This window comes from Chelmon rostratus, chromosome 5 (genome assembly GCF_017976325.1).
Source record: "Chelmon rostratus isolate fCheRos1 chromosome 5, fCheRos1.pri, whole genome shotgun sequence".
Taxonomy (NCBI): Eukaryota; Metazoa; Chordata; class Actinopteri; order Chaetodontiformes; family Chaetodontidae; genus Chelmon; species Chelmon rostratus.
Genome location: NC_055662.1, coordinates 2,006,076 through 2,150,254, shown reverse-complemented (window position 1 = coordinate 2,150,254; position 144,179 = coordinate 2,006,076). Strand labels below are relative to the sequence as shown.

The window sequence follows — 144,179 nt, the reverse complement described above, 5'->3', positions numbered from 1 at the left end:
TTACTGTGATAACATTTTCCCCTCTGAATCACAGGCAGTGCTGTGTAGTGGTGCCACCTTTCCCCTGCCCACTAACAGGACACTCTCTGTCAGTTGGCTACACCGCCAGCTCCCACACTAAAGTCCCTTTGAAATACCAGTTTGTTTATTCTAGTGTACTAAATATGCTGTGTGCAGTTTCAGAAATGTCAGATTCACTGCGGGGAAAGGCAGCGTCTGTGCTGATGGCTCTGGCTTCTGTCATTTTTAGCTTTATCCTGCTGTTCCTTCAATTGTACTCAATGTGTTTTCACGCAAACCTGCTTTGTTGGTACAGTATCTTTAATACTGTGCTTTACTTTCTCCTTTTTCAGCTTTCTGTATCTTGTGTTTCAATCTGGGAGTCATTGAGGGTGACTCCACCCATTACCCACCTTTTTATTTGCAAAACTCTGTTTGCCTTCTTTTTAGGCCTTCAGGTGTCAACTTTTAAAATAAACTCACTGTATGTATTGTTCTCCACTCTTTGCATCAGGGATTGGATTGTCCATGCCAAAATTTCAAAATCTAAAATCCATTCACACTAACTAATAAACCTCCCTTAGATCTACTATGACCATTTCTGTCCAGCAGAGTCCACATGGTCAGTGATCAGTGCACACAGCCCCCCATTATCTGTGCAATACAGTGATTATTCTTGTGTGTGGCATTTATTGTTGTACAGTGTTATGAGTGTGGATGTCTGAACACTTACGTCGGGATCAAACTACACAAATCTAATCCAATCTAGACAATTTTGTCATGGCTGACGAATTACCAGCGTCGCAGCCGATCCCAGACCATGGAGCGTCTATACCCTGCCCCGTGTAGAATAAATAAGTATGGAAATGTATGTGAAACTCGTTGAACCTGTCCTAATCCTTATCCAGATGCTAGGCAGTAGATACAATAATGATCAAATGGGCTGCAGTTTACACCGCCTCTACACCGCCTCTCGCATTTGCTCATAATGTTTTAGCACATCCACAGCTGTTTTTCTTTCTCTTCTTTGTTTTTCAGTACACAAAGCCACCAGCATCTCACACAAGCTTCTGTCAGTTTCACTGACAGTTGCTTCACCCGCCTCCCCGATGACATCTGAACTCGTGCTGTGATTGGACGGAGTCATACGTGTAGTCTTGCCATTCATCCAACCAAGACATGGCAGGAGTTTATGGCGCTGTGATCATTAGATCTGACACGGTGGCCGTCGTTAAAAACAAAAACATTGTGCAGTCTGATCCCAACCTTACAGAATCCACTTTTTTATGTTCCACAATTTCAGATTTTCTGACTCCAGCCATTCCCAAGATATTAGAGGCCTTAATCCAACATCTAGGCTTCGAAACATCCTTTCAACATTCTGTAAGTGGCATGACAAGCAATATGGTCATGTTTGATTCAAGCTGCTGTAATCAGTATTTTTATAATAACAATGGCTCAATAGAGTGTGGAATGTGGAAGGAATAGTGATCTACAGTTTCTCTCAGCTCTACAGAGTTTTTCAGCTCTCTGTTTTGGTTTTTAGGCTCCAGTTCAGTGTCATCATGGTTTCCAGCATCTAGCAACCAGATGGCCAGATATTTGAGCTAAAAAGAGAGTGAACATTTGACTTGGTGTGAGAGGGAGTATCAGTTCTGGTAATGTAGTCTCTTTTGCTACTTCTGTGGCCCTGTTGTTATCTTCGTCCTACAACGACAACATGCCCCCTTCACTGAGGGAATATGGCAAATCACTTTTGTTTGTTTATAAGAAAGCTCCACAGGTCACCTTTAAATCCACTTGTTGCATACCTCAGCCTCTCTGTGGAAGGGATATGTCCGTCAGTACTTGCAGCACACCTGCTCATGCCAGACACACAATGGCCAGGTTATCGCTAGTATTGCTAGCACCGTGGCCAGTTATTGCTGCTCTGTGCTCCCTGCTTTCATCACTCCTATTAGATGCTGCGGAGGAATGTGCAGGCCACGGCTTCCCTCGGCCCGGCTGCTCGGGCAGCTGCCAGCGCAAATCACTGCTCACTTTTTTATGTGGCTGCAGGACGGCCACACCTGCAGCCACTGCATGCAGCACTGGCCTGCGTTTTCATTAACTTTTATTCATCCCAGGAGTTTAGGAGTTTGTGGAACTGCCTCATCCTGCTAATGAAAACCCATCCAACCAAAGCCTTGTTTAAGGAAGTGAGAATGGTGCTTTGGAACAAACTCTTCCAAATGGGTGCGTTTGCAGTAGTAGTGCTTTGTAGTTTTTTTTTTTAATTTTAGGAAGTATTCATTTTCCATCTTTCACACATTATTTAAGAGAGATGACATGAAAACTAGTTTTTATGTAAACGTTTTCCACATGTGTTTAACATGTTAGCATTAGTTTGAAAGTGATTTTATAGCATGTATATTAACACATATAGGATTGTCTTACAAAGTAATTAACCTATTTTCTACAATAATAACCTGCTAACCAGTAGCACTTTACATATTTATGAATGTATGTTTTTAGAATTTTAAATAACAGATCACATGGATTATTGAAAGATGCACAAAATACATATGATATGACTTATGTGACTTTATTATCAACATGCAGAATGGACAGAAGCTCAAATATTAACTTTCAGCTGCTTTTTACTCCTTTATAACATGCAATATTTGAATAAAATCATGAACCCTATAGGCATGTCGCTATTGTCACCTTCAAAAACCATGCTGCTAAAAGCTAAAACTGCAGCAATTAAACATTCAACATTTGAGATGACAAAACTGAAGACATTTTAAGAAGAATATGATCATTCAGGATAATAAAACATACATCATGCATTGATTGTGTTCTTTAGAACATTTCCATAAAGAAATTCATGGAATTTATATTATGTTTAGTGCTCATGTTGATAAAAGGATTAAAAAGGTGAACTACTGTTATCTCTAAAAACAACAGCACATTTCTTTAATAGTATGAAAATAAAACTAGCTTTTAATAGTAAATCTGATAATACAGCTACACATGACGTCCACCTCATACAAACATGCAGTGCATTTTTCACAGGTACCCCCACGTTTACATTGATTTGTGTGAAAAAGGTCCTTAAGCATCTGTATTAAAATGAATTTTTCTCTGAAGAGGAATCCCTCTCTTGGTCTTCCTGAAGTTTCTTCCATTTCTTTTCCTGTTAAAGGGTTTTTTGGGGAATTTTTCCTGTCTGAATCGAGGGTCTAGGGTTGTATAAATAAAAGTGATTTGACTTGATTATGACAAATCAGTAGCTTGCATGCACAAGTAAGGAAACCCCATTCAAAATCCCATTGACATGAACTATGCTAACAGTAAAAATCCAGCCATAGAACAGAACTCACTGCATTTGTTTAGATTTGATATTTATTGAAAGAAAGAATAATATTGTCATTTATTTCAATATTGTTGCTTCTTAGTGGCCTTTAATGAAGACCAGAAGCACAGAAATGAATGCCAATGTATAGGTGAGCGATGGATGTTGAAAATGACCAGCATGAAGGAAAGCTTTATCTGCCGGTACCAGAGTGCTGATGTGCAAATGCCCGCTGCCAGTCATGGGCATCCAAATGCACCACAGCTCATGACATAATCTGCTCACACTCATCTACGAAATCTAATACTCAGTTGGTGATCAGCTCTGGCTGGTCAGTATGAGTGTATACAGTATAGACAGCATGTGTATGGAGGGAAAAATGGAACCCATTCAGGCTAACAGTGGGATGAGTGATGGCTGCAGTGTACCAGGAGCTTTTTAAGGACACTAGCATGAGGAATGTGGCAGAGACGTAACCTGTGGAGGCAGTGTCATGACTGGGGCTGGGGTGCAGCCTCCACACACACTCTCATACAGCTGATCCCACTCTTGTATGTACATTCACCTAATTGCACGTTGGTTGCTAACGAATGTGCAAAATGTGCTGAGGTGTTCATCATAGTTCTTCTTGCATCTACTGTGAACAGAGAACCAGGCTAGAAAAAAAAAAAACACATTAGTGGCATATTTACTAACCTGAAGCTAGAAATGAGCTCAGTCAGTGTTTGTTAGTGGAATTAACTGCACTGCTTCTGAATAATACAGCAGAAAGACGTATTCTCTACTCCTGAACATGCAATATTATTTGAGAGAAGACACTATCTTGAAACTGTAATTGCATTATGTAAAGTGTTAGTAAATAGCCCAATGCTGTCAGTTCAAGAAAAAGAACAGTAACTTAATTAAAAAACTATTTAGGAATTGAAGGGCTGCTACAAACCAGGGATTAATGCTCGAAATCCAATTCCAAAAAGGAGACATTTTCTATCCCGGGAACAGAAGCACACTATCCTGGGAATCCTGGGAACTGTGCTTATTATTAAGGTTCAACTTCAACATAAGAATGATATAATGTGAACTTTGCTTGCAGCTTGAACTTCACTCTAGCTGTGAGGAATATGAAATGCCAGGTTCATTGCCTGTGATCTGTGCGCTGAGAACAGCCTCATGGAAGTGATATTTGATAAATCTTCATTATAGGCCTAAACAAACGAAATTTGTTTAGCATTTTCAAAGCTGAGAAGGATACCATACAGAATTTCCGTTCTGGAAAGTGGGAGAAATTGTGGACCCTGTTTTCCCATGTTTTTGTGGTGTGCTGAAAATGATCGAAGCAGTCCTGAAGAACTATCATGGTCAGCAGACCTCTGTGACAAATACAATGCGTTTCCTTGGCTTGACTTTTAATGTGCGCTAGCATCAACTAGCCACAATAAACAGTATCAGGACAATATGAAACAACAAGATTTGCTCAGTTCCATTTTTGTATCTGTGTTGAAATGGAGATGGCAGCACTACAGGTAAGGTCAGGTCGTCATCACACACAGACCATTGCAGACTGAGTGCTCACTTGTTCAGACTGCACCTTGGTCCATGAAAAGAAAGAAAGCAGTCTGTAGGTACAGTAGTAGACCTCTTTCTGTTTCTAAACACGTCCTTCTACCTAAATGACTAAGGACTTAGATTGCCAATGACTTCCCAAATGACTTATTGACAAGCCCGGAGGCACGAGATTTCAGGACTCAGTATGCAGACCACAGACAACTCAGCGAGGTTTCAAAAATAAGGAAAATTTATTGACTCAAAGCGCTCAGGATAAATGACAAAAATACAAACTAGGAAATGTAACAAAGTACAACAGAAAACGCTACGGATAAACTTGACTAGGTACTGAACAGGAATTATCTAAGGCTCAAAAATGGCTCAACAACAAAGTAACAAACAAAAGATTCACGGCTGGACTAATCACAAAAGCAAGATAACAAAGTAGCAAACAAAAGGTACAAGCTAGACTAATAACTAGACTTACAGGGACACAGAAGACAAGGATCATGGAACGCTAGAGAGCAAGGCAAGTACAGGACAAGGCACTAGACAATCTGGCACAGGACAAAGGGAGACGCGGACTATATATACACGAGGTAACAATGAACAGGTGGAGACAATTAGGGCGGGGTAGACAATCAGTCAGGCGGGAAACACACCGGGAAGTCAAGGGCCTGAAACGAGAGGAGAGTTAGGTTTCACAATAAAACAGGATGTGCAAGACAAGACATGACGCTCGTGAACAAAACACATTAACAAATCCGACGAGACATGACACTTCTGACCATTCCCAAAATGGCCGTTGAAGAGTACAAGTGATTTTGGGTTGTATCAACATCTCTGAATGTGTTTCATGTAAGCTGCTTTAGATCAAAAGTTTCAGCTAAATAAATGTAACATTAGGAATCATTCAGTCATGGACTCAAGTGTTTGTCAAGGGAAGATTTGGACACGAGCATCATCAAAATAATTAGACATTATCCCTTGGGAACTATTTTCAGAACACAGTGACACCAAGTCATTCCCCTGTCCTGACGAGGTCGATGAAACGATCCATTCCCACAACAACAACAATAGCTTTGATTATGGCAGAATCAGGGATATGCTAAGGCACCGCTCTGTGCTTATTTGTTAACGTTATCCGAAAGATAAGGACATAAAATTTGGGCACTGTGAGGACTGAGTCTCATATAAACCAGGAAGCTCTCTATGAGCTTCTTTTAATGTGTACAAACTCATACTTTGTGGCCTTTCATGAGCTCTGATCTGAGTCCAGTAGAAGCGGTCTAGTCCATTCACGGCTGTCGGTCCTGTCAGGGTTCCTGTTGTGTCTTTTTAGCCCTGTGCGGTTGACTCAGGCATTACAGCACCTCTTCCTGCATGCTGTACACACTTCCTGTTTGTTCTCTGGATTGCCATGAAAGTGTGATTCTGAGTTGGTCAGCAGGATTCGCCCTGAAACCTCACACTGAAATGAGTCTCGTTATGTCTATGGCTGCAAAATGACAGCAGAAAATTCAAGATATTAATTGGTTTGCATTTGAAACGAGTTGTAACACATTACCTTGTTAGAAGTCTGTAAGAAAAATGTTAAAAACACCGATAGGACTGACTCTTGGTGTCAGATATCGAGCTGAGAAAACAAACAGGGGGGCAACAGCATGATGAATCGCCAACAACTCCTGACCTCCATGTGTTTTGGAAATGTTTGCCTGGCTGACAAACAATGGTTGGCACATGGCCAGGCAGGAGGCTGCCAAACTGCCAACCCCTCCACTCCCCCTTGACTCCCCCCTCCTCCTGCTCCTCCATCAGTGTCCGATGCAGCGTGGCCAGTACACACATCCTGCCTTTGTGGGCCAGGAATGCCAAGAATTCAGACTGCTGCCCTCCTCCCTACTGCTGCCCAACAAGGTACTGCCCCCCATTCCCCATCTCACCCAGCAACCCCCCACTGCAGCGTCCTGGTGGTTTTACTGCGCAGCCGGCCGGGTGTCTGGGGGGCTGCGTATGGTTTGATGTTGCACTCTGTCTGCACACAGTAACCTCATCCATTTCGTCTGATGCTGAAACACCTGCTGTCAGGAAGTGAGCTGTCGCCTCAGCAGCAAACCCAGGTTTGATGAGGTTTTCAGGGTGGGCTGTGGGGCACTGAGGCTAGTCTTCTTCATCTTTAAATCATCTTTAAATATGACTTCTTTAATGTAAGAAAGCGTGAAAAGACTTCTGAAGCGTAATGCCATCAAAGCACATTTTGATGGTAATAATAGTTCCGGCCATTTAAAAGTCACTCTTTACATTACAGCATCATCTATTGAGAAAAGTAACTCATTACTGTACTCTCTTCTTACCAGCAAAGAAAACCTCTGTGACATGTGATGATGGATGTTGGTTATATGCATCAGGGGGGTTAAGTGTTCGTTATTTTGCGTAAGAAAAAGACAAATACTGTAAAATTATAACAGTAATGGATTGCTTATTTGAAAATGTAGCTAACTGATTACTTGAGTTACGTCACTCAGGGTCCTGCGTTCATGTCTCATGTCACAGACGTATGTAACAGACTTAACTTGCGTCACATACCATGATCTGTTCCTAAAGCTGACCGACTAGTTTTGTTTCCTAAACCAGCTGAAATGTTTCTCAGCAAGCTTTATTTGGAAAGTCTAGTCTGATACTGCCACGGTGGACTGTCGAGTCTGCCCAGTACCAGCAGACCAGTGCCGAACGCTGCAGTTCCTTGAATGGCCACTTGAGGCTTGCTCCAAAAGCAAGTCAGTCCCCATAGACCCCCATATGGAAATGTCCAACTCTAAAGCAGGAATAGAGATGTTTACAGGCTGGGATGAAAAATGGTTTTCGTCTCAATAGATAATTTCCATGACCATGGACCATGAACGCCTCGGGGTCCCCCCGGAAGAGCTGGGGGAAGTGTCTGGGGAGAAGAAGAAGAAGAAGTCTGGGCATCCCTGCTTAGACTGCTGCCCCCGCAACCCGGCCCCAGATAAGTGGAAGAAGAGGGATGGATGGATGGATGGATGGATAGATAATTTCCCTGTTCATGACAGCTGTAGTGGGTGACTTTTTATTTAGCTCACTAGTTTAAATTATATTAAGGTTAAAGTTATGCATAATTATGGGAATGGTCATTTTGAGTGACAGCTAGCTGCTAGGTTTCAGCAACCAGGCTTCATTTGGCCCGCTCCACCCACCTCTTGGTGGCCGTTTGATGTCCCAGTGACATCAAGATGAAAAATCTCCTTCAGACCATATTTAGTGTTTGTGGAGGGCGTCAGGAAAAGCATTACATTATGCTGTGATGTTTACCTCTGAATGTGGCACGTCACCTGCTGAATGAAAACAAACTGGAAATTATCAAGCTACCTCAGAGCTGTTCAACTGATGAGTGACTTTCCACTCTTCTTTCAATTGTTTCATTTAAGGATTTTTTTAGATGTGAAGAAATTCACAATTTTATACGACAAAAAGCAAAAATAAAGACAACAGTCACAAAATAAACATAATTTTGCAATAGAAAATTCATTCCTGACCTTTGAAACAGTTCACCACATCTAGGAAGTAGGAGAAATATATAAATATTTGATTTTGAATATTTGTTTTCCGAGTATTTTAAGGACTTGGTCCTTTAAATGCACAGAAGAATGGCAAAGCATCTACATTTCCATGACGACCGAGCAACTCCATCTGCTGAAAAGATCATGTGATAGGATCAAAAGCCCCAGAACAGCTACCGAGTGTGCTTCAGACATCTGGTGAGATTGTTTTTGTCAAAATATAATTTGGTGTAACAGAAGTTTTTTTTAAAATTTTATTTCTTATCCCTTCAGTCATTTGGTGCCCTTGTTCTTTTTTCTGCTGTTATTCTGTAATTATGTAATGTGCAATTACTGCTTCATATCCACATATGCAGTAATTATTATTTTATATATATATATGTATATGCATGTAAACACAGACAGACAGACAGACAGACACACACACACACATATTGTTGACACACGGATGTATTACATTTGTTGCGTCCCCACAGTAGTTTCTGTCAGCAGACTGTATACACTGTGTTTGTTAGGGAACAAGGGGGGACCTTCAGTGGCCTTATCAAATGTGCCAAATTACATTTCCGATGTTTCATGACAGTGCGAGCCAACGCTTAATGTGTGGACCTTCCTGCTCTCCGACAAAACACTTTTTACGTGCCCCTGGGATGACAATGGGAATGCAGAGTTTTTCCTACCAATCATGGGAACCTGAGGATAGGCCTGTATTTCCTGGAATGCGGCCCATTAGGAAAGAGATGGAGGGAACACAGGATGTCCTGAGCACAGCGTCCCACAGCCCACTGCAGTGGAGAGGACAGAGCCCGGCTGGTTGGCTGGAGCTGGTGGAAGAGTTGTTCACAGGGATTTTCTCCACATCACTACTTCCCCTGTTAAAGACTCTAGCATGATGGAGTGGGATTCCCTACTCAGGTTTTCCATTACACCTGCCCGACCACTGTTTTTTTTTTTTTCTTGCAGACATCTGTCAAATATGACCTGACCTGTGCAATGCCCTTGGATACGTGTGGGAGGGTTAGGGTTACCCTTAAAGCCTAAAGTACAAGAAATATTTGAAGAATTGTTTGGTTGCTTGGATAATATCTCTCTCTATTAATTCTGAAAGATTTGTCTCTTGCATACATCTTGACATCTTTACGTTTCTCCTTAAGGTCCCTGTCACAGACACAGTGATTTAAACACATCTGTGTCACTATTTGACACCAACAAACCCTCCACCTCCTCCCTCTAGACACTCTCCAGTCGTCTTAAGAGGAGAGTTGATGATATCACTGCGGGGGCGGGGGCATGGGCATGTGTGTCTATAAGTACAGGCCCTGCACAGGGAAACCTCGCTGTGAAATAGAGCTGAGCTGTGCTGACCTGCGCTGACACCAAGACACTCTCGGTGCACAGACTCTGAACTGTGGATACATTTTTATACAGGAGCTGAAAATCAAGACTTCCCTCCCTCCATTTGGACGACTTGTTACTTTTACAATTCTTTATTCCTTTTTTTTTATGCCAGTTTTCTCTTTTGTTCGTCTGCTGTCATCAGGATGCTTAGCCCAGCTACTTTGCAGCGGATCATTTCTACTCTGTTTGTGCTTGGCAGCGCTGCAGTGATGGTGAGATGCTGTGACTTGTTGCCACTTGCTTTTAATCCTCCTCTTTATTAATTTCTGTTTATGTCATTTCATGTCATTTAGTCGACATAGATCAGAACAGCCATCTATTGTTTTGGTTTTTATCTTTTTAAATCACATCCACCCACTTGCACACATCCTGACCTGACATCTGACCCTGTTTCTCAGGCAGAAGGTGAGTGCCCGGCCGAGTGCTCGTGCACCCCCTCACCCCCGCTGTGCCCGCCGGGCGTCAGCTGGGTGACTGACCACTGTGGCTGCTGTAAAGTTTGTGCTAGGCAGTTCAACGAGGACTGCAGCACCGCCGAACCTTGCGATCACATCAAGGGGCTACGCTGCCATCTGGGGGCTGGAGGAGACCCTGAGAGAGGACTGTGTCGAGGTGAGGGGCGACAGTTAGACTGAACAAAGGCACATTATTAAATTGAGCTAAAGAAAATTGGGTTTAAATTGCAAAAGTAGTTGTTTGGATGTTTTGCATCATGTAGAAATTAAATCTTACATGTAGTGAAGAATTAAAAGTGAATGAAAGTCAGAAGTATGATACAGCTAATGCACCACAAACTAGATCGGTGGGAAAAACCAGGGGTCACCAAATATTAGAAGGGATGAAAAAAAATCTTTCACACAAAATTTTGTTTATCCTTCTCTGACTTTTATTTATGGTATTTTGTTTCCTGTGAAATGCTTCCTAACTTCTTCAAGGCACTCAAAATACCTCAAATGAAACAATCAGAGAAGAAAAAAATCACTCCTCGGCTGAGCAGCTCACATGTCATGTCACGAGTAGACATGCTTTCATACTGAGGGTCCACAGGCCAAAAGGTTTTTGAGCCACTGGGCTAGATCATGTTACTCACTTCTTATGAGGAAGACAATGACTTCCAGTTTAAATCACATGACAAATAACAGTGTTGTTTAAGCTGTATAAGGTCTTTTGTGGCTCTGGGAGTCTGAGAAGTCTGAGAAAATAACCCTGGTGATGTCATCAGGGTTATTTTGGATAATACAAAACTACAGAGAATCTCATTACAAACAGGAGGTGTGTGGTTTTAACGATGCGAGTGTTTTCCACGCAGGAAGAGTCTCATAAAAGGTGCTATGAAGCTGCATCACTTGAAGTGTCAGATCCAGGGTGTCTGGAGACTGACCTACAGTGGGGACTGACAGACACCATATTTATTCCCCTGCTGGGCAAACTTTGGCCATTTTTTTTTTTAATATGGAATTGCAATACAAACTCACTGGCTTACTCCTTTAAATTGTTCAAAGAGGATGAAACCATGAAATATTTAGAATATTTAGAAAATATATTTCTTTGCACAGTTTGATCCAACAGGCTACGATATGTTAGCTATGTTGGCATACAAATGCAGGTTTTCTGCTGTCCTTCGATGAAGATCAAAGGTCCCTCTTCACAGCCGTTTCCTGTATTTTGTTGACAGCTGAGGCCCAGGGTTTGCCTTGCGAGTTCAGCGGGCAGGTGTACCAGCACGGTGAGGACTTCCGGCCGAACTGCCAGCACCAGTGCACCTGCATGGACGGGGTGGTGGGCTGCATGCCCCTCTGTCCTCACCAAGTGCCCCTGCCCGGCTGGCGCTGCTCACGGCCCCGGCTGGCCAGGCCTGAGGGCGGCTGTTGCGAGGAGTGGGTGTGTGATGACGACAACCACATCAGTGAGGAACCAGATGAGCTGACACACAGCTCCCTGCCAGACAGCCAGCCCCTTCCCAACCACATAAGTGCCCTGCTGCAGGCCCAGCTGCAACCTCGGCACCCAGCTGCCACCGGAGGGGCCACGTTCAGAGGTAAGCATCACAGCAGTGAATATGGTCTGAAGGAGATTTTTTCATGTTGATGTGCAGGAGATGGGCCAACTCACGAAACACTGCTTTGGAACCCATCTTGACCTGGTTTTTTAGAGAGATGTTTAGCTTCTGACTTCACACAACAGTAACTGGCATTCGGGTGTAGTTCTGTGATATTTGTTCCCCATTGGTTCAGGGCATTACTTTAACATTTCATCAGAAATTGATATGTTCTAGTTCAGAGATATTTTCTACTTTAAAAAATGTATAAAATCGTACATATTTAACCTAAATACGTTTCTCATTTTTAACTAATTTCATATCTTAAGCTCTGCTAGTGACCTTGCTAGTGCAAAGGTCATGCCGTCACACCAGTTAACATATATTTGTCATCTTGTGAGAAAAGTTGACATTTTATCTTGAAGGTGGCACTACAAGAGAGCTTAAAGTACAAAATGGAAAAGGTTTGCTTTATAAATATAAAGGCAAGCTTCACATTTGATTTTCATATTTCTTTTGTACAGGTGAATATTTTGACCTGGCATTAACAGAATAGAGGTCATGGGGTCACTAAAATCTTTATGATTCATCCCTTGGGAACCATAAATGTCCAAAGCTAACTTCACTAAATGTATTCCAAGCATAATTTAAATCGATCAATAAATCAGTCAATCATAAATCAAATCAATCGGGTCATATATAAAGTAGGTAATATATGGATGATTTTTATTATTTTTGAAATTTTTTTTACAAATACATCATAATGATCAAATATTTGCTTGGCTTCATCGGCTGATTGTAACTCATTGCCTTTTGGTTTTTGGCTCTCCCACAGAGATGGTGGCATTCCCTAGGTCTGAGGTGCTTCTTGAATACAGCTGTTTCCCACAAACCACAGAGTGGACCGAGTGTTCCACCACATGTGGAATGGGCATTTCAAGTCGAGTGACCAATGACAACCCAGACTGTCGGCTGGTCAGAGAAACCAGACTGTGCCAGATCCGGCAATGTGAGCTGCAGCTTCCTCTAGCAAGCAAGGTAGGCTTAAAAACATACCCATTGGAAAATTTTAAAGAATTGGATTAAACAAAAAGTATTAGTGGGATTTAAGGGGTGTTACGTCACAAGCTCATCTCACTTTCTTTGAACACTCCAATTAAAATTCTCTGAGTTCATGTGAATTTCACACATGGTCAATGAATAAATAAATACATAAACACTGCATTGCCCCTTGATGAATATTCAGTGGGAGCTTTGTGATGTCACTTTAACGGTGGCTCTGTCTCTGTCACCTAGAAAGGGAAGAAGTGCCAGCGAACAGTCCGCCCCCAGGAACCGGTCAGGATCACCTTCGCCGGATGCTCAACAGCACAGTGGTATCGCCCTCGCACCTGTGGGACGTGCACCGATGGCCGCTGCTGCACGCCCTCCGTCTCTCGCACCGTGAGACTTCGCTTCCACTGCTCCGATGGAGAGGGCTTCTACAGAAATGTCATGTGGATCCAGCGCTGCAGCTGCAAAACAAGCTGTCCTACACGCAGAGGGCCCTCAAGCCCTTCAGTCAGCCTCCACAACGACATCCACACCTTCCGGCACTGAGGCTCACCGATCCTGCTTAGCCAAGGCCTGGCACACTGGGTAAAGACTCTGCCCCCAACACCCCCACCCCCCTCTCCAAACCCACCGCCTGCCAGAGTGTCAGCTGGGTGAGCTCGTGCCACCCTCTCCCTCCCATTCAATACGCTCGCTTGCACTTTAAGCTTCCTGCCATGATGACATCAGTTGGTCCACACTGGAGGACACTGAGGACAGCACACTGCAGAGTGTTGCTGTGTTAGACGTTGGCAGAGAGCTTTTACTGAAACTTCTTTTATTTATTTGAAACTTTGTGTCCTCTCCACAGAGGGCAACGTGACAGTTTGTTCAACAGAAGGGAGGTTGTTTAGACCAGTAGCAGACATTTATGTGAGTGATGGGAATTATGGACGTGCATTTTTAATTAGTGAGGAAGAACTAGAAGACATATTCATTAGTGACTATAGGGACTGTGTTCATTATTGACTGTCCTTTGTGATACAGTGTTTCCTACACATTTATTGATTGTGGAATGGTGGATTGTGGTATGATGTGTGTGTGTGTGTGTGTGTGTGTGTGTGTGTGTAGGTGAAAGTGTATTGGTCTGTTAGAATATGGAACTTTCACAAGAGAGTTTACAGAGAATGTGCTTGTTATGCTACTACAGTATACTGTATGGATTAAAGCATAGACTTCACTCTTAGTTGTGGAGTGGTGAATTCTTGGATCACCTCATTTTTCGGGGTGTGATTTTATTTTGTTTGTGTGTGTCCTTCACCGTGTATATACGATGCTTCATTTTGAAGGGTGAAATAATGCTATACTGTATATTTAAGACATGTTACATGTGTTCTTTGGATGTTTGTGTCTGTAAACTCCTGTACATCCAATAAATATGTATCAACCTGTAAATTGTCTTATTTACTGGCTAATGTTTGAGTGAATGTATGAAGAGGCTTTGCAGTTTGACTCCAAATCTATATGCAAATGCACAAAGTTAGGAAAAAAAAACAAAAAAACAAATGAATCCTGTTAAGACTCCATCGGTGTTAAGCACTCCTCACGTCCATGTACACAACTGCTATTAAGTTTGCACTCACGTCATACATCATTGGAAAGCTAAGACTGTTGTGATTGATGCAAACGATTTCAAGAAACCCTCACAACAGCAGGTACAATCAACAGCAACAACAAACAAACTAAAGATTATAAAATTGAAGCAACTCACACAGAAAGATGTTTGATCATTTCTAATTAGCCCGTAGATGTGCTAATCTTCCACATTTTCTCCATTAACTCCAGTTAGCATGTATGCATAGGTGCTGTGTCGGTCTCAAAATGACTGACCTTTTGATTGACACCTCACTTGACCGGTCAGGATCTTCCATGTCATGTCTGTGTTGAATGGAAGGACCTCGTTCTCTTCTTGGATGTAGAGATCGAGCCAGTTGCAACCGAGCAGCAGATGACTGGTGATATGACCTAAATATAGATTGCCTGAATACAAATATAGATATTCATTTTGATGAAACTAGTAAATAACCACACTGTTGGAAAAACATTTTCAAACTATTCAGTTTCTGTGGTATTGTTGTCAGTTTTTAATGAACTTGGAGTAGGGTAAGGCTTCATCCCGTGGTCCCATTGTGTTTTCCGGCTAATAAAGCCCACATACAATAATCTGCAGGCATCTATTGGCAAAAAAATATTCAGGCCTTTTATTGCCCAATGCCAATAGCACTGACAGTGATTCTGACTGCTGTGGACAACTTCAGAGTGAGACCAAAACCATGCATGTTCTCCAAAAGGTTGCAGGCGTTTGAGTTTTGCAGGAATGGTCAGGAGTAGCTTTTAGTATATTTAGTGTCTTTTAGAATCAATTAGTGTTGTGGGAAACTCACTTTATAGTTCAGTTCAGCAGACTTTTCCAAGCCTGGTTTACTGAAACAGCCCTGTATTCTGTGCTGCTGCCACTTCGAATAATTTCATTAAACCGCAAAAGCCAGCCTGCACCCCGAGGGAAACTATTGATCAGTTAGTCATCTTTTTGATTTCTGGCTTTGCATCCCTACTGTGTTCCCTGTAGAGTGTTTCTCTGCTATTGTGTGGATTTTTTACATTAATTTTCCAGCTGAAGCTGCTGTAGTTAGGAGAGAAAAGAGAAAATTAAAACAGACTTTCTATAGTCATGCTAAAAGCTCTGTAGGCCCGTATTTTGTGTTTTTGAGCTACATGCTAACTTTAGCATGCTAACATGTGACAAGGCTAACATACTGATGTGTAGCAGGTATGATGTTCACCACAATCACCATCTTAGTTTAGGTGTGCAGCACAGTTATACGTTTGCTCATTAACACAAAAACACAAATGAGGCTGATGGGAATGTTATTAATTTTGCAGGTATTTGGTAATAAACAAATGCGTTGAAAAATGGAAATTTGACCTCATGGTGCTGGGGTCAAGTTTTTGCAATGTGTTGAGGGGAATGTGAATGTCTAAACCACATTTCATGGCAATCCATGCAATCCATCCAATAGTTGTGGAAACATTCAACCCTTAACCAGAGATATCATCTTGCTGGTGGCACTGAAGGAAAAGCCAGGGGATAAAACACTTTGTCCAGTTATGATTAGGCATGGTAGAAGCTTAAAAGCACTTCAGGAGGAAGCTGCAGCATTTGTGCTTTAGCAAACATAACTCAAAGGAAAACATCAGAATAATGCTAGTAAGGTATCCTAATAAATACCTCAATGAGTCAGTAGGGCTCACTTCTGAACAGGCTCTCTGGCCATGACTGCACGCTGTTGCTTATGAACCAAAAAGTTTTTACATGTTGAATCAGCAAAAGATAATCTATTTCTCGTTGAAATATTCCTTGTGAGTTGTTCAGCCATGATGCATGCTGTGCACATCAATGTCCTTGGTTTGTCAATCATCACCCTCTTACTCTCACCACAGAGCTCCTCAGTAGCCTGCACATTTTCAGCCGGAGCTCTGCATTCATGTTGCCTCGTGGCCTTACACAATGCTCCAGCTGGCTCTGAAGCACAAACATTACGATGGACTACTAGATTCCTCACCCTGGCCTCTGCCTCCTTCTGAGCGAAGGGAGGAACACTTCGACCTCCTGACTGCGCCAATCACATCTACTGCTGTGGGCTTCATCTCAAGCAATTCTCCACCCTCCACCTACAACTGGACCAGAGATACTTAGTGTGGTGGGATCATACCTGAGGCAGTATCTCGGTTGGTGGGTATACACACAGACTGCCAGAAATGTAAGATTTTGACCTCAGGGTGGCGCTAAAGGAAGATTCTGATAAAGTGTTAGAAATTGAAAGGGTTCATTGCATGGGGATAGTGTGATTGTGTTGAGAAAATTTAAAATCAATGGGCCAGAACATTTTGATACTAGTCCAAGGTTAAACTGGAGTCAAATTCCTTGTATGTGCACACATTCTTGGCCAATAAAGCTGATTCTGATTCTGATTCTGATGAATATCTGCAATAAATGTCGCGGTGCTCTGGTAATCCAAGATATATTGCTCTGAACCATGGTGTCGGGTGGATGAAGGACCTGATGACATCATCATTATTGGGCTAGTGGTGGTGTAAAAATGAAAGCCTTTTTCAGATACCCAAGTATTCCAACATAAAGGACTGTTGTTTGCCAGGAATTATACTGTACATAGAAATAAAGAGAAATGATTTGTTTCAAATGTGATTAAAAAAAAAAAAAAAGCCTCCATACTTTTGGGTTTTAAAGCTGACACTGAACCCATCAACAGTTTTAATTTAGACATGGATCAAATGAACATGTAGAATGTCATATCACTCTCCAGAACTTTTTAGCCACTTTTAGCTTGTGGTTTGGTTTTACACCCCACAAACTCGACTACATCAAGCTCGTTTCCAGCAGCAGCAGGCAAGTGCTTTCTACCATTATCTGCTGAGCACCAAACAGGAGACAGACGCTGTTGGAGACTATCTGGAGAAAAAAGTGGGACATTTAGCAGCCAAAGAGACAGATACATACAGCAGTTTAATCTAAAAGGAGGGTGACTGTTGCACTTAGATTCATCAGGTGGACAGAAACACATCTCCAAATGGATGCTAGTGTCACTCTTTACCTGCTGGACATGTGGAATTGTAAGCAAATACATTCACCATAACAACTTAGTAAGCTGTCAAATTGTCAGATATAAGTGTTCTCAGCCTGTGGCCAAAAATATACTAATGCATGTTTACATAAAGAGTTCATTAAGTTTTAGCGCTGTGTGCCCCACAACAGTGACTTCAGAGACCCACATCTCAGACAGCCTGATCATCCATAACCAAACATACATATTCTCAGAATTGTTTGCAAACCTCTTTTAAAAACCTGTCCACAGAACATGGCTGTGGTGCAGTCCTAAGACAACCCCACACCTGCAGCAGGAGGTCACTCAGATTCAGACTGGGTTTCTGCTAAAGCCTCTGTCAGTACCATCATCCTTTTCATCATGGCTGTTTTAACTTGGGCTGGATAAAATGTTAAATGTTAAATCTTAAATTTAGTTGACATAGGTCAAATTCATGTCCTGTCAGACAAGGCCGAGGCTTCTTTCGCAATGAGACCGACAAGCAGGAACCAAAGAGCACACATGACAGACCACCTCACCATGGAGACTTCCTTACTATCTGCTTTCGTCACTGATGGCGCCACTGGTTCCCATTTGACTCAGACGGCTCAACGTTACCCTTGATGACGATGTTTGTCTGCTCGGGCTGTTTGGTTTGTGTAAATTCTGGGAAATTATTCTTCCAGTAGAGTTGTTGTACACGAAAGCCGGTGTCCCGTGACAACGCTTTCCTGCTCATTTGTTCAAGAGTCACTCTGACATTTCAGTGAAATTCATGGCGCTATGAGAATCAGAGGCTGGCAAATATTAGGGAAATCTCTCAATTCAGCTCAGTTTAGCTCAAATCAGTTTTAATCGTGCAAAAGTTATCTCATGACACTTTTGACACTCAGACGTACTCTTTAGTTTACAGAGATCGGCGGCAAGGAAAAACTTCCTTTTAACAGGCAGAGACCTTGAACAGAACCAGACTCTGGGTGGGCAGGTGGTCTCACTGTGGCTTTAGACTTCCCTATCAAACCCCGCTGACAGACTAGTTTTTGACTACGATTTATAATGCTGGACTTGTCCATGGACTTTCCATAACTACAACTATCCTGCTTGGCTTGATCATTTGATACCAAAGAATGCAGTCAGAGTTAAACCAGTTGGAAAAACATATTCTCTGCACATTACCGTAAAGAATCACACTGATATTCACTGATTGCCACTGAGACATGACCAATTTGCTGACTCTCCTTTTCTGCAACACACCGCTCCAACCTCCATGACAACCCAATACCTGTGGACTCAGGAGGCATCAAGGATGACTCATTTCTAAACTAATACCACAAAACTATGACACTGAGGTGCTTAGCCTCAAGAGAGAGAAACTAAAGCCTCAGATGGAAGGATCTCTCCACATCACAGTCAGAAATGTGACTGCCTTGGCAGCCTACTGTGCTGTGATGCCCCACAGCAGTTTGTATTGGCTTGGAACCCAGACTGGAAGCTACAGGTGTTGTCCAGCCTCGCAGAGAGCTGCGACTTTCAGCATAGCCTTGACAGAGGAACAGGAAATATGTCGGAAATCAAGAGGGCCTCAGAGAGTGGTGGAAGTTGGCCCGGGCTGCCGCGCCGGCCACAGCAGAGGAAATCCATCCATCTCCACCTCGACATGCACTCTGAAAAAGGATGTGTCGAAGTGGTTCCTCTTCAGCACAATGTGGGATAATAACACAGATGTCTCCATGTGAGTTGTTATTGGCTTGTTGTGCTGAAAACGAATGTGTGGGACATGACTCATCCTCTTTTGTGAGTGTCACAGCTACCATCTTTTATGGAACCAAAGTCAATATTTCCACAATGGATCCTGTTTAGACTGAGGGTTCACAGTCGAGTAAACACTGTGACGTCAAAACTGATTCAAAGAACCATCACTACTAATACTACAACTACCATTGTGTCAAGTACTACTACTATTACTGCTACTGCTGCTGCTGATGTGATGATACTGATGCTGCTACTACAGTGTTTGCTCCTGCTATCTTTGTCCAATCCTTCTGCTCCCCTGCTCCACATTATCAGTCATTTTGTACATAGCTCTTACTAATGTTATGCCAATGACAGCAATTCTAGGAAAGTAGACATTATATGTAACTACACCAATGTGTTGGCCTGAGTGTGTGGTTAAGCTAAGAGCTCAATGACAATACTGACATGCTGACATTTAACAGGTATAACTATCCTGTTCACTGTCTCAATCAAGTGTGTTAGCATGCAAACATTTGATAATTGATACTCAACACAAAGAACAGATGAGACTGATAGGGACGTTAGTTCTGCAAGTATGTGGTCATACACCAAAAGTATTGAACAAATTGAGATTTTAGTTAAGTTAAGTGGTCAGCAAAGACAGTAGGAACTGAATAACTGCACCACATTAATTGGCAATACAGCAAAATAGTTGTTGAGGTATTTCAGTCTAGACCAAAGTGGTGGACCAGCTGACTCCCACTGCCATCCATAGAGCCCTGCTGTTAGCATGTCTGAAAGGGATATCAAAAAGACAGACCTGTACTCTGTGCATAAGATTGCAAAAGATTGCATTCAGCATAAGTACTGAGACAACGAAATAGAGACAACAGAGTGCAGTTTATCATCTAACCAGAAAGGATAAGTATAAATAGTATACTACATATTTACTAGTATAAATATGTATGGGCATGTGAGAGCATATATAGAATAGGCAGGGGTGTGTGCAGTAGTGAGGCAGGGACAGTCATAGTGCAGATGTTCAGTCAGCAGATGTGCGGTCAGAGGAAGGTGTGTGGGCGGCGAGGGTCTGGGGTCGAAGGGGAAAAGGAAAGAGTTCAGTCACTGAGGGAAGGTGTGGAGTGGTTGGGAAGGTATTGAGGCATCATGGGGTGGGGGTGAGGGAAAGAAGCTGTTCCTGAACCTGCTGGTCCCGTAGCACCACCCAGAGGGGAGGAGGACAAACAGTCTGATTTTTCCATTGAGCGCATCCGGGTGTTCGTGCCTTTCATCTTCCTGAAGTCCAAAATGAGCTCTTTGGTCTTCTTGGTGTTAAGAGAGGGGTTGCTGTCGGGTGCTGAACCTCCTCCCTGTCGGCCGACTCGTTGGCCATACACAGGATGCACATAGGTTTTGCTGTCATCCAGGTGAGAGAGGGCGGGGTGATGCACTATGGAGATGCTGTCCTGCTCACAGCTGTTATGACAGTGTGCAAATTGGAGAAAATAAAAGTGCTGATTGATCAGAGATGTGAAACTTTGATTGTAATGGATAAAATGGATCCATACAAACAGTTTTGTTTTCATATCAGCCTCCTTCCACCAAATGTCTACTATCTGGCAGCATCGCTTGAAATTGTGGTCACAAGGTTGGAGTCTAATACTGTCACAGCATCTTCATAGACAGAGCTGTGTCTGTGTCAGGTTATCACTCAGACTGCAAGAGCTGACACCAGACTGGGCAAGCGTCTTGGCAACAGCACTGGCAGGAATAAGTGTCAGAGTTTCAGTCAGAAAACATTTGAACAGTTTCATTTATGTATGTTGCTTGGAAATTAAAATCAAAAAGGTTAAAGGATGGGGAGGGAAGAATTTAGTGGTTCTAAGATGCATCACTGTTCACAACATATCTCAGGCATCCACATTAGAACAAAGATGTAGGAGACTGGGGTTTTGGACATGACCTCAGTACATCTGGAAGATATTACCTGTGAAGAACAGCACATCTCCTGCAGGGAGACACAAATACACAATGTAACATACACAGTATCAGTAACATATACCAGTATTGCCACTCGATTTATTCAGTGACGGTGGCCCACCACGCCTTTTTTCAGTATCTGTTACTCAAAAAGCATTGTCACCGCAGCATTGCACTAATACTTAGTGCCCTGAAATGAATGTGGTTTTACCACTGTGAGCCTTTCTAAGATACTAAGACATCTATGTGCACTTTATTACACCCAAAACAGATATGAGATATGAGAAAACAGTTTTTAAAAAGATTAAAAGATGTGGAGAGGTTTCTCAGTCCGGCCAGACCTTAAACTTTCACCCTGTAATATAGATGTTTTTAGCTGATGTATGGACACACTCATGGCGCTCAGCTCTGTACATAAGGTCTGTATGTCTACACAAACCTATATTGTACATATGAAACTGTGGCTATTACATGCTCTAACAGGGATGTACCAGTGTGATGTTTTCTCCCCTGATACAGTTTCTGACTCGGGTTTTTGGCTGATGGAGAGCACCATTCCAATCCAAGAGCTCTTTTTAGAAATCAGTTCAGAATCTGCATCCTCTCACTTTGTGTAGCTGATTAAAGTCATTTTACTATGTGCGCAGCTGCATATCATTTCTTCAATGTGGAGAAAGTCATACACCAATGTGCATTATGCATCTTGTGCAATCAGAGTTTTCTCTCTTGGCCTGGACAGGGACTGGGTCATGCCCTACATCTGTGGATTTAGCCCTGAACAGTCAGGTGAGTGAGGCTGGAGGATGAGCACACAACACACGCCTCACTCTTAAAGTGATGGTAAGCTTTCTGGGTTGGATCCTTTGATGCTGACTGACTGTTCAGTGTGCCTTCATAATTATTTAGTGTTTTCCTTCCACTGGTTTGCTGTGCAGTGCCTGTCCAAGGCAAAGTTCAGTGTAACAACAAAGCTGATGGCTCTTGTGATGTGTGCTCCTTGTGATTTCCTAAATGAGTAAACCATGAAATTGTGTGGACACTCTTCAAGGCAGCAAGCTGCAAACTGTATTTACTGAGATCTGGTTTTGAGGGATAATGTAAGCTATTTTTGTCTATTTTTGGGGGGTATTGTTGCAATGAACACAGTTAGCCCTGTGTTTCTGGTGTAATGATTACTCTATTATCACATTATTTCAATTAATTCAGATCACTTTTACAAATCTTTGTTGTCATTATTTATTTATTTGCTTGTTATTATTTGCCTGTTTGGTCTTAGTTTATTGATAAGGTGCCTGAAAAATAACAATAGAAGCTGAAGTAGCAGCTAAAGGTGTTGATGAGGTGTTGAGGCTGCTCCTGCCAACCCCTCGGGGCAGATGGAAGAAGTTGACTCCAGGAAAGGAGCGCTTGGTGCACTCAGATGGCGCTGTTGCCACGGCGATACACAGCAGGTGAATGAAGACGAGGAATGAGCTGATGAATACGCTAACGGTGCCTTGCAAAAGTTTTCATTTGACTTTTCCACATATTGCAGTGTTACAACCTGGAATTCAAATTGATGTTATTGGACTTTTTAACATTTTGCCATAGTACTTAGACGGTGCAAAACACTTTTTGTTGTGACACAAGCAATAACAGACAGTAAGCAGACATCTGTTTGAAGGACAAGTATTCACCCCCGTCAATACTTGGGCCAACCACCTTTCAAAGCGACAAGTCTTTTGGGGTGTGTCTCCACCATCTTTCCACATCCACAGTTTGAACTTTTTCGCCATTCTCCTTGGTGAAATAGCTCAAACTCGGTCATCTTAGATGGAGACCGTGTGTAAACAGTAATTTTTAAGTCTCACCACAGATTGAGTGAATTGGATTGAGGTCTGGGCTTTGACTTGGCCATTCTAAGACATCAACAGTCGTTGCCTTAAACCATTCCAGTGCAGTTCTGGCTGTGTTCTTTGGGTCCTGGTCCAGCTGGAAGGGGAACCCAGTCTCAAGTCTCTTGCAGACTGAAACAGGTTTTCTTCAAGAACAGCATCATGTTCTGACCAGTTTCTCAGTACCAGCTACTGAACAGCATCTCGACAGCATGATGCTGCCACCACTGGTTCACTGTGGGGATGATGTGATCAGGGTGGTGTGCAGGGGAGCAGAGCAGCTTGCACCAGGGCCAAAAGTTCAGTTTTGGTCTCATGAGAGCGGAGTACGTTCTTCTACATGTCTGCCATGTCTCCACCTGTCTTGTATCAAACTCCAAACAGGATTTCTCTGTTTTTTCTGTTTTTTAGCAACAGCTCCCACCACTCTTCCATAGAGGTCAGATTTGTGGAGTGCATGACTGATAGTAGTCCTGTGGACTGATTCTTCCGCCTGAACTGTGGATCGTTCCAGCTCCTCCAGAGTCACCTTTGGCTTCTTGGTTGTTTCTCTAAATAATGCTCTCCTTGTCCGCTCCATCAGTTTAGGTGGATGGCCATCACTTAGTAGGCTCCTTTGCTATTTTGCCACATTCTTTCCATTTTCGAATGATGGATTTAATGGTCATGGAGTAGAACAAAATAATCCTCAGGGAACATTCGCTGTTGGGGTCCAGGGAAAGATCCCCTACCCTTCAGGTCATGTTCGCGGAACGTGTCTGCTGGGATGCAACCTATTTGCATGTACAATCATACTAACCATAACCATAAGGGTGTGATGCTTAATTTTATTGCATTGTTGTGCATTTTTTCCCCTGCTCACTAAGTTGGCCTACAAGCACTAACCCTCAACCAGTGACTGTACAAATAGCATCTGTGTGATTTCCAGGGTTCCAGCTGAGTGTCTCCTCTCTGGACATGGAGCTTTGTGCAGCTCTGTAGCTGAGTCCAATACTTGTGAAAATAAGTTAAAAAAAAAGTAAAAAACAAAACATTTTTACCCAAAACCGGCTTTAGTAAACACACAGAAATGACCTTGCTACAGTGACAAGAGTGAATGTATTTCAGTGCTTCCGCCCCACCTGTCAGTTCATACCTGGTACCTGACTGGTGGACTGACCAAGGTGAAGAAATTAGAACAGATCCAACAGAAATGATCAGGAAATAATCAGAACTGTCCTTCAGTGCGCACAGTACAACTTCACATTCTTCAGTGGAAATCGTGCTGTCATTTATTGTATTTTGATGACTATCATTTCTTTAGAGATATCAGTGTAATAATTGATGTGTTAGAGTTGATGCTTCAGAAAGCAACAACTGAACAAACAATTCTGCAACACCAAATTTAAAAAGGTTCATTTAAAGATGAAACCGAGTTGGAAGGCCCAATATAATGATTTATATATCCGGAAAATAAACCGGATCCCTGCTCCTTACAACCTTATAGGATGCTGCCCTCTTCTGGTACTCCACTGGAAGTACAGCAGGGGAGCAGATGGACGGACTGGACCGTGCTGTGAAGACCTGACGTACTCACTGTGACTTAGGACATGAGACCTAATCTGAAGTGCTGAAGTGCACAGTGAATCCCATTCCCATCAAATTCAGCAGTGCTTGTGAGGTGGGTGGAGGAGATTAGAAAAAAAAAAAAAAAATCAAGTGTCCTCAGCATATTCCACTGACATACAGTGAGTGATCAAACCGACTGTTGGCTTTGTTGCTTTATTTGGCCATACAATACCTAAGACTTTGATAAGTGTATCGAGAAAAAACAATCAAATAAAAAAACAAACAAAAAAAGAGAAACGAATGAAAGGATGAGATGTTTACTCTTGTAAACACACACACACACACACACACACACACACACACACACACACACACACACACACACTGACTTGCTGGAGTGAAATTTGCCTCTTTGTAAAAGTGATCATTTAAATCATTAATTGTATAGACACAAATGGTGAAGGAATACAAATTTGGTTATTATGTACTTTGACAGTTATACATTATACGATCCCAAAATCGTACATAATTCTTAAAAGAAATGAAAATTTAGAGTAAAATAAGTGAACCAATTATTTCATTGATTTTATTTGCAATAAAATGTTCACTGCGAATAAACAAAGCAATGTTGGACATTTATGAAACTGTTTTTGAACCCTGTGCACTTCGTAACGATCAAACGGAGGTTTGATCTACATGGACGTAAACTATGAAACAAAGTGCCATAATTTGTGTTCACGGCTGTTTTCCATGTGAATAGCGCACACACACTCAGTGACATTCAATGAGGAGCTTAGAGGATGTGAATGTGCATATTAATAAGCCACTATAAACTCATAAATCATTTTGACTGCGGACACGCCCCCCGCTCGCTCATTGGCTGCCGCGCGCTCCATGTCGGCTGCGGCCCCTCTCGGTAATTTAAATACCCCCTTGCGCAATTTGATGAATAGTGTTGCTGTCAAAAGCGATAGAAACAGAAGAAGGCATGTTGATCGACAGACAGCTGTGACAGAGGAGAGGAAGAGGAGCTGCGGCGTGTCTCCTCCTCACGGATACATGTAGTGACTGAGCTGCGGAGCTGGATGTCGGGGAGAGTTTGCTCAACTATTGCCGTCACCGAGCCGTCCCGGGCTTAATGTTGTGTCGCTCTGCCTTTTTTCTGAAGAGCAATGGAGACCAAAACATGTCCAGTCTGAGTGCGGTTTTACCACTCTAAAAGCGTGTCGAGGTCCATGTGAATATTGTTCGCAGCTTCTCAAAGTTCGGCGCAGGAGGAAAAGCGTTTGGCTCGACAAGGTAACACGTCTCTTCTTTTTCCTCCTCTTCCTCCGCCGCGCGCGCATTTCTGACTCTCTCGTGTAAGCTAGCAGCTCCTGGTCGGAAAACAGCACTGAAATCAGCTAACAGCTAAAATCAGTGACCTAGCTCCGCGAATCTTAGTTAAAAATAGTAAATGCAGGTTAAAACACTTTTATAATGCTTCAAGCGTTACATTTGGTCTCATTGCTGGCACTCTTCCAGAAGTCCCGGTGACTTCCCCCCCTCACATCTAAGTAACCCCACACTGCTGACAGAGCCTGGGGTCGATGCTGTCAGTCCATTCCTACATGTCTGCATAGAAAGTCAATGATAAGATTACTTTGGATGTATTGAAGTCATACAGCTATACAGAAGAAAGTGATCTAAATATCTAAAAATAGTTTCCATTTCATTTGCTGTTTACTGTGTATGGAGTATCAGTGGGAATATTTCAGGTACTCTCTCTCGTATTGATTAGTATGATAGTGTTGAGGTCAACCTGTTAAACTCACTATGTTATCATTCAGTTGCAGAAGCCCTGTGTGGGTTTGTCTGAGCAAGTGGAAATATCTGATGTGTGTGAAGTCATAAATTAAAAAATGGGTTTACTATCAGCTCCCACTAAGTAATATTATTAAATTTAATATCTACCAATGAAAATGATAAATAAACAATAAACATATTTAACACAAAAAATCAAATTTCAGACATTTTAGTAGAACCCAGGGTTTTCTGTTATTTTAAAAAGGTAATGTGAACCTAGCTGGGTCTCGCTGTTACACCTGCCTCAGTTGACAAACCTCTATTCCGTGTGTCCAGGAGCCTCTGAGGGCAGCAATGGTGAACAGCCAAGCGCCAGGCGTACCGCCGGCCCCCAGGTCGTGTGCAGGATGCGGGGGGAAGATTGCCGACCGCTTCCTGCTCTTCTCCATGGAACGCTACTGGCACACTCGCTGCCTCAAGTGCTCTTGCTGCCAAGCCCAGCTGGGGGACATTGGCACCACCTGCTACAGCAAAGGGGGAATGATTCTGTGTCGGAGTGACTACATCAGGTGAGAGGGAGGAAAAGGTGGCAGAGGAGGAGGAGGGAGGAGGAACAGGACAAGATGAAGCTGCTGGTTTTAGCTTTTGGAGGCCGCACAGACTGAGCAATCTGTGTTTTTGTGTTTGCAGACTGTTCGGGCACAGCGGGGCGTGCAGCGCCTGCGGCCAGTCGATCCCAGCCAACGAAATGGTGATGAGGGCACAGGGAAATGTTTACCACCTCAAGGTAAATCCCCTGCTTTCACAACACCGAGCTTTGTCTCCTGCTGCTTGTTTGACAGGGAAATCTGGGATTTGGTGGAGAGGGGATACAGTGAGACGGGAAGATGTGATGGAGAGAAAGGAATTGTGCCCTCCATCTCTTTGCCTCATGTACTCTTGAACTTTGAGACACATGATTTTACAACAGATTAGATTTCAATGTTTCTTATTTTAATTCACACTTTTTCCATTTTTACTTTCTCACATTTGGTGAATTCTGTTTCCATGTGTTAAATGTGTTCTCATGGCCTGAATTTGATCCGACCGTTTGTTTTTCCTGCTCCTCCGCAGTGTTTCAGCTGCGCCACCTGTAGAAACAGACTGATGCCTGGCGATCGCTTCCATTACATCAATGGTACAATCTTCTGCGAGCATGACAGACCCGGCGCTGCCTTGCTCAGCAGCCACCTGCCTCCCCTTCAGAGCAGCTCGGTGCTGACAGACCAGAAGGTGAATAAAGGGGTTGCTGATATGACACTACAGAACCATCTGTACTAACAGCAGAGTGTAAAAGCTCCTCACATGAATATCACCGAGCTGTAATGTGAGTGATAGAATGTGCTGATGAGGAACATGACTGCCACAGCAGGACGTGTTGTTTATATGAAATAAATATCAGAGGTTTCATAAAGCAACCGTGTTTATAATACCTGTAAGTGCAGGAAAGAAAAAGCAATTAATATTGTATGAGTCTTAAAAATAACAGAAGAAAAATTAAGAGAAAAATGTTCCAGACACAAAAGACAATGTGCATTTAAACGGCTGTGGTGGAATGTAACAAGTACATTTACTTAATTACTGTAGATACAATTTATGCTGCTTTATACTTCTACTGCACTACCTTTCAGAGGGAAATATTGTACTTTTTATTCCACCCCATTTATATGAAAGCGTCACTAATTACTATCCAAATCATTATTTCATATACAAGCCCTCTCATTGGCTTGTAAAATACATTATATCTGATCACGACACATTGTTTGTAAGATTATTGCAATATTGTGCTGCATAATGAGCACCGTCACTTTGACACCTCAACAACTTCTGTTTAATTTTGAAGGCTTTAAATTGTAATGAAGTTTTTTTTAATATGTATTGTGGTTTGTTACATTTGCTTAACAAAAATCTAAACACTTCAACTACTGAAAGATCAAAATGATTTCTGAATAACTGAAAAGCTGCTTGGTGAGTCTTGCTCCTGATGTTCCAATGCTCTTTACAACTAGAGCATTATTAGTCTAACAAATGCTTTAATGTCATTTTCTGTTTTGTTTAATAGCTATTACACAATATTATTTAATTGATTCCACATTTTGTTTGTGTCTATGTTTGTTGGTAAGCTAAAACTAACTTGAATTTTAATTGAAGAGAACACTTGAATTGGATGGGAACAGAAACATGTTAAAAAACAACTGTTGGCCTTTGTATTCACACAACCAGAAGGCCACAGCGATGAGCCTGAAGTGTCTAACCCTTTTCCCTCACTCTCCTCTTCAGGTATGCTGAGTGGCAGGAGTGCTGTGTGTTGCCCTCGCCTTTCCTCCCAAACTTCACTTCTCTTCGGTGCACTATCTCCTGCTACTGTCGCTATCGTTGTGGATTCTCATCACTGCCCTGCCTCTCTTCCCCAGAGAATATACAGTTTCTCACCAAGTATCCTGTCCGTCACTGCATCAGAGACTTTATATACTGCGTACAAAGTCACATTTATGTTGTGTTTAATGTTAGAGTGGTCTGTACATCATGCAAAGACTTACAGTACGTGTGGACTGCACTGGCAAGAGGCTTTGTCGGGACAGAGAAAGCTGGACGGCGACAATGACGATGAAAGCCTCCGCCACTGGAAGAGGGAACAAAGGATGGATGGATGGAAGGTGTTGATGGACTGCTGTAAAATGACTTAAAGCATTGCTTATGCCATGTGGCATTATTCCCCCTGAGCGTCAGTGCTCTTAATGAACTCTTGATCTCTCTCTTGTGTATGTTAATCTGAACACTCAAGGAAAACAAAAATCAAACGTTGCTGTCAGGTATGATAAGTAATTTTTAGACACCCACAACACAACTGAAATGATCCAGTGAAGGTTTTTTTTTTCTTCTGTGGAGTTTTATTTCTTTATCAGCTTCCTGTTCAATGTGTGAAAAATATAGTGCAGTTAAAAACACAAATCCTATTAAAACGATTTTCCTGTAACATGTCACAAAGCGAGCGGAGGTCATTTTGAAACCCCTTAGCGGCATTACAGTGGCATTGTATTGCATGGTACCTAGCATGGTGGATGTGACTGTCTCTCTCCCTCTCTTTAGCCCTGTATGGTGAAAACATGCCTGATTACCCAGAGGAATGGAATTAGGGGGCTTGAGCTCTGACCATTTACAGAAGCAATTAAACATGAGCCCTGTATCTGTGCTGCTGGAGCTCCTGGGAGGCTGAACTTGGGGCATATCCCGTGGCTGACTGGCTCGGTGGCTGCCTGCCTGCCTGCCTGCCCGCCCGCCTGCCTGCCTCTAATAAAGCCTAATCTGAAAGCAGGCTAATTAAAGGGGAGTGGCCCCCTCTACATCCAGGGCATTTGAAACAATCTGATGTATTTACTGTTTACCATGTTCCAATTAAAGCTCCCACACAGCCTGGTTTGTTTCCTATCACAGCTCTTTGTTCTCTGCCACTCACTGCATGGCTCCTGAAAATTATTTTCCTGAGCTGCATCTAATTCGTGCTAACTTGGTTCGCCTTTTAAATGCTATGTAAAAACTTAAAGTCTCAGCGCAGCGGCAGAGGTTGTGAGTTAATCTCTGTGTGGTAGCAGCGATGGCGTGTGCAGCGTGCAGGAGGCAGAAGATAGGATCTGCTCTACTTTCACACCTTGCCTGGGAGCATGGCAGCCATCAAACTCGCACCTTAATGCGCTTAGCTATTTGAAAACGTCCCACTTGTCATGGTAGGTGCTGATACTGCATCAATTATTTATTCCACGTCTGATCAAGAAGCGTCACGCAAATTCATTAACGTATGCAAATGATCACAATTACAATTATCTTTGTATCGTGATGGTGAAGAAATAAAACCTCGGCACATTCCCGAGTCCCACCGCACCACAAGTTACACTTTGCATTCAAACTAATCAAGCCTCATCTGCCTTTTCCTAATTAGCCGGAACGTTTTCAGATGCCAATTAGCAGGTCTCATGAAAAGGCTCTTTGCCATGAGGCGTTGTCTTTTATCAGAGCTTCTGCAGGTGTGTGGCTCACCATGTAGCCTGTGTCATAGGAAAGTGTTTATTCCTGCTAATTAATCATATTAACACATGCAGATGAATGTAATTGCCTGAGCTCCTCCACCTCACACTGTGTGAAGACACAAGATGATGCCAGGATATTTTTACATGCTCATGATGAAGAGGAAGAGGACCGGCAAAGCCTCCCTCTTGCCCAGACGCTCCTGTGATATGGATCCAAGATGGCTGCCTTCCTTTCGCCCAGTTCTCTTGATGCCGATCCCCTGGTCTGTCAGCCAGGAGCTCTTTCGAGCGACTAGGCCTCTGTCGTCTGTGTGGAGACAGCAGACTGTTTGGAAACGGACAGTATGCTGGCTTCAGATACGCTTCAGTCTGCTTTGTGTCACCAGATGTGAGCTGAAGCTGAACAGTAGGCGAGCGCGGGGGCTCGCTTCCCTCTCTGGTGAACAACTGCTGTTAGGCGTGTTTTCAACATGGAATTATTGAACTCTCACCTTTTTTCACTTCAATTGTGCCCATCTTTAATGCTAAATGCACATTACTTTTTAAATGTATTTATTAAGCTGCATATCCATGAGGATACTTGCCAACTGCTAGCTTAGCTTGTGCAGTTGCTACAGCTAAACTGTGCTAAAGTGGCTATTCTTCTTTTCTACATAATGTGGGAGTTAATAAAACCATTTACAGCTCACATGTTTAATGTGTGAACTCGCAGGATTAGCGAGCGTTCGCTGCTTGGCCTCGCCACGGTCGAGAGAAGCGTCACTGCTTCTAGCTCTCCCAAATCCTTTGTTACGTTTCATTCATCATGTTTTGGTCGTACACGATGAATAAATGGGAGCACATGAGGAAGTAGTTTGGAGGGCTGGGAGCGGAGACATTTCTCACACAAAGGACTTTGATGAGGGCGAGCGGCAAACTGGATGTGACGCCCTCTTAGTTTGTGGCAGATTGGGGACTATTTCTATGGTAGGAAACTGTTCACAGCGAGGTCTGTGAAATACCAGGAGAAATCTGGACAATAGTTCTCACTACTTTTGTCTTTTTTTATATCTGTGAGCAATCTGATCAAAATGACATCAACCTACAATGTAATTAGGCGGGAGGCATAAACCAGACAGACATCTGAAGTCTAGATATCGCGATGGGTAAGTGAGAAAAGGTGTCTCTTTGATCTTTTTCACACTTCCTGATTCACAGCATCATCAGTTCACCAGGCTCTGTGCTGAGGTTTGTGCTCATCTGTGTGGACTAACTTTGTCTCAGCTCTGTGTTTTGTTGATGAAGTTTGTCTTTCTGTCTGTTCAGCTCTGATGCGTCTGATCATTACTCATGCTCTATATATTCCAAACAAACTAGAAAGGTAAAGTGCATGCTTCCCAGAGTTTCCCAGAGCCCTGTCTGCTAGAAAGTCTGTTTATATACAACTCATGTGCAACAGCAGATATGTTCTGAGGGAAACGTAGCCTAATACTGAACAAACTGCGTTCTCAATGAACATTAAGAGTGAATGTTTATTAGCATACCTGACCAGCTGCGGGAATGCTAATACTGAAAGTCGTTCACTGACATCATATTTCATTTGTTTTCTGCCAAAATAGGCAATCATGCAAAGCACTATCCACTCATAGTGACTACAGCATTATTCAACAGCGCTGGAGCACTTGGCTTGCTGCTTGAATACAGACTAAGTCAGCAGTGACATGAGACAAAAGATTTTTTCTCAACATTTAACCAAAATCTCAGTCTTTCCCTAACCAGAGCCAAAGTGCTCTTGTTGCCTAAACCTGACCACAGTCTGGATGCAAACCCTGGATTCAGGTGTCACAGTCCACCCTGACCTCCTCGCCGCCACTCCAGCATGGAACATAAACTGTGATGTTTCGTTCACTCAAAGAAACATTGACTCTGAACAGTGATTAGGTTGTCACTACAACACTATATGCACTATCACTATACAGTTGTATTTAAACAACATTTCTAGGAGATGGGGTCGCTCGCAGAATGAGCCTCATTCTGGGTGCTTCGAACGTTGTGAAAGCTTTCTTCATGCACGCTGTACGTACATTGTTACATCCATCTTCAAATAAGAAATAGAAAAACAGCTTACTTTGAGCCAAGACTTTGTATTTAAACTTGGATCGAACAGTTTAGAACAAGGTTTTAGGTGTTTAAATAGATCATGGATAAAAATGATTGTGCATTACTGGAAAAACAGGCACATGAGCTGAGAGTGAAGATTCCAGAGAGGCAGAGTGTGTGTGGAGTTTGTGCTGTAGATGAATGCTGATAGACAGGTCTTGTCCACCCTTAGGCACTGAGCTATGTAGTATGTTTGCTGTAAAACCGCCATCTGGCTGTCACCATTTTCAAAATCCAGGCATGTAAATGCAATGGTAGATATCTATGACATTTAGCTGTGCTGACGATCCTTCTGAAAGCTGCTTTGGCTGCCAAAGCTATTTATGGTAGCTCCGGTCCCTGAGCACCGCGGCTGCTGAGAAGTAGCTACAACAACTACCAGCACGCACCTAATTTGTCATAACCATAGTATGTTAAATGCTGCAATGATTTCTGGATCCGCTTTGAACTTGCTGAGGTCTCCGGAGGTGCACTACATACCCTGCATTGTATGGGAGTGAAACATGAGACACTGCTGGAACATGTAGGAAGCGAGGCATGTTGCAACCATAACTCACTGCCTTCAGCATGGGAGTAGAGGAGCGTAATGACAAAGAGAGCGACTTTACAACTCCGAGCCTCATACAGGAATGTCAGGGAGGGGAGAGGAAGAAAAGTTCTCCTGGCCAATCGGAACGCTTTGAATAATTAAAGTGATCGGCTTAATTAGCTCAATTACGTTAATTTGACCACGGAACACGGCCATATGGTGAAAGGAAACAAAAGAGGGGGGAACTAATTAAAAGTAAAATAATGAGGATTTTAATTAACTGGCTCCCCAGACAGCAGAGCGCAGGGATCAGGAGCCTGCTACCATAATTAAAGTGCTGTAACGCTGGCAACATCTCTCCTCTCTTTCTTATATCTGTGAGGGCTCTATCCATCTAATTAAATCTGTAAATAAATTAGCAACATTGAGGGTTCCTGCTTGACTTAACACCGCCTGCAATCCACCCCCCACCTTCCCAATAACACGCTCACCTTACTTTCAGCACACTGTGCCACCCATATGTAGGCAAAGGTTGAGCTAAGGTCTGTCATTAACAGAGGGATGTGGGTAGAGGATTGTGTGTGTGTGTGTGTGTGTTTCTCTCTATCATGTTTGTGCAGGCTGATGCTCGTGTTTGCTCCCTTTCATAACCCCGGATTCTGTTCTGAAGCTCTATCTGCTGGGGCCACTGGCTGACACAGATCACAGGAGGCCAAACCGGAGGCGACAGCAGCATCACCTCCATGTGTTACACATGTTCAGGCTGCAACAAGCCACCATGTATGTTCGATATGTGCCATCTGGGCTTCCATCCTTTATCCCTAACACACTGTACCTCAGCGTCTTCCTGCTATCCTTCAGCCACACCTCTCCTGTGCTCGCTGTTCATCTGGCCTTTTTCTCTTCCCTGCACACACAGCCCCACAGTCATCCTGCAGAAACCCCCGCCCTGTGGAAGCGCAAGCTTTTTCATTAAAATGCATTTGGATTGACAAGAGACTTATTTCCATATTAAATTAACAAGCACTTAAGAGTTCTGAGCGAACTGTTACACTGCCAGCTCCGAGTAAATGAGGAGTGAGTGAGCGTTCGACTGTCATTACCCACGGCTGTCACCGTCGGACACGGTTGAGGAATAGTGTGTTCAGAGATAGAGAGGCACACACAGACAGATAAATGAGACTCAGCGAATGTATCGCCTCTTCCACCTCTGTCCCAGCTATGGTTAGAATGATGCATCATTCGATGGTAATAAGGCTGATTCTGTTTTTTCATTACAATTAGTCAGTGCCATCTGTATGATGGAGTTATTAGAGAATTGATCAGCGCAACACCGGTACTCTTTGAAAAAGATAATAATAAGCAATTTAGATCAAGCTAAAAGGTTATTCTACTCGTAGCGGTAGGAGTGAAGGTCGTAATATCTTGAAGTACCAAATAGCAGAAATGTGAAGAATTGCCACTTTGAATATACCAAATATTTGTTTCACTTATTAGCTATGAACACAATATAACTATACAGTGTTTCTTTATTTTTATCTTTCCTCACAAAGCCACGTCTGTCAGTCTTTCATCGAGACACACTGAGAAGGTTGTACCTTCACTCTGTGTGATTGTGATGATGATGAGCACCATGTTAGGGGAGCACACAGGGGTGTTGTATCTGCTGTGGGAGAAACCTGAGGGAGGGCTGCTCACTGCAGAGACTCACAGGCAGCATAAGGCTGTTCTCAAAGTGACTGAAGCACCAGTGTAGACCCTGTTTCCCTGAAGTGTTCTGATAGAAAAGTATCCAGATGATGGTGGAGCTTCGTGCTCCTCTGTAATTTTACACCAATGATGTTGACCAGTTTGGTCAGGAGTTGAGTTTATCTTGTTCTGGTTTACAATGTCATCTGTTTTGAGAATTTTCTCCAAATGAAGCAAATAAATATTGGAATAAAGCAGACCATGATCTCTTAATTAGAAAAGGAATCCTGCACCCACTTGGTTTACAATGGAAACAAGTGCGTAACAGAGCGGGCCTCCACAGCAGGGCCCCAGCTCTGTTCCAGAAGCTGCCAGACTTCTTCTGTCACTTCCTGCAAATCTCTCCAGAAACTTTTCCAAACTTGTCCCGACATTGTTTCTTTTTTGTTTGATTGATTGCCATCATCTTTCTGATTGTCATTTTATTATGTGTTCACTTTATTACTGTTCTCTGTGATTTATAATCCGTTCATTTTATCATTGCGGTTTTATCACTTTTTCATTTTGCTTTATTACTTTTACGTGTATGGCACTTTGTAACTTTGTCTCAAAAAGAGCTTGATCAATAAAATTATTTTAAACACAATGTGGTGGAAAATAAGTGGAATAATCTGAACCTACAGGAATTTCCACTCTAATGTACTGTATATGGCTGTAAAGTGATGGTTTGATTTGTATTTTTTTGTTCTCATATACAATATCTCTCTTAAAGAAAACACTTGTCTGTCTCAGTGAGTCAACTTGATGCACAAGGAAAACATAAACATTATTGATGGGTTGTGAATGATCAATGAAAAGAGATGAGAGTGAATGCAGGACCTGTTTAATATCCACATTCAGAGGAAAGAGGCTGCTAGGGACATACATCTTAGAGCCATCTTAGACCTAACAGAGCATTTCAGGTCACCACCTCTCACCAAAACAAAACCCCATAACATCTGTGTTAGTTAGAATTCCTAATACAACATCATTTAATGCTGCGCTGACGATAACTTCTAGCAGCAGTTTGTAAATTGTGACTGTCAAGAGCAAAGAAGGAGGTTTGTGACATCATTTCACACCCTGAGAGCGTTGTAGAAAGGTTAGATCGATGGGTCACAAAAAGCATGACTCTGACACATGAGACTGCTGTTTGTTATAATTTCAAATCCGCAGTTTCTTTTCACCATGACCTCAATTCTTCCCTTAATTTAACCAAACAGTTTTTGTGCCTTAATATAACCAAAGGTTAAACATAACAGCTCAAAACATGTCATCTGAATAGTTTCTGTAACTGATTTGTAACAGTGTTGGATGGGACTAACATACGATATGGTAGTCCCTAAGAGGTCTGTTGACTGTGTGATTACAACATACTGAACTGGACAAAACCTGGACAAATAAAACCAAAACTTTCCACCTGGCTCCACACCACAAAAGGTAAGTGAGACACTATGATTTCTTATGTTCCCTTTAAAAAATAGGACGCTTTTTCATCCAATTACATGCAGCGAGGGTTCGTGTTGCTGGCTGAGATGCCACATCCAAGAGATGTCTCCAAGAAGCCCACATCCTGAGCTCATTCTAACATGTTGTATACTGGCACATTCTGTCCAAAGTCATTAGTCTCAGTATCCGAAAGCTCATACCAGTAGAAACCTGACAGAAACTGCAAGTGCAGTTCTTGCAGACATGTCCTTGGCTCTTCTCAGGTCCTCCTCTGTAATGGAAATCTTTTTTTTCAAGGCAGAATCACAGTCCTGCCCAGCAGGGCCGCCGCCGAGCATCACCTTCATCATTAGAGGAAGAACCGCCAAACTGTTGTCAGATGAGCGTCTCGGGAACGAGCTCCCCTGTTTGTCTTGAGACAGTTTTTACGATCGGAGAGCTGGGAAAGGCCAGGCCCTCATCAACCCCCCACTCCACCAAACCAGGTGGAACACACGTGCGTTCATTAGCGCCCTTTAATGAGGAGCAGATGCAACAATGCTGCCTCTCACTCTCTCGCTCTCACACACAAAGAGCTGCGCCTAAAGACAGACAGACACACACACACACACACACACACGCACACACATTCTGAGAATACAAATATTCCTGCTAATGCTTTGGAAGGTCATGGAAGCAAAGGTAATGTTTATATTCATGGTCCTACACACATACACTGGCAGGCATTCATACAGACGGACTTTCGCACATTAAAATAAATAGACACTCACACATGTAAAAATACATACTAAATGTGTGTGTACAACTCCCACACACATCCCCTCCCACACATTAGCCCATTCATTCAGTCCTATCGGGCGAGGTGGGGGTGGGGGGGCTTTCACAGCTCAGACGTGTGGGCCTCATTTGTCCAATTTAGATGAATGACTGAGATCATATATCATTCCCCTTATGTCAGACTATTTTTATCTTGGAGGAAGTCGATGCAAGTGAGCTGCAGGAGCCAGAAAAATGCCCCATCTGTGGATCTGGGCTGGCTCTTACTGGTATGAGAGGCTCAACTTCTCATCACTGACAACAAAACCAGGTGGGGTTTCAGTGTCTTTTAGAAGGAAACATGCACAAACTGCTGATGGACATATTGGCTGATCTTGTTACCACTTTGTGTTAGTGCAGCCCCTTTGAGCCTAGGGGGTAAATTCACATAATGCCTGAATTAAAAAATATTCAGAACCCGTGCCTTGAATATTTGCCAAAACCAATGAATCTAGTATTAGCAGGCCCAGTGGCAGTAGGTCTACATATCATGACAATCTAATCAATTATTAGACATAGTTCACCAAACTTAGCTCAGCTTGAAGAAGCAGTTTAACATTTTTAGATTTAGGCTGATTTTTGTGAGACTGAGATAAGATCTTGATCTCATGTCTGTGCATTAAGTACAAACCCGGTGTCAGGATGTGATTAGCCTCACTTACCTAGACTGGAAGCTGACCCAACCAGCCAAAGTTCAACAAGAACTACCGCCTACAGGGTCCACAGCCATGCTACCAGCTGTGTGAGGCAATAATTGAGGCAGTGCTTTGTGCAAAATGCTACCGTCAGCATGCTAACATGCTCCTAATGACAATGCCATGGCAGGTCAAAGGGAAGGTCATGCTGGACCTGCTAAACATTATACCTGCTAATGTTTAGCAGGTATAATGTTTACCATGTTCACTATCTAAGTTTTTTGCGTTCACTATCTCAGTTCTGCATGTTAGCATGCTAACATCTGTTAACCCCATTATATTCCACAGCCCGCGGGCAGGCCGGGCCATTCCCATCAACCTCAGAGTAAGAATAGAACATCTGAGGCTGATGGGAATATCATCGGCTTTGCAGGTATTTGGCCAAAAGACAAAGTCATGGCCAAATTTTAAATTTTGACCTGATGATGGTGTTAGATCAAAAGTAAGAGGATTACCAGAGTTATTACAGTTCATCCAGTGTGTGGCAAGTTTCCTGGCAATCCATGCACTAGTTGTTGAGGCACTTCAGTGTGGACCAACTTATGACAGAACTCTAAAGCTCACTAATTCTAATAGTACAACCCTTTCTGCAAACATCTGCTTATTCTGAATTTGATGCAGCAACATGTTTCAAAGTAGTTGGGAAAGGAGCAGCAAATCACTGGGAAAGTTGCGGACTGCTCCAAAAACACCTGTTTGGAACATTCCACAGGTAAACAGTTTCACTGGTAGCAATCTGAACTAGCCAAAGACGTTGAAGACACGTGAGGCCTGTGCACTGGACAGATAGATAAGCTTTGTTTGTCAAGATGCAATTTTGGTACTCAATGACAACTTTTCTGCTTGTGTTCAACAAATGAAATGTTAATTAGTGAGTGTTTGAGTTTTAGAGCGATTCAGGCTAACTGTATCCAGTATTATTTATTATTAGCATGTTAGAGGTTAACAGAGCAACATTTCATCAGACAGCTATCTCAGCCTATAGACCAGCTTGCACCTGGAATATGGAAATCAGAACTCACATACAGCAAATGTAGTAACCACACTGACCTTCTCTAAACACATCTGTTTTCTAAACTAGTCGCTTGTTTTATCTAGAATTCCCAGCCACGTGAGTTTTCCAACCCCGACAGCTTTCTACCAGAGGGCCAGGCTGTAAAGCCACTATCCCCTTATTGCCCATTAAAGTTAACTCACAACATCCCTGCCTTGTTCCCTAATTGAGGCCTATGAACTGGGGGAGCAGGTGGGGTTCGGACTGCCACGTTGAGTTTAGACTCAGCATGGGGCTGCAAACACCCCCTGAGCTAAGCTAGCTGAGGTATCAGCAAAATGTTGTAGGAGAGTCAAATGTGAGATGTAAGATGCATTCGACACTATAATACATGCAGAGCCGGAGTTAGCAGACTGAGGAGTGACAGCAACAGAAATCATGTAGGCCTGTCAACATCATTGCTCAAAGATTCAAAGTCATTTCAAATAACACTACCTCCTGCTGCATATAATAATTGAACATCATTACATCAATAGGGTCCGGTTAGTAAGCCAGTCATTGGTGTTTTATGATTGTCAAGCATGCAATCACATTCAGAATTGTGTTTCATTCTGCAGTAAAGAAATCAATGTGATTGTGTGTTGGCTGACGGTAGAAGTGCGAGGAGGGAAATCAGTGGCCAGCAGCGCTGAGCAGCAGCATACTGCAGAGTTGCTGCTTTGGACTTACAGTTAGACGGTTAACTTCAATGCGTTGGTTGTCCGGTCAGCACATCTTAACAGCCACTTTGGATGTTTGAGGTCAACTGAACATATCTTCTGTATGAGCACTCACGCAGTCTGATCTTTCTGTTTGTCTCAGCTGCACCAGCAGCAAACTCACCATTTGTTTTGGTGGGAAACACTGAAGAAAGTCAGTAACCTTCAGAATGCCCAGGGTGATCTCAGTGGTTCTTTCTTCTTCTCCATTTTGAAAGCCCACTGAGGAACCAAGTGTTAAGATGAATCCACAACGCTGAATTTGCCTGCAGTTCAAAACTTGCGTTCAGTCTGAACACATCCTGTAGAATGCTTCTGTTACATGGCCACAATTTGATGCTTTTCATTTTACCCTATCGACCATCAACACTTACCTTATATCCAGTGAGACAGGAGTGGGCCACTTATCCACGCTGATAAAGACTGGAGTGCTGCAGGCGTTTTGCCCTTTATAAAATAAACATCACTTAAAAATGTCCTTTTGTTGACAAGTGCGACCCCATTCTTTTGATTATACATTTGATGCAAGGCTAACTGAACACTCCACCTACAACCTACAACCACTCAACCATCTATACAATTCTGAAGAGCCAAGCGCAAGCAGGGGAGTATGCTGATCAGAGGAGGTGCAGCTGAAATGTCAGCATGTGGTCTGAATGTGCCGCGTGTGTGTGTGTGAGTGTGTGTGTGTACACGGCTTGGCATTTCAGACAGAGATATCATTGCAGAGCAGGGTGAGAGGTGTACAGCGCTGATTCAGAGAGGGAGGGGTGTGTTCAGTCTCGCCCTGAGAGCGGTGAACTGTGGTTTTCCTGACTCAAGGAGGGCCCTGCTGCCAGACAACGCTGGGTGAGATGCTGGGATGCAGGCTCGAAGTTCAAGTCCCCGTGGCTCTGCTGGGCGCCTGGTCCTCAGTCGCCGGCTTGATAAGCAGCATCACTTCTGCCCTCTTCAGTAGAACCTCTCCTGGCTGGAAATGCCAGCGTAGGGCCGAGGGCAAAGCTCACCCAGCGCAGCCTCACCCTGATGAACCACGGGGCGCCTATGGTTCTTATCAGCACCCATACACCTGCACAGCCGCTACAATGGGAGGCCGTGGACGTGTGTCTGTGTGGTGGGAGCTGGGGGGAAGGCGACCAGATGGACAGACTGCGGAAAGCCTGGTAGAGAAGGGGGCCCCATACTGGTTTGTTCAACTCCTGGATGTGTGGAGGAGCAAAGAAACACAAAACAGGCCTGACAGTTTGAGGTTGGTTGAGTCAGTGCGCCTTTGCCCGTATCTGCTGTTGAACTGGATTTTCTATTCGCAGCTGAGGTTAACAACAGTGCTGCTAGATAAGAGATCAGGCCAACAGCCTCCACCAATCTCTGGTCCCATCTCTTGCTCTGTTTGCTTATGCTGCTGGTCATGACCTCAGAAATAGGACAGAGCACCATTTCTGGGCTGGTAGGTGAACGTGATTTCTATAATAAAATAAGCATTTAGTTGTGGTAGCGTGCAGTTGTCTGTTAGCCCTGGAAGACTTGCGCTCTAATGGTCTGTGCAGCCACTCTGCTGCCTTGAGGAGGTTAAGTTGATCTATTTCGGATTTAAGTGGGGTGATAAATGCGTCTTTGCATGTGTGCACACAAGCATGGTTTTGAGTGTGTTCGTGGCTACACACTTTTGTGTGTGTTTTCTATAATTGCGTAAGCCAATGAGGAACTGATAAGCACAGTGGAGCCAGACGGCAGACACTTAAAGATGTCTGCATTGATAATAAAGAGAGAGTTTAGTATAGGCAACCTCTCCTCCAAACACACATGCGCACACACACACACACACACACACACACACACACAAACACACGCACACACACACACACACACTCACTATCATTTTTAACCTGGGCTCCTATGGTGAATTGTATACACAGTTGCATGTGTCTGAATAAACATTCCTTCAAGAGAGCAGGTAAACAGATTAATCTCATCACTGCTGGGATGGCGGGTAAGGCTCAGGTTGAATCCTGGTCTGTGCGATGTTATCAGGATGCCATTTGTTGTCATAACCATCCGAGCACAGTGGCGCTGCATTCTTGCGCTCCATCGGCCGTGGACTGAAGAGGAAATGTAGCTCTTCCTTCGAGTTTAATATCAATTTCCATATTGGGGGAGAGGAAATCTAAACAAGTGAATGTCTGTGGAGCCTCTGCTCTGGTTCAGGGAGATCAAAGCAGGGGACAGACAGCGTTGAAGTGGGCTTATCTAAGCACTGTGGCAGGGGGTCAGCAAGCTTAAAACCGCTATGATCTCAGTGCTCATTGAAATGAATCCTCCATGGCCACGCTCTGTGCGACCGCGGCCTTGAAGGAAACTGGCTGCAGAAGGGAGGTTAAAAGCTAATTGATTGCATGTTGTCAGAGTGCATAAATCGCGTCTCCGCCTGTGCGCGTGACACGGTGTATCTGTGCACACGGACATAACAAGTGCCTGTGAGTGTGCGTGCGCCGCAGCTCTCGCTCCCATCCCTCCTGTCGGTGTTTTTGAACTTAGAGATGAAGCCATCTGCACTGCTCTCTGGAGACACAGCGCTCCCTCGTCTCTCCTCCATTTTCTGCTCCCGCTGTAATGGGAAAATTGCTCTGTCTTTCCGCTCTAGTTGGAATTGGCAGCGTTGATAAGCATTGCAGGGACAATTAGAGGTAGGAGTTTTCATTGAAAGCCTTTCAAACAACGCTGAGCTGTCATTGGTGGCCGATACCCCTCGGGACATACCATTGCGCCGAACATGACTCCCTCCTCAGTGAGAGAACGCCCCTGCTCAGAGGTAAAGTCCAGTGTTTGGGTGCAGCAACAACCTCCCAAAGAACCACAGTCTTTTCATAGATCTGAACAACATTCAACCTCAGTATGTACTCACACAAAGGATGTGTGTGCCGCTGTTTTATTCCTTTTTGCTCCCTTTCACGTAGTCCTCTTGTGACGCCGCTTGCACACAATAAAGACAACAAAAAGGCTTTTTTCCGACCAAGTCCTGGCTTTGTTTGGATGTGTATGATGAGTCTGTCATTATCTCAGCAGGCTCCTACCAGCACAGCTTTACCTTACCTCTCTCCTTCTCCCAGACACAGGGATGAATTAGGGAAATATCTTGCTGTGCTGCAGTCCCTCAACTAATTACTGTTAAAAGGTCTGATATGACTTGAAGGTAGCAAGGCAGTCAGAGGCTGGAGCTCATAGGCAGGCAGAAATATGAAGGTGTGGAAGGGGCTGGGGGCATTGTTTATGAACAAAGTGAAGTGGACCATCACAGAGGGAGTCAAGCAAAGGCCAAGCAAGTGATGGAGGGAACGATTAGAGGAGAGTAAGTGGGATGAAGAAAGGGGGGAGGCAAGAGCAACATTCCAGCATAGGACTCGATCCCCCCGTTCAGTAACAGGACACTCTTGTCTCTGCAGTGAGGGCGTTTCATGAGAAGAGCCTGGAGCGAGTTCGAAGCAGGCCTGCTACCTTTGGTGTTTTCCTGCTCTGCTCACATCTGCTCAAAGTGTGTGAAGTTTGCAAACCCTTTCCAAATCTGAGTTTCAGTCAGATGATCGTCAGCATTCCCGGAGCTATTCATCATGCTCCGCCTCTGTTCCAATTCTCAGGACCGGGTCTCCAATTTCCTCACACATCTGGGGTCAAACATGCATCAAAACCTCAATTTAGTAGCCGCCACGTTCCTCTTGCGCTCAGATAAAAGCTGTAATAATAACAGCGCTAGGTGAGTCAGTGGTGCTCCATTCACAGCACACTGCTAATTGTCCATAAATGAGCCCATCTGGTTTGATTTGCTGTTCGGTGAGGCAGCAGGATAGCAGCTCCCTCCCAGCTAAGCTCCCCCAGTCGCCTGCTCAGCCCACGGCCCCACTAACACCCGAGACCACCTAAGCTGAACTCATAACATGAAACCTGAACTACACCTCTCCACACCAACACATAAAAAACCTGTAGGTACAGCTTATTCCTAAGCCTTGCCTTAATGGCTGCATTATAAATAAAGCCTTGGCTAAGGCCTTTCATTTGAGAAGCTGTGTGCAACAGTCATGCCTGAGATTAGGAAAATGAAATACTGAAGTGAAACTTCAGACACAGCCTGCAGAAAATGAAAGTGTAGTCAGGAAGGTTTTGTTTTCCCACAATGTACCATGATGGAACGGGGACGACAGTGTTGTTCATCAGCATGAAAGACTAAGTGACTGCTCAGCACGATATTTGGCTACTAGCTGTGGATGGAGGTGAGTGCAGGCTCCGTCAGAGACTTAGAACTTAGAACTGTATTGCAATTCCTAGTGACGGATTTCAATTAAGTGGTTAACTCACCCAGATTACAAGACATATAAATAAAATGTTGTCACTTTCCTCTTGTGGTATGATGCAGTTTTTGCTTTTAAATGTCCAGGTTTTGAGATGCCTGTCGATGAGATTTGTGTCTGCAGTCCAATAAAACTCAGGTGCCTCTTTAGCTGCTACATGCTCAACTATGTCAGCCAGCTGCTGCAGTTGATCGGGTGCTAAGACTGACCCAAAATAACAAAGCTGCGGGCCGTAAAGCCAAAACAATGAGCTGAAAGCCTCCAAAATGCCTGGTAGAGCTGAGGGGAACTGAGCTGAGAGGTAAATGATAATTCTATGTGAGTTTATCACTACCACTTGCACCATTCATGTTACTCATTGTTGATGTAAAAATGATTAGAAGAGCTTTAAGGTTATGCAGCCACAGATAATCTACCTTTAATGGTTGCAACACAACAACTACAGCTGTGTCCAAGATCACTCTCTATTTGTTTCACAGTGCACTACGTGTATGTGAGTGTCAGGAGTATTTGTGTGAAACAGATTCAAACACAAACTCCCACAATAAGCCATTTTCATTGGAGAGATTTAGACATGTCGCTGTCAGAAATGCACAGGTGGAAATATTTAAATGATTGTGTGTGCTTTTCCTGCTATGACAGGTCAAATAACTGTTGTGATAATGCCTATTGGCACAACCCCATAATGCTCACACAATTTAATAGAAAACGTACGGCTCACTAAAAACTATTGAATGTCTTATCAACGGGAGCAGTGGATGAGATAATAAAGGATTGATTTTGGACACAGCTTTGGACAAATAATGAAATTAAACCTATTTCATGCACTTATACAGTGCACATTGTCTCAGAGTTTTCAGATTATTGGTATTTGTTTAGCATGTAGCGTGGACATACTGTGATAAAAAATTTGCAGATTCTAAAGTAGACTAACTTAGCTTTTGGTTCAGATAGTAAATGATACATGATGATGGTATTTTCCTGCCAATAAACTTCTATCCGTCAAACAGGATTGTAACACTGGGAAGGGTGAATGTAACAATAAAGGGTTGAAAACCGCTGCAATTACTGCACATTTCCACCAATAAATTCTCCCTTTACCATCGAACAGAACAACAATAAAGTTACATTCCCAAAGTCACAAACTCCATTAACCTTTGCTTAGTTTAAACTCAAATAATGGCAAATTTGACTGGTTCCACTCTGTGGGGTCCAGACCTGTTGGCACCACTTCCCCACCTTTAGCCTGAGATCAATCCCAGCACATCCTGCCGGCTCTGTTTGCACAGCTTGCTGCCCAACACTCGTACTAATACAATACATTACCTCAAAGCAGAACAAACTATCACAACCTGTCATAATGCGAAGTGGCTGCAGCTGGATCATCAAATAGGTGAACCTGCTGGCTCAGTGATGCTCAGGACTGGATTTCACTTGCAGCAAAGTCATGTTTCTCATGTCATTATATTAGACGCACTCCAAAGATTTATTTGGGTTCTATTGATATCTGCCTGCTGAACATGGCCACATTGACTTGCCAGTGGGCCCGGGGCAAAAATAAGCTGTTTGGCCCTTATTAACCTCCTGTTCCCTCCAATGTCTGTGCAATGTGCACAGTTTCTCTGTGCTGAATTAGTCTCTGGTGAGATAAATTGATTGAAAACAAATTAATTTAGGAATATGCTAAATGTAAGCACACAACGGAAATAATAAAGGTCCTGAAACTAGATGTAGACACAGTGACCCTCTTTGAGACTGGGTGTCAAGATCCGGTAGCAGCGGCCCACCTAAAGGTGGCATCAAGCCAGTTGTTGCCTTCTTTAGTGGTGCATATTCCCAAGCACATTTTCAATTAAATGAACAGAAACACGCAGACACAGAGCTCTCACGGCCCCTTGACCTTTGGACTCCACTTGAGTCAGCCACTTGAGGCTGCCTCTAAAATCCCCATAGACCTCCATATCAAAATGTCCAACTATAAAGCAGAAATAAACATGTTCACAGCCTGGAACAAAAAACAAGTTTGATCTCTATAGCTAATTTCCCCGTTCATGACAGCTGTATGGGGGGTGAATTTTTATGTAACTAACACATTTAAAGGCTTAAAGTTATGCATAAATAATTGCCATGGCTACCTTTGATTTCCAAGGTAATGTAATAAGTAACGTAACTTATTACTTCTGCTGTTTATAGAATTAAATGTTTTACTTCAGTGGGTAGTTAGTAATAAGAAGATGAATAATAATAATAATAAAAACATTTTTTCAAGCAACGACAAACACTGATGTTTAATTATGAAACGGCAGGATACTTAACATGAATCATTAGCCTACATCAATTATATCATTATTTTCAAAAAACCCTTCATGAGGAATTTAATGAGAGAGTAAATCCTCCCACAACACACACGAATGAAATGCAAGCTTAATGTAAATGAACAATATTATTATACTGTAGTTGTGGAGGTAGATTACAGTGAATCACTGACACCTGATCTTCATAACAATCAGCAGCTGGAATAGATCACTTTGTTACTTGTTCCGTCCCAGGACAAAAGGATTCTATAAAGCAATCAGCTGGATCATTTTGACTTTAGCATGGTAACTAATATGTACTGAGAGTCCCATTTACATGCTGAGCAGAGCTGTAGGTTCACACTTGAAAAGTAACAATATGACATATGCTAGTACAGCTGTAGCTACGCTGCCAAGACGCACCCAAAAATCACTCAAAACCAAATTATAAAGCTCTTTGTGATGTTTCCAAATTTGTAGCATTTAGCTGTTTGGCATGGACATCCCTGAACCAGTGAGGGGAAAACTGTCTTTTACTGAATGCATGGAGCGTATGATGGACTGGTGGTTATGAAGCATACCAGGTTTGATTCCAGCGGGGGACTAACCACAGTCCTGTCCTGCCTTCATCTCTACTGTGACCAGCTGTAAGATCCACGATGTTCAGCATTAACTGCCTGTTGGTCAGTTGATGTTTGGTAAAAAATTACCTAGCTAAGAAATTTGCTAAATACTGTTAGGTTGCTTGTTATTGCTACTTAACACAGAATTTCATCTTTTCTGTCCAGCTAATGTATTTGAACAAAGGAGATGCCCAGATTTGGTTCAGCAACAATCTACATATTTAATCTAAATCATTTGGATACATTCCTACAAACATCAGATGAGAGTATACCACTGTAGTGTACAGCCCAGCCACTCCACCCTTTCTGTCTAAATACATACTTACAATACACAAACGTTGGAATATTGTAGTGTTACAACGCCTCTAGCTTATGTAATGTGAACCACGAGTAACACACCATTACACTCAGAGTCCCCGAGGTTGAGGCCCATGCTGGAATAATGTAAAAACAAATAAGGGCAGGTGAGTGAGATAAGCCTCTGCTAACAAGTCTGTGAGTGTGACAGGCGTTAAAGTGGGAAAGCGGGGAGGGCATTTCCATTCCCGTTCATTTTAGTAATAGCTGTAGTGTTGCAGTGTTGTTTCAACTAATGCATCACTTGCAGGTAACTGACAAAAATAGATTTTTAATCTCATTATCTACAGAACAGCTAGGCTGCAGGAGAGAGTGAAAGAGCGTGTGAGAAACAGAGCTGGAGAGTGTGTATGTGTGTGTGCGCCATGTGTGAGTGTGTGACTGTTCATAAATGAGTATGTTTGAGAGGGAGAGAAGAGAGGGAAGGGAGGGAGAGAGCGCGGGGGGGATATGGGTGTACAGATATGCACCCTCGCTTCCTCCCACCCCCAGGTGCTCTAATTGAGAGGAGGCTTTTGTTATATAAACAAGAGGTACACCTCAAGTTGAAAATTAAATATTTGAAGAGAAGGCGGCATGCTTTTGAAAGTGATATATATTTCAGTGGGTGAACGCTGGTGTCAAAGGGGTGCCGATGAAGAGGTGGTTATTGGCATGGAGAGCCTGCTCTGTGCACCGGAGAGTCAATTCTCACCTCACTTCTCCTTCACAACAATGAACGCAACAGCCTCTAAAGCTCTATTTCTGTACGCTCCAATTGGATCACGCTGCCGCTGATAGTTCTACATCTCAATAGGCTGTTAAAGTGGTAATCTGCAAGTTCCTTGTTATTTTCCTTTTTTACTTTCTCTCCATGTTTGGTACTAAGCGCTCATTACTGCAGTTTTGCTCGGCGTGTCCCAGAGATCAATCAGCGTGTCTGGTACTCCGGCGTCTTTTTCCTTGGATTTTTGAAGTTTGAGTTTCTGAAAGAGGCTCGCTTTTCTGTCTTCAGCTGTGTGGCTATTGCTACTCATGCTAATTTATGTTTCAGACAGGGCATGAAGTTGGAAAGTCTGATTGCCTGCGAGGAAAAGTGTAAAGGAGCAGCAAGTCAGAATTCCAGGTAGAGAGGATAGGCAATACTTCCTCAATACAGACAACCTCCACCCAGCATGAAACAGATACTGTAAACATAAAGAGACAAGGTCCTGAAGGTAAGATGCTTTCAGGCTAAAACAGCTGTTTTTATGTCAAAAAAACCTCAACTCAGAGGGTTTTTTTTTTAGCTTTCAACCACAGACACTATTCTGTAGACGTCTCTTGTTGCTCCGCAGGCTGAGGAGGCTCAACATGGACTCCAGGGTATTCTGTCACTTCTTCAGGTGTGCTATCGCTCCTGGCCGACAGCACTGCAGCATCCAGTCCTGCACCACCAGGCTCAGGGACAGCTTCATCCTGCAGGTCATAACACTGCTGAACTCTTGACATCTCAAGCTCATTACCATGTCACTTTATGTGCACCACACTGGTACAATTTACCTGTATACTACATTATACTAGCTGTTTACATCCTTGTTTATGTTGCAGTATATGTATATATTCATTCATTAGCTGCTAAACCACCACAGTATATATGTTGCTTATGTGCATGTATTTATTCCAAATCATTCCTTATTCCTAGTCAATCCTGTTCTTACCTGTCCATAACCGGTTCTCATTAAGCATACACATTTCCTGCACAGCACGACAGCTCATCTGTTTATTCATTTTGTCACTACTGTCTTACATGAATTTGATTGCCAGGACTGCTTTAATGTGACTGTTGTGCTCATGACAAATAATGAACTTGAACTTGAACACATGTCAGGTCACGTGATGGCAGTTCAGTTGGGCGGTGAAGCAGCTGAAAGCTCTGAAAAAGCTGCCAAGTGGACCTTGTTGACGTTATTTTGTGACACACAAAATGAGATGTTTAACACGGTTGCCTGGATTGTGTGATATGATTAAGAACTAGAATGCTAGAATGGATGCTAGTGTTAAGCTGTACTCACATTATTGCAGAAAAGCAGCTTTTGTACGTGCCTTGGCCATTATTGTGTTTATGGTGTGTTATAACAACACTTTGAAGAAATGACCTTACAGGTCCTCATCAGGACAGACAGAACAGGAAATAGAAAGTCAAGTATGCACACTCCCCCACTTCCCTAACAAGGAAAAAGCAAGGCCTATTTATTCCTGTATAATGTGAATACAGCAAAGTTTTCTATGAACCATATCAGACACCATAAAGCAGTATTTTCATTGGCAAGTCAACAGGATTTCACATAACACCAAGAAGGTAAAATGCTACACAGCAGTACTTTTATCATGCTTATTATCCCCTATTGGTTGATACTTCATTGATAGGGCCACCTTCGTGAAGTTGCTGTAGCTCCAGCTGAGCCAGTCTGAGGCATTACACATCCTCAGATCTGTTAAGCATCCATTTTTAAATGCAAAGGTGCACTTAAAATTGTTAACACTCAATGCTAACCTGCAAGCCGCTATTGTTAAATTGTTCCACCTAATGTTGCATGCTTGTCCAAATATAATGCTATGCCCACATCAGTCGGCCAAAGTCCAAAGCTTCATCAGACAAATTCTGCAGAGATGTGCACTTTGGTTGTGGGGAATGAGACGAAGCACTGAGGTCTGGCTGTTAATGGCTTTATACACTGTGTGATTTTTGACTGTCCCAGACAGACATGGACAGTCATGAGAGAAACATAGTTAAATTGTTGGTTATTCAAACAATGGTCCTACATCGCACTGTTATACATGTACACCAACAGACCGATGGCAACCTGTGCCAAAGTTTAACTTTGAATTTCAGGACTGCTACCCACACAACACTGTAAACAGCACTTCTGAATAAAGCAAAAACAAGGCAAAAGAAAACTGCAAATGCTATGGCCATAGCTTGTACTGCAATTTCAAAACATCACACACAACAGCCCTGCAGACGGATGATTCCAGCTGATGATGTGTCTCTGCTTGCATTTCCTCTGGTATTTACATCAGACCACGGTGGTTCACCAGGTTTTCATTGCAAGTGAAATATTATTTATTGCACCTCTATTTTTTTGTGGCCACAATGTCTTTGGTGTCCTTAAAACATTCCTGCAACCGCTGGATGTGTGCGTAAGTTTCAAGATCCTGTTTCAAGATATGTTGCAATTAATGAGAGATATTCAAAAGGAGAGCAGCTTTAATTTCAGATGCAGAAACATCTCAACATTTCCCCCATTGATCAGCCACACATGAGAAAGAGCGTGTGCTTATGCATCGGTTGAACAGAATAATACCACTTAAAAATAGCAGCAGATACAGGCACTATCTAAAAAGCTTGTACAGCGTAGCAGAGGGTAAATGGGAGCTGGAGAGTCTGGTGCGAATCGATAAAAGCCATCAAACACCTGAGGGGTCCCCCAATTTTCCCACAAACCACTCCACCCCCTGGGCAGGGGGGAAACAATGGCGGGGCATCAATACCTGCAATTGGAAGAAGGTGGGGCAGGAGACAGCGAGCAAACCACACAAGTGGGTCACCTCTCCTCCAGACAGCAAATGGGCGCACAATCGTTTGCATCAATTCAGTCCAGTGGGAGATGGAGGACAGGATGGGGAAGGGGTGCCATTAGGAGTGTATTGGTATAGAAGGTGGGCGCCGGGGAGGAAGAAGGGGTGTTGAGGTTTTTAAAGCAGGTAGAGATGGAGACGCAGGGGGATATAGGTGTTTTCAATTACCCACAAATTCACAGCAATTTCCTCCTCTTTCTGACCACACCTCCCACTGCGAGGCTGATGGGAGTCCTGAACAAAGAGGCGTGGAGATCGCAATTGTTTGACTGCAGGTTGGTGGGGAGGAGCAGGAGGAGGTCGGTTTTCATCCGTCTGCCTTGTTCAACCTTTCTCTGTCACCTTGCAGCTTTTATTGGAGCCTTCTTTTTTTTTTTTTTTGCAGTGGGTAGGAACTTCAAAGTGCATTTCAACTTCTGTGTAGATGTTGATAAGCCACTTCCTGAGTGCGAGAGATACTCTTATGCTGCTAAAAGATAACAGGCAAACACACAGACACACACACAAGTACGTGCAAACACACACACACACACACACATTGCATTGTTCCAGCCATCAGAACAAGGCCACGCTGTTTCTGCTATGCAGCGTGGTTAAATTTGCTCTGTGTCACACCTCATCTCACTGATCACCGTCGCCTTCAGTTAAAAACTCCTCTCAAATTTGCATTGTGTTCCTCCATTAGCAGAGAGGGTAGATTTGTAATGTTTTGGATTAAATTATAGCAGATACTTTGTGTGTGGTGTCCTGGAGCAGATATGTGCTGACAAAAACACCTCAGCAGGGATGAAAATGACAGAAAGGGAACCGTTGAATTCATTAGAAGGAGGGGGTGTCAACCATGATAATAGCATCCACCTATACGGGCCTGTCTGGCTCTTCTCAACTCGTCCTTTGTTGGGAAAAACACTTATCCCCTGACACAAGGTTAAAGCTATGCTACTGAATTATTGTGGAAAATACACTCTAATTAATTTAGTTTTTCCTCTGGAATTTAAATGAACCATAAGGAGAAAACGTAAAATTCAACAGCAGGTGAGAATTAAAAGCAGAAAATAAAACATAGCAAGCAAATATAGATCAACCTAGACCTCGTGTCAGGCAAGACTTGATGTCCAACCAGGCAACTGGTCTGGGACCCCAAAAGCCCCATGCTCACTCAATTGAGTTTGTTTATTAACTGATTAATAGCTCAGTATATAAAATGTCAGAAAAAAAGGATTGGTACTCATCAATGTGTGCGTTTTCAATTAGCTTGTTTTGTTCAACCAACATTCCAAGACCCAAAGATAAGGAGTTCATAGAAGACGACAAACAGCTCATATTCACATTTGTGAAGCTTGAAACTGACATTTTTCTTTGCATTTTTGCCTAAAAAAAATTATTCAAGCGATTAATAAATGATCAAAACCATTTCTGATTAAGTCTCAACTAAAAGATTCAGCTCTAGAGGCCTAATTATCCGGGGAAATAATGAAGCTGCCACGGGTGGGGGCTAATGGAGACCCCTAGCTGTTTTTCTGGCCATGACGTTGGGCCAGTGATTGCTAAGCAATCAGACTGACTTCAGCAGTGGCAATGTCAGTCAGTCGATTTTGTGCAGACATGCATGGTTCCCAGATGATCAATCCTACTGGATCTGTTCATCCTCTGAATATACCTTCAGTGCCTCCACCAGGCAATGAAATATCTCTCTCTTAGCATTGCTAACACAGCTGGTGAGCTGGTGAACGTGGTAAACATCATACCTACTGAACATCAGCATGCTGACATTTAGCATTTAGCTACAACCTCACAGAAATGCTAGTGTAATCTTGTATCTTAAATGCTCTAAGGAGCTAAGTGGCAACAGTGAGTTACAGCATGCTTCCTGTTAATCTTGCACCTTCCTTTCCAATGCAACCATCAATACATCAGAAAACCTCTTTATGGGAGACAGGAAGTTTCCTCTGCTTGCAGATGTTGCCACATGAGCATATGAGAGGCCTGATAGGAGCCTCTATCAACCATGTCACTTCCCCTCTTCCCTGGCTCAGCAATGAGGAACAGCTAGGCAGCCATTTTGCACACTCACTCTCATAGTACAACTGAAGTAGTGTACGTGTGTGTGTGCGTGCGTGCGTGCGCGTGTGTGTGTGCAGAGGGTGGTTTAGGGTTCTTTCTGGATGGTTAGCCTTATCTTCCCTCCCATGCACAATTGCAATATATGCTGTGCCAGATGGCCAGAGAACACAGAGCTGCTAATGGTACCACTTGATCATGTCTTCGCTCCACTATAAATCAGTATATTAACAACGTACATAAATGTCATACACAGAGCATTTGATTGATCCCCATGTGACACATAAAGCCATTTCATAAAAAGAGAGGAAACACTTAAAGGACAATGTAGATTTAGCCATGCGTGCCTGAGTGTTAGTCAATGGCAGAGATCTCACAGGCATTAGCCACAATTTAAATACATTTAACTTGGAACTAATGAATGGCTCTTCATGTTTGCATTTACATGTATTTTTAGTTTATAGAGAGGTGCGATTACTAATGAACATGGGGGAAGATTTAATTGGCGTGCATATGTGACTCAGTGTCAAACAGCTTTTATTTTGAAGTTCATTGTAAACAAGTGGTTATGAGTTCAAATCCAAGAGGGAGCTATCAAGTTCCATGTGAGCCTGCCACACAGCTCCACACACACGCGTGCACACACACACACACACACACACACACACACACACGCACACACACACACACACAATGGTTAATGAGAGGCAGTGCATCTCTAGTAATACATTACTGCTCCCATGTGGTGAAATACAAGTCATGCTGCACATTTAAAGGGTCATTTCATCCAAATAAGAAAAAGGATGTACTTTCTCACATATATCTCATGGTGTCTCTCCACGCAGATAGTTTTGGTCCTCTGTCCAGGTTTTTGAGATTTCTGCCTCCGTCCCAAAACGGTGGAAGTCAGTGAGATTTGAAAAATCCTTGTTTCCAGAATAACAGCCCCCACGTTACTCCACAGATAATCCACAGAGCATGTATGGTCAGGGTTTTCATGGAACTACTTTTTAGTGGGGAAATAGTCACTAAGAAGACTGATGATTATAAAAGACTCTTTTTTCAGGCCTTTGAATGTTAAATTAAAATTCTAATTCAGACATGTGACATGAAAGGATCCAGTTTAACCAGATGTCTTTGGTCCAGCAGAGTCAAAAAATGTGGTTGGAAATTGCACTGAAACATGACTGAGGGGAGCCTTACCTATCAATCTGCAGCCCACAACCTGAACACTCGAATAGGTCTGAACGTACCTTTGAAAAGACAAGTTGTACTCTCTGATAAGTCATAGTGAAAACCCACAGGTGTTACAAATGACATGAACAATGGCTCTGTTCTATTCAAGTGTCCCAGTCAGTACAGTCCCTAAGTGACAGGAAGACAGTGTGACACACTTAGACAATGTGACAGTGAGCCAGAATGAACAAAACCACGACCCTGGTTTTCTTTCCTGCAACTCAAATATTGCTTTTGTCTTTACCAGGATTTATTTTTGCCGTCTCTCTCTTCTCTGTGGTGGTTCAACCCCAAAAAGTCATTAGCACAGAAAGTACATAAAGCTAACACTAGCAGCTAACAAGACGTTGCATCCACGGTGGAAGACCCCGCCAGAGAGGAACCTGCCATCGCTGTCTTGGAGCACGACGGGAGGAGGAGCTGACCTGCACTGGCCAGCCGGCCCCGCTGTTTGTGGTGAAGAAGAAGGATTCCATCACCTCACTGTTTAACACAGTCATCCCCTCTAAACTCGTCACAAGGCCTGAAGACCTGGAACTCGGCTTCACCCTCTGCAACTGGATCTCCAACTTCCTGATGGGCAGACACCAGACACCTCCTCACCATGGACACAAGACCCCCCAAGGATGTGTCCTGAGCCTCCTGCAGTCCTCCCTGTACACACATGACTGTGTGGCCACACATGACTCCACCACCATCAAGTTTACTGAGGACACACTTGCGTAGGGCCTGATATCCAATAATGAAGAGAAGGCCTACCTTGCAGAAGTGTCTGCTAAACACATCACCAGATGTCATCTCACCTACAGGACATTTACCAGGAGGTCCAGAACCAGACATGTACACACACATAATCCACCTACTCTAAGTATGTGCATCATGTTAATACCTCACTGAAAGCTGAAACTTGGTTAAGATATTAAACAAATGTGTGATTTTTCATGCTCATATCATCTTTTGCTCACTCAGTTCTTCACAGGAGCAGGCGGTTTGTCCTTTGCGTGTCACTGTATATTGCCTTTGATAGCTTCTAACATGTTTCTCCTCTGTCTGCAGGCCCTCTGAGCCATTTGTCTAGCCCTGCCTCTAGTGTTGGAATGGGGTTGTGTGTCAGGGCTCCCATGATTTTGCATGTGAGGTTGGAGATCAGTGTCAGTTTCCAACAAGGGCTCTATATTTAGCTGGCAAGGGGACTGGGTGACCCAGTCTGACTGCAACATACAGTACTGTTCAGACACACTCCTCCGGACCCCGACACTCTTTCAACTGCTGACTTCTGGCTTTCATTTTTATTGATGAATGGTGTGTCTTGGCACCGCTTGTGTTTGTTGTTGAGCAGGAGGTGAGTTATAGATCCTTTTTTTTCCCCTGTAGCATGCATGTTTATTCCCTTCTTCTCTAAACTGTGATTCTTTTTTAAATTTCACATTAACAGCATCCCCACACCATCATGACAGACTGATCTGACTTTGAGAATGGCTATGCCGCTTGGCAATGGAGCTGTCATCTGTGGCCTACTGAGAATACAGCTTGGTGATTAGTGAAGTAGCAATTAGAGGCGACCATGTGCCAGTCTGAGGTGCCAGAGGCCAGATTGGGCCTGAACAGTCCTGATCCGCTGGTCAGAGAGGCTTTTCTGATGGCTCATGACTACATAGAGTATGTAACCACAGGGGGGGCAGATGGCACCATGGGTCCCGCCCCTACACCCTGCACTGCAGCCCTGCGCCACGCCGGAGACGAGCTCCTCACTCGATTCCCCATCTTCTTCAGGCGCTGGCCTCGCATCTTCCAGGATGTGACGGAGAACACGGCCTGCTCCATGCTCATGAGTGTCCTGGACGAGCACTTCTTTCCTCCTGTCCCTGGGAGACGGCGCAGGGATCTGGCCTGGAGTGCAGTGCTGTCAGTGTATGTGCTGGCTGGTCAGATGGCACTGCATTGCAATGAGCGGGGCATGGTGGTGGTCCTGCCACAGCTGAAGGAGTGTGTGGGGGCATACGTGGAGAGGGTCATCTGCCCTGAGATAAGAGACAAGGGAGGATGGGTAAGTGTTCACAGGTGAATATCTAGAGGAGACAAAACAAACTGACTCTCCTATTTGAAACATGTACAACCACAATACCATTATACATGCTAGATTTTAAAGTAATTCATACTCCTGAAACCCTGCTCCATCATGCTAACAGTTCCAGTTCCTTTCAGGGGCTCTGCAGTGATTTAATAGTGCATAAACATCATGGACATGTTACAGAGTAAAAAAAAAAAAGTTTAATTGAAGCAGCAGAGGCCACGATATCCTGACTTTTAGTCCCTCGTGTGTATGTTTTAAATATGTATTCATTTGTATTAAAGCAAAACAATAAAGCTTATAATAATTGACATAGGTCCCTTCCAATGAGTTAAGCATGATGGCTGCTGTCATTTCAGTTTTTATTGCAGCTACTTCAATGATCAATATTCTCAAAATAATTTTCAATTATACAATGACCACCAGCTAAACAACCTTTGGGTTCTTAGAGGTACTTGCCAATGTTACATGACTACTAATCTAAGCTGCACATCAACCTCCTCTTTGCAAACACCATGCCATTAAAATGCTGGCCTCTAGTGACTTTTAAGTTGTATTAAAACTGCACACTATTTTGACGAAATTCCAAACAAAACAAACAAAAAACCCTCCTTCAATTTCTGTAACAAACAACAACAAAAAAACCCATAACAATTTACATTAAAAATAATTCAAATCAATTAAATTGCCATCAAATGTTGCTGTTCTCTTCTAAATGATATATGAATGCTCTCTTCCTGCATTTCATTGGCTCTTAATGATGTGCCCTTTGTACAAGACATCCTATTGTCAAATTATATTGTACTGAAATGTACAATTTCAAATGAAACTTTCATCTACTGATTTGTTTCTGACAGAGCGGTTTCGTGTCACGCTTTGGAGAGAAGCAGGGCTTGGAAGACCAGGTGAAGAAAGTGTGCTGTTGGACACTGCTGGCTCTTGCCATGAGCATCCTCACCTACTTCTTGTGGAAAAGAATGGCTGTTTAGCCAACACTGCCACCTAGTGACCACAACTAGAAATTCAACGACTGATCAACCATATTGAACTGCTGGTTGAGGTATTACGCAGTGACTATTTCCTGTATAATGTGTCGGTGAATAACCCATACAAATCAGTATAATTCGTATCATATCTGATGTTCTGGTAATAACAAATGTTCCATCTTGTGCTATCCTGTGATGTAGTGTATTTCAGCCATTCCAATAGTCACACACTAGCAAGAATGAGGCAGTAGTGTTTGTGCTGTAGTATATAAACTTCTGGGATTATGCGGTAATTTGCCGAGGTCCATGCCAGCCTGGATTACAGAGCAGACTGACATGAACATTTGTGGTTTGTTTCATGCTATACTTTAATTGAAGGCCCTGTTAGCTGCATATAGACCACCATCACTTCATTACAGAATTATTCCAAATAAAATAACCTGAGACACCAGTAGTTACTTTAAGCATTTTCTTATCTGTAACTGCAGGACTTGCTTTTACCTCATCTGGCAAAATACCAGTCATGCAGCCTCACTTTATGTACAGTGAGAGCATGTGAAATGATCCTATATTTACTTATTATCCAAGTCTATTATACTGGAGTCATAAAACCAGGAGGCAAACTTCAAATATGCAGAACTTTTATTAACATCGACAGACAGAACAGGAAAAATGGAAAGACTTAAACGTTTCATTGACAGAATTTTGACAAAAAAAAAAAAAAGATTTAGGCCAGCTCCTCCTCGCCCTCCTCCTCAAACTCTCCCTCCTCCTCTGCAGTGGCATCTTGGTACTGCTGGTACTCAGACACCAGGTCGTTCATGTTGCTCTCTGCCTCGGTGAACTCCATCTCATCCATACCCTCGCCGGTGTACCAGTGGAGGAAAGCTTTGCGCCTGAACATAGCTGTGAACTGCTCAGAGATGCGCTTGAACAGCTCCTGGATGGCTGTGCTGTTGCCGATGAAGGTGGCAGCCATTTTGAGGCCACGGGGAGGAATGTCGCAGACGGCGGTCTTGACGTTGTTGGGGATCCATTCAACGAAGTAGCTGCTGTTCTTATTCTGCACATTCAGCATCTGCTCGTCCACCTCCTTCATGGACATGCGGCCACGGAAGATGGCGGCCACCGTCAGGTAGCGGCCGTGACGTGGGTCGCAGGCAGCCATCATGTTCTTGGCATCGAACATCTGCTGGGTGAGCTCGGGCACAGTGAGGGATCTGTACTGCTGGCTGCCTCTGCTTGTGAGGGGAGCAAAGCCTGGCATGAAGAAGTGCAGACGGGGAAATGGCACCATGTTTACGGCCAGCTTCCGCAGGTCAGCGTTGAGCTGTCCAGGGAACCTGAGGCAGGTAGTGACACCGCTCATGGTGGCAGAGACCAAGTGGTTGAGGTCTCCGTATGAGGGGGTTGTGAGTTTGAGGGTGCGGAAACAGATGTCGTACAGGGCCTCATTGTCGATGCAGTAGGTCTCATCTGTGTTTTCTACAAGCTGGTGGACCGATAGTGTGGCATTGTAGGGCTCAACAACTGTGTCGGATACTTTGGGGGAAGGCACCACGCTGAACGTGTTCATGATGCGGTCAGGGTACTCTTCACGTATCTTGCTGATCAGCAGGGTGCCCATACCAGAGCCTGTCCCACCACCTAGAGAGTGTGTGAGCTGAAAGCCCTGCAAGCAGTCACAGCTCTCTGCCTCCTTCCTCACCACATCCAGGACAGAGTCCACCAGCTCTGCACCCTCAGTGTAGTGACCCTTGGCCCAGTTGTTTCCAGCACCACTCTGACCTGGAAAACAAGAATCAAGATTAAGCTTTGCAGCACTAAGGGTGCATAACAAGTAGCAGTTGACAATTTCTGGACAAGCTACAAAGAGAAAATAAAATTTACCAAAAACAAAGTTGTCTGGCCTGAAAACCTGGCCGAAAGGTCCAGACCTCACAGAGTCCATGGTGCCTGGCTCCAGATCAACCAGCACTGCACGGGGGACATATTTACCACCTACGAGAAACAGATAAGATTTGAGTAAAAACAGAAGACTCAGCAGCTTATGGAAAAGAAAACAGCAGCTTTAGACTTACCTGAGGCTTCATTATAGTAGACATTGATCCTGTCCAGCTGCAGGTCACTGTCACCATGGTATGTACCAGTTGGGTCAATACCGTGCTCATCACTGATCACCTCCCAAAACTGCAGGAAATTAGAAATATTAAAATATGCAAACTCATTTTATTGATTACTAAACATGCATCCAGTCATGGACAAAGCCGTAGTTAGGCATTTACCGATTAATGTAAAAAGTGATTCATGAACATTTGAATCTCAATTTCCCGCCGTGCTGACTTCGGCGCGCGCGGCCTGAACCCCTATTGGCTGCGACTCAGGGGTTATGAATTTGAAAACTCCCATCTACGTCACTAACGGCTAACACCGCCTACTCCGGGCAAAAGCCGGGGCTGTTCAGAAACCATTGCCAAGTAGGCCTCAATGAGAACCGGGAACGGTTACAAAACCGTTTATATTTACCTTGGAATAAAACGTTGAAACATTTCATTAACCGACACTTTCATATTGCTCCGTTCACATCACGTTGCAGGCGTACGGTGCCTTTTTGTCCTAACCGCAATGGCGTTTTCATTTCCCTTTTTCGCATTGCAGTAGCGTTTGCCGGAGAACAATAGCGATGTGAAGATATTTCGTTAATATAAATCTCGCAAAACGTTAACTCCAAACTGATACCTAATCGTTTCAACATGTTTAATACTACTACAGACGGACTGCCTTATTTCATTAGTTAAATCTTAACAAGAGAAAATGCGATTAATTGTTTTTATTCAACTACACTTCGACGCATTACGGTCCAAAATATAATCCAAAAAGTCATTAAGTTTAGATCAAACGTTAAAGGGTTATTTTTCTTAAGTAGGACACACATTGATATTCCCAGGGTGTGGTTTCTGGGACGCATACGTTAACGTTACGGCCACAAAGCACCGGCTCCAAGAGCAGAAAACACGATGTTTCTGAATAAAGTGACTTGATTTAGTTCTGAAAAGGCAAATATAATTTTACTAACCTTGGCACCAATCTGGTTTCCACATTGACCGGCCTGAAGATGCACAATTTCCCTCATTTTCTTTTCTAGAAGTAGAGCGGACCTTTCGATGAATGACTTCACTGCTCTGTATGTGCGTGCACTACGGCTTAACTCAGTGCTTTATACTACAATTGGACCCGCCCTTTACTCCACAGATAGACTGTCTATTGGCTCATTCTGCCAAAATTGCTTTACAGACACACATTTAGACCAATCAAATGTTCATATTCTTATCCGCGATTGGTCGAATCCGTCTGCCAATCACAGTCATCTCAAACGTGTGACTAACATGTAATCTGTGCAGACGTTGTCCTACTTCCTTCATGATGGCGGAATTGAAATGCGACACTGACTACAGAATTTATTCTGCATTTCACAGCCGTCTGTAACCGTCTGCAAAAGACAGTGACTCGTTTTGTTTCGTCGATCGAAGGAAAACATTTTGGCTAGATCATCAAGACAGCAACACTAGTTAAGTGTTAGTTAGCCACAGTCCACGTGGCTGACTAACAGAACACAATGGCTCAGTTTAGATGAAGTTTCACTGGCGGAAACGGTCGCAGGACTGGACTGGTGTGGCTCTAGCAGTGATTTTGAGTCATGTGCTTCTTAGGCCAAGGGGTCCACGGCTTTTCATTCCAGCTAAGCACAACAGCAGCTACTTTCACTGATTAGTCCCCCTTTCTCTGGTTAAGTTTGTGGTAATGAGCTGATATACAGTTTGTTTGGAATGAAAAGCTGCATGCTTGGCCTTGATAGTGCACGAATGAATGAAACCATTAGGCAATAACACATTTACAGAAAGTCTGAATGAATAAAGACTTGTGCTGAGTTGCATTAAGAGAGACAAAATGATTGGTCATACTGAGGGACCTTTTTAGGTGTGAAAGCAGCAAACAGCCCGCTTAGACCTGTAAGATTAACAACAAGGCAGAGAACCCATAGCAGCCCTGTAGTCTCCTGATTGGTGTAACACAGTCATGTGTGGTGGTAAAGTACCAATGCCATATAGACAGATGAACTGATTCCTGTAAACAGGATGCGCAGTATACCAAACCTGTATAGTCCAGATCTTGTAACGTGCTTTCCTCCAGTCTGAATGTAGGATTTCAGCCTGTTGGACTCAGCTTCCATCTCAGACAGAGCATTTTGCAGATTCAAAGTTGATTCTGAAGATAATGTGTGTGTGAAAACATTAGATCTCAGCTTTAATGAAACATATACCAACAATGCAACATAGTAAACAGAGGACGGCTGTACACGGATGGCTGTACACGTCTGTTTGTGCCGAATTGTATGCTGCAAAGCAGAGTTGTGGAATGAGGGCAGATGGGATTATTAATAGTTAATCTGAATGCCAGGCAAGAACGTGGCTATGACACCAGTCATGCTACAGTTGCCACAGCCATGTCTCTAAGGACTTGGTGGGGGGCTGACATCACTCCAAGGTGGTTTTCGCCATGATGATTAGGCTCTCCCAGTGGGTGTTGTGGATTTGTGTGCATTAGAACAGTACTTTATGTAAGCTTTCCATGGGCCTACCAAGCCTTTAGCACAGTATCTCCAGTATGCATACCATACATTTTTATGTAGATTAGTTCTTGTGCACTAAAGGCTTTCTGGGGGGTGTATGAATAGTAATTTATTGAATGTGTCTAATTAAATCTAAATAGTGTTCATTATGAATTCATATTCACTCAGCCTGGTTCTGAGTTTTGTTACAGGAACATGACTGCTTGGCTTATCTTATCATTCAGTATGTAGGTCATGCTCATCTCTCTCTGTGCATTGTAATGTGACACACAAAGGCATGCACTGTAGCGCTGTTCCCTTCTCTACATAGGCCTTTGTTTTTCAGGTGTGCTCGCTGAAACTGTGGGGAAAAGAAAAGTTGTCATGCAAACATTTGGGCAAACGATATTCAGCTCTGGTGCCTTGCACTGTAATCCATCGTTGCATGCCTTCTGACTGTTCAGCAAAAATAGCCAGCAACGGGAAGGTGAAAAGTTACATACAACCCTTAAACAGCTGATGCTTCATTATCAGATATAGCAGAGACACAGTGGGTCTGGAGATTCTTCAGCGAGAGTCTGGGGATCACAGCCCCACACTGCCGAGGTTACTGATTCTACACAAGCTCCAGAGGTGCTGCTCCGTCACTGGAGCCTGAGAAGGATGTGCTCGGTTCACCTTGTGTGTAATTTCTGAAGTCAGTTTAAACTTTTTCAATATTCAACCAAGACAAGTGTTGGTGGGACATGCAATCCAAACCATGATACAACATCTCTATCCCAAAACAGTCAGCAAACACAGCCTATTTTTCTTTTGTATAAAAGAAACCTCATACAGCAACGTTGTTAAGATCTGCCCAAGATCTGCCACAATGTCAGTTTTTCTTATGTGAATCTGCGCATCTACTGTCGTACCTGAGGACACAGAGGTCATGTCCTGAGTAATATTTCTGGAAATTTAGGGTGTTAATAATAGCACGAGTAGTTGAAATATTTCAATAGCTGGATTGATTGTCATGGCATTTGGTAGGCACATTCATGTTCCCCTTCAGGATGAAGTCTAATCACTTTGGTGATCCCTAGAGCTTCATCCAGGGCAATCATCAAGTCAAAAAAGTAATTTGTCTTGTCTGGTTTATGGCAGAATACTTGCAAAACTATTGACATTCCCATCAGCCTAAACTGTACTTTGTACTTTACTTTACTGCTAATTTGCATGCTAAAGGGAGATGTTCAAATGATGACATCAGCGTTCTGCACAGCACTGCTGTACTCACAGCTCAGTTCACAGAGCTGCTGGCATGGCTGTAGACTCTAAATTTGACTGTTTCAGGCAATAAGAACAGATTAGATTAAAATGAGAGGAATTTTATTGTATTCAACAGAATTGCATGCATTTGGTTGTTTGCTTGTCAAATTTTTTTTGGCTGGGTATGGTTCTGAATTTGGACCCTTAGTTAGTCCAGGTTACAGCCCCCCCACACACTGACTAGGTGACATGGCCTATACAGTTTAACATGTGAGCACAGACAGTGTATGTTTGTTACAGACAGCCTCAGGACTTTGTAGATACTCTTTGATCTCAGTCAGTTTTGTTCCTCCTCAGTCTGTTGTCTTTGTGCTATAACAGAATAGAACAGAAACATTGATCTCTTTCTTTGTGCGGATGAAGTGTGTACATCGAGTGGTTTGCGGTGCCAGTTTGAGCAGGTCAGCCGGAGCTTAATGCATGAAAAACCTTTCAGCTCGCTGGGTGGAGATTTTGCTGTTTAATGCTTTTTTCTGAGTGCACTACCTCATGGTGAAGCACTTCCCATAGCGTGCCCCACCACCGCGCAGTGTGTCTCTGTGAAGCGCCAGTGCTGCTTGCCATGACTCAGCATCTCACAGGACACTGCAGCATTCAGCGCTCAGCCTCCAGCAACTAGATCAATATTATGAGAAGGAAACAGATGCTGCTGGGATGGACACACCCTCATCAGTCCTGCTTAGAGGTTATAATCCCTTAACAAGGTTACCTATGATGTCACTGATGTAATTTGAGCATAAAATATGTCCATTTAGGAAAACCATAAGACACTGCTACTGTCTAACAGGAATGAAATCTGGTAGAGAATATAGGCTCTGTCTATAGTCTCTCAACTGAATGTAAGGATGTTGATCTTTAACTTCAATCATAACAATATTTTATACTTCATCATTTTATGGGGAGCATTTCTTCAATACAAAATAGTTCCGAAGCAAACTGCTGGTGATGTGTCTTTTAGATTATTCAGAATATCATGCATGGGACACTGTTTTTGTAGTGTTTATTTTTAATGTTAGGAGCATAACAAATCAGCAAGGGTTGTGCAGTGCAGGTACCACTGTATGTCATCCATCCAGCCATCAGTTTTAAAAAAGATATTCGCTAAATCCCAGTTCACATTGCACTTCCACTCACGTAGGATCTTCAGTAATGTGCACTGTTTTTAATGTAAAAACCCCTCACATTTCCTGGGTATTTAGCTTCAGATCATCAGATTAGAGTAAATTCTTGCTCTTTTACTCTGTCGCTGCACAGAGTAAGTAGCCTGCCAGCTCAATGAAATGCAATACAGCAAGTAATTAGAATATGCAAACAGTAGCATGTGCATATAGATAAAGCTGAATGAAAACTATCACATGATGTATAGAATGAACTATATGCAGTAGCATATACCGATAACAGTGCTATGCACTAAAGATCAAATGTGACTGATATGTACAGTGTACACTGCAAACCATTGGAGGCAGATTGAAGCCAGCTCCTCTACCTTAAAACATAACACCCCAATGCATAAATGGATTTTTACCAGCCAGTAGCAAAAGGAGCCAAATGTTCTCACAGTTTTGAAAGCACAGAAAACCACAGACAGACACTGGACAATAATGCACCAGCTGGGGGAATGGTCCTCCAGTGTGAGACTGGTCCTGTTATATAGATATTGTTGGGAATGGACCATCGGGGTGGACAGGTGTTAGGCAAGAACAGCTGGCCTCATGTACAGTATGTCTGCAGAGAGAACCACTGATTCACTCTCATATCAAGTTACTGACTCCCTGCAGCAGCATTCAGCCAGTCTCACACTCTGTTGCAAACCACACCACTTTCAGGGCATAGACACACATTAGACATGATCAAAGTGTGTCAGGACAAACTGTGTTTGTTTGACTGCAGGTTACACCCTGAGCTGGCTTTGTAAAAAAACAAGACCCATTGTGTGGCTCAGCTGGGAAAGAAGCAGAGTGAATAGACTTTTTACAGAGCTGTATGGTTGAAGCTGGACTAATATTTGGATTTAGGCCACTGATAGCTGATTTTTTTAGACTGCGTTGAGGTGCACATGAAATGCTCCATTATTACCAATGCTATCCGATAAAGTCAAAGCACATTAACATATTGGCCAAAACTGGACATTTCATTTGTTGTATTTGTTGTTGTAGTTTTGTGCCGTCAGTACATGTCTCATGGGACCAGTGCAGACAAAGAGATATTGCTCCCACACTTCCTGTGGCAAGGATGAACTGAATGTCTCCCCACACACAATAAACCTTTTTTTAAATATATTTATCTAAACTTTGAATTCATTCTTCTTTTATTCCTATAACTCTTTTCAGCTCTAGCAACAGCCAAAATGAAATGTTACATTTTCCCTGCATCCATTCTGAGGAACTAACTGCTTTGAAATGTGTCATGTTATTCCACATAATCAAATGAGGCAGCAACCAAATGCAGTCATGATAGAGAGAGCCATATCCTGCTAAAGCTAGCTTAGCAGAGCAACTGCCATCTCAGCTTGTGACTCCAGTGGAAACATGCAGTTTGGTATTTCAGTTTAGATTCATTAATCATATTGATAAATATTAACAGTTCACTATCAGTGAGGCAAAGCAAAGCAGTTAGGCTACTTAAGGGCGATGGATTGTAAATAACCAAAGTTCATTTTCTCAAACAAACTAGTTAAAATGGGCAGAAAAGCAGAACACATGTTATGTGTTGATACTACATTTCCCCATTCCCTAAAGAGAACCCAAAGGAGCAGAGTATCTGCATCAATATGTGAGTTTGGGGGATGAAATGATCAGTCTGAAAGAATACAATTTGGCTTTGCAACCTCTATTACACTAATGAAACTTTTAACTCAGCCCCACTGATCCAGGAGTTATATGCCTTTAGGGCAGAATATATTAATAAGAAATGAGAGCCTCCTATTTATATCAGGAATATGCCAAACCTGTAGTCAAATAAACCGCATTACAGATGTGGAGCAAAATGCTAGACATATACCAGGTTTGTAGTAGTAAGGCTGTGTTAGTCAGATGATTACGTACATGTGTTGTACTGCTCCTGAATAATACAGAGGGAGAAATGCACCATTGATTTTTCCCGATCATTTAGTATGCGCATTGTGTCTTTAAGAGTGCTGTGTCTGTTTGGCTGCTCTCCAGAGACTTGAGTCAGGAAGTCCATTTGATGCTAATACAGCCAGACAGTCACCAGCAGGGTATGCACAGCCACAGCCCCACAGTGTGCTGAGCACAATGGTCAGCATGATGCAGCAGGGGAAGTCCACAGTGCATCTGTCCACTCTGCTAGCACAGGATATCATGTTACAAAAATACAGCAGTGTTATAATGTTAGGGCTTTGCTGCAGGCCTAGCTGGCTGCACCCAGGGGGGAGGGTCTAATTCTACCGTCTACCTCTGCGGGACGTGATTGTGTGTGTCATCCGCAGTCTGTGAACCTCAGCGTACTTACTGAGTGTACTGACATAATCTGTAGCAGTGATGATCTTATTTGCTGTATGAGCATGGTAGTATTTGTAAATCACATCACATTCATCACCAAAATGTTATCAGCAAAAGAACAGGCCGTCTCTAATGGCCTCGGGACTGCATTGCAGACTTCCTGGCAGTGGAGGCTGAAAAATCACTTCCATTGTGTTAAGATGCCAGCAAAGGGGAGGGACCAGGAAACAACAGGGTTTATGGGAAATGTGGTTTTAATTAGAGACTGAAAATTCAGACTGGAAATGTACTCATGCTTTGTGTCACCGTGTCTTCAATAGTCAGTGTCAGGAAGCTGCTTTGTGCTTATGTGTATGTTTGGCCAACTTGTTACTGCATGTATTTTAATGTACAGTATGTTCAGTGTACTTATAATGGCTTGTGCTATATAAAAAATTTTACCTTGCCTTGTCTTAATCTGTAGAAACAATAGTAATACACAGAACAGCAGATGTTTGCCATGTTTGTTACCCATGTCACTGAAATAAATTCTTCCCTCTGTGCATATAAAATGAACTCTGTATTGTTAAGGTTTAATAAACACATTAATCCTGGCAGGAGGGAATGTGTGTATCCAAAATCTTAAGGCGTGTTCTGGAGGTGTTGAAAGAAAAGTCAAAACCACAGCACAGAGGAGCTGCCAGTATATTGTGCATGCTGGATTAATTCTCTGTTTGTCCTCTATTCAGCTAATTAAAGCAGAGTGAGTGAATGAACCTCAAAGAAAGAATCAGTCGAGTTTCCTCCACGTCTGTAGTCACAATAGTGTTGTCAGTGGGGTGGAGCTGAATGAAAGCCACGTTTCTGTGATCCAACAGCCACAAGGGGGCACTTTAGATCAGCCAAACACATCACTGATGTGGGATCAGCCAAATGTCTTAGGAATACTTCATTATCACCTTTACTGTACGTATTCAGGATTAAGATGATGATCACATTCAGATTTGACCATGCATTGAGAGGGTTGCAGGTCCCTCTCAATGCATGCATTGCTGGAGTTTAATCACAATCACAAACATGTGTCTGTTGCTGTGATCAAACCTGTGACCCTTTCACGATGGACATGTTTACCCAGCATGCCACCCTGCTCCTCATACGTGGACAGTGGACATTAGGCAAAACAAGCAGACACAGAACACATTCATTCTTATCACTGCGACGTCCTCCTTTGCATTACTGCAGATTCACTACAGCCTGTATGGTTACCAGCATACAATGCAGAAAGCTTTCCAACATGAAGTGTTGTGACAACACTGCACATATGAGCATAATAGGCCTGATTAATAGCAAACAGGAAACACTGAATTTATTCCTACTCTTATGTGACATCAAATATAATCCAGAAAAAACGTATTGTGTGGTGTTTTACCTTTCCCTTGGGTTGAATGCTAAACTAATGCTAATGAAATGAATCCCTCCATGTTGTGCACCTCTAAGCATAATCTTCATTTAACCTTCTGAGAAAAAAGTGTTCTTGGGAAATGATGCCATCATACTGTACTATAAAAGTCAATTATTGATTTTTATTTTTACTAGGCCTGAATAGTTTCAAATGTCTTTGCACTATAGAGATCAATGGTAAATAAATACTAATAAAACATGCTCTAGTTAAGGGTTGTTGGTTTGTTTTTGGAAAGCATTAGATTTCCTGTTTTGTGCAGGTTCCTCTTTTCAACATGCAACACAGTACAGGAGGAAGCACGTTCTGCTGTGTTATGCTTCCACCTTGTGGTACCTTTTGGGATTATTTTCACATGGACCGTAGATGCTATAGTATGTATCTGAAGCTAATAGGATTAAATGACTTTTTTTTCTTTTTTTTTGAAAAGTATCAAAAAGTATTGAAATACTAGTAGATATTGATACATATACCACTGTTTGATAATCAATAATTTTATTGAAATATGCATACATCTGCTTGGCTACAGACACTTCCCTGTCGAAAAAAATGCATTTGTGGCTCGAGACACGGCAGGGGAGTCTCTCATATTAACTCCCATTAATTAAAAGTATGTATATTGTCCCTTGAAGTGACCTTCAATTATGTTTTAACTAGTTAAAACAAGGGAGAGATATCTTGAACTGAAATTGTGACTACTGAATGTTTAGTATAGATCAGTGTTTCTCAATCCTGGTCCTGGAGTACCACTGCCCTGCATGTTTTAGATGTATCCCTGCTCCAGCACACCTGATTCAAATGCTCAGCTCGTTACTGGGCTCTGCTGAGGCCTGATAACGAGCCATTCATTTGAATCAGGTGTGCTGGAGCAGGGATACATCTAAAACATGCAGGGCAGTGGTACTCCGGGACCAGGCTTGAGAAACAGTGGTATAGATAACACCAGCAGCCCCCTCGTGCCACTGTCAAAATTTTGGCGGGGCGGGAATTGTCTGGTTTCACTTTATTATTGCACTTAAGTCTAACTTTTCTTTTTTCAGCAGTTTTAAAATGATAGATTCTTGACTGGTACATATAAAACCTCCAAGAAATGTCTTAAGAATGGCCATAAACTTTACTTTCTAAATCAAAACAATCCTAGTAAGAAGTATGACAGAGGCTTTTTGGATTAAGAAATGCAAAGTAAGTTTTAGCAAGTTTAATTCTTCAGTGCTGACTGCAGTGACCCCTAAGTGTGGCAAAATAAGGACTAGGGTCATACCCACAATGCCGTCCCTCTGAATCCTCCAAATATTATGTGAATGTTAGAGCTGCATCACATCAGCCATCACAGCTCAATGCACACCTCGTCATGATGAAGACTACCCATCATTTATTGTATCCAACATGACATATGCTTCAGTATTTTTGAAATATGCAAGAGTGAAGCTTAAGAGATTTCATTCAAAGTCATATTGACTATATACATACATGCTAATTGAGATATTATTCATAAAAATCTTAAGTAAGTAAAAAAAAAACAGTTATAGTTGCCAATTTAAATGATACTGATTTATGGAAGCCAAGTATTCATGTTAAATGATGATCACCAGGTCCCTAACCCTGATCTAACGTACCTTTAGCTGCCTGTAAAAGCAGCTTTCACCTAAGCAAAGAGCAAACGCTGAGCTGCTTGACCCAACTTTATATCTGCATCCTATCAGTTCAGGCTAACCTGCCCCCCTGGCTCAATATGCGGTTTCTCCTGAAAGCCATGGCCCCTCAGTTGTTGCTTATAGAAATTTAGCAGCAGCTAAAATGACCTTAGGCTTTTAACTCTGACTAAATCATACTTCTTTACTGAATTTATGCCATAGGTGAGAATTATTTACACAATCTGTATAAACTAGTCTGAATCAAAAGAATTTTAGATAAAGTTTTATTTGATGGTTTTGCTTATTTACAACATGGAGTATTTAGCAATTGTGTGCTGGGGTTTGCAGGGAGGGTCCAGGTCATCTACAGCAGCATGCAGGTGTTCTTTTGGCTCCCTTTACCTCGCTCATTGGTAGTCGTGACTGCTCCACCCACCTCTCTGCCAGCTATAAGATGCAAAACCTTTATACTGGAATCTGACAGTAAATACTGGTGAGGTTCAACCAATCAAGCTAAAGCATGAGAGGCTGTTACAGCAGGAAAATTGGAATATTCTTAAAACCTGCACCAGATAAGAATGAGTAGCATGAGTAAAAACCAACTGCATGTGAAGAAACATGTCCCAGAAGACTGAGATGATCTGTGGTACATACAGTGAGCAGAGGATATTACATTTCTTGTGGAATCAGGTTTATTTAAAAAGGTTGCACAAGTTTCCCCTCAGCAGTGACTGCATGCATCCCAGAGGATAAAGTCAGGGGTACAGAAGAGCTGACTATGATGGTTAAGTTTCTTCTAACAGTGAACAGTACAAAAAAAGTTAAGTGAAGCATAACAACAAAAGCTTTACAACTCATTTGTCAAGTTGCCTTTGAAAACTCCAGTGCTGCAGCATTCCTTTCTCTGGTGTTTGAAATGTAAAACCAAAACAGCCAAAGACTGATCTACAATGTCCGTACAAATTTCATATATTATTTCAATGTTTAGGAATACATTTACAATCTATCAAATTTATTATCATATTTTACACCTATATAAAATTCAAGTGGATCATATGTTTAGGAAAATCTTAATCTTCAAAGCAGTTACAATAGCTGTCACCTAAATGTAGCGAAAGTGCGACGTACAGTGTTGCTGTCTGAAATGTAATGGAGTAAAAGTATAAAGCCGCAGAGAGTGGATGTCCTCAAATTAGGTGCAGTACTTGTGTAAATGTACTTAGCTGCTTTCCACCACTGGTCTTAAGTGTGATGTAGGCCTAATCTGGACAAAACCATAACTTTACATGACTGGACGGTGTAACAAGATGCGTGGGCAATGAAATTCTCAACATTTAAACAGATACTTTAAGTTTCACTGCGAACTTTTAATCTGCAGCCTTATCGGGTTATGCGCTTAATCTGTTGTATAAAACTGTGGTTCTTCGTTACCTAGTGGGAGGACATTTTTCTCGAAGTATTCCCTGCCAATCATGTTGCCAGCTGGCCGGTACTGCCCAACCACAAAGGCCTTGTTGCCGTTAGTGGCCATGCCCACGCCCAGTTTAGTGCTCTCTTTCCACACCACCTGAGTAAAATGACCTGCAGGAGGAGACAACAAGTGTGGTGTTCAAACAAAATCAGACTGAATTCATAGAAACAACACAAGATTGATGTGAACCCAGATTTTTATCTGTCCCACTTAACGGAACTAATTAATACAGAGCAACATAAAAAATTAATACCTTTATTTGTTTTTATTCTTGTGTGACAGTTATCAAGCGACACATGTTTTAGGGTTGCAGGTTTCTACTCATCTACACATGTTAAATCTATCTCTGCTTTCTCATTAGGTGGGTTGCGTTTTACCAGTTTCGTCGCTATTTCCAGGTCTGCTCCAGCTGTAATCCTTGATCTCACTGTACCACGAATCCACGGCTTCCTTCCCTAGAGCATGGAAGAGTCAAAGATGCTTCAAATGAACATGATGTTGATTTATTTTAACAGGTGAACATATAAATCAGTCAGCTTCAAATAAAGGAATAAATATGGTTTGGAAAGTTTGAATGACGAGATGAAAGGATGGAAAAGAAATGGATCAGGTCTATAATCCACCTGTCAGTTTAATGGTTGCTGAGCTGAACATATTGTAGACGTTCTCCCCGTCATCAGTGTTGCTGTGTCCCATGGAGTTGGACGCCAGCAGGTGATCGGCCCATCTCTGAGCAGTGGCATTCAGCTCGCTGCTGAGGGTCATTGGCGGTGCGTTGTGCTTGGCCCTGTAATCATTGTGAGCTTTCAGGAACTCCTGTTGAAAGCTTGCATCTGTAGATAAAAAGACATCACCAATCGATGAGCTTTTGGTCCTTAAAGAAAACCTGTGCGATTACTGAGGTCGACAGGTTGAAACATTGTGGATGTAGAGGGGATGACTCCTGTGATAGCACAAATATCCACAGTGATGATGCCTTTTGTGTTCTTGCTTTAGATAATAATTCCTGAGCAAACAATGCACTCACCTGTCATCGTGCCTGTGATTATTAAGGCTGAAAGCAAATGAGAACAGAATTCAGAATATTAAACAAAAACACACTCTAAACAAATTGGAAAATAACCCAAAATTGCGGTGAATGATTATAAATTCATGTTTGTGATGAAAGGAGTCATTTCATACAGCTGCAGCCTTATCTAGCGTCAGTAAATACAAATACCTTCCAGTTACTGCAGTAATCTCTGGCACTCAGGTCTGGAGGGATGTCCTGTAAAGATACAGTTCCTCTTGCTGTCTTGAAGCTGGAATTTATATACATGAGCCACACCTCTCCCTCCGCATCTCTACGTAGGAGGAGACAGGCACCCAGCCCTTGCCTGTAATTATTTCACTGTGGCACTCATCCTTTTTGGAAAATGACTCATAGTGCACGGTGTTGTTGTTTGCAGGGTCTTCCACATTCTCCACATGGCGATCTTAAAGCGTTGATTCTTCTGCAGTGTCTATCATTTTTTGTCTCCCTAATTTCCTAGATTCCCCAGTTACATTAAGGCGCATCAGGCGGAAGATTCAAAAATTATTTGTGGTCGGTAATCAAGCATGAGATAATAAGTGGGCGTTTTCTGTTTTTTTTGGTATTTGTTTAGAGTTTGCTCATACAACCGAGTTAATCCAGATAATAACCAGGTGTATACCTTGGACTGGGTTACCACCCTGGATTCTGGTGTCTTTTAACAACAAGTCATTAATAAGGCATTTAAATAACAGACAAAGCCTACATTTCACATAACATGCAAACAGAGAGCAGATGAGTTGGCAAGGCGCTGTCGAGGCGCCGTCAAACAGGTTGTTGTAAACACTTCTCCAGAAAAGAAATTAGTTCCTGCCATCTGACAGCAATCATCTAGCTGCCAGAGGTTTTAACAAGTTGAGGCCCGAGTTAAACACAGACAAACAGAAGACTTCAAAAGCACATTGATCTCATTAGCTCACCATAAAACACTCCTAGGCCCTGACTGCAGCTTTTGTGTACCACAAATCCAGCAAATGTCATCCTAATCATAGTGACATGATGAATTGCTCTCCCCAAGGCTTCACTGTGGATTCTCACTCTGAATGTCAGAACATCAGTGTTTCTTAACCATCCTCAGCTCACAAGAAGTAAAGCTGTGATGTGGGTTCGGCTAACATTAGCACATTACCACCGGACTGGCACAGTGGTCATCCTGAAGCAGAGGGATCCTAAAAGAAAAAAAAGTTTGTTATGGATGCACTATTTATTTAAAAAATCTTTCTGAGCTCAAGATCTCTGAGCTCTGACACCTGAGAGCTAATTCTGATGTGGTGGAAGCGCCATTAAAAGTCCCACATTCAAGTAAAAGTGCATAATTATTAAGAGCAAATGTACTTTAAGTCTCCAAAGTAAAAGTACTCACTACGCAGTCTTGCTTTAGATTACATTGCCATGGAGGGCATTCAGGCATTCATCAGAGCAGGAATATCATCTGTATCGCTTATCTCATCACTCAATAGCAGCTGCTTCATTCATTTGAGAGTGGTGATCATTGTGAGCGGACAGTTTGCAGTGATGATGATTTTGCTTGATGTGTGTTATTGAAAAGCATCCTTATTGTTTTCTTCAGAAACTTGTAGGAGGAAGCACAAGCAGCCCAATGAGTACTCATAGTACTTTTGTCTCATCGCAGTATTTCTGTAGTCACTGTATCCTCAAAGTGCAGTAACATTTTTACTTTAAACTGGAAGGAGGTCTTGGAAGTCATTGTTCCTGATGTCTACATGTGCAAACTCGAAACAAGGACTCACCACAGTATATGCTCAAAAATCTGTTTGTGTTGGCACTTGATTTGCTGTGCAGAAAATCTCATTTGCATGTAGATAACTGACAGTCAGGAACCTGTTCTGAGGTGTCTCAGAGTGATTATTTTAAATGTCGTACATAAATATACAATCCTTTGTTTTGAACAAAGATGGAATCTTTCATTATGACTGACTGTTATGGGATGTAAAGATTTGCCAGAAGACTTTGAAGGCAGCTCTGAGCTCAGACAGAGGCCTCGAGGGAGCTGTGAGCTGTCACTTATGTCTGACGAGATGATTACTCCATGAGTGCAATTGCAAAATACTACTGTCACTGTCATCAGTTTGACAGAACACAATCTTTGTGCCTGTCATCTAACCCTAACTTTAGACCTGCACTGCCACATAACTCAGTCCTCGCTGTGCTCCTCATTGTAAAGGTCTAAAACTCAAATTTGAGAATGTCACGCACATTACAGTGCATGTTCTGTTAATTGACCAAACAGAATTCTCATTGTTGTTGTTTGCATGTCTGTGGGCAGGTCAAAGTCTGTGGATTGATGGATATTTAATGGCACGTTAACCCACAATTTTCACAAATTTGTGACCACTTCATTGCCAAATGCCTGGTAAAGAGCTTTATGGCTCTGACTCATCTCAGTAGCCCACTAATAGTAAATCATTGAACCATTTTAAAGTTAAGCAGTCTTCGAGTATCTAATCCAGGAGACAGATGCAGCAAAGCCCAAACAGTACTGGAATTAACAAGCAGCCAGAGAAAAGTTGAGTTAAAGAGCTAGTTCACCCCAAAACAAACAAACTAACTATCCCAAAGTTCCAACACATCCCAAATCCATCCCAAAGTTTTTAAGATAGATTGCAATGATATATCATACAGACATTCAGGGTCCCAGGAGGATGAATCTTTCAGACTTTAGTGATCCCCTGTTCGTCTAGTGTCACAATGAGGTCTTTTTTTTTTTTGTCATTTTGAGTGAAATGTCTCGACAACACATTTTAGACATTAATGTTCCCCTCAGGATGGATCACAACCATGTTGGTCTCCTATCCTTTCATTTCTTCTCTTCAAGTCAAGATTCAAAAATGTCCATTACTCTGGTTTATGATCACATACCTGCAAAACATTCCCATCTGCCTGAACTGCACTTTATGTTTAGTTCTAATTAGCTAATGTTAGCATGCTAACTTGTTAAACTAAGGTGGTGAACATAGCAAACGTTATACCTGCTATAAGCTAAAAACACTGCTATGCCTAACCACAGCCTCACACAGCATGCACAGGCATGGTGGGAGACTCTTTCCTTTAAGCTCTGGTTTGAGCTACATCAGCTCCTGAGAAAGATATCTGGCCATTCAGCTCCTAAATGCCCCACTGTATTCACCAGCTGGTCATCTTGGTGCGGGTATGGTGGAGTTTTTTAGATGAAAACGGCTGCCTGCTGCTGGAAATGACATTGATGAAAGATTTTGGGTTTAGTTTAGTCATTTCTTGTTTCATGTTGAAAATTCACTCTCCTCATGTATCTACTGTTTGACTTCCTGTCCTTGCGCGTGTGTTCCCACCTGTTTCCGGTGTCACCTGTGTTTCATGAGTACATTAGTCTCTGTGCGAGCTGTAGTGTGTAGTGTCTACACTGCAGTTTTGAAGTTTAAGAGCTGGAGAATGTGCAGTTGCTAGTTGTTGCCTCTGCAAAATAAATCAATTTAACATCATACTGCACGCTACTATGAAAAAAGTTGTTAGTTGGTAGTATGTAGTAGGCGGTTCTGAATACAGCCAGTGTCTGTGTAGAGGTCTTGATTACAGGATACAGGATGCAGCTGCAGAGGCTCTGCTCGGGCTCCAGCACACCTCTCTCCACTCAGCAATCATACACCACACAACACACAGGGACAAACGCCAATAATCACAGTGTACAATTTATCCTGAGGGGGGCAAATTCCATTGCGATCCATCCAAGAGTTGTTATGACATTTCACTCAAACCCACAAATGTCAGCCTCATGGGGGCGCTATGAGAAAAGTCAGGGCATCACCAGTTATTTGGGTTCATCCTCTGGGAACCATGAATGTCTATATTATGCTTGCTTGTTGTGACAGTAATCACGTGTGTTACGAATTGAAGAGGTCTGTTTAACGCTTATTCCTGTTCTTGACGGGCTGTGTGGGGGTGTGTGCTGACTCTCTGTCAGAGCCTCTCTAGTGTGTCTGTTATACATCAATGAATGCGTTTTTGTTGACATCAGAAAATCACAGTACAAACAAATACATTTTTTTAGCAGATATTTCAAAATGTTGCAGTACAGTTTCAATACTCTTTTACACATGATCAAACTCTATAGTCACATTGACAGAAAGCTGTAATCGGTGCCTCCATTTACAGTGTCACCACCATCACCACCACAACAGAGAGTCAAAGAAGCGTTTACCCCTCGTTCTGCAGAAAATGTCCTCTCCAATCAGCTTTTGTTCAGTTTCCCAACTTTAATGTTTGGTCACAGAAAACCCAGTCTCATTACTTCTCCCATATGTATCCCATTTCAAAGACAGCACATTTTTAAACTGTTTGTCACGGGCCTCAGACAAAGAAATATTTCTATTTGTGAATCACTGTGGCAGATGAGTAGTTTTTCCTAAAGAGGCTGAGGAAAAAAAAAACAAAACCTTTTGACCAAAAAGTACAGGTCCCATTGTACTACAGCAGATTGTAAAATGTGGTGAAATTGGACAAATACAGAGCCTGCAGTTCAGACTCGATTAGAGTTATCATGGCTGATGTTTTATAACAATATGCATCCATATACACTTACTCACAAATGTGAATGTTTATGTGCTAAAATGTACAAATTTACAACTTGTGCAAAAAAAAAAAAAAAAAAAATTAGCAATCAACTATCTGTTAAAGTTTGCTACTGAAGAAGATGGATGTACATTTTTGCACAAGCCGTCACAATAAGCTGTAACTGGCTGATCAGGTTTCAGCAGACAACATGTTTGCAAAAGACTTCTTACAGATTACAGCCTCATAAAACCATCCTGTCAAACACAGAGCGGTCAGATCCTGTGCTCTGTGTGCATTTGCAGACCTACGCACAACATGCAGCTGCAACAGACAGACAGAGGAGACGCACATGCAAACAGCTGACCAGTGATCAGCATGAGAGGACACGAGGAAAGAAATGTGAGAAGGGAAGCTTGGGTTTCATCTGAAGTAGCTGTTGGGTCCTTGTGATCAGAGAAGAGGCTGTGTAGTGATAGTGTTATGGTTTTGGGGTTTGCTTTGCCTGTTTCTTGTCATCTGTTGTAAGTTCACTCTCCTCATGTGTCATGTTTTCTTTGACTTCTTGCCCTTGTGTGTCTTCCCGCCTGTTTTCTGTGTCACCTGTGTTTCATTGGTTAACTAGCCTCTCATGTATTCAGTCCATGTGTTTCCCCTCCTCCAGTAATCAGGTCATCTGCATTTGGTTGTTGTGTTTCGTGCGTTCTGAGTTTAGTTGTTGTATTTCTTTTGAGTCCTTGGATGCTCCTCGGCCGCCCCCCCCATAGTTTTGGTTGCCTGTCTGTTTTTGTGGACTGGAATCGTCTTGATTTTACTGAAGCTTGCTTTTGTTTCTTGTACTTGCGTGCTTGGTGTCCTGTATTTGCGTCCCACCCTTTGACTTGAAACTCTCTCGGCCACAATCATTGAGAAGTGTTATATGGAGAGTTAATGACAGAATAAAAGATGCAGATCATAAATAGCATCAAAAATGGGGTTTGCTTTCATGAAATATCATTATCATTCAAAGATGAACCTAACATCCGGCCTGTATGACCTGCATGATGGCTCCTTGTAAACATCGGAGTTAATCTCCTCTTGGTCACAAATGTAACTGTTACTGTAGAGATTACAGAGGCGTATAAACCTGAGCAGAACTCTGAAATGATGACTGAGGTGACAGACACATTAAACACTGTGGAGTGTTGGAGCCACTTGCATCTTAAAAAGACTTATGGAAGACCTCTGGGTAAAATGGATTCTATCTTTCTTTAATTACATGCACTGTATTACGTATGATTCCTGGCAAATGTCTGTTTGCAGAAAATGTAGTGACTGGAATGAGACCTAGGAAATCAAAGATTCTTGTGCCCCTATCTTACAGAGACCTGCCTCTATCACAACAGCCCAGATAAAGCTTTCTATTTGATGGCCAGACCACTTTCCACAACGACAGAACAGGTTCCAGCTGTTAAAGGCTGAGAAGTGACTGAACTCAAGTGCAGAACACAGACACTGAATAGTAAAAGGATTTATTGTCACAAACAAGATCATGATCAGTGGGAGATGTTCCGTGGAGATCCAGAAAGGTGAGTCAGCGGGTTTTCTGGTGGTGGACTGGGCGGACATGTCGAGTCTGTCTGTCTTGTTGAGTGAAACACAAGGAAGGCAGATTTGATCCTGTGACTGGTGATTATGGATTGGCTGCAGCTGTGGTGGCTGATTGGCCTGGGGATCTGGTGTAGGTGAGCCATGCATGAGGAGGAACCGCCCAGTCCACACATGCACGCATGCACACAGCTACTTCAGGACAAGCTTTAGAATTATGAAAAATGTACAAAAGTAGAATATAGATTTCACACTCAGGCTATGGATGCTGAAGAAGGTATATTCATGTTCAATGGCCTCATTTGTTAAAATGTTATAAAACTTCAATTTTCCACTTGAGATTATTGTGTCAGCTTACTATACACACTTCACCTCAAATTTATACAAATAATTTACTTTTTCAGAGCAATTCAAATTGGAGGCAGGTACAATGAAGGGTTGCAAACTGTTTGCAGAAACAGTTTGGTTGCAGTTGTTGATAGTGAAATCAGTATCACCTGCGTCCTGGGTTTGACTTTGTGGCTTTGTTTTTAATGCTCTGCATTCCTCCCACACTCTCAAGACATGCAAATTAGGCATCATGAGTACTGGGTGTATCTGAACATGAATCAAAGGCAGAGGATAAATTTTCCTTCTGACATGAAAAGAATACAACTTACTTGTTGATCATCTATCAAGTACAGCTATAATTCTGATTTGCATACAAGTAAGGGTTGTAAAGATGAGGTGAATCCTGGCTGGACTTGTTGCGCGACACCGACTCTACATGTGAGGAAAATGCTTTCAGGCCAAACTACCATTGTGCAGCTTTTGGCAGCAAAGCGCCTCATCTCTCAGATGAACATTCTCAGACCCCAGTAAAAACACCCTGTCATTTCTCACATATACTGTATAATTTAGCTGTTGTTTGTCATCTTTAGGTGTTGCTCAAGATTTTCGGCATCAACAGACACATATGTTACAACTGATATTTACTGTACATGAAGTGAGGAACCGATCTTACAAGTCTCAAGACTAGTGTGTCAGGAGGAGGCGCTCACTTGGACTATTAGTTTGTTCATAGGCTGTGCTCTGGGTCACGATGATTACTATGGAAACATACTCTGTGAATCTAACCTGCCCGCTGAGGTTTTCTTCAACAAACTCTGACTTTCTCTCTCCTCCTCCCCTCCTGCTGAGCCTGAAGGAGCGGTCTGACACACTGTCCACTGTCAAACACAGAGCGGTCAGATCCTGTGCTCTGTGTGCATTTACAGACCTACGCACAACATGCAGCTGCAACAGACAGACAGAGGAGACGCACATGCAAACAGCTGACCAGTGATCAGCATGAGAGGACACGAGGAAAGAAATGTGAGAAGGGAAGCTTGGGTTTCATCTGAAGTAGCTGTTGGGTCCTTGTGATCAGAGAAGAGGCTGTGTAGTGATAGTGTTATGGTTTTGGGGTTTGCTTTGCCTGTTTCTTGTTATCTGTTGTAAGTTCACTCTCCTCATGTGCCATGTTTTCTTTGACTTCCTGCCCTTCTGTGTCTTCCCGCCTGTTTTCTGTGTCACCTGTGTTTCATTGGTTAACTAGCCTCTCATGTATTCAGTCCATGTGTTTCCCCTCCTCCAGTAATCGGGTCATCTGCATTTGGTTGTTGTGTTTCGTGTGTTCTGAGTTTAGTTGTTGTATTTCTTTTGAGTCCTTGGATGCTCCTCAGCCGCCCCCCCTCAGTTTTGGTTGCCTGTCTGTTTTTGTGGACTGGAATCGTCTTGATTTTACTGAGGCTTGCTTTTGTTTTTTGTACTTGTGTGCTTGGTGTCCTGTATTTGCGTCCCACCCTTTGACTTGAAACTCTCACTCTCACAATCATTGAGAAGTGTAATATGCAGGTTTAATTACAGGATGATGGCTCCTTGTAACCTCTTAAACATCGAAGTTAACCTCCTTTTGGTCTCAAATGTAACTGTTACTGTTGAGATCACAGAGGTGTATAAACCTGAGCAGAACTCTGCAGCCACATTAAACACTGTGGAGTGTACAACATGTTGTGTGGGGCCACTTGCATCATGAAAATACTTCTGGAGGACCTCTGGGTAAAATGCATGCCATTTGTTTTTCATGAATACTGTTTAAGTGTAATTATCCTGCAATGAATGGCTGTAATTCGGACATGACCAACTTAACGTTACGTTCTCTAAAGAGCAAAAATACATCAATATGGGGTTCCGTCATGTAACAATTAATGATTTGTCATCCGCAACCTACGTAGTTATGTTATTAATGTCACTAACAGCAGCCTGTGAACATGTGCGTAACATATCTACAGCATTCTGTTATTCATCACACTTCATGTGTCGGAAACTTGGATGTTATAATTACAAGCCTTCACGTGGCCACGTTTATTCTGTCGGTACATTTCACTGTGTATATTTTATTCTGTTTGTATATTTTATTCTGTTGGCATTGGTAAATTTTATTGTTTATTGTTTAGTATATTTTTATTGCCTTAGTATATTTTCATTCTGGTATATTTTTAATTTACAAATATTTTTTATTGCATGTTGGTTTATTTTATTGTAGTTATATTTATTTTATTTTTTCTACTCTTTCTTATCTTTCTTATTATCTTGTTTCTAACATGGGGGTTGCAATGCAAATTTCATTGACATGTCATGCTCAATGACAATAAAGACTCTTGCATCTTGAATCTTATGTTTCCAGAACTGTCATTGATATATAAACCAAACACATCGGCCTCTCGTCAATTGTTCTGGATGCTGTCTGAGTGAAATAATGTGTTTCATGGCTTGTTGGTTTCCCTTTCCTGACAGCTCTGAAATATGTCTCATTTAACAGAGACAGATGCAGACACAGCAAGGCTGATCAAGTTCAGTTCAGAAAATGACCTCCTCTTCACCTGGAGGAAGCATCCAGCCAAGAAGGCCTGGGGGTGGGTTTATTTTTAGATGGCTGTTTCCACAATGCTATGTAGCTCACCAGCACATGCACTTGCACTGTTGGAGCAATGGAGCATCACACTATCACCATTGTACACGTACCAACAACATATAGGGTGTGCTGTAATTATTACCTGAACACACATCTACTGAGTCTGCTTTGTGAAATTCCAATGAGTCAAATGCCAATGGTGTGAATAAATCTTGCTAGTAACACAGACTGACGTGAAATAATACAGTCTCACAGTGGAATATGTTGCGGCAGAATTATGTTAGTGTACTTAGGGAACCCCCCTTTACCATTATTGAACATAAACAAACTGTGGCTGGGGTCATAACAGGGATGCAATAACTTTTGATGTGCTCCACAGCCAAGTCATAAGGAAGATGGGCATTGAGCCCCTAGTCCTAATGGACTCATGTGATGGGGGAAGCCACAAGCCTGTGCCTGACTAACCCCCAGGGGTAGTGGCTCACCATCTCCTGGAGCTGGAGCTGGAGCTGGCACTCGTAGCCAGGCATGTGTAGAAGAAGGGGCGTCTGACTCTGGATCGCCTAGTACAAGTAGCGGCCCCGCCACACAGGCGGATGATGAGCCATTCACCTCTGGCTGGCCCCCATCAAAAAGGGCTTGCACATCGCGGGGGGCTGTGATGGCTTACCTCACGGTTGAGGCAGAGATTCCAGGCAGGTCGGGCAGATGCTGACTGTTTCCTTGATTTATTTGAGGAAATAGTCAGAAATTAAGACTCTCATACGTTCAGTATTGTATTGCTATATTATTTATGGTTTCCAAGAATATATTTTTTAAGTTGATGCATCAAAGTCCTAAATCTGTCATATTGAAAATCTGTGTCTCAAACTGTAGAAATTACCTGGAATTGTTTGTATGCAACATGTGCTAGGAATATGACAGCAGGGTGCACTAAGTCTCACTGTTGTTCTGAGACTGGAGTGTGTGAAGCCTAGACAGCTGTGCACAAGACATACTGCTTGTTGTACTGGCTTCTAAACAATTATGGACTGAACTCCTGTGTTGTGATTATGGCTGAATGGTGCCTCATACATGACTTTGCAGGTAGCACTGTTGGGGAAAACAAGTCTGTTGCATACGAGTACACAGTGGATTTAGGTTTATTATTATATTTACAATGTAAACAATCTACGTACACGCCCCCGCCCCTGGGCAGCGGTAAAATTGTCAGGCGTTGACTGGTCCGCGGTGATAAAAAGGTTGGGGACCACTGGTGTACAGGACATTTACAGGCAGTCGAGCTGTGAAAATATATTTATTTAGACTACTGATTGCAGCCGCATACGTACCAGACAAACCCCTCCCTTTACAAGGTAATGTTCAATAGACAGGAGTGGCACAACTTGAACTGAAAGACAACTCAGGAATTCCCATAACCAAAACTAAACAAGGGCTTCAAGACACACAGCATGCACACAAGGCTGGTCACATGAGGTAGACACATTGCTAACCATCTACATGGTGACACATGGCATTTCATACAGTGTGTGTCCCAGGCTGTCATGTCCCGGTGGTCTACAGATAATCAATTCTACAGGGTGCACCTTGTGTATATATAGTCCGTGTCTCCCTTTGTCACAGCACTGTTGGTGAGTTTGATAAAGTGGCTCAGGGCGGAGGAGGGGGTGTCATTCCATGCACAACTTACATACGAGACAGAAGTCTTTGTACTGTTGCTGTCACATACTCTCCATACTGGATAAATGATATCTTTGTAATAATGTTAAAGCAGGGTTCAGGACAGGCTGTACAAAAGTAGAATATAGTTTTCACACTCAGGCTATGGATGCTGAAGAAGGTATATTCATGTTCAATGGCCTCATTTGTTAAAATGTTATAAAACTTCAATTGTCCACTTGAGATTATTGTGTCAGCTTACTATACACACTTCACCTCAAATTTATACAAATAATTTACTTTTTCAGAGCAATTCAAATTGGAGGCAGGTACAATGAAGGGTTGCAAACTGTGTGTCCCAGGCTGTCATGTCCCGGTGGTCTACAGATAATCAATTCTACAGGGTGCACCTTGTGTATATATAGTCCGTGTCTCCCTTTGTCCTGTGCCAGATTGTCTTGTACATTTTGTGCTTCTTGTGATCCCTATCTCGCATCCGAAACCAGATAGATAGATAGATAGATAGATAGATAGATAGATAGAAAGATATACTTATTCATCCCAAGCTGGGAAATTGCAGTGCAGCAGCAGCATTACATACAGTGAAATAAGTGAAAAATTGTGAAATAAGACTATAAAGAGCAAACTATACATAATAAAATATCAAAATAGCGAGCAGTAAAAAGATTATATACATAATAATAAAATAGCATTATAAACCAGCATTATCATCTAGCTTTCTAGTTTATAATAAAAGTATATCTTATCTTATCTTATCTTATCTAATCTTATCTTATCTTATATTATTGTTTGCCATGTCAAACTGGAAAAACCATCACTGAACTGAGGGGGTGGCCTAAGACACCACTCTTTAGCCACTTACAATGCTATACTCAGACCCCTCCCCAGGCAGCTCAACAGCCATTCACAACAAGAGCCAACAAGATATTGGAATATTCTTGAGAACACATCTGAATAGATTTGACCCATATTTTAAGTTTAATTTTAAAAATGTTGTATGTGGTGCAGTTGCTTATTTCCATAGGTAGAACATTGCAGATGCTCTCACAGATATTTGAATTGTCTGAATGATCAGAATGGGACTATAAAGTCGTCTTTGGTGAACATTCGTTTTTGTGACAGCACTGTTGGTGAGTTTGATAAAGTGTCTCAGGGCGGAGGAGGGGGTGTCATTCCATGCACAACTTACATACGAGACAGAAGTCTTTGTACTGTTGCTGTCACATACTCTCCATACTGGATAAATGATATCTTTGTAATAATGTTAAAGCAGGGTTCAGGACAGGCTGTACAAAAGTAGAATATAGTTTTCACACTCAGGCTATGGATGCTGAAGAAGGTATATTCATGTTCAATGGCCTCATTTGTTAAAATGTTATAAAACTTCAATTGTCCACTTGAGATTATTGTGTCAGCTTACTATACACACTTCACCTCAAATTTATACAAATAATTTACTTTTTCAGAGCAATTCAAATTGGAGGCAGGTACAATGAAGGGTTGCAAACTGTTTGCAGAAACAGTTTGGTTGCAGTTGTTGATAGTGAAATCAGTATCACCTGCGTCCTGGGTTTGACTTTGTGGCTTTGTTTTTAATGCTCTGCATTCCTCCCACACTCTCAAGACATGCAAATTAGGCATCATGAGTACTGGGTGTATCTCAACATGAATCAAAGGCAGAGGATACATTTTTTCTTCTGTCATGAAAAGAATACAACTTACTTGTTGATCATCTATCAAGTACAGCTATAATTCTGATTTGCATACAAGTAAGGGTTGTAAAGATGAGGTGAATCCTGGCTGGACTTGTTGCGCGACACCGACTCTACATGTGAGGAAAATGCTTTCAGGCCAAACTACCATTGTGCAGCTTTTGGCAGCAAAGCGCCTCATCTCTCAGATGAACATTCTCAGACCCCAGTAAAAACACCCTGTCATTTCTCACATATACTGTATAATTTAGCTGTTGTTTGTCATCTTTAGGTGTTGCTCAAGATTTTCTTCGGCATCAACAGACACATATGGTACAGCTGATATTTACTGTACATGAAGTGAGGAACCGATCTTACAGGTCTCTGTAGTGTGTCAGGAGGAGGCGCTCACTTGGACTATTAGTCTGTTCATAGGCTGTGGGGGGCTGAGGTTGTTAACCATGAGATGGGAGAAACTCTGGCTTTTCCATTCAGAAAGAGGGCTAACTTCAGCTCTGGGTCACGATGGTTACTATGGTAACATACTCTGTGAATCTAACCCCCTGCTGAGGTTTTATGAAACAAACTGACTTTCTCTCTTTTGGTCCCCTCCTTGCTGCAACCTGCATTTTGTTGGCATCAGGTTACAGCTGAATAAATATATTTGTCTATTTAAAAATCAGATGTAACATAGGATTCCAGCACTGTTTTGTCCAGTAAAGCAATTCAATTCAATTCAGTGGTTCAGTTCAGCTGAATGGGTATATACTCAGAGCTGACTGAATTAATTCGGATCAGCTGTTCTGGAAGTGAAAACTCTGAGTTTCCCATGTCAGGGTGAGTTAACTTCAGTTCAGGTTTAAAGCCAGAGTTTGTTAAGCCTGGAAACTGGAGAACAACCTAGGTTTCCAGCCACTGCTGTTCTCCAGTCAGGAGATTGAGGTGGCGGTTTCATCAGTCCAGTCCATCAGTGCCTGTCAAGTGTTGGTGGGAAGCCCGGGCTGCCCTCACTAGGACAACTGCTTGCAACCAGGATAGCGGACCCTCACTGGACCCCTGCACCCGACTAACAGGTTGGCCACAAGGTCTGGCTATATTCCAGTTTTTGTTCAACTTGGAGGCGTTAGCGCCAGAGGAGAGGTCCTGGATTTGTAGAGCCCTTATTCTGGACCCTGGTCTCCTTCGGGACTTTTACCACAGGCTCCCTGATAAGCCGGGTCGGCCACCAGGAGGCGGCCATTAAAGCTGTTGTGGTCTGGGTTTTGTGTTAGTTTGGTTTTGTTTTTTCTGTTTCTTCCCCTCCCTGTTCTGTTTTTCTCTCTCCATGCAGGGTGTGTGTGTGGCAGGAGGCATGGCTGGTCTGGCACACCTGGCCGCAGTTCCCAGTAATCAACACTCAACATAAGCCCAGCAATGACTCCGCTCCTGTGCCAGATAATTTTGTCCCACAGTAGAGTCAACCATTCCCCATGTCATATCTTCTAGTGTTATCTCATGTGTCACCTGATAAGTTTTTTGCTGCGTGTTTTCTTCTGAAATATTACCCGTGCTCCAGTGTTTTTTTTCCTGCATTCAGCTGAATAAGCTGCCAGATCAGATGTCGTTCCCAGCTCCCAAGCCAGCCAGTCTCCTGCTGCTGCCACCTGTGCCTTTTGCCTGCCTTTTTTCATTTAAAAACTCTCAAACTCTGTACCTGTGTTTGCCTCTGCCTCAGTGGGTCCAGAAAACAAACTCATTCCCAACAGAAGATGCCTTACCCAGCATGGAGGAGAATCTACAGTGGCTGCTATGAATGTGAAAGGTCCTCTCTTGAGCCAGTGTTTGGTGTGTCCATTCTCTGCCGTGGAAACATGGAAGAGGTAGATAAAAGGACACATTCTAAGGTTATTAGATGCACTGAAAAGTGTTAACACAGGGAAAAGGAGGACATTTCTAAATAAACAGTAGGCATGAGCATAGTCTTCCTGTTGGAACGTCCACTACTTATGAGAAATCACCCTCTGCAGACAACACATTTCACGACAAAATGCCAAAATGATTTTTTTCCTAAGTGTTATTAGTCTCAGGCATGAAAAAAAAGTTGAACTTTTTTTCAAACAAATTTTCTTACAAAGTTTTAAGCTGAAGAAATATGTATAGAAATAGAAATAGAAATATGTTTAACATACCAGTGGAAACTTTAACAGTTGTATTACTCCTTAGGTGTTACTTGATGTTTCCAAATTTTATTTTTATTTTTTTTGCAAGGGTCTCCTATTATAGAGGGACTGGCAAGGTATTCCCGAGCATTTCTGGCCTACCATCAACCACCTTGGTTTTGAGACATTTGTATTGGCCAGTGGGTGGCAGTGTAAGAGATGACACACTTGCATCCATTGTGGTGCTTGATGTGCAACTATACCATTAAAACCATGCATATACAAGAAAACAGCTTTTGAATAGCTGTCCACTAGTGTCCACTATGTGGAAGAGCTAGTGTGCCAATGCATTGGGGAGTGCACATAGACATTTATCAGTGGCAACTGACTGGATATTATTTATTTAAATGATTAAAGCCAGGCCACCAAACAGGTCTGCAGAAATGCTGCTCCACCTTAGACTGAAGCTGACTTAAGATGGAGTCCATTTATACACAGCCATACTGCACTACTACCTTATTGAAACTTTGGGTCTTCAAAAAAAGTTAAATATCAACTTCTTTGTCCAGATTTTACTCATTTTACAGTCCTTCAGGCCTTTGAAACCTGAAATACTGATACATTTTAGTTGTTTTAATTGTGCGACATTATTATAAAAACAAATATTGCCGTATTTTATGATTAATTATGCTTAAATTAAAATCAAACTGCTCTGTCTGTATGACATGCAGCTCAGTTCAGGGGGGTGGCCAGCTTTTTCAAAAATCTATACATGTTCTCTGAGTCCGCTAAAGTAAACAGACAGAGGGACTTGAAAATCACCGTATCCCGGAAGGTTATCCTCATTTACTGACAACCAAGCTGATCCAAGACCAGCAGAGGCTCAATTCTGATGGATTATGAGGTAGGAAGTATGCCGTTGGACTTTGTTTAAAGAAAAAACTGTAAGGGCAAGCTTCTCATCCCTTTTGAAGAAGTCTTTAGCAGGTACTTCCTTAAAATCAGATTTGATAGTTGAGTATGAAAATAATCACACTTGTTGAGATGAACATGTGCTGGCAGCACTGGCCCTCTCTATCTGTATGTGTCTCTCTGGCAGCGCTCTTTTATGGGGCTGTAAACTGGCAGAAATCCTGTGTAAACAGCCATCTCATGCTACAAAAAAAAAAAAAGACAGGAACATGGTCACAACAGTTTGACTAATGCTCAGGCTGTCACACTGCCGCTGAACTATACTATAAGTTATGTTAATTTTGTTGGCTTCACCTGCATATGAATGCACATTTCTGGAGGTTTCATGTAGTAGTGGTAGGCTGTTTATTCACTGATAAGATTTTACTACCATGGTGCTGGGTCAAACTGCTGTCGTGAACAGGACCAAAACTTTCCAAGTGAGTACTATTTGAGGTTACTATGAGTATTTTAGTGTGTGTTCTTGCTAATTTTGTATGATCAGAATAAAAAAAGCTACTTTTTAAACATGCTTGGATTTTGTCTCAAGTATCATGGTATGTGTGTGTGTGTGTACATATGCGTGCGTGCTTGCATGTTCTCAGGGAGCTGTGTGTGTCCTGAACAGCCTGCAGAATAATGCTACAGTGTTGGAGCGGCTGCGTGGACGTCAGGAGAATCCAGGCCTGCAGCTTCAGGCCATGCAGGGCTTCCTCCATCGCACTGGTATTACTGTAGGTATAAACATTACGACAGAAATTATACCATAACCATCAAAGTGTGACAGTGACTTGTGAATTATTTCTATTCTTCTAACTGTGTTTGATCCTTGCACCTCCACGGACTCCTGAGCAATTAGACACACCCAGCCTGTTTACTATCATTAAGGTTTCTAACGTGGGATCTTACTTGTTGAGGTTAACCTCAGTGTGTTAAGCATTGTATAATATAGTATTAAGACATTCAGGTAATAATGTAAATGCAATGATAGCCCTCTGTTTGCATTAACTCATGACCTTCTCAAATGACGTAAGCCGCTTGCTCAGATAGCTATAGGTGATGGTTATAGATGGAACCTCAACTGACTTTAAAGCAGTTAGTCACATAAGTGTGTTTTATAAGAGCAGTGGAGGAAGTAAAGAAACATTTTGAGATTTGATCATTACAATGTAAAAATATTTCATTACTAGTAAAAGTTCTGTGTTCATATTTATGCTTAAGTGCATTAAAATAGTTTAAAGTATGAACAGCAAAATGTATTGTTCGTACAAATTGTGCTCAAAATCCCGAACAGATGGTACCTTCCAAAGTGTTATACTATATCATTTGATCATTATACAAAATGAATTTAAACGTTGTTCCTAAATTGAACTACTTTACCTTTCTGAGTCCACCATATGTGCAGTTTTATAGCACGACACCACTGAGCAGCATTCACCTTCACATCTAGTATTTCTGATAAGAATTAATAAAAATGGGGCAGAGTCCAACATGTCTAAACAATAGAGGCCACAGAATAAAAACAGTATCTACAAGTATCACTGCAGCACCACTGTTTCCATAACGGTTATTTGTGCATTACAGGTGGGTGAACTGGACAAACTCAACATCATCCATGTTACTGGCACCAAAGGAAAGGTATGACACACCATACCATTCTTCTGCTGCAGTCAAAATCTAAACATCACTGATGATCAAATGCTACTTCCTGTTTCCCAGGGATCAACATGTGCTTTTACTGAAAGAGTGCTCAGGACTTATGGTTGTCGGACTGGATTTTACAGGTAGCACAAAATAAATCATTGAGTTGTTTTTTTAATGCATTCACAAATTATTTCAGAATGAAAGGTTATCAGCATATTATGGTGGCATCTTAGCAGAACTGCCAGGAACTACTAAAATGAGTCACAGATACCTTACTGGTACAAATATGAAGAAATACTGTGTCATTATTATTATTATTATTATTAGTATTAGTATTAGTATTAGTATTAGTATTATTATTATTATTATTATTATTATTATTATTATTATTATTATTATTATTATTATTATTATTATTATTATAAACCATTACATTATGACTGTGGCACGTTTGAGAGAGAAATCTGTTCATGCAGATAAAAACAGCGGTTATGATTACATTATAATCCAGTACAACAACAGCAGGTATTAAATATTAAAAACACAAAATGTACCAGGTTTGAATCTCGTTCTTCAGTTTGTAGCCGGGACTTTGTCCCACTTGTTTGCTCTCCAACTAATCAATGGTTAACCAACAGTGCTGTTACAAGCCCGCTGACTGAGAGATAGCACAAGTTTATCTCCAGTTTGTTTTGGGTGGGAGCAGAAATGCAAACACTTCTTCTTCAAAGATTCCACACGTGACATTAATCGGCCGTGGAGAAATGTCACTTGTGTTGGACTGAATCATGGTTCAAAGGCAGAATTTAAACCAGATTAGGAGGAGAACTGTCTTACTGTGTTCTCTCTGTCTCACAGTGCTGTGCAGCGCTGTGACAGGTGAGGCGATGTTGCTGTGGCTGAAGTTACTGCAGTTATGGAATCATCAGATTAACCATCATTCACTAGTCTGTTAGTCGGTGATGAAAAGATGAAATGAACATGAAGCGGGCCAATGATAGCCCTGTTACTGTTACTCAGAGGTTGTTCACAGTATAGCAAGAAACAAATTAATAAGTCTGAGTATGACGACGGACACATCAGTAAATGAAAGAAAACTTTTTCAAGATCAATTTAAAATTTGTTCCGTTGAAGGCAGATTAGACCTTTCTCACAGCATTCTGAGAAGCACAGGTGTAATTAAAAACTAATTATCGTTGCGTTCCATGGGACCTTCAAATGGAAACTTGTTATGATCACACTTGTTTATCCTGCAATGACAAGGCAAGATGTTTAATTGTATAATCTGAGAGCAAACAGAGTGGATCGCTATTAATTCATTTCAAGCCAATTGTATTTGAGGATTATGCATAGCTTTTATGTTTCTTGGAGAGGTTAAACTCATGAGGACAGCTCAGGTAGTTTAAAATAGTCTGCTCATTATTTAATTCTTGCCGATTTTTATGTTTTCGTGCCACTTTAATGAAACACTTCTTTGACTTTTGCTCAACCTCTCCAAAATCCGGTGGAAGAACTCGAGGTTTTTGTTGTTCCAGAGAATGTAAAGCAGCAGAAATAACCAGAGTTTTCTGCCCTCAGCTCCCCACACCTGGTTAACGTCAGAGAGAGAATACGCATCAATGGATGGCCAATCAGCAAGCAGCTTTTCACTAAGTACTTTTGGGAGGCTTATGAGCGGTTAGAGGACACAAAGGTGGGCTCTGCAGATCATGATTTCAGTCCATGTGACATTAAAGAGGGACAGACCCAGGATGGATTTGTTAGCATTCTTCTAATCTGGTTTAATGCAACATAAAAACACATCAAGACAGAAATTGGTATGGGCATCAGTCCATTCCAGTCCATATTTAGGTTTTTTTATTCAAGATATTTCTGTATCTGTAGGTAGTTCTGTTGTAGATTTGCTATTTTACTGACAGTCTTTTAAGAAATAGTGATTAAACTTTTCAACACAATTGAATTTTAAACCAAATAGAAATCGAATTAAAATGAAATCATGATTTCAATTTTTAATCCTGATAATACAGTTTGTTAATTAAGATAAAAACATTGCCCTGTAAGTCCTCATTCATTCATATGTGCAATGTCAGGTTGTCAAAACCTGCTAAAATACACACAACAGTTTGATTTCATGAATGTACAGGATGTCCATGGAGGCGCCATGCCCTTCTATTTCCAGTTCCTGACTCTGCTGGCCTTCCACATCTTCCTGCAGGAGCGGGTGAGCGGTGCACACATGCACACACACGCACACGCACACACACACAGTTGTGTTTCCATCACTTTTTGGGGACATGGGAGTACATAGACTTCCATTCATTTCCTGGAGACCTAACCTAACCATAGCCATAATCACTACTTGCCTAACCCTCAACCCTAGCCTTAACCTGACCTCACCCTAAAATTTAATGCTTTACATTACAGGGACTTGCATTGCATGTCCCCATGAGGAAGGTGAGTCCCCACAATCTAACGACGTAAACAGAATAATGTCCCCCACAACATGAGTAATACATGGCCACACACACGCAGACACACACACAGACACACAGTGAGAGACCACAGCATAGCACACATACCTCTCACCTCCAACCCTCATACTGTATGCATGCACACACCCACATTAAGCCTGAATCTGTGGCATTTCTGTAAACACAGGTGGATTTAGCAGTGATTGAAGTTGGGATTGGAGGGCAGTATGACTGCACAAACATAATCAGGTAATGTTTTGAGTAATGTAAGGCTTGGTGATGGGTTGAATGATGTAAAGCAATAAGAGTGAATTACCTGTCTTGCTTAATAAAAGAAAACAGAAGGTTTCGTGTTAATGCTCCAGCTATGTTTGGTCCACAGGAAGCCGTGGGTGTGTGGGATCACATCTCTTGACTTTGATCACTGCAGTTTGCTTGGAGACACAATGGACAAGATTGCTTGGCAGAAGGCTGGGATATTCAAGGTTAAACCAAGTCCTTCCACTAAGCGTTACAAACAAATCAGACAAAATAAATATCGTATTTAAATCTATTTGTAGTTATCAGGTAATCTCATTGAGATCAAGATCTCTTTTGCAAGAGAGACCTGAGTACAGTCAGAGAAAAGGCCGGCAAAATGTCACAGACAAAGTAAAAGCAAGGTTGCCTCTGTATTTACATACTTCCTTTTTTTCTGCTTCTTTATACTTCGACTCAACTACATTTCAGAAGGAAATATTGAACTTCTTACACCACTATATTGATAGCTAGTTATTATTTACATTGCAGATTTAGATTGTGTATGCAGACCTAATTATAGTCGGAACTACCCAACAGTATATAGTTTAAATCGACACAGCTTTGACCAGCTGCAACATTACATTGTTGTTTACTTGTTGATGCATAAGTAATATTAATCCAAAAGTGTTTCATATAGCACTTTAAAAACCCCATTCTGCATAATTAGTGCTTGTACTTTTGATAAGATCGTTTTGTTCTAAAATGCATTTATGAATGCAGGACTACTTTACTTGTGGAGTATTTTTACCTTGAGGTAATCTGAAGGTCTCTCCACCTCTGGGCACAGTCGGAGTTCTCTTGGAGGCCGTTAGAAGCCATAAAAATCTGAAGAAACACCTGCACTAAAAACCACTGCCAAACCGCCAGTGTGAGATTATTAACTTGACACTTCTGTTATGACAGAGGAAAGCATGAAGAGAGAATTAAAACTGTAACCATGAAGCAGAGCGTCAGACAGGTGTGTTGTTTGTAGTTCAGTGTTCTGGTGCCTCTGTCCTCAGCCAGGTGTCCCAGCATTCACCGTCAGACAACAACCCAGCCCCCTGAGAGTCCTGCGGCGCAGAGCTGAAGTGATCGGGGTGAGCAGACTGTCTCGCCTTTTAGTCCCAGCAAATCCAAATATGTGACTCAAACAATAAACCATACAATCGTAAATATACACATTTCTGTGACCCAGGTTTGAACAAAATGTAAAAAAAGGGTGAAAGTGTGTTTAAAGGAAGCACTTTCACATCATCCTACAACTGCAGGCTAGGAGGGAATATTAATGGAGGTATTCAAATGTGTAATATAAAAAAAAGAATAATACATTCAAATTGCACATTATATGACTATTTTGGTATTACCACTAAAAACTTAACTGCATTGTGGTTGTACTTGTGTAGCTGTAGGCTAACACTGAGTGATTCCTTGCGTGTTTCTCATTTTCAAAGCTGAGAGCCTTCAGTTGTAACACTGACAGCAGTCATCAGTAAAGGCATCTTGGCCTTTAGGATTAGAACTAATCTCTGTTTTAACCATGCTGAGACCTTCAACTGGGGGGTGCATTTCTTATTGTTTTGAATTTCCTGTGTAATAAAAGCCTCAACACTTGTGGTATTCGTTTCTGTCCTCTGCAGTGTCCTCTGTGGGTCTGTCCTGACCTGGATCAGTATGAAGCTGTGGTTGGTCCTGTGAGTCTGGGACTGGTAGGAGAACACCAGCGCTTGAATGCATCACTTGCCCTGCAGCTGAGCTACAGCTGGCTGCAACGCCATGAGGCCAAGGAGAGAGGAGGTAGATGTATTCCTACATGTGCTGTGGAAAACATCTGAAGCTGTTTAGAGGCAGGCCGGTGTCGAAATCTGAGTTTGAAATGTTCATAGGTTTCAATGGAGACCAAATACTACAGTCATTCACAATCTAAATATGTATAGAAATGAGTAAGTTGGTGCCCTTAAGCAAAGGCTTCTCTTAAAGGAGTCACTTTGTGCACAGGTGAACAGGTGTCTGATCAACAATACAAAAAAATATAAAAATGAAAATAAAAATTGTATGCTATAGAAAGAAATATTCTACAAGATCATATTCAAATGTATTATCAAAATTACACACCAATTTAAAAACCAAATACTACAAAGCGCAAAGACATGAAAGTTTGTTTCTGTCATCTTCTGAGTGTAACGGCCCTGGTGAGCTCAGACCCAGATGCAGAGAAAAACACAGGAGGCAGAGTGAGGTTCAAACAAAGATCACTGTCTTTATTATGTTCCAAGAAAAGCCAAACACAAGGAGTCCACTAAGGCAAACAAAACAGACAGGAAGAGGGCAAAACTCTTCAAAATCTATAGCAGGGAAATCTAACCAACACTGGGAGCCAAATGCAGCAAAAGCACGAGGTGAAATCACTGGGGACAAAGACAATCTGGCAGAGACATGTGGAACTGGTGGGGGTATATACACACATGGAAGGGAGGGAGGTTAATCAGGGGCAGGTGGTAAGTGGCCTCAGGTGGGGTTGATGAGAGGCGGGAAAACACAGGAAACTGGAATGACACAAGAGGTAAGTTACAAAAATAAAACAGGAAACAACATGACAGGATCCAGAATGTTACACTGAGTGAATAGAAAGAACCTGCACTGACAGTCAGACAGGACAAGCAGTCAACTCAATCTGAACACACCAAGACGCAAAAACATGACAGAAGAGGTCAGATGTTGAATCCTGCTGTACAGTTTGTGGTCTTTTTTGTTCTGAGGAAGGCAAGATGTGTACCTTTGAGCAGTTCTTCAGTCTTTGACCTGGTATGTGGCTTATTAAAGATAATGTGGACTGCAGTGAAACCTTACAGATGTGACTCTTTACAGATCGCCTCAGTTTGGCTCAAGCCAGCTGCAGACCAGGCTCTCAGGCAGTCACGTTCCAGCCCAGCGCAGCCATGCTCAAAGGCAAGTTTTAAAAAGGTTTAGCATCTGCTGATTCTTACCCGGAAAACGCTGAGATGAAAAAGTGGATGTCTGCACTGCGTATGGCTCCCTCCAGCCTGTGTGAAAGTACAACTTAAATATCTCATATTACTTCTATTACTTACTTCTATTACTTACTTCTTATTACTGATCTATGGGGTGCTTGCAATAATATTATTTCATTCAAAGTGTTCAGATTGGATGCTTTTCATCCACATTTCCTCCTCACAGAGTTTAAAGCCTGACTGAGGACTTAGCTTGACACATAAGATAAGTGTAATTGAAAGTATTACTGGGCGACTTTCTTCTTCTCCCCTCCTAATACCTCCAGGTCTACAAGAGACAGAGTGGTTAGGACGAAACCAGACGCTGAGGCGTGGCTCTGTCACATATTACCTGGATGGGGCCCATACCACAGATAGCATGCAGTCCTGCGTCTGCTGGTTCAGACAGGAGACCCTGCAGAGAGACAAGACTAAGTATGAGGACACCAATAACACTGCAGTTTAACTTAAGAGACATTACAGCAAAGTCTAATACAAAGGGCATGATTAATATCATTAATCACACTGGGCATTGACACAAGTATTCAGAACCTTAACTCAGTGCTTAGTTGAAGCACCTTTGGCTTTGATTCTGTGCTATACACTCACAAACACATGCATATATACAGTATACTGTATATAAATATATTTAAATATAGCCTAATTGGTGACAAGTGCTGTCAGACACATGCAGGGAAGTAAAAAGTACACTATTTCTTTTTGAGATGCAGTGAAGTACAGGTATAAAGAAGAAAATGGTACCTCTAACTTAAAATTGCACCTAAGAACGAGCACTTGTGTAAATGTACTTCATTACATTCCACCACTGTGTGTAGTATATGCAGTAGAATGTACATAAACTCCTCCTTTGACAAATATCCAGACATGACCTTGGTGTTCTCAGCCTCCTCACTGAAACACGTTCTGCATCCTCTAAAGCAACTGTATTCTCTGCCATGTTCACTTTTAACCAAGGACACATCCATTGATAGACGGTATCATTTCAGATGGTGGTTGTTATAAATGATTCTATGATTTCATTGATGGATCTAACCAATTTATCTAACCCTAAAACGTTTCTTAGGACATGCATGTTTTAACACAACACTTGGTTACACATTTTACCTTTCAAGTGTCCACACATTGATAGTTTTGGTTTGTCCGGGTTTACATCTCTGAGATTTCTGCCTCCACCCCAATGCGATGGATGTAAATGGATGTTAGTTTGTGTTGCTGGGGTGGAGGCAGAAATCTCTAAAACAGATCCTTCAAACCTGGGCCAAATTATCTGCATGGTCTGATGCCAGAAGAGCTAAAACATGTTGTTTTTTTGGGGTTTTTTTTATGCCGTTTTGGGAGCTAACCCTTTAAAGCAAGAGTTAGATCTCCTTCTGTCTTACAGAGGCCCTGGAGTCAAAATCTTGCTGTTTAACACAACAGGAGAGAGGGACTCCTCTGCTTTACTCAGTCTGCTGCTGGTGAGTGGAACAGAAACTACAGTGCTGCTAAAACAGAGTAAACCAACATGGGTGTACTGTATATGAGCCATCAAAGTGTATGTGACTCTGTGTGACTTGCAGCCCTGCCAGTTTGACTACGCACTGTTCTGCCCCAACATTACTGAAACACCTGCAAGCAGTAAAGGTGAGATGAGATGACGGTGTTGATGTGTTGTCATTGAACTTCATTGTAATGTATGTAATGTAGTGACCAGATTTGGAAAATTTTTGGGCCTGGTTTCCTGTTTCTAGCGTTATTATTATTTCCTTTTAATATTTGAAAGTGCAAAGGAAAGTCATGGGCTTCTTGAAGAAAGTGAGTCATTTAAGTGAGTCTCTTCTACAGTGACTGACATTGAGTGATCTGGTAGGGATCCAGCGTTGATCGGATCAGTGTTCTATCTGATGGACACTGAGGGTGCCAGATGTCCCATCCCATGGAAGATAACCTAAATAAATAACATACACCTAAACTGGGAAGATTAGAAAAAAAAATTGACTTGGGAAGAAAATATTAGAGGAGATTAAACCTGGGAAGTTGTATCAAAATGCTTGAGTGACATTTTGATTGAGGTGACAGTCCTCTGGTCCAGGTTATGGCACAATCTACAGGTTCTGCTGAGAAATGTCTAATCTGGTTTAGAATTTTTGCACTTGATTTTCACTTCCTTCAAAGAAGGAAGAAGACTGAAATTATTCTAACTAAATTAACATGAAATCTTTCCTGTCCACTCTTGCTTTCCTGTGCTGTGGTTCTCTGCAGCTCGCCACAGCATCAGTGTGTGTGTGCAGCAGGTCTTGGCTCGCTGCAGAGAAAACCAGAGTAGCTGGGAGAAGCTGAATGCAACAGACACAAGAAATCGCCATCATCGCCCTCTAGTGAGCAGCTGTGTGACTCACAGCCGGGTGTTCCCCTGCATCCTCAGCGCCCTCCAGTGGATCAGCCAGAGAACGGAGCTGGAGTCGGCCCCTGCTGGACCATTCATTCTCAGCAAGGTCCCTCCTCAGTCCACTGGGGTTCCTGACAGGCTGAGGGAGGCGCCTCATGTCTCTGTGCTGGTGACTGGCAGCCTGTACCTGGTGGGAGGAGTGCTGAAACATCTGGAACCCTCACTTGACTCATAGAGGCCCAGAAATCATCATCATCACTGTTGATCGCTGTACTCAGTCTAAGAATATAGCTCTGTACGAGCTGACAGTGTCTTTCGCCTGGTGAGGGTTCGTTAAAACTTGATATTAATATTTAATGTTTTTCTTTCTTTTCATATACATCTGAGGAGCAACACTACAGTGCTTTAGTGTGCCTATCTTTTATTTATATAATATATTAATATACATTACATATATTTATGTCGTACAATACAGTCAGTATAGTAAAAGTAAAGTACTAATGTTTTATGTACTGTATCCTCTGTGTATTACTATACAGTGATATATCTTAATAATCTGTCTGTTTGCATCCCTATAATAATCACTCTGACATCAAGTATTATTTATTAAGATATATAGTCAAAAGTAGATACACACTTCTGGTTTCAGGCAGATGTTGGAACCTGGCTGCAGGGATTTGCTCCCATTCAGACACAAAAGCATTCGTGACGTCCAACCCTGATGTTGGGTGATAAGGTCTGGCTCTCCGTTGGTGTAGGATGGGGTTGAGGTGGGAGCTCTGCAGACCAGCCAAGTTCTTTCATACAGAGGTGGGAAAACCTTGTCTTCATGGAGCTGGCTTCCTGCAAGAGAACATTGTCATGTTGAAATAGGAAACGGACAAACAACATTTTTCTCAAATGCTCAAATAGTGAAATGCTGTTCCAGACCAAAGGTCCAAAAGTATGAGTACAGAGTGTGGGCAGTGTCCACATAGTTTTAGCTATGGAGTGTATAATCATACCAAGGAATGTAAGACAAATGTGATATATTAAGTAAAATGTTACATGTGTCACATATCCTCTGATATCCTGATCCCACTGGGGGAAAAGTACTGTGAAGTGAAATGTTGTCGAGTTGCAGGGACTTGATTATCAGTCATGGTCTGTATGCCCCCAGTGCAGATTTAATTACATTTCTGAAAGTTACAGCTTCAGAGGAGGAAAGTCTTTCACATGATGCCATTTACTGAAAACAGTGTAATATCGGGCCTCGAATTGATTCCTCTGATCTGTAACACACTCTGTATAACATTTATTTCTGTAATATTTATTTTAGTGTGTTTCATGGGCAAACAGATTCTCTGGACTCATTTGAGCTACAGTGCTGCATCATTTGTGTTTTATTTCCATTTAAAAAAAAATACTTGAAGCTGTGTCTCTGTTTATGATGGCAATGACATGTAATTATACTTAATAAAGTGGTTTTAATTTTCACTAGAATGTATTTTGGGTTCTCCAACCATGAAAATGTTTGATGATAAACACTTCAAATTGGAATTTAATTGTTGAAAAAAAGATGTATTTGCTCAAAGTTAACAATAAAGTAATTCCACAAGTGTATATATACTTGTGACAAACAGTTAAAAATGGTCTAAATCGTAGCAGGCTGAGATATCCTGAACTTTTAGTCCTTATTATGGGCTGAGCTCCAAAAACACTTATGCGTTGCATAATGCAATATCAATATGATGGCATCATCAGAGTCCCCAAAACTCCTCCAGAGACACTGAAGACATTGTGCTGTTCATAATATATACATAATGTCCTAATGTACAAATAAACTGTCCTTTATGTGTGAAATCAGCTGAATGGTCCTTAAAGTTTTACAAACCTTAAACAAACCTTTAACCCTGAATGTATGTGATTTCTCACTCGAGTTAAACATACAGTATACCATTCTTTTATGACGGGTTTATCACATGTGCCACAAAATGCAGAGCCCTGTAATACAGTAAAACTGCTGCAGCAGAACCACAAAAACATTTCTGTCTGGTCTGTCCTCAGTCCCCTGCTGTGAATTCCTAGTAGTAATGTCAGAGCTAAGCTGACAGACAGACACAATCTCAAAGGCTAAATGGAATGCAATGTTCTCCGACTATATTTACCTTCCGAATATTACTGGAGAACGTTTGCTTTGATCCCCCCCAGCTTTGTTCAGATCCCTTTCATTACTTGAGCATTTGAGCGTACATACTTCAGACCAGGTTTGGGTGGTGAAGGGTTAATGTGGGATGTTTTGGAAGGTTGTGGGGCCCACTGGGGGGCCACTGCTGGGAGCCGCTGTCTTTCTGGCTTATTAGCCCTTCATCAAGATTACTGCAGACAGGAGGCCAGAGGACAGGACAACAGATTGAGGCCTGACAATCTCTTTATACCATACAGAGAAAATATCATTAGAGAAGAGGTCATCTGTTTTTCTCAGCCGCAGACGTTCTCATGTTGAACTTGGAGATTTAGGTCGACATCCACCTAGTTTATTAAAAACCAGGTACACACTGCAGTACGAATCGTGCATGGATGACATCTTAATGAGAGCGAGAAGAGAACAAAGACCCTCCCTCAGGTAGGGAGAAAGGCCCCAGTTGGCGTGTAAATCACTTCATTGTGCTAATCAGGTATTAGAGACGGCCGGAGCAATTAGTGAAGTCACAACAAAGATTTGTTTTGGCGAGGCGCTGTCAGGCAACAGCGCTTCTCCCCCAATGAGAAACCTCGGGGATTTGGTCATACACAGTATCTACTGCTGCTTCTCTTTAAGATGCTTCAACGGGCCAGAATCCTCTTACTGGGACTCCCAGTATCCACACTAATTCCCCGTGGAGAAGATGAACTGCTGCGCTGTAGTTATAACAGCCCCTTCATGGCTTCAGCTGTCAGACTGCTGCTCATTTTCATTTAACCTGTATTTGCACAGGGAGGCTTTGGTGAGTCAATGCCCCCTCTATCCACATTCATACAGTTACTGGCAGTCATAGCTGTGGAATACGCAGAGCATTAAGAGGGAAACAGGTGGAGTGACTGGTGTAGAGAAGCCACATACAGTTTAATCACCTTTATATGCAGAAAAGGATTAGGAAATTTTAACATACTGAAAGAGTGCTACATCTTTATCTGGACAACTGCTGCTACTACTACTAGTCTCCAGAGGGGGGCTCCTGTTGACTCTTAGCTTTCCTGTAGGCCCACCTTCAATCAAAATTCCCCCTTGACCAACACTTGTGGCTCATGCCACTTGTAGAGGCAACATTGGGCTGAGCACTCAAGTTGAAAACGTAGAATAAAAATACTAAAAATAAAAGCTAAATGTTTTGGTTTTTTTAGAGATTAGGAAGACTTTCTGGCAGGAAGATTGTGCATTGCTGAGATGAGATTGTGTTGGACGGCTGGAGCAGTTGCTCTGGGTGTCTAATATTGACGCGGATGGGTTTAAAAGCCCAGTTAAAGCCTGCAGTTTCTTGAATGGCCACTTCAGGCTAACTCCAGAAGTCATTTCCCATAAACCCCCACTCTAAAATGACCAACGTTACAGCAGGGGAAATTTCCATGTTCATGACTACTGTACAGGGGATGAATTTTTATATAACTCACTTGTTTGCAATATATTAAAGCTCAAAGTTATGCATGGGCATATGGACATGGCTGCTTTGAGTGACAGCTATCTGCTAGGTTTCAGCAACTAGGCTTCATTTGGCACACCTTAGCTCCACCTACACTCCACGTCTTTACCCAGTTTTGGATTAGTCAGGATGAGTCAGGCAGTGCCACTGTCACTGGGCTTCACAGTGCCTCTTCAGAAACCTGTGGGTGACATCAGGGAAACTAGGACTATGTTGTGAACAGTCTAGCAGGCTTTTGGAGTTTTAGTCTCGGTAATCTTAGTGCTGTGTGCTCTTTGTTGTTTTTCAAGTTTCAGGAGCTGGCACTGTTTTCGTCATGTTGGGTAGAGGACTAAAAACCTGTACTCAAGTGAAATGACTCACATAAAAAATAACTCAATCAAAATTAGAAAAGTGCAAAGTGACAAACAAACAGCACATGTGGGTTAAACTTGGAGCTCACTGGAGTTTATCACACACATCACACACTTACGTTTAGTTTAATGCAGCACTGAGGACGTGTGAACATGGATGTGAGTGACCGGGCGCTGGCTGTTAAATGGAGTTTGACTGGCTCCCCATCTGAGCTCGAGTAGCATTCTTTGTTTAAAAAAAGGGGGGGTGACGTTAGGGTTCACAAGGCAGTTGGAGTTCTATTGAGAGGCCATTGTTGTGGAGGGCCAGACAGGAATGGATGTTAGAATGTGCAGGGGAGGGAAATGTCTGTGGGGGGGTGGGGTGTGCGGGGGAGAGAGAGAAAGAGAGTGGCGGATGAGATGGAGTGCCCACAGCAAATCTCCTGTCTGGAAATTTATAAGGAACCCATAAATTATAAGCAGTCCTGCCCCCCGTCTCTCTGAGAGAGAAATGTAAGGACAGAACGAGAGACATTGTTCCACTGTCAAAAACAACATTTGCTTTTAAACTGGAGAGGGGCTTTAATCTCGCATCGCTGTGACTCTGCTTAAAAGCTTTAGAAATGAAGTTTGTCAGTGTGTCGGTCTGACTGTAGCACACTGTTGTGGTCAAAATGTTAATAGTTGCACCTCAGTGGGAAATGATTGACTGTTATAAAACTCCATTACCATTCAATGGCAGAATTAGCATTGGCTGGTCATTAGCAAACAGCTGTAGCTCTTCCCACTGCTTGTAAAATGCCACCAACAGTGTTTCCACTAGGCTGCTTTGTACCAGTGGAGACTTTAACACACAGTGACACTGACACAAGAGCAAGAGCATCATTCACCTCAGAGATTACACACAGTTTAACAGAAGGCAAGCATTTCATTAGACTTCAAAACAAACACATGCTCAGTCCTTTACTTGGACTTTATGATGATTATGATTGTATATGTCTTACAAAGGACACAGATGTGTGCATTATGTCCTGTATCTGAGGTTGTTTCAGTCTTTCATGTGTACACTGAAGTTTTGCTGAGGCTGTTCCTTAACTTAAAGGGTTATTTCACAAATTCCAAAAACAAACAAAAATAGGTTTCCTGATTTTCTTATTTGGCCCATTAGCTCCTACTGTAGATGTAAACCTTCAAAGCCACCTTATAAATATATTGTTCCTTTTTAAAAATGCTCACTAATTTCCTAAAATGGTGAGTCACTGAAGACTTTATCAAACACTACTCAAACAAGAGTCGATTGCGTTTGTCAAGGACTATTTTCAGCTGTGGATGAATCTACATTTGGTGTTCTAGTCAGTGTATGGGGCAGAGGGATGGTGTATGAGGGATTGAGGCAAAATAAACTACAGTGTGTGTGTGTGTGTGTGTGTGTGTGTGTGTGTTCATGGTAATGAAGGAACACGTTACCCAGTGCCACAGAGTGGCTCATTCATTGATCATTGCTCATCAAAGTTTTTGGACAACAATGGAGCTCTATGGCAGGAATAAGAGGAATAAGATATATCAGGCTTTGATACATTTACAACACTTGAAGGATACATTAACTGTTGGTTTTGGTATTTTCATATATTGACATAAACAAAAATATACAGTATTTGCATCTTATTTGCATCTTCCTGTTGAATCTGGCACCAAAACAAAGCAGTTCTCAGTTTTTCCTTCACACAGTTTAAATGTTTGTGATGTAGTTCATCTGCAATCGTCCTTCCTGTTGCTGTATTACCATACAGTGCAGGCGTAAAGCAGGCGGCAGTGTTGGCATCTTGTTAGTAGCTGTAATGTTCCATGTGTGAGGTTTAGAGTTGCTTGTGGCTGTATTGTGTACTGTCAGCATGTTTGTTTACCCTCAAACCAGCTTCCAGCAGACCCCTCTGACCACTGCTCCGTATGGTACCATGGGTAAGCTGCACTGACTCAGAGGGACAGATTGGCTTCTTGTCTGTTAATCCAGACAGTATTTGTTGATACAGATGATGGCCCCCTGTTATGGTTTGTCTGCACCCTGGATAAAAATTGGATTTGTCTGTCCAACTGCTCTGAAAGGAATACTCCAAGGGTGGAGGAGTCGTCCAAGTGGTCAAGTGATGCACACCTAATTTATCCTAGTGTCACCTGTAGATCATTAGATTATCCAAATTATTCTTCTATGATTAATTGTTGATTATTCTGGTTTTTAATACAGTATCACATGTGATATTAAACATCTTCAGTGTTATTCTAGTATTTAATTTCTCTGCTGTAAAATGTTGTCCTCTCGTGGGTGATGTGTAAGTACTAAAAGTGATGTCAATAACATGTGACAGTGACTGTTAACTGAAGTGGGAATAATTAAAAGGGTCTCAGGTGTGCTTCGATTCTGTTTGTTTGTCTCTTTTCTAGGTGAATTTCAGTGTTTCTGTATACCGCTGTGTTGTCTGTGTGTGGCTCCTCACAATGAATCACCTCTGCCCACACAGTGAGCTTGGCTAGTTTTCACCTCCTTGAATTGTACAACAATGTTGGTCTCCAGGGCCGAGGCAAAGGCGATATAAATGGAAGTGTAGTGAGGACAAAACAAAAACAAAAAAAACAGCAAAGCCGGGCTTGTCTAGACTGATAACTTGACTGAATTGCTATTTCATCACTCATTCATTCTGGCATTGTGGTCATGTTTTGCTGCAACCAATCAGAAGCTGGAGGAGTTGACTCAATGTTTTTCATGTCCCATGTAGAAAAGTGCCATTTGAAGAGTTGTTATTCCTGCAAGTCCACTAACCTGTGCAGCTGCACGAATCTCATGCGCGCCTTCTTTTTGTGCCCATTTTTCTGTCACAATCTTTCACAATCTTTGTAGCTACGTAGCTGGCTAGCCATACATGAAGATGGCCTCTTATACCATACAGCACCAGGCCTTCTATTCTTTGAAGAGGAACTGCACACTAACCTGTTGTTTCACCACTGTACACATAGTCACATCAGGCTTGTTGACTTGTTGACAGGCAACTTTACCAGCAAAATTCATATGGTGTTTCAAAAAGCAGCTTATGCTGCTCACAAGTAGCTTGTATCAGTCTGACTGATGGCAGACTCAGAGCTGTGTTACGTACAGCACATCGATCTCACTGACTCTGGTTGTATAAACAGCAGAACTCTGGCTAACTAGCTCTAGTTTATACCTCTCACACATAGCTGTGAGTCTCTAGCATTAGCAAGTCTGAAAAACAGCATTGTACACGTACAAGATTTAGACTCAGGACTTGACATAGATTTTAGACAGATAAGTCCTGTACTTGACTTTTTTTTATTAAATATTTAATAATAATAATAATAATAAAATATTTGCATTTTTGAAATGTGATTGGTTGTTTTCTAGTGCAATGTACATAAATATGGCAACCTAAGGACACAGACCAGCACAAGGCAGCTTTCACAAGGGGGCTAGTCCAAAAATAATAAAATCTGGATTCAAGGAATATGCTGTTAAAGAAGGGAACAGCGGGATGCAAGGTCCAGTAAAGCCAATAACATGACAACAACAATATCCAACTTCATCCGTCACTACGAAACCCAGATAGAAAGTGTGAATGTGTCTTTTTAGTTAACCAATCTGACTCACGTTAAGTTTAAACTATGTTAGACTTGGTTACAAATTGATAATTATTTTATCAAGAAGACATATCAGGGGATTGATTCAGGGCCATAAGAAAGAAAGTATGAGGTCATGTTACTAGCTAACACAGCTGCAGCAGCCACAATTTGGTCTTAGTGATACTGTTTGTTTGTTTATCTGTTTATAGGTGAAGTAACTAGCAGTCAGTTGCTGTGGTGACTCTCACTGCCCTGTGCAACTCTTGCTATCCCACTCTTCATTGTCAGGGATGACAGTAGCATGTCTTGGGGACTGGAGGGTAGCTGGCTCTAGTCCAGCATGGACTAGTCGATATGTAGGTGGACTGGTGGCTGGAGAGGCGCCACTTCACCTCCAGGGCACTGCCAAGGTGCCCTGGAGCAAGGCACCCAACTCTCAACTGCTGTGACATCTCGCCACATCAGTTGCATGTATCGATTTCTCAGTGTACCTGTGTGTGTGTGTGTGTGTGTAATAGAGTACTAATCAGAGTGCAAAGATAAATTTACCTCGAGGGGGATTTAATAAAGGAATTCTTCTTCTTCTCCTAGTTCATTTTGGAGGCTTGCTATTGATCGCCATCAAATATCAAATATCAGTAAGGTTTGTAAGGTGCAAGCAGTTTACAACAGTTTTTGTTTATGACCAGTGTCTTGAGACTTGAGACTTGCTTGTGACCCCCCCTCTACTGGTTAGCTCTGACTACACAGCAGCGTACGAGTGGCTCGATTCTGTGTCCTCTGATTGTCTGTGTCACACTACGTAGCCACCTTGACTCCTGCAGGTGTTGCTCCTTCGTGGGAGAGATGGTTCTTGCAGAATTAGAGGGTGCATTTACCCTTTAATGTGTCGGTCTGTCCCCCAGCAAAATAATCCCAATAACTCTGTCCAGAGTGTCTCACTGGGGGGTCCTGAGTTCAAACAAACCAACTAGTCTTTAAAATTGAGGGAAGACGTGGCAGCACAGCGGACTGTATATGAAATGAATTTGTTCGTCACTTTGACAGAAAGACAGACCTGCAGACAAACAGAGAGACTGTGAGCATCCTCAGGCCTGCTCGCTGCGAGGCAGACCTGGCTGAGACTGTCAGCCTGCTGTCTATTTCTCTATTTTATGGCACTTTAATGAAAGCAGCAGCCAGTCGCTGAGGAACGTGGAGCTGTGACTCACTACCTCACACAGGCGACAATCATGTCGCTTGCTGAAGGCGCAGAAGTGAGGAGGCCTGTCTCTCCTTAACGCCCTCCCCCTCCCCCTCCCTCCACAGTGCGATTAATTAAACTTTTTTGTTGTTGTGAACGCAGCGGGTTGGAGTTAAGCCTGACACTGGGCCCAGTGCCTGGGGTTGGGGGTGGGGGTGGGAGTGTATGTGGGAGTTGGGGTGAGTAAGGCATTCATCTGCCACAAGCCTCCGCCAACCAGATAGGTGCTGGATAAGCACACTCCACCTCTGCTTTCAGAGGTGGGGGTGGAAGATTGAGGGAACTGGGGAGCAACAATCCAGAATCTACACTGATAATAATCCTGGACTGGAATCCAGGCCTGATTCAAGACAAACTTGTCAGTGGGCGACTTTCATTCATCACGCAAATGTAATGTAAGCTTCAAGTTAATAACAAGTGATTAGGTCTGATATTGGACAAATAATAAGTCAGTGATGAGTTTCAATAATGTACAATAAGGGCCAAGTGTGCAGAATTTAGTGGCTTCATGTCTGTAATAAGTATCCTAGCAACCCCTAAATAATATGCTTATATACTAGCAATTCACACTGGCAAGTAGGTATTGGAGGAAAGGAAATATTGAATTATTATTGAACACAGTATCTGCTCATGGAGAGTAAAGTTGTCTTAGTTTAAAGCTGAAAACGTCAGTGGTGACATGAGAAAGCCCCGATCTGTGTCACATCTAAAACCAAAGTGTTGGTGTAGTCAGAGTCCTGCACTTTGTGTGCACAGCATGTGCAGCAACCACCACCCTACAGCTTCTGTACGATACAAGAACATGACACTTCCTGAACTGGAAAGAAACACTGACAGTAAATATAATGACATTTCCTGCCTGAAAATATATTAAGCAAAACCATTTAGTGGTATAGAAACACCATTTCCAGGAGACAGAGTTGATCCTGTAGACACACATCAAACAAAGCAGTTGGCTTGTTATCATTGTCTTGGAGAGTTGCTGCTCTGAGTTTCCACAGTACTGGTTTTTCATCTGGGGCTGATGCTGTGATGTGGGGGACTGGATGTCAAAAGATTATATTAATAAACATTAAAATAAATCATTGTTAATTGTTGAAAATGTTGTTCAAAAAATCAAGCTAGTTAGTTAGCTGGCATGTGGGAAACTCAGTAGATACTATTAGGAGTGGAAATAACCCTTTATTATACTAACTTTATTAAAATGTATCTATAGCTGTCTTTTGCTCAAGTATGTTAAGATTTAGCATTATTTAAGTCATCTATATAAATCTATTATGCTTTCAAATACAGGTGTAAGCACTCCTATAGCCCATGGTGCAGCAGGAAAATAGATACAAGACAATTCAGTCAAACAAAAAAAGAAGTGCATGTTGACTATAAGATGTGCCCCTGACCTTTGGAAGTTAAAATCTGGTGGTTGTGAATTTCATTTAATTTGCATTTCATTTTTTTATTTGGTGACCAATACTAATAATTTTCTGTATTTGAAATGGACCCTAAAACATGTCATGAATGTCTAGTTTCATTACATTCCTTTTTTCTGTTTATTTCTTACTGTAGCTATCCAGAACATCAATTGTTGTAGAAAACATACAACTGAGCGAGAGAGAGAGACAGAGAGACAGAGAGAGGCAGTCAATGAAGCAGTGTTTGAATGAGTCCAATCCAGAGTCCAGCGCTCCACTCCATGTTTTCCAGTGCTCACTCTCTGCTGGGGTGATTACCCTGCTTTACTCCAGACCAGCTTGGTCCCCAGAGACACTAACACACACTTCAAAACACACTCTTACACACAGTTAGATCCAGTGTCCCAGTGGTCAGGCATGGAGGTGCTGGAGCTCACCCCCAGCAGCTAGCTTGGAGCAGCCTGGATGGAGAGTTTGCTGGATGGAGAAGCTGTGGACTGACAGCATTGTTCTACACTGACTGGAAACCCCAGCAGCCTGTTTCACCATGGAGTTTGGAAGAGTTTGGTCCAGATATCAGAGAATGCTGCTGATCACCATGATGATGTTCAAACTGGGTGAGGCCTCAACATGTGCACTTTACTACCATCATACAAATGTTAAACACTTTGCAGTCACATTGTACATTTATGACTAGGATTCAGACAGTGTATAAAATCACAATCCTAAAAAAAAAAAAAAAAAAAATCACAATCCTATCCACAAATGAAGTTGTAATGCTGGTGTGAAGTATTTACATTATGTATGCACATGCATGACCATGCAATGGTACCTCATGACCATACTTTAGAAGGAAGTGACAGATTGGTAGCAATTGATTTCACAGGTCCTTACTTTCTGAATAATTAATAACAACTTTCAGGAAATTTCCTGGAAAGAACCATGTAATTTGGTACTCACTATACTGCGAGGGTCATATATAGACGATGTTTACCTGGTGCACTTCCAGTTCAGATACTCACAAGCAGATGCTAGCGTAACCCACCGGGTGTTTTAGTCAGCACAGCAGGTCAGCTGAACATGTGACATTTGTCAACAAGCATGCATACAGTTGCACATATGGTGAATAACACATAGAAATAAACTATCAATCTACATGTTATTCCAAGTAGATTTCCTAGGAGATCATTAGGAACTTATGGACCCATGAATTAAAGAGTCTCTGGTAGTTTTCATTTCTCACTTTTGTGTTTTTTGTTATCTATTAAACAGCAGCATCAAATCTATCTTTCAGCAGTAGCTTAAGAATCATCATTTGTTTTGTATACACTACAATGTGTGTATGTATGTATTGGAATAATGACAGGATCAATAACTTAGAATGAAGTGATGTATGTAAGTGATTCATGCAGTGATTGCTAAAGATTCCTGTGTTTTAGGTGTTTAGTCAGATCTCTAGACATACCATGAGATTACTAAATGTTAAAAAAAAAGTTAAGTGTTTACAACTCCCCAATTCCTAACAGATCATGAACTCATTCATCATATCAGATAAGTGGCTGGTTTTCTTGTGTGATGAATCCGCAGCTGGTGCAGCACTAGTCCTCGGGTGTGTCTGAGTGTGTGCGTGTGCATGTGTGGGGGGTGGGTTTGTGTGTGTGGGGGCGTCTTGGTCGACCCCTACACCTTATGAAACCCTGTTGACCCATTTTTCCCGCGACCTTCATTTGTGTGAAGCGTCTGAAGCTCGTTTAAATGGTGACGGGCCAGAGGCAGGGATTGGCTGCGGGTGGCATTGTTAAGGATTACCATGGTAACGAGCTGAGCGTCCGGCTGCACTGCTGCACAGCTTTTTTGTCTCAGCTTTGAATGGAGGGAGTGATGGGTATTAAGGAGCATGGCAAGAGTCCTGGCACTATGAGCTCTGAAGGATTTAAAGAAAAAGACAGCAGCTGAAAACAGACGGGAAGCAGAGTACATGTGATGATGACGGCGACAGGGACTGTAAGATGAAGAGTTTGCCTAGTAAGACTACTATATTCAAGACTTCCTTTTAAAGAAAAGTACACAAAAGAACAAGCTAGTATTTCCCAACCAGTTTACTTCAAGGAAACGGCTTAAAACAGGACAGGGATTTGAGAAATTGGCCCAAAAACTGCTGTAATGAAATCGAGCCTGAATAACAGCCGCTGACCAGCAGGACCATCCTCTGTGGGCCCCTCAAGGGCTGCCATCTCCAGATGATACACACAGACGAGACAAGTGCAATCTGGGCTTTCAATGTAACTGTGATGAAAAGTTCTAAAAAGAGGTGGAAACAGGTGAGCCAAAAAGATTAAAAATATGGGGTGTCCACAGTAAATGTAAGCAAAAAGCTTAGCCGAGTACTTAAGTGTTTCACTTTTTTAGGAAAAAAAGTTTCAAAATCAGTAGGAGGAGCCAGCTGATAACAAACTCCCGGAAATGACTCTTTACTCTTAACAAACACATACCGGAGTTCATTGCTCACTGTAGTGCTTCAATTCTCTTTTGTCTTTTCTTTTAAATAGTGTTTAGGTGAAGGTGGCTTCACCCCATCCAAACAAAACACATATTTTGCAGCCAAACCAGACGAAACCTTTGTGTCAGAAATGACGCAGCCTTTGCAGCAGCTCACACAGGACACAAAAGGATGTGCGTCTGACTCAGTGTGTAACTGTGACTGATTCAGAGAGGATTTCTGCATTTTTCTGGATAAAGCAAAGCAGCCACCTGCTGTGGAGCCTCTGCAGCACAAAGCTGAACCAAGGCAGAGCTGCCAGTCCCTTGTGGTGATTCAATAAAATTCCTCTGAGCTCAACTCGTGCGTGAGCCAGGGGCTTCCCTTTCTCTGTGATTCACAGCGTTGCTGCTTCCTTTGCCCTACAGCAAGACGCTCTGTTGACTTTGTGATGCTGTTTTCATGACTCGAGGTAAACACTTTCTCTCACTCGCCCCCTGCCAGGGATCCTCTCTTTTAAAGGCTTTTAACGTCTAAATTGTCCTATCAACATATATTCCTTCAGTGTGACATTTTCTCATTGTCTTTAAGTTTATTTCTTAGACACAGAAGTTCTGCTCAGGGTGTTCCTTACTTATAATATTAATATTAAAAAATTGAAAAGATTAAGTAAAATGAAAATACCCAAACCAACATGTGTTAGCGCGACCTACCCTGTAAGTGGCACTCAATCACAAGCCCAACGGTTTCTACTGAAACCAGCAGGAAATAGTGAATTTGTGTGGAATTATTTTCAGCAGTGCAGTTATGAGTGTGTGAGGCAGCAGGATGGTGTATGTGGGATTGAGGTGTGGCTCATTGATGTGTTCAGCCTTTGGACAACAGTGGAGCTCTTGAAGATCTTGACCATCATCAGGAATATGTATAATACTTTATCTACTGTACCATCTCATTATTATCTGGAGGCCATTCACTTCATTAATGACTGATTTAAGGTGAAGTGCAGATGCCTGTATAAGAAGCAAACCTTATCAAAGAGGAATGAAACAACAGCCTTACATGTGAATGAACTCCCTGCTTTCCACTGGACAGGGTAGTGATATGTCCGTGTTGAACCAAACCCCCCTCTGAGGAGACGCTGTGGGGTCTCTGGAGAGCATCTGTGGTTTGATCCTGTCATCTGTCTACCTGCTAGCAGTCAGCGGCTGTGCTCAGTGTTACTGTTGACATGCTGGTACCAGTCACTGCCAGGATCAGCCCTGTCTGGCCATAACCATGATCTATGAAGTACTCTGTAATGGGGGGGATGGGCTGTGTGTAGGAGGAGCTGTTATCAGCGCCCTGGAATGTGTGAGGGGTTGATTGGGTTTGGATGGAGGGGTGAAGAGTGAGGAGACCATCACAGTCTCCGTCAGCCCACTTCTGCAGGATCCACGAGGTCACAGGTAGTGCAGGTTACCGTGCACGGTTCTGACTGAGGCCAGTCATGGGTAAGATCCAGGGCTGACTGTTTGATAAGGGAGTAAAAGAGAACAACAATGAGAAAAAGTAAAAGATGCTCTCAGTACAAGTGAGAGCCAACAGAGGGAGGTAAGAGAGAGAGATGTAGACAGAGGAAGTGACACTTCTGAAAAAAATCACAGTTTAGGTTAAAATGAAGAGGAAGAAACATACCAGCTTTACCATCAAAGCTGGACCAATCGACACATTCTGAAACATTTGGCTCACCTCCTCGTAGAATATAGTGGGTTCTCTCTCTCTCTCTCTCTCAGATAGAGTGGTATAACAAAAAGAAAAAGGAAAGAAGTGAGTCAGAGAGAGAAGTTTTTCACCTCCACACAGTTGGCTAATCAGTCTGAAGTGGGTGTGAAAGTCAGATCATCTGTTTTGGAAAGTTACAGAGCTGGTCGCCTGTTTTTAAGGCATTTCTATTTTTATTCTGTATCCTTTTTTTTCTTTCTATGCCTCTCTGTTTGCCTCTCTTTATACTTTGTTGGCTGTAACAAATGAATTGTGGGATCAGTAAAGTTTAATTTAATTTAGCAATTCCCTAGCATTTCAACATTTAAAGACATAATAAGGAAACACTGACTGGCTAATTTAATCAACTTAAAAACCCTTTCATCATTTGAATGCATCTTTTGAATGAAATATAATGCACTTAATTCATTGCAAATTCATTTTGTTAAATGAGTCAATTTATCAGTTTTAAATCAGTTGAAAACATTTTAGACTCTACAGATTGGAGGTAGACTTGGTCTAACTGTCTAAACCATTGGTCTAAAGTGCAAAGTACATTTTTACTAAACAAATTCATTCATCAAGAGTTTTGACATTTTTTAAGGCCAAAAAGCTCCATCAGCTTATGTCGTAGACACTATGCCGGTCAGTACAGCATTCAGATTAAAACAGAGGAAGCACAAACAACACAGGACACTTCTCAGCATCTATCAGGTATGGAGAGCATCAAAGCAGCAGGAGGAGACGTGAGGAGGAAGGCTTGGTGTTAAGAGCAGATAAAGGAAGTGATAACACAGGCATGGCACAGGAACTGGGGCCGGCAAAGTGGATGTAGTGGGAAATAAGGAATGTAGAGAAGATACAAGCACGTTGTTACTGACTCGCTAGCAGAGGAGCACATCATCTGCCCTTCTGCTGATGATTGGGTCCCACAGTACCATGATTCAATGCATGGATGTGGTGCTTGTCATGAATCACGCACCTTGTTAGGAGACACAGGGGAAGTTTTCCTCAAAATTACCTGCATTTGGTTTCTCTACTTTAAGCTTTGTATGCTCGATGCAGTGTTCCAGGTGTGAGGACGCATGCACAAATGCTGATAAAAGCAATTGACTGAAATAATGAATTAAGTTTATGCTATTAAGATAGGTGTAATTTTTGAAAAGAGAAAAGAGCTAGTCTTGCTGCTACAACCTTACTTGGTACTGGTATGACCATTAGCTCACGGTGTCTAAGTAAATACTAGTGTTAACGTAATGATGATGTCTTAACAGACTCAAGAGAGCCGTGCATCTGTGTTAGGTGTACTTTCTTAAAAAGGAACACCCCATAAGCAGAAGTAAGGTGTGTAAGCTCACTCATGAGTACTGTGTACAGACATGAGTGAGTGAAACTTTCATTGACGACGCTGACAGCTGCCAGCCTGGTCATGTAATAAGTTTACTTTTAACACCATCTGCTGTGACCTTAAGTCCAGAGGAAAGAGGGGCTTGTTACTCTTCATCACCGGATTGGTTTCTAAGCACAGCTAAAGGTCAGAGTTGGAGGTAGCCCACTGCATAAGCCAGAGAATAATGCTGTTCAAGTTAACAGGGGAGGGACAGTGTGCTGTATTAGCCAACAGGTATTCATCCATCACAGCATGGCCCTTTATGTTTGCTTTTTGGTAAAAGTTCTGAGCATGTACCGTGTACTCCATGTACTCTTGGAGACATTAAAGATCAATAGAATGTAAAGGTGCAACATGTGACTTTATCTATTTGGTGATTAGTACTCACACGACTAATAGCACTCAGCAAGGTCACTTGTCAGTTAAAAGATGTACTGTGATGTCTTTTTCCTCAGAATTTCTATCCTGTCCCCATCCCACCTCTATCAAAAGATGGACTGTCATGAAAAAATGCATTGTAAATTGTCATTTTTGTCTTCCATTCCAGGCCTACTTTGCACAGCAGCAGCAGACAAGTGTTTATCATCTCCCTGCAACAACGGTGCGACATGTCTCGACCACCTGGGGGACTACGTGTGCCTGTGCCCCAAAGGGCCGGTGTGGTACATGGGCAAAAACTGCGATGAGCTGTATGATGCCTGTATCGTGGCACCGTGCGCCAACTGTACCAGCAAGCTTGGCACTGACGAGTTCACCTGCCACTGTCCGGACGGCTTCACGGGCCTCAACTGCACCCAGGACGTGGATGAATGTCAGAGCAACCCCTGCACAGGCGTCCGCTCCCATTGCCTCAATGGAGTCAATGGCTATTCCTGCCACTGCCCCCTTGGATTGGGAGGAGAGGACTGCCAGGATAATGTGACCATTTGTTCAGAGGAAACATGCCAGAATGGTGGCACCTGTTTGGACATCCTTGACACTGGGTACCAATGCCAGTGTGCTGCCGGATACCAGGGGAGGAACTGTGAGGAGAACATTGATGAATGCCAGTCTGAGCCTTGTCAGAATGGAGCCATCTGTAAAGACGGGGTGAACACCTACCAGTGTTTCTGCGTGCCTGGCTTTCAAGGCTACCACTGTGATTTGGACATCAATGAGTGTGCCTCCCGACCCTGTCAAAACAATGGCACATGTGTGGATGAGGTGGATCACTACAGGTGTGACTGCACTCCGGGCTTCAAAGGTAAGACACTGTGCAGGCCTATAGTAGGTCAGACACAGAATTCCCCAATCTTAACCCATCGAGTTGAGCTGTTCCAAACCTTTTTGACCTGCAATCCCAGCGCTTTTCGACCAGTTCTACCAAAGACTGATTCCTCTTTCTAAGATTGTATTTCATTGGAAACTTTTAGTAGTGTACAAGAAAATATACCAAATTAGAGAAACCTTGTCATTGAATATAATCAGGGGCTTTGTAGAATCATTCAGTATCCATGTTTTGGCATCCGTTTTGACATCAGTGCCACACTGACAAGCAATGCTCAGAGGGTTAATCAGGCCCTGCCTAAACGTGTTTCAGTGCTGTTTTTGGCGGTAGTAAGATTGAGTAAGATTTGATCAATGTGGTCATAGTACGACTATTATGCTGACTATGCTGTTATCTAGTATTTTGTGACAGTATTCAATGACTAAAAAATCACTTTGAATGAAAATCTGCATCTTTTATGGATTAATGCAGTCAATACAGATAGCATATTAATTATGAATTATTTTAGCATATTATTTTTGAGCTTTTAACTCTGTTAACTGTATGAAAAGAGTTTGCATGGCTCTGTTTAAGTAGCATTAGTCTGTTTTCCATTTGCAGCTGATCTCCTGGCAGCTCCAGTCTCGTTGTGTTGTATCTGTACGTGCGCTAAGATAATTAGGAGTGTTGCCAATATCATGATGCCTTGGCCCACTGCCATCCCTGCTCTGTCCCCTGCAGGGATTAACTGCGAGGTGGAGATCGATGAGTGTGAGGTGCATCCCTGCCAGAACGGCGCCACCTGCCAAGACCACGTCGCCACATACACGTGTGAGTGCGTGGCCGGCTTCCAGGGCCAGGACTGCGAGGTCAACATTGATGAATGTGCCAGCATGCCCTGTCTGAATGAGGGCACGTGCATAGATGGGGTCAACAGGTAGGACACACACACACACACACACACACACACACACATTTCTACTGTCTGTGCATACCTACAGTTACAGTTTTATTGTAGTTAGAATGGTTTGGGTTTTTGAGATGCAATACAACCTCATGGATAAAGAGTTACACATGGAGCTACATTTTGGAAGAATTGGAGCTGTAGACCTAAGCAGTTGTGGTTGACAGATTTCTCAGCTTGTGTTACGTTATCTTGATATTAGTAAGATGAAGGAGTTGTTGGCAGTGTATTTGCCAGATCCCACCATAAATCCACAGCTGCAAATGAAATTGTTTCCAGTTAGAAATATCTGGAGGTTCATACTGATGTGAAATTTGTGTTTTTAAATGTTTTCTAGCTCAGTTTTCTATCCATTTTTTAAAAGAGTTTTGTATCCAGTGTCAAGTTTATTATAGTCTAGTTCTGTAGTTGGGTTGAGTCCAGATTCAAGAGAAAAGGTACTGGAGGAAAGAGAGAGGGGAGTTTGGACCCTGCCTCATTTTGAAGTCAGTCCTTTGTGAGGGTTAGCAGTCTAAAAGGTGTGTTGGGTGACCAGTTAAAGATGTCCAGCTGCTCTACAAAACAGTTTTTACAAAACATCTTTTGATTGCACCTGTGAAATGTGTGGATGACATCTGATATGAGCCCGTCTTGATGTACATGTATTTGGTACATATTTCTTTAGTATTGCTTTCATATTTATCGCTTGTTTTATTGGTCTTGTTGATGCATCATGTATAATGGGCCTCCTATTTACTAATCAATAAACTGTATTTACACTTTTTTATTTAGTGGGTAGACGGGCCCCTGAGCTACACTTATACCCTCTGGGAATATGTGTTTGCTTGTGCAAACCATTCGGCAACATTTAAAGCCAATAAAGCCTCCATATCTTCATTTTTGAGTAATTCTGTCTGACATGCACATTAGCACAAGGTCTTCGATGAGATGTCTGAATATCAGTAGACATTTTGGTGGAATTTGATCACATGTCCGATTATATTGAAAGCAAGACCCATACACTGAGTTAGACTGGTGGTTGTGATGGTGGTTAACATACCTATAGGCACCATACATGTTTAGTGCAAATGTCTGTATGACATTCTGTAGTCTGTATTCTGTTTATATTTCCCTCCCAGGCTAAGCTTGGTAAGGTCGATGTGTAATCCAGCAGTGTGTTGGATCAGCCTGAGGGTGCATGGCAGACATTAAAGTTGACCACGGATAAGAATTAATCCACTTACTGTCAGTCATTGTGATGAGTCATTAGATGGCTGGAGGTGGTGAGAATGCCTGGTAGTGACACTGATTGGAACAGCAGGGAGTGAGCAAGATGGGGAATGAAGGATGTTTGATTTTACATATGCTTAGGAACAAGACCACTGATGTAAAATGGGTCAGAAAACAGTAGATTATAGTGTGGACAGAAAAATTAGGTTGTTGGACGCCACCCACAGTTCCAACTACACGCCCATTCATTTGCTGTAACTGAGTGATTGTTTCAAGTGCCTCTTCAAAAAGTGCAGTTTTTGCTTTTATTGTGCAAATGAGCTGAGACAATGCTGTTTTTATTTGTTGCTGCCCATACAATTTCTGTTGAAGCTTTAGGATTTCTTGTAACAGTGTTGATCACTGTGTTTGCAACATTACATTTTCTGCTTTAATATTCAAAGCCATCTAACTTTAGAAATTGAACATTCCTACTTGTACAGTTAAAAAGGTGAATTGAAAGAATAACACACCGTTGCTCAATTTCCATGTTTCTTTTCAAAGATGCACCAAACAATCTTGATATAATTATGCACATCATCTTGTTGACAGTCAGTATAAGACAGACTTGCTTGTGTCTGTGCTCTTCCCCAGCTATGAGTGTGACTGCGAGGGGACGGGCTTTGTAGGCGACCACTGTGAAGAGGATATTCTGGAATGTGCCTCTGACCCCTGCCAGCATGGTGCCACCTGTTTGGAACAGATCAAGCAGTACAAGTGCCACTGCTGGCCAGGTACACCATCACTCTGCACACCAACTCTACACATGTTACAAACCGACTCTCAAACATCACAGCAGTCACACATTGAGTGCAGGTTGATTATTTGCTATAGCCATTAAATTCAACATACCACAATCACTGTGTGAACAGTGAAGTCTGCCTGATCACTAAGATGAAGTCATAAAAGAAAATACATGTTGAAATGTTTAAATTAAAGGAAAAAATAACTAGAACTTGCGCACAGAAAAGTGTCCCCAGGCTGGAGGTTTCCCACACATAAATCAAACCAAAACTGATGCTTCAGTTTAGAGGGCAAGACAGGGGGCTTCAGAGTGGGGCTGTGCTTCGCACCGTTCAATATTTATGGTAGAGCTATGTAAAAACAGCCGTGTCGCACTATTCAAATATTCAGGGCTGTGATGAATTATGAAGAGTAATGCACAAGCACATTGCGACAGAGAGAGATGCAGACGTCAGCGTGTGATTTTTGTCGTCGTAAAGCATAAAGTGTGTGTGTGTGTGTGTGTGTGTGTGTGTGTGTGTGTGTGTGTGTGTGTGTGTGTGTGTGTGTGTGTGTGTTCAGGTACTCACTTGCAGATTTCACAGGTGGATTCATACACTTAAAAGATGTGCTGCTGTAATTTAATATGCATCAAAATCCACCTGAAGTTTCAAAAACTTTAATGAAGGCTATGGATATTCAAATAAGATTAGGATTAAGAGAATAGGAATAAATAAGACATAGAAAGGTCTAAATTCAAATTGTAGCTAGATTTATCACAAGACTCTTTTTGGAAAAAGTGGCTAAAATTACTAAAACTAGTGAGGAAATTTTCAAGTTTGTGCAAAAATGCTTTGAACTAAAACTAATATAAGGCCTCAGCAGTCTGACTTAGTCAAATAATGTGGGCCCTGTGAAGTTACAGTCTTTTTCTTATGAAATTCCCTCCTTGTGTTGCGCTAAACATCATTTCCAGCTGCAGCAGAGGGAAACATCCTGGTAGTCACATGCAAGTCTGTTAACTGAGACAAAGCATGAATTTTCAGTTTGCTCTACTCAAACAGCTGAGGTATTTATGCAACTTGTGTATATTCGACACAAACAGCCAATGCAGCCAGCAGTACAGACATGAGCTCTAGCTAGCTGACAACATGTATGTCTGGCATGTGTTTGGTGTTACTATATGTGTTGCAGTTAGCATGAAATCACTTAGCTTGTGTGGACAAAAGAAATGATTACAGTAAACAATGCCTTTACTCTTAACTTTAATGTAAATAACTTTCAATGCACTTGTGGCCATGTGAGTATTGCATAAAGACAGATTTGGAAAAAAATCCAACCATATCCTTTAAACATATATTTGTGCATCTGTCCAGGTTATGAGGGAGAAAACTGCCAGGTGGATGTAGACGAGTGTGAGCAGCACCCCTGTGAGAATGGTGGTGAGTGTTTCCAGCGCTCAGATATCCTGAACTATGGGACGCTCCCTGAACTCAGCAAAGGCAGTTTCAGCTATGAACGGGCCGCTGGCTTCATCTGCCACTGTCTGCCAGGATTCACCGGTAAGCCACAACAAAACCCCTTCAGTTACTGGGCATACTGCCTCGTTAACTCATCATGAAGAGACGAGGACATCTCATGTGAATATGATATGATATGAATCTCTTCAACTTGTTGGGTTTGCAGGAGACAACTGCTCAGTCAACGTGGACGAGTGTGAGTCTGCTCCGTGTCAGCATGGAGGAAGCTGTCAGGATCTGGTGAACGCTTATCAGTGTGTGTGTCCAGATGGATTCACAGGTAGGACAAACCTCTTATCTGCGCCTCTTCTCTTATCTCCCAACAAAAGAAAACTGAGCTGCTCTTCCTCCAGAGGCACCCTGCAGGCTTGTGCCCTGTCCCTGTTACAGTTCATCCTTACTGCAGAACTCATGTTTCTGACATGAACAGTTATTGCGTGGGCTCGTGGTCAGTGAGCCAGTGGAGGTGTGACACTGGTGCTGAACGTTACTACATCTAAAGACAGGGCAGTCGAGCTCAGACAAACATCACTTGCACTTAGACCACCTAGAATGTTATTAAAGGGCAGCAGTGGAAAATATGCCGTGGTGTATTGATGAATTTTAGCTTTGACTGCAATACTAAAGCAATTTGTAAGAAAGAGGAATAAAATGGCACATGTGTCCCAACACCAATTCTAAGCAGGTTTTAGTCTGTTGTTATATTTCACACTGGGAAAGTGACAAAATGAAGCATACTCACATTAGTCAGTAAGCACGCAAGCAAGGGTGAGCAAGGGAGCAACGGAGGCGCTTCTCAGCCGCAAGAAGATCTGATATGTAAATTGTATGTAAATACATACAAGAAATATCTATTAAATATATACTATAATATAGTATTAAGCTGTCTTGTGAAATCACTAGTGGCCTTCTTTGTCAGATGTTTTTTCCTATAGTTGACAAATGATAATAACAGCAGTGCTGGTGAACTCAGATTGTCCTTTTAATGAAGCACTCCTCTGGTAAGAGATATGAGTTTTTGTTAGTTTCAGAGGAAGTAAGTCAACAACAATATTTTAAATTAGGAATTAGAGGACCATTAGAAGCTTTCTTATTTCATTTTGTTGATTGTGCAATTAGATTAGATTAAATTGTTGTTAAATTACTGTGAAATTTGTATCCCAAGCCAAATCTCTTTTACAATAACAATAACATGTTATTAGGTAATAGTCGTATTTGGACGTTAAAGTCATCTTTCAGTGTTTCATTTTTGGATTGCCTCACTACAAAAGCAACTTCCCTGTGGGGGACAAGAAAAATCTAAATGAGATGAACTGATGAACTACACTGAGTGTAGACAGAGCCTTCACGCCTGGTCTCAGAATCTCCTTGGCCAAACAATAAAGCGTTAATCTTCCCTCTACCGATCATTCCTCATGACCAGCCAAGGTATTAATTCCTCATTAGAGGAGATTTGTCACTGCATCACTCAAAACAGGAGCAACTGCACCAAACGATGACCTTGAAACACACAATCTGGACTTAGAAGTGAGGAATTCAGCCAAATGCGCTCATCAACAAAATGAGAGGCTAATTTGCTCACGGCATTACGGCGAGACGATGTGGAGGCCACAGCAGAGCGAGGATAGGAGGGGATGAGAGGGCATATGGTATGGCGGAGCATAGCAGAAAACAACAAAGCCAATAAAAGGTGCCATATGTCAGGCGTCCACCTTAGGCATTAAATGGGGGTCTCCTTAGAAATTTGTCAGGGGGAGGGGAGATTACAGCAAAGCTGCTTAGGAGCCTAATTAAAGCCTGATGAAAAAAAACAAAAAACAAAAAAACTAATGTGATACTAAACATTGTGAGCAAAACAAGGTCCCTTTATCAGGTCATCTGCACTTCATTCTTCTGTTATTCTCCACTCCAAACACATCACTATCATGCAAGCAAGTGAAGACAGAAGAAAAATATGATCCTATTAACTTAAGAGGGTGACTCTCCATCTGTGTCACTAAAACTGGCTGTTAAGATGGTATAGACTAAACCCTCCTGTGCCCTCCTCATTGCTTAAAGAGTTTTTAAAGAGAGTTATGGAAGAACATTTTGGATTAAAAATGTAGGGATAAGGGTTGGTCATATTTAATTTACAAATCTATGAACAAATCTATTCACATTGTGGCTTCCTCCTCACTTCATCAGCAACAGGTGCATGCTTTCAAAGAACTAATAAAAATAAACACAGCAGCATTATACACATCCTAAGTGTATTTGCATTATTCAATTCAATTTCAATTCAATTCAATTTTATTTATATAGCGCCAAATCACAACCGAAGTTGTCTCAGGACACTTTCCATATAGAGCAGGTACAGACCGGACTCTTATCTACAGAGACCCAACAACTCCCTCATGAGCAAGCACAAAAACTTCCTTTTAGGAGGCAGAAACGTCGAGCAGAACCAGGATCTGGGTGGGCGGCCTTCTGCTTCGACCGATAGGGAGAAAGAGAGAGAAAGAGAGAGAGAGAGAGAGAGAGAGAGAGAGAGAGAGAGGTTCAGGGTTGGACAGAAATCACAGCTTTGACAGCTGTAATAGATTTAAAGGTATACAAAGTCAGATAGTATATGAACATAGTACGGCAGAAGATACGTAGATATCTCAGAATTATGTGAGTAAAGTCTAACAGAATAATTGTGTGAAAATGTTAGACGGAAGCAAATTCTGAGATTTTATCTTCTGAACAATTGTTATTTAAATTGAGTTAAAGAACATGTCCCACACTCCTGGTGAGCATATAATTACACAAAAATCTGACGGTAAAGTTTGGATTTTAAAAAATGCCAACAGCAAGACTGTGACTGAGACTGTAAGACTTGAATTTCTGGATCTCTGAACTTCAGCAAAAATTATTTTAATGCCAGTAAACCAAAATCTAATGCCTTATTCATCTAGACAGTCTCTGACTGTAGGCAGGATGATTCAGAATTCTGAATTCTAAGAGAAAACTTCAGAAAAGATGAATTTCAAAGCTCAAATTTCATTTTTTTCACTAACGCTAATCCCCTTTATTAGTCAATACTAGTAAAAGAGCATATGGTAACATAAATAATCATGTATCTAGTGCAATATAATCAGACACAGTGGTGGATGACACAGACTACCTGACATGCAAATGTTATTAAAGTAATTATGGGCTCCATGTATTGGTCCAGGCGTGCTGAGGATTGCTCCACCTGTAGCCTTGAACGGACAGCACCTCCTACAGGTTCATTCTAGCAGCTCCTGCCACTAGTGGGCATCCACAGGCCGGCGCATGGAGCGAGGGAGGGGACTGCAGCACTGCATTCCTCTTGTCAAACACTGACAGGAGCCAGCTGGAGGCTTACCGCTCTGCTTGGGCTGGGCTACAGACAGGAGAGGAGCAGGGGGTGTGAGGGAGGGAAGGGAGGGATTCTGGGAGGGATGGAGGAGGGAGAAAGAGAGGGAGGACAAGAGGAGGTGGGCAGGGCTGCCTTGTAATCACTTCTGTCTGTCTGCCTGGTACAGAGTGGGGTAGTAGAGGCACTTCTTCTTTCTAAGCTAGAGAGAGAGAGAGAGAGAGAGAGAGAGAGAGAGAGAGAGAGAGAAGACCTGGTTGTGTCACTCCTGTCATCCAGCAGTGTGAGCGGTGTGTTGGCTGTTGACTCAGTGGATCATGGGGGGAAGCAGGTTGATGCTGCTGCTGCTGCTGTGTTGCTGCTGTGGGCCCTGGTGGCTGACAGGTACATTTTAATGCTACATTAACAAAGCCGAAAGTTGCGTGCTTGTGTATGAGGGTGGAGTCTTGGCACAGAGAGGACGAACAGCTTTAGGGTGTAGAGTATTTGAAAGGACTATGTTAATGCAAGTTGACTGCTGCTGCCAGGGCTTTATGTTGAATGCGGTCTGATGAGGCGGCTCTGACTGCTGAAACCAGGCAGATAATTGTGTGTAACTCTGGCACAGGGTGTGCGTTTGTCACAAGTTTGTCTGACACCCATATAGCACAATGTATCAACGTCCAGTTTATGTAATCAGTATGTTGATCCTGGTTTAATTGTGTTAAGGAAATCTGTGAAAATCGAATTCACCTCCAATGATTTGCTTTTTCCTCCGGTCATTTCCTCATCTGCAAATGACCTGCCTGTTCATCTGAACGCATGCACGCTTAGCTCTGTATCTAATTAAGTTATTTACTGTCGTCTGACTTTCCAGGTTCCCAGCCCTGTCCCCTTGTTATTTGACTGATTTACAGATTTGTGATTAAATTATTAAATATGACTTCAGTTGCTATTCATGAAGGATGTGTTCTGCCAAGGAGGAGCTGAATTAGTGTCGGTAAAGTAAATTTTAGTACTAAGTGTGTGTATCTCTCCTTACAGGCATTCATTGTGAGGTGGACATTAACGAGTGTGACAGCAATCCCTGCCAGCATGGTGCCACGTGCAAAGACGCTGCCAACTCCTATAGCTGTCACTGCCCTGTGCCAGAGCCTGGCCTGGAGCCCTGGGGTGGGCGACACTGTGACATCCTTCTGGTCGGCTGCCGACAGCACCAGTGTCAACACGAAGCAGGCTGCGTCCCCGTGCTGACCGACGATGGAGAGCACAGCTACACCTGCCAGTGTCCGCCCGGCTGGAACGGAGACCGCTGTAACACCTCCACCACCTTCTCCTTCAACTCCGAGGGCTATGTCCATATGCAGCTGCCTGTCTCCCAAAACAGGACGAAGCGAGAGACTAAAGAGCGCAATCACGGGCTCCACATGCAGCTGCGATTCAAGAGCACTTTGCCCGACATGGTGCTGTACTACCGCGGCACGACAGAGCGCTTTCTCTCCTTGGAGCTAGTCGGAGGCTCCCTTCAGGCCAGGGTGAAGTCAGGGAAGGTACTGCAGGTGATTTACCCTGGCCCAGTCAATGACGGAGAATGGCACCAGGTCACTGTGACCATGGATGAGAGACTGGTTCTGGCTGTAAAGGGATCTGGCTGTGAGGAAGAATGCCAGGTGAAGAATGAGGGTTACAACCATCTCATCTTCCTCCAGCCCAGCTCCTTTCAGCAGCTTTACGTTGGAGGGGCACCGCAAGAATATTTAGCCCATACATCCAGTGGAAGGGGGTTCATTGGCTGCATGGAAGACCTTGAAGTTGACCATAAGCTGCTCCTTCCTCAGGACCTCATCAGAGAGGAGAACCAGGGCTTGGAAATGGGATGCAGCAAAAAAAACTGGTGTGAGGATGAGCCATGCATGCAACGTGGTCAGTGTGTGGACATGTGGGTTCGTGCCAGCTGTATGTGTCATCGGCCCTACTATGGAGAAAGCTGTGCGAAAGGTAAGAACTCCAAAGGTTTATTACCATTACCATCATTACCATGTTGTACTGTGATTTTGAAAATGCAGCACAGTCACTAGCTTTGCAGTCTCATTAGTGTTTATACCTTCGTGTAGTCTTGAAAGGTTCCTCCACTCATGTGAAGCGATTCTCAAATCAGCTCTTGTCATCTACAAATGATTTCACCTGAACATTTGCATTTGGTGTTGCACCTCCATAAAGTTAAGGCCAAAATGATAAAAAAGAACATTAAAGACAAGGTAAGGCCAGTATATCCGTACACCACCTTTCAAAAGCAAGACAATTCAGTGTTAATTAAGGATAAAATCAGTACAGCAGAGGCCAAGATATCCTGCCCATAGACTATCCTGAATATCCCCTACTGTATGGGTCATGGAGTTGCATGTTTTTAAAAAATTCTGTTAAAAATGTGTACTGTTCAAGCCCAGTCAGACTTTCACATGTTGAGTAGTACCCCACACAAGTGACATTTCAAATAAAACTTTTGGGCCCTTTAAGGAAACCAAAAAAACATATCGATCCGGCATGGGCCAGTGTGTTGGAGTAACATACTGACAACTCTGTGCTTCCTACTCCCACCTCAGAGTATCCATCCTGGACCTTTGGCCATGAGAACACCACCAGCTATGCCGCCTTCAACATCTCGGAAACCCACGGAGACAACTTCACCATTTCCTTTTCAATGCGCTCCCTCAAACACAATGGTCTGCTCCTGCAGCTCTGTCGAGAGGAAGCGTCTTACCTGACAGTCTATCTGAAGGAGGGCACTGTTGCTATTTACAGCCCTCACACCACGCTGCTCTCTGAGGCCAAGTTTGTCACTGATGGCAACAATAATCTGGTGATGGTAAAGGTACACTATGGCCACGTGGTCTTTCCCAAAGCAGGGAATCATCGTGCCTTAGGGAATGTGAGTGTAGAGGCGGGGGATGTGGCGTATGTCGGCGGGCTCCCTGCAGGCAAGAGCATGAACGCCTGGGGTGGAAGCTTCAAGGGCTGCCTGCAGGATGTTCGGCTAGACCACAAGCACCTGACCACTGAAGACAGTCCAGAGGGTGAGGAAGTTTACCAGGCGAGCACAGAGGAGAACGTCCTACCAGGATGCCAAAGTGATGACACATGCAAGGTAAAGAGAGAATATACAGTCTGCTGAAAAACATAGACAAGGCCAAATCAGAAATCTCATGAAAGTTTTTTTTGACAAATTTCAGTTTAGACAAAAGTGGTGGACTGACACGTTAACAAATCAACACTGCCATCTCTACAGCCTCTATAACATGGCTACAGTACGTAATTAATGACATGACATCCAACATACAACCCTGTTTCCAAAAAAGTTGGGACGCTGTGTAAAACAGAAATAGAAACAGAATGTGTGATTTCCAAAACATTGAAACACCATATTTAATTGAGAATAGCACAAAGACATAACAAATGTTGAAACTGAGAAATTTCATTGTTCGTTGAAAATTATATCCTCATTTAGAATTTGATGCAGCAACACGTTTAAAAAAAAGTTGGGACAGTGACAAGAAAAGGCTGGAAAAGCTGTGAAATGCTGAAAGTAAACAGCTGGTGTAGCATCTCACAGTGAATCAGGTCAACTGGCAACAGGTCAGTAACATGATTGGGTCTAAAAAGTGCCTCCCAGAGAGGTGAGTCTTTCTGAAGTAAAGATGGGGAGGGGGTCCACTCTGTGACAGACTGCGCTGACAAATACTGCAACAGTTAAAAAATAGTATTTCTGAATGTTAAATTGCAAAGAATTTTTCATTTCATTGTCGACAGAACATAATGTGATTAAAAGTTTCAGGGGATCTGAAGAAATCTCTGTATGCAGGGACAAAACTGAAAACCAACACTGGCTGGTCCTGATCTTCAGGCCCTCAGACAGCACTGAAAACAGATGATCCTGTAGTGGACTCACTGCATGGGCTCAGGAGCACTTCCAAAAACCATCATCTGTAAACACAGTTTACAGATGACTCTGGTGCTGAGCTCATTTAAGATGGACTGAGGTGAAGCAGAAAACTGTTCTGTGGTCTGATGAGTCAAAATGGGAAATTCTTTTTGGAAATCATGTCCTCCAGGCCAAAGAGGAGAGGAACCACACAGCTTGTTTTCAGCACACGGTTCAGAACCCAGCATCTGTATGAGGGTGCATTAGTGCACAGGGCATGGGTAACCTGCACATTTGTGAAGGCTCCATTAATGCTGATATATATATTCAGGTTTTGGAGCAACATATGCTGCCAAGAAGACGACGTCTTTTTCAGCGAGACAATGCCAAACCACATTCTGCAGGTATTAAAACAGCCTGGCTCTGCAGTAACAGAGTCCGGCTGCTAAACTAAGCTGCCTGCAGTCCCCACTTTTCACCCATTGAAAATGTTTGGTGCGTCATGAAACATAAAACATGACAAAGTCGACCCTGAACTGCTGAGCAGCTGAAATCCTACATCAAGCAACCCTGGGAAACATTTCACTTTCAGGATGATAGCAGTTGGTCTCCTCAGTACCTTAACGCTTACAGAGTGTTGTTAGAAGAAGAGGTGATGCAGCAGAGTGGTAAACATGACCCTGTCCCAATTTTTTAAAAACGTGTTGCTGAGATCAAATTCTGAATGAGGATATAAATTGTGACAATGCTAAAATTTCTCAGTTTCAACATTTGATATATAAATGTGTGGTTTTAGTGGTTTGCAAACCATCACATTGTGTTTCTGTTATATATATGTATGAGGTATTGAGTGTCAGGCAAATATTGAGCTTTCATGAAAAGTTCCAGATAAACACTCTTATGATTTGCTGGTGTGAGGCTATAACACTGAACACATGCTAATGCCAGTGTCTTGTAGTGCTGTCTGATAGCTGGACTGTGCTGTATTTCCTCAACCCTATTAACATCGATCTGGTTGTGAATCCCTTTGAGCTGTAAGTTGCCGGCCAATCCTCTCTGCAGCTTCTGCCTCTGTGGTCGCATCAGGTGAGAGATTTCACAGGCGATCATCTAATCCATCCATCTGTGTTTGTCTGTGCGCAGGATGAGCCCTGTTTCAACGGTGGACAGTGTCAGGTTACCTGGAATGACTTCAAGTGCGACTGCCCCATTAATTACTCAGGGCGGCTGTGCGAGACACGTTTGTGGTGTGTCGACAACCCTTGTTTTGACGGAGTCCGCTGTGTGGACCTACAGGATGGTTACGAGTGTGAGTAATCCTTTGGCAGTGACTATCACTCTCTATATCATGTGAGGGCAAGTCAATTCAGGTCAACTTAAGTTTATTCGTTTAGCTCCTTTTTGGACTGAATTTGTAAAAGTTTCTGAAGAGCCATGAACATAAGATAGTAAGGACAACCTGCCAACCTTAGACCTTCACTGACATCATTGGAAAAAACTCACTAGTACAAGAGAGGGAAGAAACTCCATGACTTAAAGAGTCTGACTGCAACAGGTGCTGAGAAGAAAGACAATACATACAAACATACTGAAATACAGAACAACAAATACATAGTTCCTGGTTGTTGTGTTTTCTAAGTAGCTGAAATGAAATGGGGAGAGGAAGCAACACAGACACATGTGAAACACAAGGTATAGAATAGAGGCTGCCAATAATCGTTACCATGCCTCATTCGTTACTGCATCAATGTGTCACAATTAAAGGGACCCTCCCCTGATTTTATGAAAGCTTCTTTCCTTAATGCTCCTCATGCTCATGATGAATGTACTCATCTCTTGATTTTCATGTGTGACACTGTGTTAGTGGAGGATATACTCCTTAGTTGATTAAGACAGCTGTATGTTTCATTTTTAAGCATTGTTATTCAAACGATACTTCGGCGATTTGGTGATTTGGTATTACCCACTCATAAAGTTGGTGAAAACAGATTAAAAGAATGAACAAAATGAGCAGAGCTGATGGCAAAGTTTCTTGACATTTACCCCCTCATACAGGTCAACCTCCCAGAACGCTGATCCTCCACTTCCAGTTTCATTAGACATGTGCCCAGTAAACACCCACATCTTTCAAGCTCCATGGCCTCAGTTTGTCCCACTGGCTTTCCTTTAAAAATAACCTTAATGACATGACCGGGTTATTATCTCTTCCAGAGCCAGGAGTAATCTCACTTGTCTATATGATAGGTGGCTAATCTTTAATTTCTGATACATTGATGTAGGTAATTACTGTAAGGTATGGGGTATCAACATAAGAGGTATGGCTAAAATGACTGGTAGCCTGTATCTCCCTCATTGCACTGACAGGGTCAGAAAGATGGGAATAAACACTGCAGTTTGTTCATGGCATTTGCCCCAGCTCCATTGGGTGTGGCAATCCAGATGTGGGTGTATTGTGAATATTCTGCAAACATTGTTTATCCTTGACTAATGTATTACCAGCTGGGACAGCCAGCTGGCAAACAAATATTTTTCACTGTATTTGGATAGGAGACCCAAACTAAGTCTGCAAAATGAAGCAAGATGTACACACTCACTGTGTGTGCAACTCAAACCGTCCTTTTAATATCACTATAATGATAATAATGACAAAATAAAATCATTGGTGAGTAGCTACAACAATGGATTCAGTTTGAACAGTTGTTTTAGTTTGATTCAACTGGTTATATACACACACATACACACACACGGTACACATAGAGACAACATATCTGAACCTTATACCAAGGAGGACTTCAGAGCAGATCAGTTTGTGGTTTTCTGTTTTGAATCAGCATGTCAGCACGTTATTCTTTGTTTCAGTAATGTTTCAGAACTGCTCACAAGATCTTCTCCCCCCACAGGTTTAACTGAAGCCATTTTTCAGGACAATGGTCTCCAGTACGTTGCCAACAGCTCACTGCTAGACCCTGTGACCAACATCACCATGAACATCCGGACACGGGACACGAGTGGAATCTTGTTGCGGGCTGCCAGCAGAGCCGAGGTCTTCTGCCTGGGCCTGCTCAACTCCTCCCTCCTTGTCAAACTGGACAGCGGGGTGAGCGCAGAGCTGCTGGCGTTCACAAGTCACAGGGCCATTGCAGACGGCGCGTGGCATCAAATTCAGCTGACCATGGTGGATCCCACGCAGTTAACGTCCCGCTGGCGCCTCACTGTAGATGGCCAGAGAGTTGGTGACAGCTTCGGCGCCGGCGGCAACCTCAACTTCCTCAATTACACCAAAATCTGGCTGGCTGAGAAATACACTGGATGTTTAGGGGAGGTGAGAGTGGGTGGAGTCTACCTGCCGCTCATAAATGTACCAGACGCCCCTCAGATTAGCCATTTCTTCAGACTGGGTGGGCATGAGCCCATCATAGGATGCCAAGGCACGCAGATCTGTGATTCTCAGCCCTGCCTCAACCTGGGTGTATGTCAGGACCAGTTTAATGAGTTTAACTGCAGCTGCAGTGCAGGATGGGAGGGAAAACTGTGTGAGATGGAGATAAATGAGTGTTCCTCCGGTCCCTGTGTCTACGGCACATGTAAAGACCTGCTGGCAGACTACCAGTGTCACTGTGAGCCTGGATACACAGGGAAAGACTGTCAGGAAGAGGTGGATAACTGTCTGGAGTTCAGCTGTGTGAATGGAGGAACCTGCGTGGAAACAGTGGGAGCACACACATGTTCATGTCCTCCTGGCTATGTTGGCAAGCGCTGCCAGTGAGTAGACACTTTTCTGTTTCTCTACAGAATGTTTTCGGCTTTTAGCTATTGCTCATATTCATGAGGATTACCACGAGTGACCTGATCAGACAACATCATTGTAGGCTGAACACATCCTCTCTAGTAGACTGCGTTTTATTTGTAGACCTGTGAGTGATCAACCCATATATCAGAGATCTGTGCACTGTGCCTGGAGGATACAGACTGGTCCAAAAACTTTCCCAGCTGCTGTATGCTTGTTCACACATACACCCACATGAAGAGCTCAGTTACCACTACACATCCACTAAATATTGATGCAAACAAATACTTCACAACAATTCTGTACCTGGTTGTGCTCAGTATTAAATCAGCTGTGAGTGATGTGGAGCCAGCTGTTGACAAAAATGGATTCACAGTATTGTCACTAGTGATCACTCGCAGAGAATAAGTGGTGGAGTGTTGTTCCAATGTGCTGGACTACAGCTTTGAGCTTGCTGGTTTCTTATTATGTCAAAAACATGCTGTGACTTGGTCCATTCAACCAACAGAGCAGTAAAAAGAGCTACGAAGGAGCAATGCAACAAGTAGCCTACAGTCAGTGTGGAAGGACAACTGAAATACACAGTGGACTCTCTCTCCCTCTCCTCTTCCACCCGTGCACTGATAACATTATACATTGTCATTTGAGAATTTGTTGCTATAAAAATATCGATTAGTTCAGCTTTAAAGGTCCAGTGTGTAGGATTTATTCAGGCGATTATACACTTATGAAAACATACTTATATATGAATATTATATTCCATTTCTGCCAATGGATCCCCTAAATCCTACATACTGGACTTTTCAGATCACAATTATTTACAATTATTTACATTTTAGATTTTGTATATCTTTACAAACTATATAGTTTTATTGCTTCAGACAATTATTTATTGACATGTAATCAGCATTACTGCTTTTAAATAGACATAAAACCAAACATTTCATGTAAACTGCATTTGTGTTTATGACAGGTGGCGTTTCCCTCCGGTGGCGTGCGATGCAAACACAGAGTGTCTTAACGGAGGGGTTTGTATCGGAGGAGACTCTGGAGGTAACTGCACCTGCAAGCCGGGATACACCGGGGAAAGGTGAGAGCAGCACACTGCACATTCATTGCCACGCACCTGCAGCTCAGGTGTGTGTGTGTGTGTGTGTGTGTGTGAGCCGCTGCTCTGTCAGTCAGCATTGAGTTAAAGCCCTGCTGATGTGTTTCAGGTGTGAGACAGAGATAGATGAGTGCGAGTCCAGCCCTTGTCTCAACGGTGCCACCTGTCTGGACCGACTCAACCACTTCCAGTGTGAGTGTGTGCCGGGCTACAGCGGCACGCTGTGTGAGAGCAACGTAAGTGACAAGCAGAGCTTTCATGGATTTCAAATCCATGGCTTATATTCAGATTACTTTTCTAAAATATCACTACAGGTTTTTCTATCACAAGAAGAAATGTTGCAAAGTTTTGAATGAAGATTAATACTTTAAAATACTAAAATGAAGATATAATATTGTATGTAGGCTAGAATGATTTGAGAATTATGAAAACAGGCTTCTTACTACTGCAAATACTAATGAAATACACTAAAGAAAGCTAATATAAACAATAGTGTGTTATATATAAGTATGTGAGTGTATATGGAAGTAGAAAGTGAAACTTAGAAGTAAAATACAGTGTATTATTGAAACGTATGGAAAACTGGATGACAGTATTATGGTATGCAGTGTGAATGATGTGCAGTAATCACCCTCTCTGACTAGCTCTTTCTCTTGCCAGTAGTATCTCTCAAAATCACAACTGAATCATAATCATATCATCATAATGATTCATTCTCATTCTTGCTTGGTGTATGACTTCAGTTGCTCAGCTGTCCGGGGTCTCCTTTGTCACATTTTGCTCCTTATAATGTGCCACACATTTTCAATGTGAGACCGATCTGGACTGCAGGCAGGCCAGTCTAGTACCTGCACTTGTTTACTATGAAGCTACGCTGTTCCAACACATGCAGACCGTGGCATCGTGTTGCTCTGATAAGCAGGGATGTCCCTGAAAAAGACATCATCTCAATGGCAGCTTATGCTGCTCCATACGGCCACATATGCTGGCTTCTTGAACGTTGCTCTGGTAACAGTCATGCCATGACATCCATGATTTCCCAAAACACTGAAATGTCAGACCACAGCACACTTTTCCACTCAGATGATCTCGGGCCCAGAGAGGTCAGTGGCGTCTGTGGATATTGTTGATATATGGTGTTTGCTTTGCACGGTGGAGTCTTAACTTGCACCTGGAACCCAGTGATGAACTGTGTTTACGCCCAATGTTTTGAAGTGTTCCTGAGTAGTATTATCTTTAAACAGTCATGTTGGTTTTTAATGGCGTTCTGCCTGAAGGATCGAAGGTCACAGGGATTCAATGTTGGTTTTTGGCCTTGCCCCTTACAAACAGAGATTTTCTCCAGATTCTCTGAATCTTTTGATGATATTATGGATTTGATGGAGAAATTGCTAAATTTCTTGCAATTATGCATTGAGAATCTTTGGTTTTAGACTGCCGGACTATTTGCCCCACACAGTTTTTCACTGTGGTGAACCTTGCCAACCTGACGTACCAGATTGTTTGTTACAACAAACAGCTTGGAAAAGGGCAGGCATTTTCAAAAATACTTCGCTGGTGATTGGATGAACCATCCGTCTATCACCATCTATCATGGGTTAACTTCAGCCAATCAGATCAATGAATCATCAGTCAAAACATCTTTTTAATAGAGAAAAGCCTTCAGTGGTGTTCTTTCTTATATCTTTGCTCTTCTTTAAATGAAAAACTCTCCAGTTCTGATAGGACTGACTGCAGCATCTACATCTCGCTGTCAACCCACCTAAACTATTAGTAGTTCTTCATACGCTGCTGATAGGTCCAGTCCCCTGTGTTTCAGCCTCAAACGCATTACTCGAAGCCGGCAGGATGGATTCTTGACTCATGTGATCTTGTTTGAACTTATAACCTCGTGAACTCGCAGATCCAACTGCCTCACAAGGCAAGAACCACGTCCCAGCCTGGCTTGTGAACAACTGAGCCTTTCCAGGATGCCCCTTTCATACCCAATCATGATACTATCACCTGTTACCAATCAACCTGTTTACCTGTGGAATGATCCAAACAGGTGTTTTTATATTACATGTTTTCCCTGACAACAGAAATCGGCAATCAAAAAAACAGCATACCACCTTTGGATAAGGCATCCCTTTACAATATAAACATAAAACATAAAGAAGAGAAAAATCCTAACCTTCACACCACATCTGTATTCATATACACACACACACACACACACACACACGCACATACACACACATACACATGTATAAACATATATACTATACATACCATATTATAAAGTGGTACCAAAAAAGGCACAGTGATGCAAACATAACAGTCTGTCGTGTCCTCTTGCAGAAAGAGGAGCACAGGGAGCGAGTTCCCTGGCTGGCAGTGACCATCCCCCTGACAACCCTGTGTGTGTTGCTGGCCATCCTGGTGGTGTTCTTCCTCATCATGACAGCACGGAAGAAGCGTCAGTCAGAGGGCACATACAGCCCCAGCTCACAGGAGGTGGCTGGTGCCCGGTTGGAGATGGGCAGTGTCCTCAAAGTGCCCCCAGAGGAGAGGCTGATCTGAGGCCTGCGGCCCTGCCTCACAGCCTCACAGCCAGTGGATGTATACATGTAGAGGGCAGAGAGAACGTGTATGCCCTGTCGTGTGGATGAGAAATCAATGACTGATCCTCCACCAGGGAAAACTACTGCTGTCGAAGCCTCAGAAGAGGACAGGTAAAGACCACAGTCTGAGAGAGACAGCCTACTGATTACTCAGACTGTCCTGCTGGGGAGAGTGTGGTCTAAGCATGCGCTGACTCTGAATGTCCCCTTGAAAAGTTGAGCCTTGAAGACTATCTCAAGCTTAAATCTCATGCAACCATAACCACGTGAGGGCTGCATATACTAAAGAATACTTTAGTACTCACCAGGCTGAAAATCACCAAAACTGAAATTCTCTGACACCCTCCACACAGCCTTGTAGGGGCAATTAATTAATCACTCATGGTTTAGCAAAGCAAAGCATTCAAAACCGTCCACAGCTGATTCTGTTGTGCATGACAGGAGAAAGATGAATGTGTAGATGGAGAGAAAAACATTAGTCTTTCAAATTGCAGAGTTTAATTTGCATGAGAATAGATTGCACAGAATTATCAGGGGAGCCATTTCTCCTCCAACTCCTTGCAGTAGTATTACATTCCACATACAAAGGAGTCTCTGTTTAAGTGTAAGATTTTTTGGCAACACTAATTTAAGTCCTGGCTTTATCTTGGTGGCAATGCTAATCCTGCATGGCTTCATCTCTTATGCTATAGTGGGTTTTGCCAGCTGATTTCCTCTCTTTTTCTGTCCTTTCACAGTAAATTGAACTTTTTTTTTTTTCGTTTAAAATCACTCGAAGAAGCAATGTATTTTTGAAACCTCATATTGTCCTTTGCTGAATTGGACATTTGAAATTTGCACGATATCGCCTCATGCTCTGGTGATTTCAGGTTCTACATATATATGAAATAATTCTTGTCCCATTGAAAAAGAGCATTCTAAAGTTGAAGGCAGTATTCTTCCATCATGTGTCTGCAGGTTTTCATTCAGTCCATTTCTTCTTATTGCATCTAAGCTGCTGCAGTCTGTAATCAGAATGAAAAGGTTCACATGATGGAACATGAATCCAGAACTCCCAACTGAATGTGCTGCAGGAGTCAAACACTGTTGTGTTAATAACTGCTGTATTATATTGTCTTTGTGCACTGTATGAATCAACAGGCTACCTGCTCTACCCATTCTTCGTTAATGTGTTAAGATGCTGTTTGTGTTATATCCATGTCTTTGTGTTGTGTCCAATGCAGACGCTCAAGTCACAGTATTTTCTTTTTTTGTAATATTTTCCAGGGGAACAGCATTTCATTGTAGGAATCTTATTGCTGTGGTCTAAAGCAGACACATGAGTATTTATAGACACAAATAACATTGTTCTAGTGTCAGGAAGCAAAAATCAGGAAGAAAAAGGGAGCGTTTAATTTTTCAGATAATGTCAACCTGAATTGTAGCTAATTTAAAGGAATAATTCAACACTTTTGATAATTTCAAGAGCGAGATGATAAGATAAACAGTCAGTAACAGCAAGTACAGAGCTGGAGTCAGGAGACAAGTTTTTACACTTCTGTTAGTGTAAACTCTGCATGTGTTTGTAGGCTTAATCTGACACTTTGGACAGAGCTAAGATCCCAATTTACAGAGGCACACTCACATGAGACTGATATCCATCTTCTTGTCTGACTCTCAGAAGGAAAGGAAATAAGTGTATTTCCCAAATGTTGAACTATTTCTTACAGTTGTCATATCAATCAAAAAAAATGTCAAGCCACCATTTTTCATATTACATTATCTTATGGAGCTCATCCAGACAAGCCTGTATTCTGGCTTTGGGGTAATGTCACATTCTTACTTCAGGAAATCCCACCCACTTGCCTTTCTCTCTGCACTCACCAGTGCTGCTAACTTTATGAAACCATTTAACCAGGATGCTTTTACATATAACTAAAGGTGCTGATGTGATATGAATTAGTGACTGACGTACTGGACCAGTTTCATGGCAACAGAACAGTTTGTGAAAGGCAGTGACATGTAAGTCACAGCTGAATTTAATTTAGAGAGACACTGGTCATTACTGTTGAATGTAGTATTACATTTTAAAAGAGTAAAAAGTAGGATTTTGCTCATGTTCATGTTTTAGGTAGGGTTGTTGCTAATAACCAATGACAGTTTTTTTTCTTTCTAGTTCAACTGAACCAATATTGCTCACATGCCAAGACATGGCCAAAAGTATGTGGACACCATGTCTGCATAATTTTGTGCTGGGGCTGTTTTTCATTGTTAGATAACCATGTGCTTCCAGCTTTGTGACAACAGTTTGTGTTTGCCCCTTTCCTGCTTCCTTACCATGAAAATGCCCAGCAAAAGCCAGCCCCATAATTCTATGGTTTTCCCAGTTTAGTGTGAAGCTTTTGACTGGTCTGTACAGAGCTCTGATGTTAACACCTTTGAGATGAACTGGAACATCAGCTGAAAGCCAGATCTCATCACCCAACATCATGTGACTGAATGGTAGCAAATCCCAGAAGAGTGGAGGTTCTGTTACAGCAGAACCATGATCTAGAGGCAGTGGTTTTGGAATCAAATATTCAACAGTTAGATGTGTTAGATGTATAAGTCTGCACATACTTCTGAAGTGAAGTGTGTGGACATTATGAAGTATTATGAAGGTGTTAAGAGTTAAAAAATAAAGACATGTGATATGTCCTCATCTTCTCGGGACCAGGCCCTCTCAAGAAGCATCAGACCTGGACTCCAGTGGCAGTAAAATGAGACCCTTCTGAACTCGAGTATAATGTGGCCCTGGTCCAAGTCTGTTCCCAGGTCAGGTCTCAGTCCTCTGAGTTGACCCTGATGACCTCTTCTCTACACCAGCCCAAACTCACGCCCCATATGTGTATTGTTTGCACCTATTGCAGACAGCAATATGACTGTAAGTTAGGCTTACGTTTTAAGTCATGTTTATTCATGTGGACATGTGGTTTCCTTGTGAACACATGAATCAGATATGGTTTACAAGTGACAGACGATATAGAGCACATTCAAACCCGACCTCCCAGCCTATCGCAGCTTTTCTCAGTACGAGGATACAGTGTCGTCGTTCCTGTAGGGACTAATAGAGGTCAGAAATCACTTTTAAAACTGCAGGGAATGTATGGGTATGTGCATGATGAGATGATAGTATGTGCCTTCATGTTCTCCTGCATCCATGTTTTTATGTTACTTGTTCAGACAGATTAAAGCCTTTTTGTAGACTGCATTTTCGAAGGAGAGGTCAGTGACAGAAGCCTCACTGTGACAAATGTACAGGGACGAAGCTCTGCTCAAGTATTCATATGTTATTGAAAGCACTGTGGTATTGTACAGACAATATGATGACGTGGTGTGATTAAACAACAGGACATACGTAGGACAGATGAGTACACTAGCTATGTACAGAACGGTAGTGATTTTACACTGGAGCTGTTTTTACTAAAGCTGTGCCATGTACAGCGCGCTGTAGAGTAGTACATGAGGAGTTCTGTTCCAAAACATTATATATCCACCTTTGGAAATAATCATTCCCTGGAGTTTACACTCAGATGTCTAAATGTCTTACAGTTTACTGTTTCCGGGCTGCCAGTGATCACGAACTAGTCGCTGCTTTCTAAAGGCGAATTCCTCATTTTGGAACAAAACTCTTCATTTGTACTCAGAACACTATGAGGAAGATTTTATTTGTTTATAAAGTAAGATGTATACTTTCAATCCAAGTGGACAGTTATGCTGTAATTTTGTGTATATAGTGGGAAATTGGAATCAAAGTTGGAGGGTCTCAAATGTCTTAAACGACAAGGAAAAATAAAACACAAAGAAAATGAATGACCTGGATGGATGTTTTCATTTAGTAGAAACTCACCTATTTGTTTTTGTTTTTTAATGTATATTTTATTTTCAGTTTTTTTATTAGTATGCACACACACACCCACACACAGGCAAACACACACATATATATACACACATATATTATATGTGTGTGTATAATAATAATATAATAATAAAAGCATGCACAGCACAGTATTTTGGCTTTATTTCATTTTGGGGGGTGGTAATTAACACTGTTTGACAAAGATTACATTTTTTTAAGTTTTGATTTTAAGTTTTAAGTTTAAAAGGGAAGCTAGATGCCACTGATTTTATAATCATTCATGTAACAGTGACTCATGAAAAGAAAAGCTCCATCCATCAAGGATGGAGGGGATGAGTGACTATACAACACTGTTTGGGATTTTGGTGTTTGGGAACATATTTGCTCAAACTGAAATGTATCACTTCACCAGTCACAAGAAATATAGAAAGAAAAGAAGAAATATATGGATTATCAGCAATAGCTGCTTTCAGAAGCAGTTAACAAACAGACAAACAAACATTGATATCTGACTTAAAAACAGATTAGAAGAACTGTTGAACCCCCTTCACATTCTCCTTATTCCCCCTCCTTTTTATAAAACATCTTATTTTCCCACTTTGCACTGCTCACCATCGCCACCCCTGCCCCTCCCCACCTCCGTCCTTTCTTTGAAGCCTTAATGGTGCATTCCTTTGTGTCTCTGAGTGACTCCCACCCAGGCTGGCAGCTGGCTTGGTCAGTGCTTCTCCTCCCTAATGATTGAAAGTGAAACTGCAAAAGCATCCTCCTCCTCCGCTTCCTCCCTGATCCCACAGTGTGGGGAAGGAGGGGCCAGGAATGCTGGAATGAGACCCTGAGATCATCCCTCTATTCCAAGGCAAGTTTGAAAAGGGTGAGGAATTGTTCTCGATAGCTAAAAAAACACATACAGCCATTTTGGCAGTTTGCCTCAATGGAAATGCTCTGATTTCAATGAAAAACAAAAAACAAACAAACTAATCGATCTATATCTATATTTATTGTATATGTATATATATACTGTATATATGTGTGCGTGTGTGTATGTAGCACATGTAGTTTATATAAAATGGAAAGCCCTCTTTCTTATTAAACATGAATTACATAGTCCACAAATAAAATATACTTACTCATATTTGATTATTTTTATCTTTTAATTTATAACCTGTGTGCTAATTTTCAATGAAATATGAAACAAAAATAATTAACTGCATTATATTAACATAAATAATATGTTATGTTATGAAATATGAACATATGAATTATATAAAGATAAAAAGCAAACACCTTTCAACTGTAGTTGTAAACAAAATAACATCTGCACACTAAACTGTGTTGTCATGGCTTTCATCCATAGACTCTCTGTACTGTTTAACATGATGGTTGCATAGGTAGTTAAAGACTGTAATATAGTTTTCAAAATACGGTTTCCTGGTCTGTGTCAGACTGTTCACAGAAGTAGCCTCTCTTTTAGCTACGAGTTCCCCTTTTGTCTTGCCTGGTTGGACTCCTTGGTCCATTATTCTCACTATACATGCTGCTGATACACAACTGTACATCTGTGCTGAACCAAATGACGCTGCAGCTATAGACTCCATTAATGTCTTTTGACAATAAATACATGGATGAGCAATAATTTCCTGAGGTTGATCAGTGTAATTTACTGGCCTCCTGAAGAAAATACTGACAGACTTCATCTCATTTAAAAGTCTGCAGCTATTAACCAGAACCAAGACGAGAGAGCACATCAGTCCAGTTTTAGCCTCTCTGCACTGGCTTCCTGTAACATTCAGAATTGTTTTAAGGTCTTCCTCCTTGTATACAAAGCTCTTAATGGGGTAGGACCAAGCTATATTGCTAAATCCCTTGTTCACTATTTGCCTTCAAGAAGGCAGAAGAAGCTGCGATCATCTGCTGCTGGTTTATTGGAGGTTCCCAGCAACAGCCCAGCCTTTGTCAATTATGTTGCAAAGCTCGCCGGCTCACTTAATTTCTCTCAAAAGAAATCTAAAACCTTATCTCTTCACTTTAGCCTTAAACTAGCCTTGACTTTCCTGATATAGGAAACTTTTGTGCTTTGCCTCACAGTTATGCACTGCTGTACTTCATAAAGCGGGGGTCTGCCCCCCAGACCGAGACTAGAAGATGGCTCCATAGGGGAGGATCTTGATAGCTGAAGGCTCTGGCTCCCATTCTGCTTTTGGAGACTTTAGGAACCATAAGTAAGCCTGCATTCTGGGAACGCAGTTTTCTAGTCCAGTTATAGGCTGTTATGAGCTCTTTAAGATTTGATAGTGCTTTCTTTCTTAGAAGGGCAATAGAGTCAAGTATCATATTATGCAGGGAGTCTGCAGCACTGAATATATTATAACTGCGTTTAGGTTTAGGATTGATTATACACTTGAGTGAAAAAAATGGCTGCAACTCCTCTCTTGAGTTTCCATGGTGCAGAGCCACACTTCCAATTGACCAAGCCTTGTCTCCAACACAGCAAATAAACTACATTCATTATATTTACAGCAGGAGAGTGAGAGAGAGAAGCCATCACTAACTGCTAAGCTAAGGTAGCTAGCAGAACAGACAAGTGTGTACACAACAATGGGATTAATGAGGAAGCTGCTAAAAGAGAGAGTTATGAGTGCTTGAGCAGAACAAATATAAGTTAAGATGTGTAGTGTGTAATTAGCCACTGTAAAGAGGAATAAAGGAATTTTAACACAGACAAGCTGCAGAAGTTACATCATCACTCGCACAGCAACCGGAAATGAGACAACACACTTACCTCAGCATGCCAGCCTGTCAGCAGAACTCCATTGTTGTCTAAAAACCCATCACAAGTACGCTCATACTCCCGCTCCTCATATTACTGATGGTATAATCCAGGTTTAAAATCATTCTCAGACCAGTTTACAGTTTCCTGTCACCACTCTAAAATGTCAGCCATGGCCACATGTCCTTCAGACGAAATGACATCTATTGACATTTTGCTATACAAATAAACTTCATTATAGTCACTCCCTCCCTGGCGCTCTCCCTTCCTGACCCCCCCCTCAGCAGCGTGCACCTCCTCCTCCACCCATCTGCCCCTCGCTCTCCCTGACTGGATGGCTGGCTGGCAAGTGACAGGACTGACAGACGAGGCCTGTTCCTGGGTTAGTATCATGTCGGCGGGGAGCGAAGCCTCCCGGCGGTGTCAGCCATCATGGTGCCAGCTCCAGGTCTAATGAGGGAGACTGCCGCCTCGGCATTCCCTCCCCGGTGTCAGGAATCGGCCGACAAATCAGCAGTGCATCACGGGCCCAGCACAAATGATATGTTGACAAATGCAGATATTTCACTTTTAATTGACACTAAGAGACAGAGATGATCCGGCTGCCAGGGCTTCTGAGGAGACAAGGACAAGACAAGATGGGAGAGAGATATGGAGAGGGAGAGAGAGAGCAGGAAGGGGGGAGGTGGGGTAAAACAGTGTTAGAGAAAAGAAGATAATGGAATAGGCCTTGGAAGATGTTTAATATTTGCGCAGGGTGTCATTTTTTCTGTGTGTTATGGTTGAGGGGGAGAAGAAAGGGGGGTTGAGATTAGAGGTGTGTATTTCTGAGACTTGTCAGTGCTGACAGCAGCCGTATTATATGGCAGCCTCACAGCCGACTGACTCCTCTAAACCCTGACAACATTGCCTATTCATTTAGCCAGGTGGGCTTTCTCTGTAAAGTCCCCGATCTCAACTCCGCCTGACAAAGGCTGGATAAGGGAACACTTGATATTCTACTATGTCTTTTGCTCTTATTGTCTGCTAGCTAATTCTTTTTTGTGGCTATAAAAACCTTTCTTTAATAAGTTAGACCACAAGAAATTTTCTATTGATGATTATGATAATGAAGCTTTTACTCATGATGTGTCATGCATTGTGCCCAGCCATGAGCCTACATGACACCACCAATTAATATAACTAGAATCAGCATTAACAACATTTATCCATTTTAATATATATGTACATATATAGATATGGTTATGTCAATGACATGAGTTTGGGTGTCCATCATGCAGCTTTTACAAGGCTGACAGAGACGTGGGAGTGAGCTAATAGCTAAGAAGCTGAAACCTCATTCAGAAGGAGAATGTGTGAGGGAGTTCCACGCTGCAGCTGCAGATGAAGGAAAAACCTGTTGTGGAAACTCGGTGTTAGTAAATGTCTGTGTGATTTGGCCTCCAGGGTGGACACCAAGAACCTCTCAGAGCTGAACCTCAAGCTCCAGCAGCTTCTCAGCTCTCTGCTTTCAAATGTTAAATCATATAAAGTTAACCCATAAGAACCTGGACCCATTCCTGCTTTTAGGAAAATTATGGGGGACATAAGACAGACTAAATGGACCACATAGAACACATTTCTGACATTTTTTTCAAAACACCACCCCCTACTGTCCAAGATCTCAAATGTTACATATGTGTCACATTGGGCTTGAGAACTCAGATTATTTCATGTTTTAGGAAAATTTGGATGTGTGACACCTGTGTCACCGTGGGTTCTTATGGGTTAAGTTAAAGCTGTAGCAAGTGCAACTTGAGAGAGGAAACACTGCGTATTCTCCTACTCTGCAAGAACTAACGCCTGCTATGACATCCGAATACTCCTTCAGGCATTTGGTGAGAGCTTTCAGTACATGAATGTGTCAATGCTCGTAATGAGCAATGGCCTAGCTACCATGTGTAAATTGGTGAATGCAGACTTGTGTTGTAAAGCGTTTTGAGTGTTCGGAAGACTAGAAAATATATATAAATACAGTCCATTTACCATGTATCATCTTCAGCGGGAGGTCTCAAAGTCTGACAAAGTGTGTAGTGATCCATTGATTTGATTTATTAAATATGTCGTACCCACTGCATTGTGGCATTGCGGCAGAGTGACAAAAATGGTAAGGTAAACAGCAAAATCATCATTATTTGTAGTGTAAGTATTCCTGATCACCCCCTTCACCCTCCTTTTGTCAGTTTGGTTGTCCAAGATGCTTAAAACTAAAACACATACTATTTAAGGGTTAGATCTTGATATACACAGCTGCTCTTAGTCTGCTTTGGCATTTTAATGCCCTTGTCTTTACCTACATAGCACTCCGCCTCAGGGATTCCTTGCTGCCGTTCTTTGTCACTGTTTAATAGTGGTTGTTTTCCATCATATTTAGAATGGTGGTATGAATCATCCGCGAATGCATAGGAAAGATGATTTTTATTTGAAGTGCAAAAGCAGTGATTCATCTCTGCTGTTGAGCGAATGCCACATTATAGCTGATGTAATCAAAACAGAGGCCAGCCTACAGCTTCTCCACAACCTGTGTTTGATGTGTAACATCCAGGCGTGAAACGTATGCTACAAGTTGGAGAAAAGCTCTGATTTTTTTTTAACCATGGGTCTTGTTTTCACAGGACTGCCCACCATTATAATTGCTCATGGCAAAACTGTGTCTCTTATTTTGAAAAAAGTTTGATATACAGGCTTTACAAAATAAGAAACTGTTGTGGACATCATTTTAAGATGGTTTGTAGATTTTCACATTTGTGATTTGTGAGGCTTTGTGCTCACGATGATGTAGTTTGTCAAGGTTCAGCAATAATTCAGCCATCCAGAAGAAGGTAACAAACCTCACTCTGGCCATGGAGAAAATGACTCCAGTATTTTTAGTATTGCACTTGTATAAAGTTTGGTGTCTCACAAGACAGATTTTAAAAAAAAGAAGAATGGTAAGAGAACAATAATGAAGTAGAAAAAAAATAAAGATGATGTATTTTTCTTCCACTCTTCCTTATTTCATACATTGTACAATATGTTTCCTCTTGTTGTTTTTTGTTAATAGCTTGTGAAAGTTGAGTGTGCGTTTTCTCTAATTTTACTTGCCTCTGGTACGTTTGGTCATCTTCTGATTGCCCCGTGGTGCAGTTCATGGTTATGGCCACTAGAGGGCAGACACAGGCTGCAGCTACGCCTGAGCACAGACAAGCAGAGGGAGAACATCCAAGTTTCAACGTGTTTATTTCACATCCTTGGGCTTTGCTCATCAGATCAGTTTAAATAACTAACCCTCCCAGCTCCCACTTCTCTCTCATGAATAAAGCTGTGGCCCTTAGTGGTGCCTGCAGTGTCTCTTGGCAACGCTAGACTGCTCTCTGAAGCTTAATACACTCACACAGACACACACATGAAAACTCACAAACACACACACACACACACGGCGCGGGTAATAGTTGCGGGTCACAACAGAAACATCATTAGATATCCAGCTGACAGCCCCTTTCTTGGATTCTAAATTGGACGATAGGGTGAGAGTGATACAGCACAGCCGAATAATGACTCAATTGCATATTGTCTGATCTGTTAAAAAAAACCCTGGTGTCTTCTCACC

General features: G+C 42.3%; 6 protein-coding genes and 1 pseudogene across 6 annotated transcripts; 5 read left to right on the top strand and 2 right to left on the bottom strand.

Annotated features, from left to right (window-relative positions):
• The first annotated feature begins 9,806 nt into the window (after positions 1–9,806).
• Positions 9,807–14,369, top strand: ccn1l2 (cellular communication network factor 1, like 2). The gene is made up of 5 exons (XM_041937225.1): positions 9,807–10,067; positions 10,254–10,467; positions 11,531–11,893; positions 12,729–12,931; positions 13,190–14,369. Exons 1-5 carry the CDS (start codon positions 9,999–10,001, stop codon positions 13,490–13,492), a joined length of 1,152 nt encoding a protein of 383 aa, XP_041793159.1. The 5' UTR covers positions 9,807–9,998; the 3' UTR covers positions 13,493–14,369.
• An 11,292-nt stretch (positions 14,370–25,661) lies between these two features.
• On the top strand, positions 25,662–29,533 carry si:dkey-90l8.3 (LIM domain transcription factor LMO4.1). Its single transcript, XM_041936911.1, has 5 exons — positions 25,662–26,024; positions 26,847–27,079; positions 27,201–27,297; positions 27,624–27,782; positions 28,830–29,533. The coding sequence occupies exons 2-5, from the start codon at positions 26,865–26,867 to the stop codon at positions 28,836–28,838; spliced, it is 480 nt and encodes a 159-aa protein (XP_041792845.1). The 5' UTR covers positions 25,662–26,024; positions 26,847–26,864; the 3' UTR covers positions 28,839–29,533.
• Positions 29,534–55,332: 25,799 nt separating this feature from the next.
• Positions 55,333–57,253, top strand: bcl2l16 (BCL2 like 16). The gene is made up of 2 exons (XM_041936358.1): positions 55,333–56,240; positions 57,122–57,253. The coding sequence occupies exons 1-2, from the start codon at positions 55,758–55,760 to the stop codon at positions 57,251–57,253; spliced, it is 615 nt and encodes a 204-aa protein (XP_041792292.1). The 5' UTR covers positions 55,333–55,757.
• A 697-nt stretch (positions 57,254–57,950) lies between these two features.
• Positions 57,951–60,439, bottom strand: tubb2b (tubulin, beta 2b). The gene is made up of 4 exons (XM_041937751.1): positions 60,327–60,439; positions 59,332–59,440; positions 59,141–59,251; positions 57,951–59,038 (listed from the first exon to the last, which is right to left on the bottom strand). Exons 1-4 carry the CDS (start codon positions 60,381–60,383, stop codon positions 57,978–57,980), a joined length of 1,338 nt encoding a protein of 445 aa, XP_041793685.1. The 5' UTR covers positions 60,384–60,439; the 3' UTR covers positions 57,951–57,977.
• Positions 60,440–70,035: 9,596 nt separating this feature from the next.
• LOC121607069 (Golgi-associated plant pathogenesis-related protein 1-like) lies at positions 70,036–72,442 on the bottom strand. The gene is made up of 6 exons (XM_041937739.1): positions 72,391–72,442; positions 72,199–72,225; positions 71,795–72,004; positions 71,549–71,626; positions 71,132–71,281; positions 70,036–70,147 (listed from the first exon to the last, which is right to left on the bottom strand). The coding sequence occupies exons 2-6, from the start codon at positions 72,203–72,205 to the stop codon at positions 70,065–70,067; spliced, it is 528 nt and encodes a 175-aa protein (XP_041793673.1). The 5' UTR covers positions 72,206–72,225; positions 72,391–72,442; the 3' UTR covers positions 70,036–70,064.
• Positions 72,443–88,162: 15,720 nt separating this feature from the next.
• Positions 88,163–97,799, top strand: LOC121606166 (annotated as a pseudogene).
• A 10,585-nt stretch (positions 97,800–108,384) lies between these two features.
• On the top strand, positions 108,385–133,863 carry LOC121607052 (protein crumbs homolog 1-like). Its single transcript, XM_041937712.1, has 13 exons — positions 108,385–108,454; positions 113,994–114,689; positions 115,434–115,629; positions 117,499–117,638; positions 119,004–119,189; positions 119,314–119,427; positions 123,532–124,485; positions 125,091–125,632; positions 127,550–127,715; positions 129,307–130,168; positions 131,167–131,283; positions 131,411–131,537; positions 133,642–133,863. Exons 1-13 carry the CDS (start codon positions 108,385–108,387, stop codon positions 133,861–133,863), a joined length of 4,392 nt encoding a protein of 1,463 aa, XP_041793646.1.
• Positions 133,864–144,179: the final 10,316 nt, after the last annotated feature.

Coding starts and splice junctions, on each gene's coding strand:
- LOC121607069 (XM_041937739.1), bottom strand. Junction 71,627..71,794: donor AGCAACCATTAAACTGACAG/GTGGATTATAGA, acceptor TCCATGCTCTAG/GGAAGGAAGCCGTGGATTCG. Junction 70,148..71,131: donor GAAAAATGTCCTCCCACTAG/GTAACGAAGAAC, acceptor TGCATCTTATAG/CTGGCAGAGAGGTGGGTGGA.
- bcl2l16 (XM_041936358.1), top strand. CDS start 55,758: ATGTGCCAGTCTGAGGTGCCAGAGGCCAGATTGGGCCTGAACAGTCCT. Junction 56,241..57,121: donor TAAGAGACAAGGGAGGATGG/GTAAGTGTTCAC, acceptor TGTTTCTGACAG/AGCGGTTTCGTGTCACGCTT.
- tubb2b (XM_041937751.1), bottom strand. CDS start 60,383: ATGAGGGAAATTGTGCATCTTCAGGCCGGTCAATGTGGAAACCAGATT. Junction 59,441..60,326: donor GAAACCAGATTGGTGCCAAG/GTTAGTAAAATT, acceptor AATTTCCTGCAG/TTTTGGGAGGTGATCAGTGA. Junction 59,039..59,140: donor GCCAGACAACTTTGTTTTTG/GTAAATTTTATT, acceptor CTTGTTTTCCAG/GTCAGAGTGGTGCTGGAAAC.
- ccn1l2 (XM_041937225.1), top strand. CDS start 9,999: ATGCTTAGCCCAGCTACTTTGCAGCGGATCATTTCTACTCTGTTTGTG. Junction 10,068..10,253: donor TTGGCAGCGCTGCAGTGATG/GTGAGATGCTGT, acceptor CCTGTTTCTCAG/GCAGAAGGTGAGTGCCCGGC. Junction 12,932..13,189: donor AGCTTCCTCTAGCAAGCAAG/GTAGGCTTAAAA, acceptor TCTGTCACCTAG/AAAGGGAAGAAGTGCCAGCG.
- si:dkey-90l8.3 (XM_041936911.1), top strand. CDS start 26,865: ATGGTGAACAGCCAAGCGCCAGGCGTACCGCCGGCCCCCAGGTCGTGT. Junction 27,080..27,200: donor TGTCGGAGTGACTACATCAG/GTGAGAGGGAGG, acceptor TTGTGTTTGCAG/ACTGTTCGGGCACAGCGGGG. Junction 27,298..27,623: donor GAAATGTTTACCACCTCAAG/GTAAATCCCCTG, acceptor GCTCCTCCGCAG/TGTTTCAGCTGCGCCACCTG.
- LOC121607052 (XM_041937712.1), top strand. CDS start 108,385: ATGGAGTTTGGAAGAGTTTGGTCCAGATATCAGAGAATGCTGCTGATC. Junction 115,630..117,498: donor TGCATAGATGGGGTCAACAG/GTAGGACACACA, acceptor GCTCTTCCCCAG/CTATGAGTGTGACTGCGAGG. Junction 131,284..131,410: donor CCGGGATACACCGGGGAAAG/GTGAGAGCAGCA, acceptor GATGTGTTTCAG/GTGTGAGACAGAGATAGATG.